At 33.0% G+C, this 144,179-nt stretch overlaps 14 protein-coding genes and 1 long non-coding RNA gene across 17 annotated transcripts in view; 8 read left to right on the top strand and 7 right to left on the bottom strand.

Annotated features, from left to right (window-relative positions):
• LOC139097453 (short neuropeptide F-like) overlaps positions 1-20,141 on the top strand; it is a 30,095-nt gene extending 9,954 nt beyond the window's left edge. Inside the window, exons 3-7 of one of the 3 annotated variants that reach the window (XM_070649306.1) lie at positions 13,918-14,025; positions 14,092-14,240; positions 14,639-14,746; positions 14,812-14,916; positions 16,097-20,141. In XM_070649306.1, the coding sequence (XP_070505407.1) occupies positions 13,935-14,025; positions 14,092-14,240; positions 14,639-14,746; positions 14,812-14,916; positions 16,097-16,132 (489 nt within the window). In that variant the 5' untranslated portion in view covers positions 13,918-13,934 and the 3' untranslated portion in view covers positions 16,133-20,141. Of the gene's footprint in view, positions 1-13,880; positions 14,026-14,091; positions 14,241-14,638; positions 14,747-14,811; positions 14,917-16,096 lie in introns of all 3 variants that reach the window. The other 2 variants (XM_070649307.1, XM_070649305.1) reach the window with 2 other exon arrangements.
• A 19,798-nt stretch (positions 20,142-39,939) lies between these two features.
• Positions 39,940-50,089, bottom strand: LOC139097426 (tenascin-like). Its single transcript, XM_070649252.1, has 10 exons — positions 49,728-50,089; positions 49,616-49,658; positions 49,281-49,473; positions 48,967-49,093; positions 48,775-48,905; positions 48,244-48,289; positions 43,729-43,879; positions 41,443-42,560; positions 40,279-40,439; positions 39,940-40,087 (listed from the first exon to the last, which is right to left on the bottom strand). The coding sequence occupies exons 1-10, from the start codon at positions 50,057-50,059 to the stop codon at positions 40,008-40,010; spliced, it is 2,382 nt and encodes a 793-aa protein (XP_070505353.1). The 5' UTR covers positions 50,060-50,089; the 3' UTR covers positions 39,940-40,007.
• Positions 50,090-54,448: 4,359 nt separating this feature from the next.
• LOC139097435 (uncharacterized) lies at positions 54,449-58,308 on the top strand. The gene is made up of 3 exons (XM_070649263.1): positions 54,449-55,767; positions 56,881-57,107; positions 57,175-58,308. Exons 1-3 carry the CDS (start codon positions 55,561-55,563, stop codon positions 57,611-57,613), a joined length of 873 nt encoding a protein of 290 aa, XP_070505364.1. The 5' UTR covers positions 54,449-55,560; the 3' UTR covers positions 57,614-58,308.
• Positions 58,309-58,380: 72 nt separating this feature from the next.
• On the top strand, positions 58,381-61,553 carry LOC139097437 (uncharacterized). Its single transcript, XM_070649265.1, has 2 exons — positions 58,381-58,632; positions 60,627-61,553. Exons 1-2 carry the CDS (start codon positions 58,438-58,440, stop codon positions 61,263-61,265), a joined length of 834 nt encoding a protein of 277 aa, XP_070505366.1. The 5' UTR covers positions 58,381-58,437; the 3' UTR covers positions 61,266-61,553.
• A 120-nt stretch (positions 61,554-61,673) lies between these two features.
• Positions 61,674-62,889, top strand: LOC139097436 (uncharacterized). Its single transcript, XM_070649264.1, has 2 exons — positions 61,674-62,164; positions 62,236-62,889. Exons 1-2 carry the CDS (start codon positions 61,955-61,957, stop codon positions 62,863-62,865), a joined length of 840 nt encoding a protein of 279 aa, XP_070505365.1. The 5' UTR covers positions 61,674-61,954; the 3' UTR covers positions 62,866-62,889.
• A 350-nt stretch (positions 62,890-63,239) lies between these two features.
• LOC139097429 (uncharacterized) lies at positions 63,240-64,312 on the top strand. Its single transcript, XM_070649256.1, has 2 exons — positions 63,240-63,450; positions 63,630-64,312. Exons 1-2 carry the CDS (start codon positions 63,241-63,243, stop codon positions 64,260-64,262), a joined length of 843 nt encoding a protein of 280 aa, XP_070505357.1. The 5' UTR covers position 63,240; the 3' UTR covers positions 64,263-64,312.
• Positions 64,313-64,423: 111 nt separating this feature from the next.
• Positions 64,424-66,674, top strand: LOC139097430 (uncharacterized). The gene is made up of 2 exons (XM_070649257.1): positions 64,424-65,058; positions 65,237-66,674. The coding sequence occupies exons 1-2, from the start codon at positions 64,849-64,851 to the stop codon at positions 65,861-65,863; spliced, it is 837 nt and encodes a 278-aa protein (XP_070505358.1). The 5' UTR covers positions 64,424-64,848; the 3' UTR covers positions 65,864-66,674.
• Positions 66,675-74,255: 7,581 nt separating this feature from the next.
• On the top strand, positions 74,256-107,796 carry LOC139097467 (uncharacterized). The gene is made up of 5 exons (XM_070649334.1): positions 74,256-74,849; positions 97,839-98,393; positions 101,086-101,312; positions 102,454-102,630; positions 102,704-107,796. The coding sequence occupies exons 2-5, from the start codon at positions 98,157-98,159 to the stop codon at positions 102,948-102,950; spliced, it is 888 nt and encodes a 295-aa protein (XP_070505435.1). The 5' UTR covers positions 74,256-74,849; positions 97,839-98,156; the 3' UTR covers positions 102,951-107,796.
• A 1,083-nt stretch (positions 107,797-108,879) lies between these two features.
• Herp (Homocysteine-induced endoplasmic reticulum protein) lies at positions 108,880-113,554 on the bottom strand. The gene is made up of 4 exons (XM_070649327.1): positions 113,029-113,554; positions 110,505-111,292; positions 109,991-110,298; positions 108,880-109,542 (listed from the first exon to the last, which is right to left on the bottom strand). The coding sequence occupies exons 1-3, from the start codon at positions 113,146-113,148 to the stop codon at positions 109,992-109,994; spliced, it is 1,215 nt and encodes a 404-aa protein (XP_070505428.1). The 5' UTR covers positions 113,149-113,554; the 3' UTR covers positions 108,880-109,542; position 109,991.
• Positions 113,471-114,879, top strand: Tfb4 (transcription factor B4). The gene is made up of 5 exons (XM_070649328.1): positions 113,471-113,691; positions 113,756-113,839; positions 113,897-114,198; positions 114,261-114,461; positions 114,557-114,879. The coding sequence occupies exons 1-5, from the start codon at positions 113,679-113,681 to the stop codon at positions 114,830-114,832; spliced, it is 876 nt and encodes a 291-aa protein (XP_070505429.1). The 5' UTR covers positions 113,471-113,678; the 3' UTR covers positions 114,833-114,879.
• LOC139097458 (luciferin 4-monooxygenase-like) lies at positions 114,837-117,476 on the bottom strand. Its single transcript, XM_070649324.1, has 5 exons — positions 117,098-117,476; positions 116,836-117,043; positions 116,058-116,342; positions 115,774-115,994; positions 114,837-115,714 (listed from the first exon to the last, which is right to left on the bottom strand). The coding sequence occupies exons 1-5, from the start codon at positions 117,212-117,214 to the stop codon at positions 114,908-114,910; spliced, it is 1,638 nt and encodes a 545-aa protein (XP_070505425.1). The 5' UTR covers positions 117,215-117,476; the 3' UTR covers positions 114,837-114,907.
• Positions 117,477-117,608: 132 nt separating this feature from the next.
• On the bottom strand, positions 117,609-120,043 carry LOC139097459 (luciferin 4-monooxygenase-like). The gene is made up of 5 exons (XM_070649325.1): positions 119,677-120,043; positions 119,417-119,624; positions 119,024-119,308; positions 118,586-118,806; positions 117,609-118,528 (listed from the first exon to the last, which is right to left on the bottom strand). The coding sequence occupies exons 1-5, from the start codon at positions 119,797-119,799 to the stop codon at positions 117,728-117,730; spliced, it is 1,638 nt and encodes a 545-aa protein (XP_070505426.1). The 5' UTR covers positions 119,800-120,043; the 3' UTR covers positions 117,609-117,727.
• Positions 120,044-120,148: 105 nt separating this feature from the next.
• On the bottom strand, positions 120,149-122,511 carry LOC139097460 (luciferin 4-monooxygenase-like). Its single transcript, XM_070649326.1, has 5 exons — positions 122,330-122,511; positions 121,982-122,189; positions 121,556-121,837; positions 121,275-121,495; positions 120,149-121,215 (listed from the first exon to the last, which is right to left on the bottom strand). Exons 1-5 carry the CDS (start codon positions 122,444-122,446, stop codon positions 120,418-120,420), a joined length of 1,626 nt encoding a protein of 541 aa, XP_070505427.1. The 5' UTR covers positions 122,447-122,511; the 3' UTR covers positions 120,149-120,417.
• A 348-nt stretch (positions 122,512-122,859) lies between these two features.
• On the bottom strand, positions 122,860-125,435 carry LOC139097420 (luciferin 4-monooxygenase-like). Its single transcript, XM_070649245.1, has 5 exons — positions 125,249-125,435; positions 124,964-125,171; positions 124,079-124,363; positions 123,786-124,006; positions 122,860-123,721 (listed from the first exon to the last, which is right to left on the bottom strand). Exons 1-5 carry the CDS (start codon positions 125,369-125,371, stop codon positions 122,921-122,923), a joined length of 1,638 nt encoding a protein of 545 aa, XP_070505346.1. The 5' UTR covers positions 125,372-125,435; the 3' UTR covers positions 122,860-122,920.
• A 12,246-nt stretch (positions 125,436-137,681) lies between these two features.
• On the bottom strand, positions 137,682-138,342 carry LOC139097446 (uncharacterized). The gene is made up of 2 exons (XR_011545067.1): positions 138,039-138,342; positions 137,682-137,893 (listed from the first exon to the last, which is right to left on the bottom strand). It is a non-coding gene; the product is annotated as an uncharacterized lncRNA (long non-coding RNA).
• Positions 138,343-144,179: the final 5,837 nt, after the last annotated feature.

The raw sequence follows: 144,179 nt of genomic DNA, 5'->3' as shown, positions 1-144,179 counted from the left end.
TACATTCCAATAGGCAACAAAGCCAATTTTTCAAATTAAATTACTCAAACTTTTCACGCTGTGCTTTCCATTACGCAATTTTTAATAAAAAATGCAGGAACAACTTTGCATTTGATAAGCATTAATTACTAACAAAGTTTCCGATGTGGATTGTCGCACGATGAGTACGTAACATGTCATTTTCAGGCATAAATTTTTTTATCAACATTCACACGCTTTAACTCGTGGACTATATTTTGCGGAAATTGAGTCGACATAATCCCTGTCAAGTTGATTCATTAGATATGTCTGTGGAAACCAATCGAGAACTACTTAAAGTTGTTTACGTAAAATTTTTTTATGATGCTTGAAAAAAGCACAAAATATGAAATAATGGCGTTGGGATTGCTCTTGATTAATTGACGGAAGTAATTTTATGCAGATTGTTAAACATCCAACCAAAAATTTCCTTTTGTTTAATTTTCTGATAATAAATTTTTAATTACATTATCTTTTAGAATTATGATTGAATATGAAAGATGATATGAAAAGGAAGGGATCTATTTAAACAAATCTTATTATACTTCCGGTTTAGATGTGAATTAGTAAGGGAAGTCACAAATTGGTTTGTAATAGCGCATAAAAAGAGGAAGTGGGATCGTGTGGAGGCTCAAAAAATTATGGAATATAACGAACTGACCCTTAAAGTAAATGACAAGACCTTCACTAAATACCGGCCTCACACTAGAGCCATGCTGGTCTAAAGACACTATTTTCCAACTTTTTCACGATATGTGCCTTTCGGATACACGCCTGATTTCCAGCATTTCTTATGCATTTTCGAGTCTGAGACCGAGACCCAGACCATGGTCAAAATCAGGACTCTAATAGAATTCATGAGAAGTATTAGTCTCGGTCTCAAGAACTCTTGCAAAGCTTGGTTTTCTATACGCCACATTAGTGGAATGCGACACACAGTTCATCGACCAATGATTCAAGCCTATTAAGATTGTCTGTCTAAAATTTAAAATTTGTGATTTTCATTAAATTTGTGACTAACACTCCCACACAAAACAAGCATTTGGAGCAAATTCAGGATAATCAAAAGAGCAAAAGAAGGTTAGAAATATTAACAATTCATGTAAGACGACCGTTAATCCAACGCACATTTGCTTGATATTACTCTAATACCGAGCGACACAAATGACAAATTCTTCATATGGTTGCCAAATATAGGCGGCTTCCATGTGCCTTCCATCTCCTTACGCAAGATGTTCTGATGCTTGTCAGCTTAGCCTTTTTCATTTGTGTCGCTCGGGATTTTTAATGACTAAAATACAAACATAAAGTTCAAGAAACTTGTAATCATCAGGATGTCTCTAACTTTTCATTTTCAACCTTCCTGGTTGCCATCACTTCATTAATCTGATAAAGTATGAGATTTTTATCCCCACAATAAAGCTGCAACATAACCTCAGAAACAGATTACGTAAACAAAATACCATGACTCAATTACAAATGAAAATTTTCATATTGAGATCAAAAGGACAGTAAATGTCATATTTGTAGTTAAGCAATAATAACAGAGTCGTGGATATTTCATTTAATTTTCCGCCCAAGACACTAATACATTCATAATGACTAAATAAAAGGAAAATGAATGAAAATATTCAAGGCAGCATGAGAGTGCCAAAAAAAATTTGCTGGATAATCTACTTATGTTTATCATTTCCAAAATACATAATTGTGTGATGTTTGTAGGATGAAAAGAATTTTTTTATGATTCATATCTCATGAGTCTGCTGTGTGCACACACAGATGTAGAGCAAATGTTGACCATTATTAGTCATACAAGGACATCATTATTAGGACATTTCTGTATCTGTATTATTTAGATAAAAGAGAAGTGATAATGAAGCTATTTGTAGATAAACACAAGATTATCCATTTTAGGATTGCAATACCGCATGAAAAATCAACAAAAGTGTTGGATATTTGAATGAAATTAGAAGCTTAAGGGGAACTTAAGGGGATTAATTGTTGATTTGAAAGGAATTTTGTTGGATTTATTAAATGTGTGAATCCTTTTACGAACTATCAATTCGATAAAGGATCAGGGGCATATGCAGCATTCCTTTATCCAACAACTTCCTAAATTTGGGCGTTCGATTCAATTTGGCTACTCTTCTTTGTAGGATATTAATCAGGAAACCATACATTATGCTCTAATTCAAAATTAGGGTTGGTCTGCTGTCCTAAATATGGTTATATGTAAACAAATCTTCTTACTCAACTCCACAGCATATCATTAAACCCCAAAATTAAGTAATGAAACGATAAAAGAGGGAAATGTTGGAATTAATTTAGGGATTTCATGATAATAATCATTTGCTGCAGTAATGAAACTGCAAATCATCTATTTGTAAACAAGACTAACATACATAATCTATTTGTCTACTATGCAGCATTGACTGCCGATGGCAATTTTATCTTCAGATGTGCCAAATGTTTCTGCAGATTTTTATAATTTTTCTTTAGATTTTTGGATGGAATTTTCCACAGTTTTTAAATGTTGAGCTTCAATTAGTTTAGATTTTGACAAATTTTCAAGATTGTGACTGAAACCGGCACCTAAACTGTAACAGTAAGTGTCGAAGAATCCTAATAAACTCATCAAAGTCAATTCAATAACAATTAAACCATCAAAAGTTATTAAGAAATTCCAAAAAAATCCATTAAAATATTTCATTTTGTCACAAAGATGAGGCAAACTTTGAAGTAAATATGATGAAAGCATCATGAATTCTTAATAGACCTTCCATATTATTTTCACAAAAGTAATTAAAAAGTAATTGTTCTTTTGTTTGTTTTCACTTGAATTTTTACAAAACAGCACGTTTAATGTCTCGTTTGAAGAAGAAAAAAAAATCTCCCGAAAGACATTCTGTTTTTGTGAATGGGTGTCGTTAAGCATTTAGGATGACAAAGAGTTTACAATAGACTTTGATGCTCTAGAGCTATTGTGAAGAAATTTGTGATTTTTTGTTGGATATAAAAAAGAATTTCAAATTCACGTGGAATACGGTGTGATTGTTCCTTGAAATAAATCATGTGTATGTAATTCTTACAGAGTTGGCAGGACTCCAATGTGGAGTCCGGACTTTCGGAGTCCGGACTCCGAATGTCCGGACTCCAAAAAAAAAAGTGGAGTCCGGACTCCAAAAGTCCGGACACCCGTGGAGTCCGGACTCCAATGGAGTCCGGACATTTGGAGTCCGGACTCCGAAAGTCCGGACTCCGGGACTCCGGGAGTCCGTGGAGTCCCATAGAAAAAATTTTTTTTTTCTTTTTCGGTTACACTGCGTAACCCGGGTTGAAAAAGTGAATTTTTTGACATTTTTTTCGGTTACACTGCGTAACCCGAGTTGAAAAAGTGAATTTATTGACATTTTTTTGGGTTACACTGCGTAACCCGAGTTGAAAAAGTGAATTTTTTGACATTTTTTTGGGTTACACTGCGTAACCCGAGTTGAAAAAGTGAATTTTTTGACATTTTTTTGGGTTACACTGCGTAACCCGAGTTAAAAAAGTGAATTTTTTGACATTTTTTTGGGTTACACTGCGTAACCCGAGTTGAAAAAGTGAATTTTTTGACATTTTTTCGGTCACACTGCGTAACCCGAGTTAAAAAAGTGAATTTTTTGACATTTTTTTGGGTTACACTGCGTAACCCGAGTTGAAAAAGTGAATTTTTTGATATTTTTTTGGGTTACACTGCGTAACCCGAGTTGAAAAAGTGAATTTATTGACATTTTTTTGGGTTACACTGCGTAACCCGAGTTGAAAAAGTGAATTTTTTGACATTTTTTTGGGTTACACTGCGTAACCCGAGTTGAAAAAGTGAATTTTTTGACATTTTTTTGGGTTACACTGCGTAACCCGAGTTAAAAAAGTGAATTTTTTGACATTTTTTTCGATTACACTGTGTAACAATGTCAAAAAAATAATTTTTTCAACTCGGGTTACGCAGTGTAACCCAAAAAATGTCAAAAAATTCACTTTTTCAACTCGGGTTACGCAGTGTAACCGAAAAAAATGTCAAAAAATTCACTTTTTCAACTCGGGTTACGCAGTGTAACCGAAAAAAATTTCAAAAATTCACCACTGTTACACAGTGTAACCGAAAAAGAAAAAAAAATTTTTTGTATGGGACTCCACGGACTCCCGGAGTCCCGGAGTCCGGACTTTCGGAGTCCGGACTCCCAATGTCCGGACTCCATTGGAGTCCGGACTCCAAAAAAAAAAGTGGAGTCCGGACTCCAAATGTCCGGACTCCACGGACTTTCGGAGTCCGGACTCCAATGTCCTGCCAACTCTGAATTCTTAATCATTTAAGTTTGACATCTGGCAAGTTTGTGATTTTAAATTGGATTTCTAAAAGAGATGTCATTCATGAACACGTTTTAGAATTTGATATATCTGATTTAAAAACATCAGTTGCAGGAGTGTGAGCTGGAATTAGAATTAGGCGGTGTGGGATTATTTGATTATATTTAGCCTATTTTCGGGATTTTTGTGGTTACGCATCTGATTAGTTTTAATCAGAGCTCAAAGTCGACTCGGATTTTGTATGGAAAAGTCGATTTCGATACAAAATTTAAGTTGAATTCAAGATCAGGATTTAACAAATCTACATTTCGACACAAATCAAGAAAATCTAATAACAAGCGCGAATCTTTCAATTTAACTTCAAGTACATAATTAAACAATTGAGAGTTGTTTTATTAGGAAATATATTTCATCCCACATGAAAGCTTAAAATTCATTAATTTAAATCAGCTAGATGAAATAATCTCAATATTGTGTTAAGTGCCTTAAGCTATTAAAAAGAGTCATATGAGTGGGATTATGAATAACGAAGAGCGTCTGGAATGATGCCTTAGGGATATCTATACTGCATAAATTGAAATAGCTTAAATTTTTCTGCTGATAATCATATATTGTGAACAATTAGCAACTGAAAGACAATATGCGCTGATAGTCATTATAATCAGGAACAGTTATGATTAACGCATTCCTACTCACAGTGAATTAATAGGAATTAATCATAATTATCCCAAAAAAATGTCATTAATTTTACAAACATTCTCCGAAATTAAGTTCAATTCCATCTTCTTCCCACACCTTATTCTGAAAATGACATTTTAAAACAATTTCAATAACATTTTTTTGACATTTTTTTTTTCATTTTTATGAAACAGATTTGCGCAATGCTTGTTAGACTTACGCGAGACTCAATTTCAAATACCATCCCAATTTTAAATTACATTTGCCAAATTCATTCATCATTTACAATTTCGCTTTCATAATAATCCTTAAACAATTTTTTATGCCTTCTTTAGACAGCTTTTGTTAGTATTTACATCCATTAAGTTTGGTAAATAAAGAAGAAAAATTGTCTTTTGGTCGTCACAGATTTATTTTGAAGGCTTCCTGGAAAATTAATTGGTTTGTCTTCTTTTGTTGACTTTATGGAATGTCCTGGTGAATTTTTTAGGTATTTTTAATGATTTTAAATGAAATCTTTTTATGGATATTGACTTTGTGGTTCGTTAGATACTTAAATATTTGATGTATTCTTATCGGGAACTGTCAACTTCTGTTGAAAATCAGGAAATTCGCGTATTTTTATTAAATTTTTGATCTAGATCATCAAACAGGCAAACATCTCAGCAACACAAGTCATTCCAACTTGATATCTGATTTTAGATCGATTAAGCGATTTGTGCTATTCGAGTATATAGTTTTATAGCTTAAAGTTGTAATTTTACACACTAAATCAGTAATCAAATACGCCACAAAGTCAATTCCGCTAACATTTATATGATATTAAGCTCTAAAAATAGCCAATTTATTGAGTGATGATTGCTTTGACTTCTTATTCTGCAATACAATGACAGTGCAATTTTATGGTAGACATATACTGACTGTCGTGAGAACTAAAACATGTGACATAACCTTAATAGTCTTACACATTTTTTGTAGATATAATAAGTAGTAAGCAGAATAATAAATAAATGACAATCGATACATTTTTGGAATGATTGCAGTCATGTGGGTTGTTAAATTTTTATGAATTCTGACAATCTAAGACAGTGTTGACCAAACTTTTTTGTGTCAACGCATGTCTTGGTGGTCAATCGATACACTAGTGTGACATGACGCAGAGTTTGAACAACACTCTTCTAGATTGAGGAAATGAGGTTTTGAAGAAATATTCAATAATATATAGAATATATTTACAACTAATCGTGACTCGACGTTTTTAAATTGTAAAATTTTTTATATACGGTTATATTTTATGACATAACATGTAAAAAAGGATAAGAATCTTTAATAACTTTGTTTAAACTGAATTATTGAAGCTAATCTTATCACAACCCGCATTGCTTGAAGGAAATAACTTAAAATTTCAGATTTAAAAGTGATCTTAACTGCTTAAAAATCTCCTGCTAGATTTCTTTCTTCATCCTAGAATTCCTGATATTAAGCACATGCTTACTTACGCGATTAAAGTCCATATTTGTCAATACAAAGCAATCATAAAATCAGTTGTTGCATTCATCGACTCTTCAACTTTTTAAAATTATTGACCCTTTCTTAATCGATAGGGATTTAAATATTTTCATTGTTAAGAGCAAAAGTGACAATATATTTTCAATTTTACATATAAATGTTCAAACTTTATTGTCTAGTCGTAAGCAACAGAATATTATATATACTTTATTCTATAACTTGACCAACCCTTCATCAAACCATTTAAACTCCCAAATGAAGAAGTTGCACATGTCCATAAAATTTTTTATGATAAAAATACTTTTATGGCTATTTATAGTACATGATTTATGCTTTATATGCTAATAATATTTTTTCATTTTTTCATTTTTTCATTTATTCAATGCCAATGTGTCCTTCAATTTTAAGAGAAAATATGTTTAAATGGTTGTTAAACTTAACACTGATTGAATATTTTTATAGTTGCCGGAGGGACTTGCTAAATTTAAGTTTCTAGCAGTTTCATGAGACCCGAATAGCATAAGTTGGTTAAAGGATTCAAAATGTTGCCTCAGGATGGAGTGACTCTTGCATAGTATCGAATTTAAACCGAATCCGGCAACAGAGCGACGTGTTTAAACAATCTGAACAAAATCCGTCATCAAGTCATAGTCACACTGGCCTGTGGGCAAATTTTTGATCGATCAACTAATTTTTGCAATTCGGAGATTATATTTCAACTTTCTTGGAATTATACCTAATTTAATTGATAAGTAAATTAGTATCTAAAAGCTTACGGCTGTTTAATCTATTAAAAATAATGCTTTTTTCAATTCTAATTTTATATTGTCACCAATATCACATGAAAATCTTTCCGCCTTTACAATTTAAATCATAAATCTGCTTCTCATCAAGCAAGAAGTTAAGGAAAAATTCTCACAAAAATTCCTCTGAAAAACTTTTATCATTTTTCATTCACATTTTTTCTTTTACAAAAATTTAAAAGTTTCATGCAAGAAAAGCTCTTCAATAAAGTTTACAAAAAAAGGGAGATTAAACCTTTATACTGGATTCATCATCGACAGTTGTAAGCTTTGTGTGTTTCAACATGCTGCAAGCAAAACTTTCACTCTCTTATCATTCATTTTTGTGGCTAAAACCCTTTTTAAAAAGTTGGTGGGTGAATTAATGGATTTAAAGGGGATTTAAGACGCAGCTTAAGAGTGTTTGATTAAAGTTTGTGGTGTCAGTTTTGTTGGGATTTAAGGAAAGATCGTAGGCGACTTGGATTTTGGATTAAAAAGTGAACTCAGATCGATTTGTTTCAAAAAACATTCGAGTTGACTAAGAGCGCTGGTTTTAAGAGTTGGTTTGGTCATTTATAAGTCATTTCCAATCTCTATACAGTTATATAGCCAAGATACGATTTAAAAATCATATTCTAAATTTGGCAAACGCTTTGCTAATTTTGATCACTTCCGCTTCAAATGCCTAGAGGAATCCAGCTCTTATTTAGCAAAGAATATTGATGCTATATCCAAAAAAGTATCTCTAAGTCAACTTAAATCCACAAATTGTTAGGCAATCTTTTCAAAATTATCAAAATTTTCATTCTTGTGGTCTTTAAGATCACATAAAAACTTTTGAAAATTCCCCACAATCCTCTTCCTACCATCAAAATTAAAATACACAAAAACCAACTTTCTTTGACACAAAAATGCTTCATTCATAAAAGCATGTCTACTTTTCATATTACAATGATAAAGATAAATGTGCTCACATGAGTCTGCAAAAAAATTTCACCAAAAAAACAAAAAATAAACTTCTGATTCTCAATAGACATATGATACACTTGAGAATGTCAGAATATTTAAAAAACTTTTTTTTTTCAACCAGATATTTTTTTTTCTATTGTTCGTGGGATGGATGTAATGTTGAAAGCATGTCAAGTCATAAAGTTATCTATTCAAAATGGATATGGATGTTACACACTATAATTCCTTTTAAAATTCTTTTAATAGACAGATAATTTTGGACTGGAGAATTTTTAGTTAAGAGAATGAGATTTAGTGGGGTTTTCAGAGCTTGAATTATGTTATGTGAACTTCAGTGGATTTATATGAGACGAAGAACGTCTGATGAAGCTGTTGAAATGGGTATTTAAATGTGATGTCTAGCATATAGCATCTAGAATGATTGCACGTTTGCAGACTTGAACGAACTTTTATGTACAGCCAAAAACTGTAGGCATTCGCATTAAAAATGCAATCCTGAGGTTCTTGGACGACCCCTCCTATATTGGAGTGTCTCGAGAACATCTAGCATAATCGTGGACTTACAGTCTTGGACGAACTATAATATACAACCAAAAATGCAGGCGTTCGCATTTAAAATGAAGAAAATGCAGTCCTTAGTGTCTTGGACGAACCCTTCTATAATAGAGCATTACAGTAACATAGACATCATCTTAAGATCAACCCCACGAAAGAATTTTATCTGTTAAAAGAAAGAGGAATTTTCTGTTGCATAAAAGGATGAAAGAATGTTACGGTGAAATAGGTCAGTTTTATGAAAATTCGCTCATTCATTACCATCATAACATATTTATAGATTTAATGTTATGAGGAACGTGAAGAGGAAGAGCAAAAAATAAAAAAATATTCACTGAAAGTTAGTAGAGATGTCCAATGCACACAAAATTTTCGCTACAAATAGAAAAAGTTGCTGACGTGCTTTTGCTTAATTACGTCATAAACTAAAGAACAAAGCATATCGAAGGTGCATTCGACGTAAATAAGCTATAAAATTATTGAATATTTTATAGTTAATGATTTCGTGGCTACATTTTAGAAACAAATATAGCATGCATTAATAAGGAAAGTGTAGGCAATTGCTGCATTATATGTAGATCTACGTATTGCAAGTATATTGAACCTTAATAAGCCAAACTGTTTAATCAGTTGTGAAATATGAAAACAATCGATGTGAAATTCAGGAACGCATTCATGTAAAATTGCCAATTAGTTTTTCAACATAACATTTGATTTAAAACTGAGTAGATTAATGTAAAGCTATTTTCACGTTTGTTCCGCCTTTATGATTGAATTAAATATAGGATATTATTATCGTTAGAATCCGCAAAGTGTGCAATGGAGAACGAATGGTTTTTAAGCAACAGAATGCGACGAACAGCGCTTTTTGCTGCAAGAATGGGTAGAAAATAGTCGTCACGGTTACGTTAGAGCAAGTTTGCGTCTTAACGAAGGGAAACGGGTCTTAACAAAGGGTAACGGGTCTTGGCGAAGAGTAACGGATGATAACGAAGGGTAACGGGTCTTAGCGAACAATGACGAGTCTAAGCTAAGTGGTACGAGTCTTAGCGAAGCTACCCAATTCTCTGTTTCATACATTTTCAATAGTCTCACAAGTTTACAAAACGGCAATAAAACATTCCAATTTATTTCCCCTATATTCCACTCCATAATGATAAGTATCAAGCAACAAGTGGAGTAAATGTAATAAAATGATGAGGAAAACAGCATATTTTCCACGAAATGAATGGCAATAAAGTGAAAGTATAAATTGTAGTAAAGCGTATAAAATGTCACAAACATAGTCATCGTCACATGTAAATATTTGAAGTCACATTTTTAATGGTTTGTGCAAATATGTAATGAAACTTTTATTCGAAAAAATTGGAACTAATTTCCTCATGATATTCTTTGAAATAAAATGAATTTGTTTGAGTTTGACAGTTGAGACATTTTGGATCAATTTAATAATTCATATTTGAGCTTTTAATCAATTAAATTGATAGTCTTATTCATGCTGATAGGTGATGTGTTTATGGGGGAATCGATTGGGATGACTAAGTGGACTGATTTAGGTCACAATTTAACAGAGTTCGAAGGCAACTCGGTAACCTTAACTGACAATGAGTATACTCACTTAAATGAGCATGCTCCTTGTCTGTTGAGGTCAGTACAGTCGACTTGACAACACAAATCCTTTATCGACTTCAAGCTCGATAATTTAGCTAAATGTTCATTAATTTTCATTCTGTTTGCCGGCACCAAATTAACCCTAAACACACTTTCTATTCAAAGCCATGCCAAAATCAACCCCTCCTAACTCTGCCGTCCTTCACCTTATTTTTCAATCAACATCATTTTCAGTTTTCTGTCCGTAAATGTTTACTTAATGTTTCATCAATTGTTTGACGGACGGAACATTTAACAAAATTAATTTCAACATTCAGAGAAATTAATTGTTATGATAATAAGTCGATTACGCCCAGTGAAGGTGTCTCACCATTACATAATCCATTAATCATCAATCGAGTATTAATTTTCAACAAAAAAAAATGAAGTGTTAATCAAATATCATTTTTCATTATTCTTTGAGCGTCACGAAAGTGATGAGATTAATTACTGACTGTAATTTAATACGTTTAATGTCGATAAAATATTTAAATTAAGTTTGATGAAGAAAAATTCTTTATTAATCAGTTTTAAAACAAAAAAAAAATTTGAACAGCTTTTATTATTAACAGGATGATCAAAGAGCTTGAAGGATTTTTTCTCATAACTTGTTGAATGTTTTTGATCAGAAAAAATTGTTAATGACGCAATATTAAACGTGATAAAATCAAAGGGTTAAATAAGAGAATAAAAAGTAGTCAAATAATTGACATTTTTAAATTGAAGTGGGATAATTTGAGCGGCTTCAGGTGACAATCATTGAAACTTTGTTGTCTTTGGATTGTTTTTTTATAGTTGAATGAGTTTTGTATCATTTTCTTGAGATTTCTTTTATTAAAAGGATTTTTCTTGTACTCCTTTGAAATCTACCGGTTTTGGGTTAAGGTCAAATAAGTCGAAATCAACCGTCACTACGTCGTCTAGGCAACTTTGCGTTTTACCGTTAAAACAGCCCCCTAACAGGCAAAGAGCATGCTTTTTTCTGTCCAGATTAGCTTTGAGGCATCTTTTGTTAATTGTTCAACTTCCATCACTGACTGTTGCATACCAAAATCTGGTTAAAATACCATCACATCTCTCAGTATTCACATCGAAAAAAATTATTCACGTTTTTATCCGGCACATCCATAATTTTCAGATTTATTCACATCCCCAACTTAAGCACCTTTATGAACGCACGACAAAATGACACAAATGTTCCGAATATTTTTTTATTTTCAAAAGAAAAAGGCAGGAAAATGCTTTTTTATATTCTGGGTCAATATCGCACATGTTGTTGATGCCCAGTTATACCATTATAACATTATGTAAATTAATCGGCCTACAAAGTTTTTTTTTATTCAAAAATTATTTATTCGCAAGGATTGTTGTTCAAGCATATGGAATCAAGAGTTGATAGTAATGTTACTTTTTTTATCGTGAGATTTTTTGGAATTTTATGCAAACTAATTCATGAAATTCAGGATTATTCAATGTCTAGATCAGTGGTGAGCAACCTGTGTGACGCGACACACTACCGTCAAATTGTTGGAAATCCTATTGAGCTAAACACACGAAATGCGCAACGCGTTAAAACTGCCGAAAATTCGGTGCCAGTCCGACTTAACTCTATCTTGAGGCATGCTTGAGACAAGATTTCATCAAATCTAGTCCAAATCCAGAGATAAGTTGATATAGAGCTTGATTTTGACCAATTTCTTCGTCTTGTAAAGTACGGGACAATAACCATTCATAGATTCCAACTCCTGAATATCAAGCAACAATGTCTTATTCAATTTCATCTTTAAAACATTGTTTAAAAAAACCATTTAAATTGAAATTAAACGAATGAGATTAAAAAGCAAATTAATCGATAATTACCTGCCACTAGTCAACCAATTCGAATTAATAATGGAATTATCACACGACGACTTTTTTTCAATTTCTTCTTCCACTGTTGACCATGTGACATCGAGATTCAATTTATTCTTTGCAATCTCCTTTTCAATTTCCATTTTTATATCCTTTCTCGAGAGAATGTCGCGAGATCATTGAGACGGTGATGGAATCGATTTAGATTTTTCATCAAAACAAATTGATAACATTGAGATTTTTAATTGAAATATTTCAACTTTTTAAGACTCATACCAAAATAACCAACTTCAAATATCGTCATCGATGCTGTTCATTAACCTCAAAAAAGTTTTTCTTCACAAAATCCTAATAATCTAGCCTAAATGTCAAAACATTTCACTAGACAATATTATATTTGTAAATATATTCATCCTGATTATTAAAACCTCTCCTTTTGTGTGCTAATTAACCATCAACATCCGCTCAACAATCTGTTGCTTAATTAAAACATACTATTATTGAAGTATCGATTGGATTTGTTAATTTTGATTAGAAAAAGGTTAACAAATTTTTAATAGCCTCGAGATGTTGCATTAAAAAGAAGCAAACTTTACAACGGCTTGTTAGATAGTAAATTTGTTCTTACAAAATGTTTGAAAGACCGGGTAAATGTCAATAAAATGTATGAATTTTATGAACTTTTAGGCATTTTCGAACAGTTAGGGTCTTAATCCGAATAGTACAAGTCGGTTAGTCAATCCAAAATTCGATACTAGCGTCAGGCGTGACTCTGATTTTGTATCGTTTCAGGTTTGGCTTGATTCCTGCATTTTTCCAAAGTCACGACTGTTTTTTGATCGATTAACTGATTCATGCTCCTACCACGACTTTGACTTGGTTTGATTCCGGCATCATGTTGGAACAAGCTATGAAAAATCGATGTAAAATCCAACTATAGGCCGACGTGACTCTAACTTGTTTCCAGACTCGTTATAATTCCGGTACCATGTCCATGTCAGAGTCATTGTGGGTTCATGTTTGCTGGATCAACAATTAAGCGATTGGATCGGCTGTTCTGATAAACCCGAATAAAACAGGCTGTGATTAATTGACTTTATGAATACTCAGAAACATGACATTTGTCCAGGCATTTGTTTAATTTGCCTTAATATGTCAAGATCATCACTAAACACATGACCGCATAATTGTGGCATTTTCAACTTGGTCTAAAAACATATTAAGCCTTCAATCAAAGTTCACAGTAAGAAATGATGAATAATTTGACATTTTATATTTTTCCAAGAAGGATTTGAAGCTTCACGATAACACATAGTTTCCTTGGGCTGTTTTAGTTACAAATCCTCCTCCTCACTTGCGAGATAATTTGAAAATCAGAATAACAATAGCCTGCGAAAATGATTTATCGACATTTAACACGCAATATCAAATAAAATTTATGGTTCTCATTTTTCCATTATATTTATTCATCTATTCAGCACATGATAATAATCCTTCAATTTTTTTTAATTACAGACTCTTCTTATTCATTTAATTAACAAAACCACAATAGAAAAACAATATAAAATCATGAATCAACTTGGTTTGGTAGCTATCAGTCTAGTTTTGGTTGTGTCATCATATGACGTCATTACTTCCGCAGCTCAAGCAAGCGATGACTGTAAGTCCTTTCAATTATTTTCACTTAACTAGATTTGACTCAATTTTTTTTCTCTCACTCGTGTAGCTTCTGTTAAAGCCTTCTACGAATATTTGCTAAATAGAGAATATGCCGAGCCATTATCCCTCGATCATACAATGGAACGTAAAGGTGTAAGGTCACCATCAATGAGGTTGCGTTTTGGTAGACGAAGCGATCCGGATGTTCCATTACGGGTATGTAATTTATGTTATTTTGTATCTGTTGAGCGTGATTTTCTTGATTGAAAGAATTGTTTGGTGTTGGACCCGAGAAGCTTGAAGTCAGAGCGGAGTACATGTGGATTCCGACTCCGTTAGGCTTCTAAATTGCTGCCAAAATGAGCTTTATGCCATTTTAAGGCTTAATATTGTTATAGGATCAAATGACAAGTTTATGGTGAGCCTTAATCAGAAATTTAAAGCAATTCTGATGAAAACTGTTCAAGACAAGCAAAACTTAACCAAGAAAACCGCGCTAATCCAAAATTACCTCCCAAAAACTCATTTAATTGCTCACTTAACTTGAAATAATTTTTTCTCCCATACTTTGTATTTTTTCATGTACATGTAACAACATACATCGAATATAATAGCAGGATAATGAAATCGATAATGAAATTGAGCAGAAATCAATTAGATCACCATCAATGCGACTGAGATTCGGAAGGAGAAATGATCCATTAATGTCGTTACTTAATGAGGTAAATATCCTGTTCTTCTATATTGTCTGTCTTATAATAAGCAATTAATTGTGACTATTTAACAGGAGGCGATGCTTTACGGTAATGAACCACTCAGTAGAAAGGCACAAAGAACGCCATCAGTACGTCTCCGCTTTGGCAAACGCGACTCCTCCATGCTTGACAATGAAGTAAGTAAATATTTTTCATGAATATTTAATTTTTAAATGCAGCATGCAGTTAATTTTATGACACAAAAAACTTTTACGTTGTATATTTATGGGTGTTGTTGAAAAATATGAAGATGTTGATGCATTTTCCTTAGCAATATAAACTTTTTATGCATCTTAAAGTGTTAAAAGACTGTCAACGAGGGAAATTGTCCAATGTTGAATTGGTATGGAAAGTTTATCTATCCTTTATTTGATTAAATTGTGAACTTTTACTGGTTTTCGAGCTTGTTATGTGGTAGTTTGTATGGATGGTGTTAGGGATGCAAATTTGCTAAATATTTTGGCTTATTAAGGGACGCAAAACCAGAATTTGCAGGAATCCAATGTGGAGGGTTCTCCGTTGGGGTCTGGACACCCAAGTTTAGCATCTTGGAGTCTCTATCAGACCATAATACAGACATTATCCCAAAAACGGTCGCGTTTTCTGGAAAACATTGTAAATTCGAATCAATCTGAATTCACAGACATCCAGGAAAATTCATCAAGTCAAATACCAATTCACACAGTTAATCAACAATGCAAACCAAGAATTCAAGCTTCACATCGACAATACCAAACAATTACATAACCCCATCCATACACTCTATCTCCTCCATACCCGTGAACGTATGTTTGCATTTTCTAATGAAACAAAGGTGCAACGATAAATATAAGCAGTAAAAGCATAATTGTATGATAAGGATAGATAAGTCATAGCTTAAATTACAATTTAAACAACAGTTTTTCATTTAAGTTGAGATTTTCTAGAAAAAACTTATGAATTTTAAATGAATCTGATGGACTTTTATAGGATAAAGTTGAAGATATTGCTACTTCGGAAGATTTTTATTGCAATAAGGAAAAGTTTTGAATGTGCAATTTTGTTAAGGAATTGTTTTAAGGGGTTGTGAGGAAGTGATATGAAGGAATTTGGGTGTGATGGTGTTTTAGTCAGGTTTAAGGGGTTGGAAAATGCCAAATTCTGTTTTTTGATGGATTTGATTAGTATAAACTGCTAAAATGTCTTTAATATGTAGCAAATCAGTCATAATGTGTCTATTCATGCTCTCATAGAGCTTCATCTAACATCCAAGCAACCTCAAATAGCCAAAATCATAACTAATAATATTTTTCTAAACTATTTTCTATTCCAACTCAGGTTAATGATCAAAATCGAGCTGACGAAACCAATTAAGAAGCATTATCATCAACAATACAATCACCAAACTTTCCCTCATCCTGGCTTAAGTTTGCAAAACTCATACTCTCAAAACATACACAAGGAAATTAAAAACAATTAAAGCAAATTAGTAAAATAAAAAAAAGAGAAAAAAAGAACACAAAAAACTATGTGAATGCATGAAGAAAAAGCGAGAAACTAACATCAACAGCAGCAGCAGCTCGTCGTCATGTGAAAAATTTTTCATTTAATTTATAGCTCTATTGTGTTGATGTCGGTAAAAAATTTATGTTCCATTTTTTGGTGCTTAACATGTATATGAGGAATATGCAAATGTAATTAATACCTTTAAGCTTAGCAATCATACACAAATGCAGCGCAAAGGAAGTTCCTTTTAAGTATTCTTTTCGTTTGTAATTTTAATTTTTTTTAACAAAAAGTTTTTAATTCCATTTTTTTTAAATGAAAATATAAAGTGAGAAAGTTTATCTTGGTAATTAGTCATTGTTAAGTAAATGAGTATGTAAAAGTACATAAGTCAATTGTTAGGGTGGTGTTCAACAGTTGCGTCACAGGATGGTTGCATGATTATACAGTTTATGTAATGAATAATGTTAATTTATGGTTTTTTAAGCAGACGGGGAGTAAGCTCATGATTATGCTCTCAAAATTGAACAAGCTTAATTATATTGATTGAGTCAAGTGAATATGCTTATTGTCTGATAGGATTTTGGTGCAAAAGGATATGATTCAATCTTATAAGGCTCATTTATTGACATCAACCTAGTTTTGTTCTTCAGAATTTTTAAATTTGAATTTTCAAAAATTCCTAAAGGTTTAATTATTCCAGGAATTTTCAAAATAGAAAAATTTATTCAAACTATTCTGTGAATCAATTATGCTATGTATAACATCGGGGTAACATTTCCCAAAAATCTATTAATTGACTTCCCTGAAGCATTTTAGTTCTATTCCATAATTCTTCAAGGAAATTCATTTTTCGTCGGCGTTCATAATGATTCAAAAACAAAAAGAATAACATTTAGATGTTATTTATTCTATTTTCATAATAAATGCTCAGAAATTTAGGGAATCAGCATAAGCAAATTTATATAAATTCTTAAAAAAGGTAAACATTTTGTACAAAAAGATGTTGCGATGTATTACCCAAAAATAATTCTCTGTAGAGTATTGATTCAGAATCCTTAATTTTTAGAAATTATATTGCTTTGATGATTTTTTTTGGATATAATATTATTTTATCAAGTTAAACTTGAGTTAAACATTAACTAGAATGACAATCATTTTATTGGTCAAGAATATTTTTGGACGATGAATAAAGCTAGAAATTGACTCTTAATTCTTATGAAAAGGTTGACCAGAGTCGACTAAACTTCATGTAAAATGTATACACCATGTAGAATTCAAATCTACTCCACATAAAATTCAAGTCGTCTTCGAGCTTTGCTAAAAAATAATATTAAATTTCTTTAAGAATTCCTAAAATTTCTTAAAATTATTAAATATATTTTCAAGTTTATTCATGAAAATTCATGAATCTTACTAGGCATCTTCATATCAGACTACTACACAAATATGATTTGAGTTTATTAAGTCGCTTGTGGTTAAAAAGGTAGACAGATATTTTCAACGATTTTCTATAGTTTAGAGCCATAGAAAATTTCTAGAAAATATTCAGGCATTTAGTAAACACGCTGAAAATTAAATACTTGTTGAACAGTGCTGAAAATTGTTATACATAGTTATTGATGGTTCTGGAGATGGTTTTTGAAGAATTTTTATGACTAAAAATTACATCAATAGATGCCAAAATAGTCGTCAATGCTATTGTTAAATGAATTTTGAGACCCAAACAGCACAGCGTGTCTGCTGAAGCTTCGGTACGTTGCTGTATTAGCGGAAAGAAGCATAATTGCCGTGACGGCTATTTTAGATCCATATTTATGGTGAAAACGTCGCTTTTGTGCTGTTCTGGAGAGAATTCAATAAATAAGTGGGAAGCTCATCATGGATTTTTGGGATTAGTCGAATTATTGATCAGAATTTTGTTAATTTTCCTTTGGAAGTTTGGATTTTTTTTTTGTTGAATTTGGAACATTTTTTTAATGATTTTTATTTGATATTAAATTGAATCCATTGGATATCCAAAGTAGAATTTTGAATTTCATACTAATTTTCAATGTTTATTCAAATCAAGTACTAAAAACTGTGACACAACTGTCGAATAAAGCCATTACAAAACACAACACATAGGAACAACAACAGGAATAAATGTCATCATGTTATTACCACTTAACAATATACAATTTTACTAAATACCGCAAGGTTTAATTAAAAGACATCTTCAACATTCACACATCATAAAAACAAAGTTCTTTGTAATTCTTTATATTAATGAATAAAATGAATGGAAAATGAAAAAAAAAGAAATAAAAAAAATATTTTCTCTTTCTCGTAAAATGTAAAGTTATAAAAAAATGATGAAAATTCATTGAAATTAAAGCTTTTTCTCTCAGTTTTTTCGCCCATCAATCAAGCATTTTAATTATAAAGTAAGAGAAATTCTTCTGGATGTGCTTAACAGTAAGAAATTTTATTAAAATATTTTAAAATAAAATTCTCCTAATGGGACAGTATTAGGATCAAAAATATATAAAAGACAATTGTGTGGAAAACAATTAATTCGTAAGTGCAACTCTATTTTCAATCATAGAACAACAAAAAAAAACATTTATATTGACGAGTAACAATAGGATTGTGAGGGTTGTCACATGGTGGCTGTTACAGTTTGTTGAAATTAAAGTTGGTGACACTTTGAGGTTAAGTCAAAAATCTATGAAGTTGTGATATACATATTTGGGATTTTTTCAATGTTTTACTAGAATGAAGTTCTCAAAATAAAGCAGAGGTGGGTAACCTATGTGCCGCAGTAAACTAGTGAGGTTCCGTTGGGACTTACTACTAAGATGTGCCGTAGTACAAAAGAAGATTGTCTGCCACTGTAATAATCTAACTCAAATAGCACAAGTCGGTTAAACGATCACAAATCCAGCATCTGAGTAGATTGACTTTGACATGCTTCTGGATTTAAACCGAATCTGGCACCAAACCAGTGTGAATTTGACATGTTGTCGGATTTAAACCGAATTCGACATGCCAAGTCAGAGTCACGCCGGCCTTTTCCAAATAGTGTAAAGGCTCATTCACTCATCAACAAATTGTGAAAATTGTAGATTGCAAAATTGGACAATTGTTAGATGGGTGCCTGAGCCTTGATTTGTGCTGGATTTGTGCTATTCAGATAGATTAAAGTCTTATTCCTTTTGCTAGATTTGAAACTTAATACTAAATTTGAGGTTATATTGGCTATATTTTCATATATATAAAATTTCGTAAAAAAAAGCATAGCTCAAAGTCGATTCGGATTTTGGATGAAAAAGTCGACTTAAGTCATCTCGATTTCTATTAAGTTTATAGTCGACTTCGAACTCAGATCTAAGATCACATGGAAATTTGAAAATTTTGAGGTTAAAATCTTAATCTTCATTGTTAAAAATGTAATATTATTCAGCACCATCTTGACAACCACCACAAAATTCATTTGTTGCTCGGTAAAGTTCCTTTTTCTCATTAGAAAATTGAACTTAAATACCAAAAATATATTGTATAAAAATTAACAATTTTTAATGTTCACAAATCTTTTTTCCCTTAAAAATGCGCTCAATACATGCATAAAATTAAATTTCCTCTACTTCCAATTTAATAAAACCAAAAAAAATATTCAAAAGATTCTCTTCTTGGCAAAAATATATAAATAAATTAAACATTCTAATGTTGTTGTCTCTGAAATGAAAAGAAATTAAAATGCACTGAGAAAGTTTATATATTATTCAATATAAATACACAATTTTAATGTACATACAATGAGACATTCATAAAATTATTGAAAAAATGCTATGTATCGTTAAATAACAAAAAAAATATATAAAGAAAAAAGACAAATTTGACGGTTATATTACAACAACATGCATCAATTAGTTAATAATAATTATATTAATGAAAATAACAATGATGAAATAAAGGATAATTTGAGATGAATATGAAAAATGAAATACTTCCATGTGATTTTTAATATATTTTGTGAATATATTTTGAATTTTCAGGTTTCCATCCACACTAAATGCTTTAAATAATGTTCGTCCAAAACTGAAGCTTTGGACAATCCTTGGACAAACTATAAGGAACGACCGAATACTGCAGACCTGCGAGTCTAAAATGCCGGGAATCCACGGTTCATGGTTCATGGCCGAATCCTTGATTAATGGCTAAAGCTAGATAAAGCAGAACTTTCGAGCCATGCTAAGCAACACAATCCTGAGTGACCAGGTTTATATCCCGATCGGCACCTATTGAAATGTTGACACTACTGCGATGAGCTGACAGTATACTTGTTCTAAGTAGTTGTTCATGTGGCAGAGTTCAAATGACAGCTTTTTAGCAAAAACAACCTTATTTTCCAATTAATGTCACTTGGTTCTTCATATACTGTCGTCTTGTCGCCGTAGAGGTATCATTTCAATATTTGTCGATCGAACATATTTGACGAGTTCTAAGAACGTTTTGAATGTGACTTGATTTGTTGTTCCTTGAACTTGACATTTGCTTGACATACAACAAGGCTGTCTTCTTGAGATTCCATTTAAAAAATAATAAAGAAAATAAAAGTTGACATTTAAAATAAAGAGAAGAGTGTCACTTAAGACTCTATCATAGATACTTGTCGAACCAGACACTTAAAATTGCAATTAAATTTAATTAGCTTTCATAATTAAAATTATAAAACATTTCTCATTTCAACTCATCAAGTCCTTAATTACATACTTTAAAACTCTTATCCCGAGCAGAACACTGTTGTCGGAAAGTGCACTTAGTCGTTACCCCGGGTGAACAGCTTGACAAAATGCCTTGCTATTAACTAGAACTAAAAAAATAAACATTAGCTTTTCAGACTTTAAGGTCCATAGCTGCGCGTTTATATGCATTTCATGGCTATTGATAGTTTAACGAGAAAGGATTCGTCAGATCAATGCGGAATGCAAACCACTTTTACTAGAACTAGCGATCAATTAATGACATTTTCTCCGAAACGTTACTTAAAATTTGTCATTAATCAATCTTAGTTCTAGTTATAAACTAGACAATACATATGTCAAGTAGTCCATTTGTAGGGTAGGTTGACGTCAAATCAACAAGACGCAGACGACAGCTGATTTTATGGAATCATGCTGTTCGGGCAGCATTACTCTCAGTAAAAAGAAAATCTCATAGGCAATTAACTTTATCAAAAGAGGTAAAAAGGGTAGCAACACCATCTTTACAATAATTACTTTGTGGCTAGACGAAAATTTACTGATTAATAATAATTAACATCTAATCAACCGCTAAATTTTGTGGGCATAATAAATTCATCTTCCCGACCACATCTTGAGATAATTCAATCACTAGACACTTATAAGTTTAAAATTGGATATTCTATGGAAAATTTAATTCAAAGGGAAATGAAAATTTCTACTTAAAAGAAACAATTTTTCTTACCTTTTTACTGAAAATTTATTTTATTCAACCAAACTTTTGAATTAATCAAACAGAAGTGTCAAAAACTTAATGCTGAATATTTTTTCTATGAAAATTACTCATCTTCATAATTTCTTTACAAACATTGATAAATGATGAGGATTTACTGATAAAATATTGAAGAAAATTTGTTGCTATAGAAATATTTAGGACATTTGTTTAGAATAAGCTTTAATGGTTAATGGAAGGGAATGATGACGTATATAGGAATTCAGACAAAGTTTGTTAATTTCTTCTGAGTCTTTGCCATAAATCACTTTAAGTTGTGACGCATTCAATTTAAAATTTTAATGACAATTGTCAACAGCACAGCTCGTAGTCGACTTTAAGTATATGAACAGACTTAAAAAGACCGTTTACTTACTTACTTACTTACTTTGCTGGCTGTGCAGATTAAGTGTGATCCAAATCTGAAGCTGGCTCAATCGCTGGATACCGCTTGCCAATTACCAATTCCAAGTGTGATACTATCGACAGCTATCGTAATATTACTATGGTACCTAAATGACATACTCAACATGATCTGTTCGGAGTATATTCAACACTTGACTTAGAATTTTGATATTAAAGAAAAGACCACAACACATAAAGCTACATTCCTAGAGTAAATTTTTAAAACCCATGTCGCTCTCATTCAACGCTCGAATTTTGCATTGAAAAGACGGCTCGAGTCCATACAAAATTCAAGTCGACTTCGAGCTCTTTTAATTTACTGATACATGTCACAAAATCCGAGGAATGCAAAGAATGAAGAGCAGTTTCCAAGCATAAGATTCCAAACCTTATGTGGCTTGTGTCACATGGGGAATGCTACTGATTAACTTATTATTACATGGCCTAAAGGTCCTCAATTTGAATTTGGTATGTTGTCTGGCTCGAGTGGACAAAGAACTAGTCATCAACTAGACATTAGTGTGACATTAACTTGACTTAAACTACTTATAGAGAATCTTTGTTTATTTGAGTAGTCATTAGGTCATTCATGCTTTAAACGTGCACTTGCAGTATCGCCTGCATTTACTTTGCAATTCTCCAGATTAAAATTCACATTTTGACACCAAAAGCTTTACAAAATTGACACAAATTCCCATGATTCATTCAATTTTGCAAAACACGTTGGAATTCTCACCTGACTACAAGGATTTCTTCAAGATTTCTTTAATTAGTAACATTCAAAAGTACATCCAGTTCATTGACATTTTAAAAGCTACATAAGATTGTCCTCCTTACGGTCACGCGATAACCCTCACATAAATTCAACGTCGGTGATTCTTGTCAGGTTTCCAAATCTCAGTCACATTTTTTGTCAGATTATTCAAACTAATAGTTGAAGTCCTGAGCGACATAATTGAAGTATGCTCCACCACGGAGCTTTTAAATGCTCAGCCACAGCTCTTTTATTTACACCAAATGGAAGCCATTCCAGTGTGACGTAGTCTTCCTCCTTTTGTATCACTCGAACATTATCCAGATTGTAATTTTAAAATAGAATGTGCTTACAAAAATAAAATGTCATCAAAAAAATGTAATTTGAATCCGCGAAAATAGACAAAAGAATAAAAAGGAACGAAAATGAAAAAGTTTTAATAATGCTCTTGAGAGTAAATTAACATTTATGAGTGAGGATATAATTTCTTGTTATGTAGAAGAAATCTGTGTAGGCGAGAAAAAGGAATTATTCATCCTTTTTGTGGCTGCAAACTAATTTTTTTGGTGCCTTTTGTTTCAAATGGAATTTCTAATGCTGCTTACTTGTTGTATTTTTATTGTAAATGAAAAAGTTGATATAAATATTGAGATTTTTTGTTTGGAATAAGAACAAGAAACATCAATTAAGAGAAATTAAGCAATTTTGTTCTAAGCATGCAACTCTGGCCCTGGCATACAACAAATGGAATTATATCATCCACAAATTAGTTTGAACATCAAATGAATTATAACAAGGATAGATTGGAGAAACATTGTCCGCTTCATAGGAAAGCAGATTTGGCAGCACCAGGAACTCCAAAAGACAAAATGTAGTCCTGGCTTCAGTTTTTTAGAGTTCAATGAAGTATGTACTTCAAAAAGTCCTACAAACTCTGTAAGAAGGCTCACTTAATACAGTAACAGTAACAGAGTCAGATGAAAGGCCTTTTGTAATAACCTAGGCTTGTTGGAGCATGGTTCCAGTAAGTTAGTAGGTAATCCAACAAAAGAACCAGTAACCTCTTAATGCCATTAGTGTTAATGCTCAACTTAGGATGTTAGCCAGCTCTTAAATAACAGTGATGATGAATAATTCCTATTGATCCACTGTGAATCGTAGGGTAGAATGGATAAAAGTACATTATAAGTAGCCAAAAGTAAGTTAATGTCTTGTTAGTGACTAGTTCTAACTTTATTTTTGTCCACTCGATATGACGTCAACAAAGCGGATGAAGATGCTTCTATTCTGGCTTCTTCTCCTAGTTTCCTTTCTTGTTACTCTGTCTTCTTTCCCGGCAGGCACGCCAAATGATTTCTCTTCTGTCTTATACGTTAACAACAAAATCATCAAATGATTTACAACAAATAAAACTGCAAGAAAACAGCATTATATAATACAGAGAATGCCACAAAATCGACAATAAATGTTTTGTTCACTAAAAATACATTGCATGGCTCGAAAGTGATTCTTTGATGAAGTATCTGCATCAGCAAATTTTCTGTGAAATCGGTATAGCTTTGATACAATTGTGAGTACTTTGACAGTTGTCTTTCAATTTTCTTAACCTGAAAATGAAAATGGAAGAAGGGATTTTAGGAATATGAATAGAAAAGACCTCATGCTGAGGAACACTAATGAAGAATTAGGAATTAATGATCCGCTAGAGCTCTTCAATTAACACGAAACGGATCATCATTTAGTGCTCATCAAAGCTCGAAGTCAACACGGATTTTGTAAAGAATAGTCGACTTGATTCCATGCAAAATTCAAGTCGACATCAAGCTCTGATGGTATTTGAAGAGCATAAAAGCCCTGAACTTGCCTTGAACCTTGTCTTCATTTGTGCAACTCAGAATTAAAGTATTGAAGCCTAATAATGTTTACCGTGTTTACACAGTTCTGACAAATAGTTGTAATCAGGAAATTGGTAACGAACGGTATCAAAACATAGAAAAATGCTTCAAAGTGCAAACTATTTGCATAAATATTAATAAACATAAAATGTCCCGACGATATAACAAACACAATTGTGCTTATTCCATACAAAATCATTTGAAATCCAAACATTTTCTCAATTTTCCTCGACATTTTCCATAAACTTGTGAGAATTCTTTGATACACGAGGAAATTTTCCTCAGACAATTCATTGCAAGTAAGCAGGAGCTGTAAGCGATTCGTTAGGACGTAGACATAAATAATAAATTTCAATAATGACAGCTGATTGTTGATGACAATAAATTTAACAGCTGTTGAGTATGCGTCAGATTTATGATGATTTACTGGTGTGTTCTCGACTATCTGAACTGCTAAAATTATGAAAAATCCACAGAAGCTTGCAAAAAGCCAGTTCCGGACTCTGTTGAATGTTTTGATGTTGATCGGAATTATTAAGAATTTTGCTATCAATTCATCAATTTGATCCAAAATTTTCCAGAATTTCCAGTCACTTTTTCGATACCAAAAGTTAATAACTAATATCACCAAGCCATTCGGATAGAACCACCAAATAAGGCACAGTTTTATGTAATTTTCACGAAAAATCAATACATTTGATGTCAACAAGTAATGAATTAATATTGTTGTAAAGAATATCCACTTAGTAAGGTATTGAGTATATCCAAAAATAGCAAAGAACTTGTCTCGTCTTGAACTTATTTTTAACTTGCTTAAATCAACAAAATGAAGTCCAAAAATTTGGAAAAACTTGACACACGAATAAGTTGAATTGACTATTGCTGCCATTTATATTAGGTACGAGACTGACTGGCTTGGAAGGCTTATGAGTAGGAGTTGATGATCGTTTTTAAAAAGTTTGAATTAATTTTTCTATTTTTGCAGTGTCACTTTTATGGATTAAAATCATGAAATTCTGTGTAATGCTTGTAAATTACGTAACACTTGTACGTAAATTTTGTTGTGAAATTCAAATTTTGTAGGGTTCTGTAATCTGTCAGGAGCAGCGAGCCTGCAATATTCGGCTGTATCTTAAAATTAATCCGAAGCAGCAAGGTCAGGATTTTTTCAGCAGGACTGCAATTTAAACAAATTCTAGGTTTTTAATTTAGTTACAAAGCTTTAAAGTCGGAGGATATGAATCTAGAACTATGTACATAATTAGCAATACTACGTAATTTCCGGATGTTCCCCTAAAGGTTTTAAATGAAAATGCTTCATTTTTTATTAAATGTTCAATTCAATTTGATTGATTTTATTACTAACCAATGAATTTTAAAACATGAGTATTAAAAGCTTAGTTCATGACACTAGCTTTGCTTTTGCTATCGATATCACCAATATGATGACGATTGAAAGATAATCTTTTAATTTGCTTTTAATAGAAATTGAACTAAAGCTTTTAAATTGCTCGTCCATAGTCTAGTTATTCTTATAGTATTTGCCATTTACCATAAAACCTTTGTCCATTGACTCGAGTGGAACATGCAACGATTGGTCGACTTTTATCTAGAGATAAACTTGACATTTGCTAAAATTCAATGAAATGTCAAGTTTATCTCTAAGCGTAAAGTCCACCAATTAATGTCGGTGCTACTAAGGCAGCTATGTTCATACTTTATTGTAATACGGCACATCTTGTTAACGATAGATTTCGAACAAGGCGAACGATTTTTGAGATTTTCAATGAAATTTTTTCGAAACATGGGCTGAACACTAGTTTGTCGCGGGACACAGTTTGGTCTACACTGCACAAAGGCGGTGTTTTTACATGATTTTATGAGAATTGGAATCAGAGTTTGAAGTCGGCTTGAATTTTATATGGACGACTGAAGTCGACTCGTTTTCATATGAAAATGGACATCAAACTTTTATTTACTTACATCTGAAAAGTTGGTTAAAATTTTCTCAAACTTGTCAATATTTTCTATTTCAGTAAGAAAGGATTATTACTTAAGTATGACACTTTGTTTTGAAATGACGCACAATATTATAAAACTCATATGTACGTACATTGGAAATTTCCCTACAAAAGATGTAAGTCATAACTGGCATAGAATTCTGAGAATCTATACCATTCACTGGAACATTCATTAAGATCTCGACCCATTGATTCATCATCGATGTTTGCACAAACTTCAGACTTTCTTTTAATTTCTCTTACAAAGAATAACCACAGAAGTTCAACAAAATGTAAGTGAATTGTCTCAAATCAAGGCATTGACACAGAATATCATCAAGTTTGTCTTAGTATCCAATGAAATAACTTTGAGTATCAATGCCTGGTCGCAAGTAAATGTCACAAGCTATTGACAATTTCTGTAGACATATTGTTATCAAATATGTATGAGCAAGTAATGCTCAACTGCTATTTTATGATATGACAACATAATAAATATAAAAAACTTTTATTGCCGCTTAAACTTCTGGATGTTTTAATGATTCGTGTGAGAAGTTATGACTTTATTGATTCATAACAGGAACTATTGCAAAAATGTTGAAATTATTGTGAAATTTAGGAATGGTTGAGGCATGATTTAAGGATATTTTGTAATTCGTCCGAGTGACACAAATGAAGTCACCCTCAATTCCTTTACATTCTTGTTAAATGACTCGATTGTGTAAATTAAAATTAATCGAAAATGACCACTTGACAACGCCATTTCTGTCAATTTTATATCATATTACTACTCTTTATTTGCTAATACATTACTTGATGGCTATTTATAAAAAAATGTTATGACTAAAATGCCACAACAAATGCAATTTGAGATGAAAAATGATGTTTTGATAGTGATAATAATTATACAACTCACATATATATATTTTATTAATATACTCAAACAGTAATTATCTCCCATTTTATAACAATTTCAATTTATTTTTACTGGGAGGAAGTCAACAATGTTGATTTTTATAAAGGAAGTAAAAAGTAATTGGGTGGAACAATGCGCATTTTTAGCACGTGGGTGAGCTTAGAACTCTTTGTAGGAGGCTGATGGATAGAGATAGTGTTGCACTTGACTTTGGGAATTGTCAAGTGGGAGCCAACGATAGAATCAGTTTCAGGCGACAACTATTGGAGATCATGGATCTCAATTGTTCTGTATGGCCACCGAAGTGAGTAAGTTAGTAAGTAATAAATTAGTAGAACAATACTCAAGGGGAGTCGAAATGACTTGGTGGCTTAATGGTTTCGTTCTTCGGAACTTAATTATTGCACACCAACTCAGCGGTCGTGAGTTCGAGACTCGGCATGGGACTTTTCACAACCCTTCTTTTTCGAATCTTATGCACTGGATATGCAACTTTCAACTTTCCTTCGTATGCTACAGGCAGTAATGTCGTCAAAAGAAGATATTGGGTTTCACTATAAACTGTTAGTCTAACTAGAGGGCTAGGTTTGAGTACATTGGCCTGGCTCACCCTCATTCACCAAACTGTCATTAATCTGAAGACGCATATAACGCATAACTATGGATTTCTCATATCTGAATAATTGAGAATTATATGATAATAAATCCCCAATATGGAGCACAAGTCAGTTAATCGATTTACAATCCAGCATCGTTCTGATGTGACTCTAGCATGATTCTGGATCTAAAACAAATCCGACATTTAATCAGAGTCACGCTGATTTGGGGTCAGCTTTGATGACTTTACCAATTTCTACCATTCGGAGTTGATTTAATTTTGTATCGTTGCCTTCATGGCCGTTCATTAGCACAACAAAGTAAGGTTCATAGGAGTTCAGAATATAAATAATTAAATGCTAAATGATGATTATGCTAAGCATAATTAAAAATAATTAAAACATTTCGAAACCATCAATTTCACACTTTTGATATCAAAATATTAAATAGCTTCATTATCATCAAAATTACCATTCAAAAACAGCATTTATGATCTATTATCAATGTTTAACATATCAAACCGTCGTCTTTAATGTTAAAATAATTATTATAATTCTAAATTTTAATTAGAATTTACTTCCATAATGAGTTAATTATGTTGTTGAGGTTAATGGTTGCTGAAATTGTTGAAGAGTATACGTCAGCAGAATATGGATAGGATTGATTGAATCACTGGTATATATGACAAGATATATGTAGGCTAAGATAACTGACAGGCTTAAAAATAACTTAAATATTTGCATTTTATTAAGGAAATTTGCATTATTAAAGAATCTTATATATTTTTAAGACTAGACCCTGATACCCTTATACAGAGTACACTCGACCATACTCAACCATACGCAATTTCGTATGGTTATGAAAACAATTTAAAATTCAAATTTTTGACCGTTAAAAATGAAAATTTTTCTATATGAGACCTACACATCGTAAGCAGGATCGTGGGCTGTTCATATGTCATGCCTTAAATTACATAATAATTTCTTCTATTTTAAGTATCCGATAAATCAACTGTCATCCACAAATAATCTACAACAGTCGATCAACAACACTGACAATTGTCAATCACATTGAAATGTGCATGACTCTTTTTTTTTCAAACATACAAATACGTTACATACGATATAAAATTCATAGGTTATACATGACTTACATAAGTGAAATCAATACTGCTGATATTGATGCTTATGATTGAATGACAAAGAAATTTATCTAGTTACAGAGACTTGACATATTGGATATTCATTATCCTGGTTATTTAGTAATTATCATTTGTCTTGGAACGAGTTCTAGGAATAGAAGGATTCGAATTTTCGTTCATTCATGTAATTATGGTCGCTATGTCGATCCTGAATAGCATAATTCGGTTAATTGATCTAAAATTCAGCAACAAATCGGCTTAACTCTGACTTGATGCCATATTCGGTTCGTAATCCGACATCTCGCCAGAAACACACCAGCCTGATTCCAAACTATGTCCAAAATCTTCAATAACCAGCAGTTCCTCTCCCAGAAACATAGTTTCAATCCCATACTTAGAGAAAAATCTCGAAGAGTCACAAATGTAAAATTTCTATTTTTCCTTCCTTATTTTACACAACATTTTTCAAATCTTTTGAGTAATTCTCACATGAACCAAACTTATTCGACATGTGACTCAAGTCGACAAAATACTTCCTTTTATTCACCTACAATAGAGGATGATGACAAATTTTTCTCTTTTATTTGTGTTGTCAAATCCATCAATTTATGTGATGTAAAATGAATCAATTATAGTTAAATGATTAGATGTAGGATTAGACATTCACGATTTACCGGTTCTGTGTGATTTAGGGGATGCTGAACGGAACAGTTCCGGAGTAGAACCGGGACTGTACTGGAATAGGAGCAGGATAAGACGGGTATGAGCTCGAGACATGAGCATGATGAGACCGGGCCAGTACCAAGATGAGTACGGGACATGAGCATGATGAGACCGGGACAGTACCAAGATGAGTACGGGATCAATAAGAGACCGAGACAGTACCGGGACAGGATGGAAAAGGACCAGGATGGAACTGAGACGGGAAATTGCTGCAATCTTCCTTCCCATTCTCGTTGTCGTTATAGCCTGTCCTCAATAAAAAATTCGAATCAACTTGAACCTCTGTCCATTCCTAGTGTGTAATTTAATTCAGTCAAACTTCGTCATCGATGCTCCACAATATAGCAAAATTAATAGGCACAATATGACAATTGCATAACCAATTCATAACGATATCGCATATCAATTACATAAGCCACAAGAAATTCCATAGACTTACTGTTACTGACACTCATAATGACACATATATGATTAAATAATGTGCATTTGTCATCAGTTGTGTATTCTAGAAGAAAAATAGTCAATGATAATAAAGAAATTCATCAATAAAATTGCAATAAGTAAATGAATTTCAGATGATAGAATAACGCGGTTGCTATAATGACGTAAGGATTACACGGAATTATAAGGAAATTGTGTAAGTTCAGAGATTTTTCTATTGATTGTTGCACGTCTTTGTTAACATACTTAGCAAATTGATTGTTCTGTTTGAAAGAATGATTGCTGACTTTTGGAGCTGATTAGCTTTATGGCTGTATGATTATCAGTTTGACATTCTGTAATAAAAAATAATCTTATCCTGAATTTCCTCAAAAACTTCCTTATATGATCTAAATAGAGGTTGAAAGAATTAAAGGCACCGGTCTGTGCACCTAAAATAGCCTGGAGGCGTGCAGCAGCTCTACAGATGACTTCCAAACCCTAAATCTTACGTATTGTAGAAAATTTTGTATTAATTTTCTTCAAATGTAGGTTATATTGCTAATTTTGACGTCAATACATAGCAAACATCACCAACGTCATCAATAGCAATTCCCTTAATTCATCACCTATAATTTATTCCAAATATCAACGAAAAAAGTCACGACAACGTTAACAATTATTTTATTCAATTTAAATAACAATAAACGCAGATAACATACATATGTTACGAAAGACCAGTGTTGTTCAGACTGTATGTTGCGACACATTGGGATTTGCTACACCAGACCCCGTTCTACACTCCTTAGAGCATGTTAAAGTGTAGTGCACTCTAACCAAAGTGTCCCTTAACTCAAAATAATTTGGACTACACTGCCATAACCAAACGCGTCACTAGTGCAATAAAATATTCTCTTCGGATTCGTCAATCGATTTAAATATCAAAAGTGCCTTCTTTCCTACAATTTTAATTAGTGTAATTAGTTAGATTTTAATATTTAAATTTGTAATAACGGGTGTTATTTATTGTATTATTTCTGGTATTCAACAGAATGTTGATATTTTTATGGCACGTCATTCGGAATTCGGTGATTGGAATTAGAAATTGGAGTTAGAAATTGGAATTCATAATTGACAAAGAGCAGCAAAGAGCAACGATAAAGCTAGTTTTAGAGGCCGACTAAGAGAAGCCATGGATTACAGATGATATGCACGGGCAGCGATGTAATTAAGTAAGTATTTCGGGAATCACACGAAAAAAGCTGAAAATTTGGTCCCTGACCAAAGTGGCTCAGGCTTCAAGCTAGAAACTACAGTTTTAGATTATAGAGATTCTAGGTCAGAGTCTCGTCAGTCTGAAGCTTTTTGTCAATCGCTAAAATACCTTAATTAATTATAACCTTTAACAATAAAATCCCCTTCAATATCCATTAATCCATCTCCACAAATAAATCCACGTCTAGTTCCTCAAAGTGAAAAATTGTCCTCAAGAAATATACATGAACAGAACTCTCTGTAACACATGGTTAAGCAATATTTCATGGAACAATAAATTTTGATTAATCGATAAGAGATAGGATATATTCATATACTGAGACATATCCACAACCCTTTTTTATCCATATCTCATCATATTTTCCATTTTATAGCCATTCATTAATGAAAAAAAAAAAAATATTTTTAAAAAATTATTCATTCAGTAAAGGTTGGAGAGAAAAAAAATTATTGATTGTATTGGATATGATGAGCTATATATGTTAAAATTTTATTTAATTCAGTTCTTTCATTGAACTTTTGAAAGTGAAGGCTAAAGAAAGAAAGGAAAAACTAAATTGCTATTATTTGAGGAAAATTTAATTAATCCAGACAGGGGGGGCGATTGGAGAGGCCAAAGAGACAAATGTTGAACATCGAGTGCAAGGGGGACAACAAGAAGGAGGTGAAATAAATTAAAGTATTAAGATTGGACAAAAAAGAACAAAGGATTTAATTGCAACGCATCTTAACAAATAAAGAAGATTCCGAAGGTCAGCAAAATTTAAGAATTTAATACATCTCGAGATATTCTTCAAGTACTGATAAATTTGGAAACGATAGGCAGCAAATTAAGCAAGTAAATTCAGATTGAAAGATATCGCTCAGATCCAGCAAATAAAAACATCGCGCCACATTCTATGGTGAAATCGCAGGTTAAGTGGTGAAATTTCTGAAATTTGAAAAAAAAAAATTGGAATCAGCACCCGTTATTTGAAGTGTGGTGAATTTGGTGAAATTAATTTTTCAAACTGTTGGAAGTGATTTAGTGTGGATTGAAATGTCGACTGAAACTCCAATAAATTCAGAATCAGATGCAGAAACGATCAACTGCTTTGCGAGAAGTGGGCTAGCTAGAACACCAAGTAAATTAAAAATTAAACCAGGAACGGACATAAAAGAAAGAAATCAAATCGAAACAATTGTAACTCCTAGCAAGCAAAATGGACAGAAGAGAGTTGCTGAAGATGAACTGGACCAAATAAGACAAGACATTTTATACGATAAACTGGTAAACAGATTTAATTCGCTCTCAAATGAAATTAAAGAAATGGAAGCAAAAATGGAAAGAAAATTAGATGATAAATTTAATGACTTGAAAGGATATATGGCCCAAACAGATAAGAAACTAGAAGACATAAATGTGAGAATAGAGCAAAATGATACAAGATCAATAGAAAATTCAAAAGCCATAAACATAATGCATCAAAAAGAACTGATGAATAAAATTGACATTGTTGGAGTTAAATGGCCAGAAACAATCAAGCGAGAAATTATCAAGGAAGAGGTCGTCAAATTACTAAATAAATGTAATGTGATAGTGAGCACAAATAATATAAAGACAGCATTTTTAAGAAAAACCACTTCATCTAATTTCCCTCACGTTATGGTTGTCGAATTTGATCAATTCGAAACAAAGCTCAGAATTATGAAAGAAAAAAGGCAATCAAAAATTAAAGATGGGATCTTCTTCGACAACACATTGACATATACGAACGTAAAATTAATGATCGAAGCCAGGAAAATTGCAAAGGAAAAAAATTTCAAGGTCTACCTGAATAACAACAAAGTCTGTATGAGGAAATCCAATGACAGCAAGAAATATATTGAAATTGAAGATGATCTGGAAGTTGTTAAGTTATGGACGCCGAATGATAAAAATCCAATACAAACAAGCAGCAACAATCAGTCAGCATTGTCTTCTATGTCTCAAGGAACATCATCTCAATAGCAATCAATAACCTCGCATCAGCAGCAATTAAGTCCATCTAAAATGAAAAATAATGATTATAATAAAACATCAACTACTGTGGAAAATTATTATTATGGTTCTTTTAATGCATACAAAAATGCCCACATAACATTAAACAATTTTACGATATTTCAATTGAACACCAGAGGAATTAACAATCCAAAAAAATATGACAAAATAAAGATCCTATTATCCCAACTAGAAACAAGGCCTGAAATAATTTGCTTAGGTGAAACAAAGCTAAAAATGAGTTTTCCATCAGGAATATACAATTTGAATGGTTATGAAAGATATAATTGCTGTCGTGATGCTAAAAATAGTGGTGGTGGACTGATGATTTTCATAAAGAAGGACATTCTAGTTAAAAATGTAATAAAGGAATCAACGACCTTCGAGAAAATTAAGATAAACTTCATTATGAATAAGACAGACTACAAGTTACTTTGCTACTACAGAAATCCAATAACGCAATCGATTAATCCATTCATGCAAGACTTAGAGGAGGAGCTGATAGAAAATAGGAAGCATACAATATTAGTTGGAGACGTAAACCTAAATTCCATTGCCGGTGATAAGGATTCAGATAAATATGTCAATTTAATTAAGAGTTATGATATGAAGGTCACAAATTCTATAAAAACAAGAAATGAGAGCGGACGTATTATTGACCATTGCTGTATAAACTTCCTGAACGAAACGAATGTAAAAAATTTCACAATATCATCAAAATTGAGCGATCATAATATAGTAATAACAGAAATGTCAAGCATAAGAAAAGAAAAAAATGAAAACACACAAGAACTTGAAGTAACAAATTGGAAGAAACTATGTACTACCTTTAACAAATTGGTGTCTAAGTCGCAAATAATGAATAAGATGGAACCTAATGAAATAGCGAATCAACTGACGGACATGACAAAGGAAGCAATTACTAAATCAACAAGAAAAGTCAAATATAAACTTAATAAAGAAACGAAAATCTGCTCTTGGTTCAATGTACGTATAATGAATGCAATTAAGCACAAGGACATGATATCAAGAAAGTGTAAGAAGAAAATAGGAAACGTTATGTTAAAAAATAAGCTTATAATGGCCTCAAAAACTCTAAAAAGAATAATAAGAGAGGAGAAGATCAGTTACATTAACAGATCCCTACAAGGCAGCAACTTAAAAAAAATTTGGAAGAACCTGAACGAAATTGTGGGAAGAAAAACAAAAAATGATAGTATTATGGGAATAAACAACGAGAATGGTGAAATCATTAATGATCCAATGGACATTGCCGAAAGGTTTAGCAAGTACTTTATCGATTCAGTGAATGAAATTAAGACTAAATTAACTAAGAGTTTACATCCAATAAAAGAAAAGTCAATTACTAAATCAATAATGCTAGAAGATACCTCAGACGAGGAAGTCCATGCCATCATTGCATCCCTGAAAAATTGTGCTCCTGGAATTGATGGGATTAGATCAAAGCATATTAAATCAATAGCAAACGATATTACTCCGGTTCTTGTGCATCTTATCAACAGAATTATGAAAACTGGAATATATCCAGAAGTCTTCAAAGTTGCAATAGTGACACCGATAAATAAATCAGGGAAAAAAACGCAAATTAATGATTATCGACCAGTGTCAATTTTAACAACGTTCAATAAGATAACAGAAAAGATAATACACAAGAGACTGACTGACTTCACTGATAGCTACTTGAATATTATCTACAAAAACCAGTATGGGTACAGACCTAAATCAAGTACCGAGAATGCAGCAATAGAACTATTGAACCATATTCAATTAGCAATTGATAAAAAAATGAAAGTATCCGCGATATTCATGGACTTGAGTCGTGCATTTGACATTATAAATGTTGATAAAATGATACATACCCTCAATAATTATGGAATCAGAGGAAAGACCTTGAAACTGCTGAAAGGCTATCTAACCAACAGGAATCAGAAAGTAAATATAAAAGGAGTCCTCAGTAATCCAAAGACATTTTCACAGGGAGTCGTTCAAGGGTCCGTTCTCGGAAGCTGGCTGTTTTTGTTATACTTTAATTCAATAGCAGATCTGAAGTTAAATGGCAAGCTGTTCCTGTTTGCTGATGATTGTGTCCTGATAAATGTTCATAGAAAAGATGATATAATAGAAGACAGCATCTGTAAAGACATGAAAATAATAATTAATTATCTAAATGATAAGGAACTGCTGCTAAATACTGAAAAAAACGAAAGTCATGATCTTTCAACCAATGGGAATGACTGAGAAAATGGAAGAAATAAAAATTATTCCAAAAGATGAGGATGAATTCAAAATTATTGGAACGTATGTCATAAAAAGAGTGAAAGAAATTCGTTATTTAGGACTAATAATCGATGAAGATCTCAAATGGGAATCTCATATTCAAAATGTGGAGTCTAAAATAGCCAATGCAACAGCAGTTTTGTGGAAACTACGATACAGTCTCCCTATCGACACTAAAAAAAGAATATACAAATCCCTGGTTGAAACTCACATAAGATACATGATCAATGTGTGGGGAAGTGCAACGGACTCAGCTTTAAAATCATTACAAATTGTTCAAAACCGGGCGTTGAGGAATACATATAATCTTGATAGGCTACTGAACAGAACAGAAATGTACTTGAATCATGTGGATGGAAACTTGCCTGTAAGAGGAATTTACTTTGTGAAAGTCGCTGAATTTGTGTATAGAGTGATAAAAAAACTAAACTATTCTAACATAGCATTTGAAAGAATGCAAGTTAGAAAGGGTAGAAGAAGTAATGATAACTACCTGAAGCCAGTAATCACGAGAACAGTAAAGGCAGCAAAAACAATGACAGCAATAGGTCCAAGAATATTCAACAGTCTTCCGGATGATGCTAAAAATAGTGTTCACTTTGCTGGATTCAAGAAGGCCTTAAGCATGTATGTCCACCAAGAAGAAAATATCAAGACATACTTGAATGCATGTTTTATCGATAAATTCAAAGGAAATGGCTAAAAAGAAAAGGAAAGGAAAAGTAATTAGTAAAGTTCACGACTCATCTAAAGAATTGAAAAATTAACGAATACTTAACTGATATTATCGATGGTTCTCCTAATCATTCCGCTGTCAACGGATGTTTGATCAATGTTAGATGGGTTAAGCTGCATCGTTCACGACTAATTGAATGCTAACTTAAGTTATTAAAATTTTAATTTCACTTTTTTTTTTTTCAACTTTAATCTTCAATATTTGTAAACACGTTTTTTTTTACTAAGAGGATACAATTGTGTAAAATATCTGAGAGGATTAATTTTTGTAGAGTTTTGGAAGTTGAGTTTGTAGATCAAAAATTTAAATTTAAAGAAACGGTTACAAGTTGTTAACTCGATAATTACTTAATTAATTGATAATTCTGAACTTAAATTATGATTAATTGATTTAAAAGAAGATTTCTTAAAGGCACCTAGATGCGTTGAAACTTCTTGGTACTGATTGAATATATATATTGTACAAATAATGTAAGACAAAGGTTTTTTATGCCTTATTGAATGATCTAGCTAACATTCAAAAGGGCTTTTTCCTTTGCAATGATGAAAATATAATGAATAAATAATAATAATAATAATAATGTACGGAGTTTATTTTACCATTTTAAAGGTCATTTAATTACTAAATAAGTTTATAATAACATTTTATTAATCAATATTCTAGTTAAAAATTGGCAGGAGGATCAATGGATCAATAATAACTTCCCAACGTTCCCCAAGTAGGATGAAAGGATGAAATTCCAATCTTATGAAGATTTGACACTCTAAAATTCATATACAATATTTTAGTTGCCATACAATTGACGCAGCAGACTCAGATATGAATAACTAGTGTTGAAAATCTGAAAAGAGTCAACAAATTTGAATTCTATTTCAAAAAGATAAGGAGGATGCTGAATTAAATTGACCAGAGCTCGAAATCTAATTGGATTTTGTATTGAAAAGTCCTTTCAACTCGACTCGACTCCATTCTAACTTCAAGTCAACTTCGAGCATTGATAGAAATTTACCAAATTTAAATCAAATATAATAAGCAAGGAACATAAGACACAGCGAATTCTACTCAAATTAAATCCTTACCTTTGCAAATGTTTCATGAGAAATCATCACAAATCCAAATCCGCTAACAACTTTCGGTCTTTTAGACATCCTTAGAATCATTACCACCATTTTCTTCACCTTCAAATCCTTAATTGTATACCAATTTGCGTCATAAATTTCATTACAAATATTTGTACTAGAATCAATCAACTTCTGTCCATGGTAACATAATAAATAAATTTGAAGGAATATTATAAGCAGTACACCGCTATAAATTAAAATTTGTGTTGGATCATCGAGAATTACAAGTTGAAAGCAGATAAGACATAAAACAAATGATCCATAAGAGAAATTAATGAGTAGAACGGATGAGAAAATTGATTCCAAGAGGTTACTTGCTTCTATTAATTTCATATGTTGATGTACGACTTGTTTAACATCATCAATTTGGACATTCGAATCGTTCAAGATGACTTTGAATTTTTTCCCAACAATATCGAAGTTCATTGATAAAATTATGATGAATGAGTACAGGATCCAGTCACCAACGTATAATGCTGAAAAGCTCAGGTAGGCATTGTACGTCATACAGGTACAAGCTATAATATAATTAATGCCAGTTGTGTGATCAAATGGAATCCAAATTTCAACCCGAAAATATTTTGTGCCATTTTCGATGTAACTTTTGATGAAATCCAGGACAGCAAATATTATGGTAAGGATTAATAGCAATCCATACATGATTTCACGTTTGATCAAGACTTTGTGATACTTTTTGACATTGTACAATGCTTGTTCCTGACTAGTCTTTGGAAAAACTTCATCTAGGAGCTGCAGGAATTTTTGGAGCTTCTCTTTTCTACAGCAAATCATGAAAAATCTACAAACTAAGAATATATTATTACAAACATTTGGAATCGTCCGCAGCACTAGTCTTGGATCATCTATGTGAAGAATCAGGTACATTCCATACAAAAATGTGAATCCAGACATCGAAAAGGCACAAAATATAAAGTAAATTTTCCTCAAAAAGTTCCTGACTTTCCTTCTGTTTCTAATGTTTTCATTTTTCCACTCAAATCCGGCCCATTCTAAAACACTTAAAGGAATCTTGTAAAAGTCTTCTAGTGATAATACATCATGATTTATTCCAAATATTTTCAGGACACTCAAAGCTATGAGCAATATTTTCTTATTGTCCTGATTTCTTCTACCTGTGAACATTTTGAATGCTTTATGTGAACTGAAAATTTTCATATATTATGCTATAAATTAATTTTAATATCTTTTAAATGATTAAATATTTATGTCACATGCTTTCCGGAATTGTGAGATTGAGGGAAGCAGAAGTCTGACTAGGGTTTTCCGTAGTCTCGGATTGATCAAGATTCGACAAATTTTCGAGACCGAGACAAGGAAATGTCCCAGTCTTAAGAAATGTTAAGCTTGACTTAAAAATGAACAAATACACAACTGGCGACCGAGTTAAGTACCGCGATATGTTCATTAATGAATAGAGTAAAAACCGATCCAAAGCATTTTAACTGAAGGACAGCAGCCTTACAATCAGACTAAATAAGTAAGGCTTACGACCTTTAATTTACAATATCAACATGTTCAAAGAAAGCAACTTAAGATAAACGTATAATTTCGAATAACGGATCCTGACTGAGACTCGAACTGACGTCTTACGATTTCCGGTTGTCTACCGGGGGTTATTCGACGATTTAGCAAAATGTCATTTATAAATTAAACGTTTTCTGCACCCCACTTACACCTGCACTCGCTATGATATACCGTTTGATCCATTATTAAGATCCAATTCCAAAAATAATTGACGAAAACGTCAATGCTACCTAGAAAGTACATTATATTCTGACATATGGAGGACAACTAACAAAAAAATAAAAAATAACACCTGAATATAGACCTATAGAGTAAAATATCAAAAAACCAAAATTTTTCTAAAGAATTTATTATTTAAATTACAGTAAGTACAATAATTAAAATTCCTAAAACTAATCTCATCAAATATTAAACTCTGTTACTTGAACTGAAGCCTGTCGATCTTGTTGTTTTGTAAAATATACACAATTGGCCGATTGTTCTATAAATATGAGATATATAATTAGATACAAATAGTAAGGTATCAATAATAGATGTAATTATGCCTTTGGGGAAATTTTGAAATTTTGAAGAAGAATTTTAGTTCTATTTATGGAAGTGCCAATCATAGAAATCCAAAGAATCTAGAGAATTTTCCTTCAAAATTTTCTCAGCTTTTCCCCACCCACTCACCTTTCTGCTGAACAAAGTATATCTGTTTAGGAAACACATAACTGTACAGCACATAAAACGCTAAGAGTATGCAGATGAGAAGAAATGCTATTGATGATAAGACCACTATAAGTACTGTAGAAATTTCCGGCTCGTCTGATTTTTCTGCCAACAATACATGCCTGCATATGATAAAAAATAATTGAGAAATTTTATAAATTTTTTTATGTTCTTATAAAAACTTTTGCTTTCATTGTTGGGGATTGCCACAGTGTTGTTATCTTAGTTCTTGTAAATATGTATGGCCAATAGCTCTATATTTGATAAAGTGTACATGCATATCATGAGAGGGAGTGTTATCCCGAACAGCACATGTCGGATCTATGTTATCGATCTATGTTCTGGTAACCAGAAGGCGTGACTCTGGTAATGTGCTGGGTTTAATCCGAATTCAGCAACAAGTCAGACCCGTCAGCAATTTAATTCAGCACAAGACCGGTGTGGTTCTGACTAAGTGTCGAATTTGCATTAAACTCGACACCAGGCCGACGTGATTCTGACTTAGTGCCTGATCTGGATTAAATTCTGTCCCAGATCGGCGTGACTCTGACTAAGAGCCGTATTCGCTTTAAAATCGATACCAGGCCGACTTGACTTTGACTTAGTGCTGATTTCACATTTAACTCGGTCTCATACCGACGTGACTATGATTTGGTGCAATATTAGGTTAAAACTCAGCACCTGCTTGGTTTGTCTCTGGCATGATTTGATGGATAAACCGATTTGTTCTATTTGGGCTAAAAATTCCTAGGTTGCATTACTAGTTGTAGAAAAAAATGCTAGAAGACCCATTAACCTGAGCTAATAGTAGTTTTGAAGGATAGACCCGACTGCAAACGTATCCTTCATGTGAAAATGAATCCACATGCTCTTTAGTCAATGAATTAAGTAACAAATTAAACATAGATTAACAATGAATTGCAACGTAATTACGAACAGGTCTGTTGCAGTTATACACTCTTGATAGACGTTGCCACGATTAATAAAGACCATCTTAATTTCAAAATAAATTCACAGACTCAAGAATGTAAGCCTGAATGTAAGATGACATTAAATACCAACACTGAAATCATACATCCTCAACACAATTCTTCCAAAAAAGCACAAAAAAAAAATTATTTTTACCTCGTTGACTCCTCGAAAATGTCACTTATTGTCATTTCCTCCTCCGTCGTTGTTTCCAGCATTGTTGTTGTTTCAACTTTTGTCGTTTCTGTCACCACCTCCGTAGTTATCTCCATCATTGTACTTGTTGACATTTCGGTTGTCAAGTCATCTCCAAAATTATTAAAATCAAAATTCTCAACACAATCATCGTGAAGCCACATGTATCCTTCACTGCAATTCTTTATGCATTCATTGTCAGCTATCATATAAAAATTATCATGGCAAATGCATCCGTCGGCTGTACAAATTCCATTTATGCATGGTGGATTGCACATCGCAACACATGTACAATTGCGATTATCCAAAAATTTATAACCAGGATGGCATTCACAAATATTTGGTCCTATACAATCACCATTAATGCAATCATGTCCATCTTCAAATGAGCATATTGGTATGCATGTGGACGTTTCGATTGATAATTTATAATCTGATGGACATACGCATTGATCCTCTAAACATTTGCCATTAATGCACTTTTTATGGCATATTTTAGAGCATTTACCATTATACATTTCATATCCATAATTGCATATGCATGTTGCATTTTTATTACAGCTTCCATTTGTGCATGTACGACGACAATCTTTAAGATCCTTGATCACATTTGCCTCAAAACATTCGTTAGGTATTAAATATTTCTTGAAGTTATCATGACAGTGGCAAACGTTTGGTTTTATGCAGTCGCCATTAATACATGCTGGATTACAATGCGGCACACAAGTTCCATTTGAGTTCTTCTCGTATCCTTCATTACATACACAAATATTCGGACCAGCACAGACACCATTACGACAATTATCGCATACCGGCTCACATTCAAATTCTGATATTTGCTTAAATCCTTCATGACATTGACACTTGCTTGGTGCATAACAATAAGCATTGATACAGTCAAAGTCTTCCTCAGTAAATGAACAGATTGGATCGCAATGTGTCTCATTGACTTTCTTATAATCTCGTTTACATGTACAATGGTTTGGTTCTGAACATTCCATATTGACACCACATGGATGATCACATGTTGGCATGCAGTTGTAGTCGCTGACTTTGTGGTAGCCGGTGTTGCACTCGCACTAAAATTGTAAAAGAATGGTGATGAGAAAAGGAAGTTTTAAGATTTTTAAGGTTATATGTGATTAGTTTTTGGGCTGTTAGGACAAAGTTTGCTGTTGCATCAAAGGAGAGATGCCTGAGCTGTAGACGGACTCCAATGATGTGAAGTGGAGGGGCTTTTTTGGACTTTTGGAATCCTGACTCCCAGAGTCAAAGATCTGGTTAGGGATAGATATTTTTGTGAATAGCTCATGCAGTGCCTGAACAGATATGCACCTTGCTGATGAATATGTTCACAAAATTGAGTATGCTCATCTTAGGGTGTTAGGGTGTTAGGGTTTTAAGGACTTAAGGTATACCGTATAGCACAGTTGCAAAATAGGTTCCTGTGAAAGGCAAAAACCGTACAAATTCTTGATTATTTGTTTTATTTTGAAGGATAAACTATATAAATTATCAAGAATTTGTACGGTTTTCGCCTGCCATAGGCACCTGTTTTGCAACTCTGCAGTATAGCACTTGATTTAGAGCAGCAAGCAATAGAGTCAGTTTAATATTTCAACTGAGAGAGATAATGAATCACAGCTGATCTGTATGGCCAGCGAAGCAAGAAGATTGAGGGTTTCAGCTCCGATCAATAGCCCAAAAGGTACATAATGTAGAAATGGCTGAAATTCGGCCAGTGGACGAGACTCTGACATCAGGTCAGATTCGATGAAATCCGGCCTGATCACAGAGTTAAGCTGACATTAATATAATTTGAATATTTGGACTTTCCGGGTAAGCAGATTTGATCATTTCTGAGAATTAAATTATCTCAAATTTAACTTTTATAACGGAAATGCAAGCTAAATATAACATGTAAACATTTATTTCATGCACAAGATTCCATTCACTTAAATATTTTCATAGAAATTTTTCCAATAAACTATGAAAATATAGTCGGCAATTTTCATAATAAAGCCACTTTGACACAATGTTTACATTCCAATTAGTTTGCTGTAAATCTCACAAATGAATCAATAAAAATGCACGGAAAAAATCAATGAATGAACAATTTTCCTTCCTATTTTTTTTTTTTGTTCACGCTGGCTCACACAAAGGCAATAAAAACAGCAAATAATGCCAGCTGTCATTCAGCTGTGAGAAAGATTTGAGTCTCATAAATTTATTGAACTGTATACTCACCGTATTATTTCCAATACAATAACTATTCACACAATTTACTCTCCCACAATCGGGTTCACATTTATTGAATTTCTTGATGAAGCCCTTACAACATCCTTGAATGCTTTTGTTGATCCAGTAAGGTGTTGATAAATTTGTTACGACTAATTGTCTGGGAAATTAATGAACGAAAAATTAAAAAAATTGTTTATTTTTAAAAAGGGAATTTAATTTGGTTGTAAAATTGTACTGTAAATCATTCTACAAAATTTGTAACCTTCAGACATGTGCCGACTAGTTTTGGCTACATTATAAACAATGAGTTTATGAACTGAATGAACTTAGATTTTTGCTGGATTACCTGATGACCCTACGGATTGTTTGCAAAATTGAGGCGATGGATAGTGAAAACTTTGAAGAAACCATGAGGAACAAAAATTAATTTTTAAAGCTTTACAATGGCTGCCAAATAGCTATTAAGTAGAATTTTGTGACAGGTTAAGAAACTAGGCGGTGTCGTATTTATATGAAATACCGCGGTATTAGGCGGTAATTAAATGGATAACGCGGTGTTACCGTCTAGTTTCTTAGCATAGGTTTTATGTTATTCTAATTTTAGTCTCAGTAGTAAATTTGTGTTCCATAACTCAAAATTTACATGCTTCCACCAAAGCAGTTACTTAGTCTGCCATGCCTCCATTTAAGGAGTCCTTCACTGGTGTCTAAATTGGAAGTGCTTGCCAATAAATTAAATTCGCTTTACTCGGAGTCCAGACTTCAGTAGAAGCAACTTTTTGGACTTATGTAATCTGGTCATCCCAAAATTTTTAGTGTTCATTACAGGAGCGTATCTAGGGGAGGATCTAAGATAAACCCTTTTTTAGCACAAAATTCTTCAATTAGGCTAGGGCTTTTTTGGAAATCTTAAACGATTTCTGGTAAAGTACCTTGCATTGTATGACTAAATAAAGTTTAATTTAGTGACAATAGAAGGGATTTGGTTGAACTCCAAGGAGAAATAAAGCTTTTGGATCCCGATCTAATTTTTAATTTATAAATTAACATGATACTGCCCATGCAACCAAAATGTACCATAACATTATTATTTCTAATGATATTAATGTTCCTAATGTTATGTTCCTAAAATACATTTTTACAAATTGAAAATTTAGTGTGAATATGGTTTAAAAATTCTGCGTTGCACTCTAGTTTCAGCCTTGTTAGCCGTTAAATTTAGTAACTCATCACATCATTTTTCAGTGTCTTATGTAAGTCTAATGTTATACAGAACTCGAAAGTATTATCTCTTAATTGTATTATAATTTTGATAATTCTGTTACAAATCACTCATATTGACCCATATGATAAACATTGTGAGCATAAAACCATTCATCCGAAAGAGAACGAGTTTAACAGCGAAAATTTTTCACACAAACTTCCTTAAATCATTAAAATGAATTTGATGTCTTCAAAATTTATTTTAATTCAAACTGTCACACTTCGCCCGTCGCCCGTCGAACAGATCAACTGTGATCCATGACCTCCCATAGATGACACCCAAAGCTGGCTCAATCGCTGGCTTCTGCCTAGTAATTACCAATACTGTCTCTATCGACAGCTTCCATCCAGTAGAATAATCAAAAAATCCTCAAAAATAGACATTAACTTACGGTATAATGATCTCACAAACACCAAAATCCAATGCAAATGCATAATTTCGAATATGAATTAAAAAGATTAAAATAATACTAAAAATTTTCGTCTTCATCCTATGAAATAAAATTCATTAAATTAAGAATACTACAGTTTAACTATCGAACATCTCGCAAGAAACTGAAAAGCTGAACATTTTTTTGTTGTTTTCAATTTTGAGAATTTTAACTTTAAATCCGAGAGAAAATGCGGAGAGAAAAAAAAAGAGAAATTGAAAAATTAATTCTTTTTTGACAATATTAAGTTCCAGAGATGAATAAAGTCATAAATAAATGACAGCTGATAATTGAGTTGACTCATGAGTCGTCTCTGTATTTATGTCCAACAATGTCTCGATGTCGTAATTTCTTATCAACTTTTTTCATCCGCTTTCATTTGTTGTGATTTTATTTTCATTTCCAGTTCCATTTTTAAACAGAACAGCATTAATGACAAATCATTTAGAACTGATTCTTTTTGGTCTGGTCTGTTTGGATATCACTTCTGATGTGGGAATGAAGTTAATTGCTATTTTTTTTTTTAGATAATTTCTTCTCTGTCTGTGAATGAATTCGTGTTATGGACGTGAAAACGATTGGGTTTGTGTGGTAAATAAACTTCATGGGGTTTTATAATTTGTTGCTTGTTATGTCTGTTGGAAGAATTGGATGAGTATTGCGAACTTTTCGGAGAATTTACAGGAATATTGTAAATAGAACAGAATTCTTTACTGGAAATTCTTTGAACTGTAAACCGTATGCTGTTTTGATCGTGATCTCCTAAAGTGTGTCGTAGCACAAAAAGGTTTGGACAACTTTGAGTAAATGACTATCTAAATATCACGAATTGGGTAACAGATCGAAAATCAGGTCCCAAAATGGTGACCTGATGAAACTCTAACTTGGTGCCAAATTCGGCTTAAATCCGGAACTATGTCGGAGTCAAACCTTTTTGTTGCTAAATTTTGTAACCTACCTGCACTTGTGTAGCATGGACAGTTGCTTAAGATGTATGAATACATGTTGCCCACGACAAACTGTATGCTATGCAGATTTTAGGAGCAAACGGCGTAGATATGGCCGATAATCCGACCCCAGGTGGACTTTACACTAGTCTGAGGTGGGTTTTCATGGAAACTGGGCTGTTTCTAGAGCCACGGTGGCCAGAAACAGGATTTTTGGTAATTTCTAGGCCGTGTGATTTCGGAAACAAGTCGGTCAATTGATACAAAATCTCGGATGCCTTTCGGGATTTACCATTAGTGTGTGACTTATTTAGTAACATTTGGTCTAGTTTTGACGTAATTTTATTCACACATGTGTCAAATAATTTCATCAAAAACTTCAAAAGACCCCCAAACCGAACTATATATCACATATTAAAAAGTACCTTAAAAAGTCAAAAATTCACAATCATATTTAATGAGCTCTTATTCCAGTAAAAAAAGGTTAATTTCTTCTCATCCAAACAAAAATCTTCGTGATTTCATTCAATTTCGTAAATGAGCAACAAAAAAAAATTAATGACTTTTTAGATGAAACAAAATAGCAAATCAGTTCGCATTCTATAAGACGAAATGAAAATGAAAATGAAAACTCAATTTTCTCTCGGTTTACAGAAATAAATCAAATCGTATATCCGAAAGAGCTTAAAATTTAATTTTTGAAGGTCGACTGGATCAAAGGTAATATGGGTTAGTTATTGATAGACATTATGTGGGTCGGAAGTTACACTCGAGTGACATCAGGTAAATGATGAATTATCGTGGGCAAATCTTAAACTTTAGTCAAAATGTCAGCTGAAAAAAGTTTGAAATTTGACTTGCTTTCGTCATAATTCTCAAGTTGTAATTGACAACAAGGCACGCAAATTCCTTTACTACGTAAGAAAATAATCTTAATTGATTCCCATCCATAAACTTATTAATTGCTCTCGATGTAACATCAAAAAAATGTAAATAAAAATTTCATTATCATAACAAAAAAGTCAAATATTAATTCCACGAGAGGCTGTAAAATATCAATCAACAAGTTTGAAGTTGAATGTATGGCAATAACGGCCGAAAGGAAGCAGAATTCTGAATGAAATTGATACTTTATGGAAGTTTTGTCAGAATTTTTTGGAATTTAAGATTTTAACGAACTTTTCATGCTTGAATTCAATGAATTTTAGAATTTCAAGTTGTAACGAACTTTTCAAAATTTAATTTTTACAAACTTTTTAAATTTATATTTTAACTTTTTTTTGAATATCAAATTTTAACGAACTTTTCAAATTTGAATTTTACCGAAATTTTAAAATTTGAATTTTAATGAACTTTTGAAATTTAGGTTGTAACGAACTTTCAAAATTTGAATTTCAACGAAGTTTTTGGAATTTAAATTTTAACGAACAATAAAAAATTTGAATTTTAACGAACATTTCAAATTTGAATTTTGACAACAATGTAATAAAAATTTTAATGTTTTCAATATTAAATTTAAACCAGCTTCAATCTAAACTCAGTCTGTCTCAAAAAAAAATCTGACAAATCTCCCCTTACATCTCAAGACAGTTTGAAAAGAAAAACAGAACTCTGTTTATTTAATAATGTTTGACCATCTGACATAGGTCTGAATATTTTCTTTCTTTCTTCTTCATCCACATCTTCATAATATTTACACTTACAGCCAAAAAGAAGAAGAAGGAGAAAATCGACTACGAAATGATTAGAAAATGATTGCAAGTCATGTGTAGTTTAATTAAACTTCTTTTATTGATCTTTTTTTTTTCTCCTCCCAATCGATGACACGAGATGTCAAACATTCGTGATGTGCGTGGATTTAGATACAAAAATTTTAGTACTTGATACACTTATTACCACTCTTGAATCTTCGATCTTTGACGTAGCCTGAAAGCAGAGATAAAAATTAGTGAGAATTGTTTGTTTATTTCGAAATATGAAGCGCATTTTGAGGTTAATTATTTATAAAGTGAAAATCTGTTGGTTTTATGATGAATTAGGGTATGGAATCAGTTGTAATGAACGCTTGCCATCATATAGTCACTGAATATGGCAAAATAGTTGACTATCAATGCTTATTCGTGAATTAAACTCAAAAAAACTTTTTGAGGTGAGAAATTTTTTGGAATTTTCAAAAATTCAAATTTCAAAAAAACCGTTGAAAAATTATCATTTCAAAATAAATAATTATTTCAAAATTCAAGATAACGGCCATAAAAATTAAATCCTAAAAGCAAAAATCTTGACTTTCTATTTCAATATCATCTAAAAATCATGTGCTACCCAACAGCATCTATTACTCTTATAATTTTGTTCAACTCTATAAATAATTCCTATTAAAAAATTTTTAAGTAAAAATAGCAACAACAAACCAGAGTAACATAAACACATATTCGGACCAGAACATATGCCATTTTCACATGTTGGATTACACGTGGGAACACATCGTTGCGAGTCAGTCGCGTCCTTGACATAGCCTTTATTGCACGTACATTGATTTGGTCTGTAAAAATAATAAATAAAATGAGAAAGTTTTTCATGGAATTTTTGTGACATCAACAGACCCTGTGCATTGGCCGTTCAAACACTTTTGGTCGCACTTTGGTGAGCAGAATTTTCGGTTTGGTTCGGGTGTGTAGCCGGGATTACAGTTGCAAGTTTTGTCGGGATTGCAGACTCCGTTTTCACAACCTAGTAAATTTTAACGGTTAAAAAAAATTTGAATTTTATCGGTTATTTAATTTTTGAATTTTTAACGGTAATTTAATTTTTGAATTTTTAACGGTAATTTAATTTTTGAATTTTCAACGGTAATTTAATTTAATTTTGTGAATTTTTATCGGTCAATAATTGTTGAATTTGGTAATTAAGCACTTACCAACTGGACACATAGCTTTACATTCACCAGCCTCAGTCCTAACATAATCAGGATAACATGTGCATGTCTCAGGTTCCGTACATAATCCATTTACGCACCCCTTACTGCAAATCGGTAAACATTTTCTAAAAATATGCTTACTTCGCTGATAGCCGTCACAGCAAGTTTGAATACGCGATAAGGTCGGGTCAGACTTAATAAATAATAAAAAAATGTACAAATTAATGTGAAATGGAAGTAAAAAAGTTTTTTTGTGGCTTTTTTGCGTCAGGTTGCTTGTTCTGTGTCAATTAATTTTAATTTACAGGAATTGGATTGAGGTAATTTTAACTTACACCATTACCATGAGCATCAACGTTGTTTGTAAGCGATGCGGTCCTTATTTTAAAAAATAAACAAATTAAAAATTATGAAATTTTTTATTCAACATCCTCTTCCACAACTTACGGCACTTCCTTTACACAAATTCCACTCGGCATTGAGCTCAATGTCTTGTTAATAAATTTATCCAATGCTGCCTTTGATACATTTGATGGTCTTGGTGGAATCGGAATCGGAATCGGAATACTTTGATTTTTTTGCTCATACCCATGGTCATGTTCCGACATATTGAGTTGTGGATATACATTTTTATATCTCCAATCATCACCACGCTCAATGTCTTGCAAATGTTGTGTTGAATTTATCAAATGAGTCACGTCAACATATTGACAGCTGACTAAACTGATTGCGAGAAATGCTAAGCCGATTAATGACTTTGAATCCATTCCGATTGACATTGAAATGAAAACTGGATCGGAGAGTTTTGTTTTTTGTAGTTTCTAGCTTTTACTGATTATATTATTTTTTTTTGCTGAGATTCTGGAGAAATTGAGAATTTAGTAGAAATGACTTAATTAAGTTGATTATGAGATTTGAATAAGTAGAAAAGGTGGAAATGCATGCAAAAGACGCATTTTGGACTAAAAATTGTCTATTGATTCTTGCGTAGGTCAACAAGGTCTACAAGTAGGTAAATCTCACTTTTCGCCTTAAAAATGGATCGAAGTCAGCAGTCATGACAAATTCACGTCTTACGTCGACGTAACGGTACTTTAGGGAACATGCTGTGTTGTTTGATAAAACTTCTGATACTTACTTACTTCACTGGCTCTACATATCATTTGTGATCCATGACCTTACTTAGATGTCACTTGAAACTAGACCTATCGCTGGCTGCTGCATGAGAATATCCAATACTAAATTCAAAACGGTCTTTGTCACAAATTCAGACCATCAAACCCAGTTAACTATCCCAAAAGCACACCGTGTTCAACAGGATACGCTCTCATTATTTTTCTCTAATTTTGTCAAAAGAGATGGCAAAAGAGTACGAGAACCGCTAAAGTATTCTTGAAGAGAGGCTGTTGATAGAGACAGTAAAGCATTTGATATATGTAGGTAATTGGCAAAGGGCATATGAATCATTAATGATCTATATGACCAGCGAAGTAAGCAAATCAATTCGTTAAGACATTCCTTCGACCGTAGATCCGAAGATGTCCTGATGCCAATATGACAGGCCATTTTACTCATTTTTTCATCAAAAAATGAAATTTGCTACATTTTGCTGCTTTAATATTCCAGAAAATTCCTGAATAAGTCTTCAAATCTATTAACTTGAACTTAATTCTCAAAAAACACCTAATTAAAGTTTATATAATTCTATTTGTAATATTTAACACTTAGAATGATCAGAACTTAAACCATAATCATTCATTCATGATGCAATTTTCCTAAAATACTAATAAGTAATGATTACATTTTATTATAAAGCTGATGCAAGATGAGTAAAGTGTGTGGGAATCTAATTACAAATTTGCAAACCATTAAAATACATAACAGAAATTCGATATATACGTTACAAAACATGAATGATGAATTGATCGTAAGTAATACATACTCTTAATATTACGTATGCACCAATACACACACAATCTGTCGTTAAAATACGTAATTGTTTATAGTCATAATTGATATTTAGATATCTATTAATTTTATGAATTATTTTGTTGTTGTTGCCATATGGAATTTGGAGTGACTTAGACAGGTCTGAGACTGTCTATCGAACTAAAATCCTTAATTCTCTTTAAAAAGGTAATTAAATTTTGGAATTAAATGGAATTTTCTAAGAGATTTGAATATTTTTGGGCTTTTGTGAATGAACTATTACTGCTTATATTTAGAACTTATTTATATATTATTGACATTGATACTTACATATGATAAGCATCACCAATTTTGTTCTTGCTATTTTGTTGCTTTTGGAGATGATTGATTTCCACCTCTGCACATTACTTGGCGTAGAAATCCAGCATCATATCAATTCTATTTACATACCTAACCATCCTATATACCACAAGTTTGTTAATCGATCCAAAACTAGGCACCAGGCTAACTTGACTCTGACATGCTGCTGGATTTAAATTGAATCTAGCACCAAGTCTGAGTCACAATGGCCTGAGACTGGAGTTTTGACGCGATTTGTGCTATTCGGATACGATTTGTGGATCGTGAATCGCATAAATTGATTTGACATGGCTTGAACAGCGAAAAAGCACAGCAACTTTCACAGGAATTAAATCCGGGTCATTAGGATCGATTTGTCGACATTCTAACGACACAATTTCATTGCTTGGCTATTGCTGGTTTTTCGCTGTTTTTCAAAGAATTAGGAAACCTAATGAATGACCTCCCATTAAAGTAGTCTTTAAGTCTGATTGCATATGGTAAAAGAGCACGGGATTGATCAAAGAATTCTTGGAAGTGGCTGTTGATAGAAACAGAGAATAATTTGGTATTGGCTAATGGCAGCCAGCGACAGAGCCAGTTTTAGATGCCAACTGAGAGAGGCCATAGATAACATATGATCTGCCTGTCATCAAAGTAAGAAAGGAGTCAAATGAATCTACACGACAGCTTATCCCTTCCATGCATTAAGATCCTAAATCTACAGACAGTCCTACGAAGTATAAACCCAGCAATTAATTTTAAAATCTTGTTCATTTTGTTTACAACCAATTAAAAATTCTCAATAATTCCTTCCATCTCAATTAATGAGTAAAACAGAGATGATCAAATGACTTTTTACTCAATTTCAATTGCTTTCAGCTGAGAATAGAAAAATTAATTAAGAGAGTTGAAAAATTGATTTTCAATAAAATTCATTATGAGGCAAGAAATTATCGATCGAGTGTCAATAATCACCCAATTAATTAAATTATCTCAAAACCCAGACAAGATTAATCCATTCCAACTGAATTGTTTAATAAACGGCACAAAAGAAAATTTTCCTCACGCTTTCGTCACTTTTTCTCTCTCTTTTGACGCAATGAATTACGTTGTGTGCATGTTTGCTTCTGATCTCAGATGTTTTGTTATCAATTATAATTAATGTTTTATGTTAACAAAAGAGAAAACAAATGCTTTTTTATGAATGTTATGGAAATTGCGAATGAAAAGAAATCAGCAAACGGGATGTGGGTGGTGAATTATTGTTTATTTCTGTAATTTTATTGAGGTGGATTGAGGGTGAGTATTTGCGTTATTATATGACATTTGGAAATTTGAACATGCTTGAGTGTTTTAATTTGACTCATAAATATCATGTCATATTGAGTGAGGATACTCATAAGCAGGCCCATTTAGGTGAGTATGCTCATTGTCTGTAACGAATAATTAAAAAATTATTGAATTTGGTCATTTATGCTCATCTTCATAAAGATGTTTTCACAGAGAAGCTCTAGGTACTTCTATAGTAACCATGTAGCTGCCACTTGGCTCTAAGCATGCTGCTACCTCGTCGCCGTGGTGGCAACATTTCAATGTGTGCCGATCGGGAGTAGTTTAGCAAGGAGATCATGAAGAAGATAAGATTCCTATTTTTTCGTGACTAAATCACAAAAATGGACAAAATTTGTATCTCTGCATCAATTAAAGTACGATCTGTCCTTTAATATTGCAGTCCTTTAACCAAAACCTAAACCTAACAGGCGAAAAGCATGATTTCATGGTGCAGAAGGACCACTACGGTATTTGAAAGCGGTCTCTATGGATGTTAGGATAATTATCAGAACTATGCCATTCCGCTGATTTAGACCATGGATCACAGTTGATCGATATGGCCAACGAAGTATTTAGTAAGTAAAGCATTCCACTAGACCAGATCAAATTCCAAAAAATTCAGAATTCCCATCTCACACTGATCTACAAAGCATCAGCACTCAGCAAAAATATTTCAAACAAAGTTTTTCCTTCCTCATTCGATCATCAAAACACAAAACATTGTGCCATATTCAGTCGTTTCAATTTTCACTATCTTATTTGTAAACATTTGAATAGCCATGCTTGCTTGTTTCATTTTCATTCATCTTGTTTACATTAGAGAAGAAGCGCGTCACACGAAAACTGAAGGTAATGTGATTATCATTGAGCTGAAATATTTAAGAATTTTTATGGGCCTGTACATTGTACTTACAAGATAATTTTGGAGATACAAATTTGAGAAGTCACTATATTGTGTGTCAATGAGAGGCTGGAATATTTACTAAGTTTATTGTGGCTGTGTTGGGGATTTGCTTATCAGCTTTAACAAATTAATTGACGTAATCTAATAAAAACTGCTGAAAACTATGATTTTTCAGTATTGGGTGTGATTATTTGGGGATCATCTGAGGGACATTTGTGTATGTAGGGGACATAAGGAACACTAATGTAAAAGTAACTTAAAACTTGTGTTTGTTCCTGTTTATTGGCAATTTTTCAGGTAAAAATGTTAGAAAAGTGTGCTTCAACCCACTTATTTGTATTTTAGGAACGAACAATTGCTTCTGTAAATCACTTTTTGATTCAATCAACTCAACGAAGTCACCAAACCATCCCTAGTTCATCATAATAATGCTAAAATATTGTCATGAAGTAGACAACTTATGGTAGATACTTATGGTACTTAGGGTAGGCCCTTGTGATAGGCAACCAATGGACTATATTGACTGACACTCTTCTCTTTCATAATGATGCGACGAACTTCATTTTTGGCTACAAAAATTCATCAAAATCAGCCATTTCGATACCCTCAGGGAATCTTCAAGTCTTGCAGTTGACACGACGACAAAGTGGTGCCATAGCGAACATACTACTCGATCGGCACATGTCAAAAACAACCGGATTTGCCAAGTGCCAAGTTGCTGCCACTTTGTTCTTAGGATACTACAACTTCGTCGCCGTGATGGAAATATTTCAATGAGTGCCGATCGGGCTATACAGATCGGACTGATAACTTAAAGTAAATAATCTAGACGTCTACTTATAAAACTACACTCCTTCAAAATGCAAATATGTAAGCAGAGCTAACTTAGAGGCTTGTTTATTTGTTTAGTGAGGCTCTTAGGGAAGGGGAAGAGGTTCAAGAGTTTTGATACGCCTCAAACAATCGGAAGATATTGTCTATTTTCTCGTTACGGAATAAGTAAATAGCCCCTCACCCAAATCCACATTCTGTCCTCCAATACCAATTATTCCACGCAATTACAGAAAACAATCATTGTCATTATCATTATTATCAACGACTTCTCGCTTGGTTTTTGAGTTTATTATTAGGCTATAGATTAAATAAAATAAAGTCCAAGGTCATCGACTGGAGAGTTTGATTCTAAAATTCATTGCCTTTTGCATTCACAACACACCTTTAAAATCGTTATCTGAGAAACAATGCCAACAAACGAAATATCAAGGAACAAGACATAGACATTCAAAAAATTAATATCGCATTAAACATTCAAAAATATTTGTGAAAATATCTCAAAGGAAAGCCGGAAATTGGCAGAAAAGTCTCATCACATCCAAGTCGCAGTACTGACCTTCCACATTCGAAAATCGTCATTAGTAGGCCAAGATAAGTTCCTTCCTATTTATTTTCATTCCTCTATGTTTACAAAAATTTTTAATTCTTACGCAAAAATAAGTCTTCACATACTTTTTTGTTGTGTCTCTCACATGTGGGCATGTATACATCCACACATCTACAAGTTATGCCTTCTGCGAGAGAAAATTGTCTGAGTATTAAGTCGTGTATGAGAAACAAATAGAATCGACTGTTCTTTATTGTTTGGCGAATTGCTTGTTAGTTCGTATAGTTTTTTTTTTAAAAATACTCGCATCACTTGCCATTACTACACAAAAGTCCAGAGTGGAAGCAACGCGGTTCTTCAAAAGAAATAATTATTAAAATTCTAAAATAAAAATGGAATGTGATAAATTAGTTGAAATACCCGCAAATGACTGGATTGAGCTGCGCGACATATTCTTACTGAATTGGCCGGACAATCATGTAGCATGGCATACCATAAATAATTATGTAAATTGGCATCGAAAGCAGTCTTATATACGAGACTTAAAAATTTATAGTTTAAACAATTCGTGGCGGAGTGATGGAACTTATGTTGTGGTTGTGAGTAAAACAAGCATTAGAAGTTGTTGTGACTGGAATGGAATTGATTTTTGGACTAAAGCGCATATTCCCACGTTTTATTAGACTTCTGTGAAAAACATGTTATTGTAAACTGCTTAATGTGAAGTTTGTTATTGAAATTGATTGTGTATTTATCTTTTGGGGTCGATCGTAAGTGACGTCTGTTGACAATTGACTAAAATTGTGATTTTTAGGACCCTTGTTGACCCAAGCATCAAAATAATCCAATCAATTCAAGCATATCACTGGCCCAGTCCTAAAAATCATAGACATCACTTGCTCACGATCTCCCCAAAGTACCATTCAAAGGTGTAAACTAGTGTGCATAATATTTGGATGTCTTGTTATAATTTTAAAAAAATAATATTTTCGATGTTTTGTTTATAAACAAAATTTATTGTTGATTCATGATTTTTTGGCTATTTTGATAAGTTCGAAATGAGAACGTATGCAGTTTGCGGCTTTTTGCGGACTTTGACTCGCCATATCAACTTGTTTTTGTTTTTAAAAACTATAAAAAAATTTGTTTTTAAAAATGGGTGATTCATTTATATTTACCTTATATCGAAAGTAGTGCTGTTTGGTCAAGGTATGGCTGCTTTGTGGGACATTCAAGTAATTTTGTCAGAATATGACCTGGGTTCCATTAGAAATATCCAAATTATCAAAATACGGGACTGAGCATTAGCCCAAGCACGGAACCGAGCATTTGACCAAATACGGAACCGAGCATTTGACCAAGCACGGAACCGAGCATTTGACCAAGCACGGAACCGAGCATTTGACCAAGCACGGGACCGAGCATTTGACCAAGTACGGGACCGAAAATAGGACCAAGCAAGTGACCGAGCATTTGATCAAGCATGAGACCGAGAGTTGACCCAATCACGGGACCGAGCATGAACTAAAGCTCAAAACCATGCACCAGACCGATCACGAGACCGAGGCTAAAAAGTTTCTCAGTTTTAGCGTCAAAAACTCTTACTTGCTTTGCCTTTTTTAGTCCAAAAATAGCATATTCCACAATACCAATCATACCAGTCACACCTTAACATATAAAACTAACCTTGACCAAACCTTAAACATTTCCAGGATCGATATCAATTATTCATCTATTCCTTACAATTATCAAACGACAAATTAAAACGAGCACTAAGCCTTATAGACTGGACAAACGGATACTTGATAAGCTCATTTTTAAGACGTCATCGTTCAGCTGTTTTGGACATAATTAGTAGTAAAAAATTAAAGGTTGAGGCAGATAGTCTCACGTTTTTGTACTACTTGTCCAAAGAGGAAGTAAAAACAAAACATTTGGTGTAAGTTCATGTCATGCGATCGCATGCATTGAGTCACTAATTAGCTTTCATTCTCTTTATCCAACAGTGCACCGAATGACATCACACTCAAGCCTTTGTCCCCAGATGATGCCGACTATGTGAATAATGAATGGCCAAATAAATGCAGTGGATCTGACTTCCTTGTTAAAAGACTCATCGAATGGAACCCGAATATTGGTGCCTTTGATGAGAACAATGAACTTATGGGATGGTGCTTGAGATTACAATCCGGTCCACTCGGTGCTTTGCAAGTTAACAAAAAATTTATGCGACGTGGCGTCGGCAGCCTTTGTGTACTTTCAATGTGTAAAATACTTGCCAACATGAATTTAGATACATTCGCTCTGGTCAATGAACTCAATTTTAACTCACAAAATATGTTTGTAAAGCTTGGATTTAAACATATAGATGACGCATACTGGCTGAGAACAAAGCCGACAAATGGTGGTAAAACAAAATGGATTGATCAAGAGATTTATTACTAGCTACTTGTTTTATAATTAAGGAAGAGGGGTCGATTGTAAATGACGTAAATTGTTGAAGTTGGGGTTTGGAGTTGGATTGATGATGATCTACATTTAGTCTTAATTTTGGGAACATAGGGTATATATCTGGAATATACCAGTGTTGTATCATTGAGGGTTATCCCTGGACTAGTTGTAGAGTTGGAATTACTCATAAATCCAGCTTCTGGATCTATTGATTTAGGGCTGGTTTAATGATGTCCTGATCTGCTTTTAGGCCTGATTTTGGTACATAGGGTATATCTCTGGAATATACTAGTATTGTATCATTGAGGTTTAATCCTAGGCTAGTTGTAGAGTTGGAATGAACAATTAACCCAGCTTCTGGATCTCTATTGATATCAATTGTTGAAGTTGGGGTTTGGGGCTGGATTTTTCTAGTTTTTTTTTCTAGGTCTAGTTGAAATAAAAGCCTTTGGAACTCTGTAACGCTTTAAAACCAATTTATCAATATTTTGCGACAAAAAAGTCAAGTACGGACCAAAAAAATTCCATTACTCCAATTTACGTCATTTATGAACGTTCCCTTTAGATTAGATAAAAGAAAATTACTTGCACTTTGTTTGCATTTTATAAATTAATTTCTTTTTTTTGCGGAAGCAAAATTCACTGCTGTAACGATAATAAAATAACTATATTTTCATACTCACATAAAATGATTTCAATGTCATGTTCATTTCTACTTCTCTTTCTGTTCCTCTCTTACTTGCCATACCTCGTCGCTCTCTCATTCTCTTCTTAGACAAACAATAAGCCTTTAGTGTGTTGCAAGTCGCGTCAAAAGAATGAAGGAAATTTCGCTCGATAATCTTCAAAAATTCGAGGACATTTTTAATGAGGATCGTGAAAAGCATATGGTGATATTACTGACTATAAAGACATTCGTCTATCGTTTCGAGAAATTTCCTGAATTGAGGAACAAAGCAAAATTATTTGCATTGTCCGATGACTGGATGAATGATGGATATTTCTTTATGATTGTAAGTTATTCTTTGTAGATCTAGATTTTATGGACTTTATTAATTATTTTTCATTTAAATGACGTCCATTTGACACTTTTTTCGCAAATTAATGAGAATTAATGTTTTGCTGACTAGGAAATGGAAAATTATTGATTAATTACGTACATAGCTTACCGGGTATTCTGAGTATTCACCTATCATTCATGACCCTTTACAATGTGTTATGCATGAATGAAATTGTGACTCTTTTCGGAGAATTCATTTTCTTTGGCAAGAGAAAATAGCGCGGAAATTTTCCGGGTTCATTTGACTAACTGTCAGCTGATGTTTTGTGCTTTATAGAGCAATTAGTAACGGAAGGATTTGTAGTTCTTGCTGTATTTTATAGCTAATTTGACAACTTATGTACATGATTAGGATAAGTCGATTACTTAATTACTTACTTCGTTGTCCGTACAGATCAATTGTAGTCCATGATCATCTTCAGATCTCGCCTGAATCTTGTTCTAAGGCTGATTCACGTTTGTCAATTTCCAATACCAAATACAATACTGTTTCTATCGAATTTTTTGATTAAATCAGTTAATCTATCCAAATTCTGCATCAGGCAAGTGTGACTCTGGTAAAATATCAGCACCATGTAAGAGTCACGCCGGTTTGGGAACGGATTATTGATTTTTTAACCAATTTGTGTTATTTGCAACTAAAAAACCTCAACAAATTTATAGTTTTGTCAACAAAATTCCTAGAATTCCTAAATTTAAAGCATTCATGCTATACAAAACTTCCTATTTACAACTAATTCTCTACCGGCTTACTCATTGCAATTCAATTTCAGCATTTTGTTTACAAAAAGAAACTAACAACTTTGTTCAAAACAAAGTGTCGGATATCACTTACTCATAACAATTCCATAAATAAACAATTTCAATTCATCACATTTCTTATTTCGCCTTAATTATTTAAAATTTTGCAAACTGTGATCAGTTTTGAGCAAGCAAAAATGAAAAATTTGTTGAGGTAGCTACGAATCCACATAATTTTTCAATTGACAAAAATTCTATTTTTGGCCTTAAATATGCGTGAAAAAGATTGTGACAGCTATGTGTAGCGAATATGAGTCTTAAAAATATAGGTCAAACAGAAGTATGAGTGCCAAAAATGCTGAGATGAAAAGAATATTTTTAAAAACAATGTGAGGGGTCTGTTTAGTTGTTAGGTAACGAGTGTCGATTCTCGGGAGTGTCGATTCTATCCATATAAAAATCTCAACCTTCTACAAAACCTTTCGCCTCATTCTTAAGAGCGTCACGTAATGAGTGAACGACCTTTAAGATAATTTTTGATAAGGAAATTTTGGATCGTTAAACAACGAAACTTTAATACAGTAAAGCAGTGATGGACAACCTTTTATTTTTCACGGCACACATTAGTGGTATGCCTTAACCATGACCGCTGCCAATATAGGGTTCATGGCATTTCAGATCATTTCTATCGGCACATTAGTGTGCTGCGACACAAAGGTTGCCCATCACTGCAGTAAAGGAATAAGTCTGGATGTATTTCTGAGTTTTTGACATCACATTCTGGATATTCACACATTTCAAGAGGTATAACATAATCGCTAGGGATCACTACATCTTCGGAAACATAGAAAAGTCATCAAAATGACGAACAGGTTTCCTGACAACCCCGTGACGTCTGCTTTTGACTCATTATGACACCTTAAAAATGAAATTTGTTTCCAAGTGCTGTAATATTATCATCAACAGTCTATTTAATCTGTCATATCAAATTAATTATCACATTATCTTATCCATATATTTTAAAAGAACTATGTAGAATTGGAAAATCATTCCTATACTTAATCACTTAAAATCCACAATATTTACAACCCATATTTACTGATTATAAAGCTAAAACACATGCAATTGCAGTATGGCCTTCAGTCTTGCAATTTTCTCTCATTATCTAATAAAATTCTCAATTTTTTCTCTTTTTCTCCACAAAAGTTTGTAGTCTGGAATGAGCACTTTGTTTTCTTCGATTCCATTCATGACTCAACAGATGTTTTGAAAAATGCGTTACGATCCTTGGACTACAATAACTTAATTCTGTTATTTGCAGTCAGAAATGTCTTTCATAACATGATTTGTGAGTTACGGGATGAACTTGGCATCAAGATGCATGTTGATGCAGACACAGCATGTTTTCATCTTCCTATGGCTGAATCATTAGCATTAGAATATGAAGTTCCACCAAATTTTCATGTCAAGGAACTAACAGAAGAAAATGTTGAACAAATCAATTCCATTTGGCCACATCGATCGGAAGGATCTGAAAGCTTTGTTTCATATTCCATAAAATATCACTTGAATGTTGGAGTCTATGACGATGACAATAATCTTGCAGCATGGTGTCTTCGCTATGATAATGGAGCCTTGGGTGTTCTGCAAACTGATCCAAAATATTTACGAAAAGGACTTGGAAGTGTTGCTGTTAAAAGCTTTTCGAAGAAGATTGCAGAGGAATTTCAATGTGACAATATTGCGCTTGTTGTGCATGGAAATGAAAAGTCGATGAATTTGTTTACTAAGTTGGGATTCAAGAACTTGGGATCGCACACTTGGTATAATTTGATAAAGGAGTAGGATTTTTGAGCACAGAACAAGCATATCCTGAATTTTGCAAAGTATTTTTGATAAGTTTGTTAAATTTTGACTTCATTCCTGCCTTTTAGTAACCAAAAAGTAGATAAAATCAAATTAAAATGTTAACGGTTTTTTAAAATTCAAAATATTCAAGGGGTTATCAACTATGAAATAAATTAATAACAAAAGCTTAGTTTTAAGCCCTTTTGGTAAATAAAAATAATTCAGTTCAAAATATTAGAAAATTTAAGGATTCAAGCCAAATAATTTGTGATTTACTTCCACTAATTGCTAATATTGTTAAAAATATTCCATTTTAAATTGATAAATAAACGAATTTAAAATTGATTTGATCAAAATTATCAAATTATGTCATTTTAAACAATTTAATCAACATCAAATTAAGGAACCAATATGTCAATCACACAGTTGTCAACCCGATCATCACATAAATCAATTAAAGATCATTGAAAATAACAAGGACAATCGATCAGGTTAATAAACTATTAGATTACAAATCAGTTGCTTGATTATTGACAAATCACTTCAAATTATCAATCAAGTTATCATAGACAATTTATTATTACGGTTTTATTCGATAATAAATTTCTCACATTCGACCGCACTTCCAAGTTTCTCATTTTTTCACTATTCATAGTTAGTAGTTTTTCAGAACTCAGAGTGTAAACATGTCAAATTCGCTAGTTGAAGTTCCAACAGAGTCTCTGCCAATTTTAAGAGATGCCTATAAGATCAATTGGCCAGAACACATCGTAGCTTTTAGTTTTTTAGATAAAATGATTAAAAGATTCAAAGAACGTCCAGAACAAAGAGAAATTGTTAAAATTTATTCAGTTGATGGGAAATTAGAACAAGATGCAACATTCATTGCAGTCACGGTGAGAGAATATGATAAATAATGAGAAAATAGAGATTCTTCAATGTTTTTCTAATGTTTCATTGTTTTCAGAGCAACGACGGCATTCTCTTTGCAACATTGGATTTGACTTTTGAGCGATTAAACATTGGATTAAGAGGCTTGAATTTTGAGGAAAAGAAAATCTTTCTCTGCGTTCGGGAAATCTATCGTGATACAGTCATTGAATTTATTAACAGTCAGGATTTAAAGCTTCTATTCAATGATTCAACGGTCATGGTTCATAAGAAGCATGAGGACGCAATTAATCTAAAATATGAAGTTCCAGAAGGTCTCGTCATTCGAAGACTCTCAACATCAAATGCTGACAGAATCAACTCCATCTGGCCTCATAGATCGCCAGGATCTGAAAAATTTATTGAGTATTGCATTGAAATGAACCTTTCTGTTGGACTTTATGATGAAGCTACTGGTGAGCTTCTGGCATGGTGTCTAGAGCATGACAATGCAAACCTATTAGCACTTCAAGTTGATCCTAATCATTTGAGGAAAGGATATGCTACGATAGTTACAAAAGCCATTACTAAGCTGATTGCACAGGAACGTGGATTTGATGTACATACAAATATAATCGTTGCTAATTTCAAGTCATTGGGACTGTTTGAAAAGCTTTCGTTTAATAAAATTGATAAGAATTTTTGGATTGGTGCTGTAAATAAATAGATGGAAGATGTAGATTATCAAATATATTCTATTTTGGATGATGTTTTAGGTAGATTATCTGTTGAGGATTGATGTCTCTCTTGGACAGACAATATGCATGCTCATTAGTATGCTCTCAAAATTGAACATGTTAAATTATATAGGTTGAGTATGCTCATTTAGATGAGTATGCCAATTAACTGTTAGCATCTATCATTCAGCTAAGAGAGACTGCAAACACTTCATTATCAAAATAAACAAAGCCTTATCCTATTCCATAACTATATCACTATAATGATAACAGTACTAGAATAATCAATCTCATACATTTTAATAAATAACTCAATCATTTTATACATTTACTCTCAGTTATTTCAATTCATTCAAAGCAACAACATGTCAAATTTACTTGTTGAAGTTCCACTTGAATCTCTTCTACATTTAAGAGATGCTTATAAGGTTAATTGGCCTGAACATATTCTGGCTTTTTGTTTTCTTGATAAAATGACCAAAAGATTTGCAGAACGTCCAGAACAGCGAGAAAATGTTAAGATTTACAGCATTAATGGTGAAATTGATGAAGATGCAACGTTTGTAGCTGTTATGGTAAGATAGAATGAAAGGTCTCCCAACAGGCAAAGATATCTGGACCATGAAAGCATGATCTTTGCTTGTTAGTGGTCGACGTGACTTTGGCATGGTGGACCAAGTCTGAGTCATGCCAGCTTGGGACCAGATTTTAGATCCATAAGCCAATTTGTGCTTTTATTGCTTTTTGTCCACAGCAAGATTACAACATTTTGGTAGCAACACTAGACCTAACATTTAACTCCCTTAAAGCAGCACTCAAAGGACTCAATTTTGATACTCCAAAAAAATTTGTTTGTGTTAGAGAACTTTACCGAGATATAGTCGTAGAATTCATCAAGAATGAAGGATTAGAGACAATATTCGAGTCACTGACATCAATGGTCTATATGAGCTACGAAGATGCAATCAGTCTAGAGTATGAAGTTCCAGCTGGCCTGGTAATTCGAAAATTATCAACATCAGATGCTGAAAAAATCAATTCAGTATGGCCACACAAATATCAAGGATCTGAAAGCTTTATATCACACATCATCGATGTTAACTTATCTGTTGGATTTTATGATGAACAAACTGGAGAGCTGCTTGCCTGGTGTCATGAACATGACATAAGTAGTCTATTCGTCCTTCAAGTTGATGAGAAGCATTTAAGGAAAGGATATGCAGGATTAGTAACTAAAGCCATAACTAAACTTGTCGCACAGACACACGGATACTGCGTAAATACAAATATAATGCGTGAAAATTTCAAGTCAATGGCTTTGTTTGAGAAACTTTCATTTAAGAAAATTGACAATAATTCATGGCTTGCTGTTAGAAAGATGAAGTAGGATTTGTTTATAAGTTTGGTATCATTTATGGTTAAGAGGTATAGCAATTAATGAAAAGCAACATTATTATCATTAAAATCACAAAATATACTTAGATATTAAATATAAAACTGCTTAGTCATGTTTGTACTTATAAGTTAAGTAATACTTTATAAGAGCATTTAATGACTTTGATCGTTAGACTACGTTAGACATTGTTGTGTCGAATAAGACGGGGAAAATGTGGTGATACAGAATATTGACCAAAAGCCAGTTTGTCACTTCCATTTCATGAAAGTATCATCGATATGATTAAAACTAGAATTCAACCAAGAACCATAAGCCTGTATCTTATAAACACAGCCCTGCAGTTTTGGACTGTAACTTCCACAGTCTACAGATCTGCATTTTTATCTTCAAAACTGTAATTTTTTGACGAATCCTAACAAAACCTCCCGAAATACTCACAAAATCACAGTCATCACTGCTCAACAATTCCTTATCAAAATAAACAACCGCTTATCACATCGTCAAACTTCTATTGCTGTCTAATAATGTACTAGAATTAGCAATCTCTCAGTTGTTTTAGTTCATTCAAAGTGTAAACATGTCTAATTTACTTGTTGAAGTTCCAATTGAATCTCTTCCAAAATTAAGAGATGCTTATAAGATCAATTGGCCAGAACACATACTAGCCTTCAATTTTCTTGCTAAAATGATCAAGAGATTTGAAAAAGATCCAAAACAAAGAGAAATTGTAAGGATTTATTGTGTTGATGGTAAATTGGAAAAAGATGCAACGTTTATTGGTGTTGTGGTAAGTTGATGTTGCAGTAGGCTGAACATATGCTTGTTAAAGATCAGTTTTTAAGTGATATAAATGAAGAGAACAAACGGAAAGAGCTTCTTAAGAGTAATTTGAAGCTTCTTGACCGAATCTTCTTCATTTCTGTCGCTTAAGACTTAATCTCGTCTTTATCTTAATTAATTTACAGGATGACTACAACGTCCTAGTCGGAACACTAGACATGACATTTAAACAATTGTCCAAAGGATTCAAAGGTCTAAATTACAACACAGTCAAGAAGCTGTCGAGTCTTAAAGAAATTTACCGCGAAACAGCACTTGAATTTATCAAAGCTGAAGGCTTGAAAACTATGGTTGATAAGGAAATGATAATGGCTTATATGAGCTGCGAAGATGCTAAAAATCTAGAGTTTGAAGTTCCTGTAGGTCTTGAATTGCGTGGATTGACAGATTCTGATATTGAGAAAATCAACTCCGTATGGCCAAACAGATACACTGGATCTGAGGACTTCCTGTCGTACTGCATTAGTCAGAACTTTTCTATTGGACTTTATGATCAATCATCTGGAGAACTTGTAGCTTGGTGCCTTGAAAATGACGTCAACAGTTTGTTTGTCCTGCAAGTCGATGATAATCATTTAAGGAAAGGATACGCATCAATTGTTGTCAAAGCTTTGAGTAAATTAATAGCTGAAGAACGAGGACTGGACATCAATGCCAATATTATGTGCTCTAATGTTAAGTCAACGGAGTTATTTAAGAAACTAAGCTTTAAAGTTATTGATAAGAATTCTATATTTATTGTGAGGAATTGAGAAGGGTAGCTTTGGGGAGAGTTTGTAAATGACGTCTAATTTAGGAAGGGGAAGATGAGTTGTCTTCCTGGATGGAAAAAACTTATTATGTAACGTGAAAAATCGATTTGTTGACCCCATTCTGATCCACAACAAAATAGACTTGGACGAACTGTAAGCTCCAGATCAAAATTGCAGAATTACGCATCTTTGATGTAAAAAATGCAGGCTTGCGGTTCTTGGCCGAAACCTAGAAATTGCGAAACATTAATACTTTTATAGACTTCCTTAACATCTTCCTCGCCCTCTGCCTATTGTAACGCTAGTCAACTGAATCAAATGTGAACTCTATAGTCCCAAGTCGTAGTCAAGTCGCTGCCATATTGCATCCAAGTAGCAATTTTTTGGCAAACGTCCATTAAAAATTGCAAATTGGATTCCATGATGCCGTCAACAGCTGTAGATGCAAAACTTGTACCGATCTTGGTAATTTCCAAACATTCCCTTAAGAATCTGACAATTATGTTATTTTTATAGACGTTATTTTCAAACGACCCACAGGTGAATAGCCCCAAAAATAGTAAACATGTATTGATTTGACTTATTGATAAGTTCTTAAGAACAAGCTTTTAAATGCTTTTATAGACATAAATTGCAATAAATTTCTTCAATTCCCACAGATTCTAAAACATTTTTCAAATTGAAAGTTTCAAATAATTTTTGTCAGTTACACAAAATGAACTAATTTAAGCAAAGAAATAAATGAAGACGACGACAACGTAATTAAGAAAGCATTCATCAGAAATGCATCTTGTCTTTCTCCTCAATTAAATCCCTTTTTACATTCAAAAATTAACCTTTAGTATTTCATCACTTTCTAATTTCGAGAAATTTTCAGTGGCACAATGTCATATCCCACAAAATGTTTAATTAATAGCATTCAATCTAGCCTTGTGATGCACAAAACATGCACAATTTTTTTTTTGCGAATAATTCATTAGCAACAACCTCACTCACATCTTTGCAACATCTTGCCTTGACAATCAATTTGGTTTCCGCCTCCCATGTCCTTGACCTTAATTTTTTTTGTTAGAATTTTTTTCACATTATTTTCCTCGAGCAAACCTTAAATGTTTAATTGGATAAAAAAATGCACAATTTTTTAATGCGTCATATCGGAAGAAGAAAATGTTTTTTAATACGTAAATGGATACAGTCTGTCGAACAACGAAAGAATTTTTAATAAACAACATAATAAAAGAAAAACATTTTTTTCGTTAATAATCGATAATTTCAGGATCACATAAAGCATCGATATGGAAAGTTGCGGATGCAAATTAATGTGGTATGAATGTGGTCGGTGGGGATTGACAAGAGCGCATTTTTTAATATTCTTGATTTAACGACCTTTTTAATTTTGAAATGTAACGGTTAAATTAAATTTAAAAAGTGAAGAAAAAAAGATTTGAAAAATAACGGTCATTTGAATTTTGAAAGCAAACATTTGAAAATTCACAAAATAGCGGTTGAAAGAAAAGTCAAAAAAATAACGGTTAAATAGGTAAAATTTGAAAATTGAACAATTAAATAGATTTGAAAAATAACGGTCACTTAAATTTCGAAAACAAACATTTGTTAAATTTGAGCATGCAAAGACCGTATCAAATTTAAAATCAATGATCACGTGAAAATTCACAAAATAACTTTTGAATAAAATTTGAAAATGAACGATCTTGAAAATTTTGAAAAATAACGGTCACAAAATATTTTAAAATTGAAAACTCGAAACAAAAGAAGGTCTCCAGACAAGTGTTGCCCAATCTGAGTTCCCATGGACTGAAATTTGGGAATGGCATAAATCGTTTGTCATCGGTTTTGGCCGAGGCTCTCCGTCAATGTTTGCCTTACCCCAAGAAGTATGGACAACACAACACTAGACAGACAGACAAATTGCCAACAAAATCACTTTTCACTCATCAAACCACAAAAAAAAAGCCAACAAGGAGCAATTTCTGGCACCGTCTCTATAGAAGTTAATCTCAATCTTTCTACGTAGTTTCACGTTTTTTTATTTATTTTTGTACTAAAAAATAAGTGACGAGTAAAAAAAAAGCTGAATAAATTATTGATAAATTGAACTCGTTATGACATGACATGAATAAATAACAAGGATGAAGCTTTACATCACTTTATAATAATAAAATTGATTGTCCCTTTTGAGTACTGTTATACAGTGTTGTTACGTGATGTATATGTAGATCGCTCACATGCCATCGCATGATAGTTATGTGCATTTGATGAGTTGCATGCATGATGGAATTTTTGTTGAATACTTTGGGACTTTGTGTACATTAATCCTGCATATGAACATCTTATAAAATTAGTTATCTGTTTGCGAAGCAGGCCAAGGATTTTCTTAAGCAGTTAAGCCTTAAAGAAGATAAAAAAGGCAAGAACTTATCAAAGTTGGCTAAAGTAAGCCTAATATCACATTTTACCGAACGTGTAGTTACGCAAAATGATGAGTTCTAGTAATTTTTGCTTACTCAATTCAGGTTTGCAAAGCTTTTTATAAATAGCAGATGGATCAACTCGCTTATCACTTGCTTATCAGCCGCTTATAAATCAAGCAAGTCATCAAAAATCTTCTTTGCTGGATTATCTTCGTCGGACACCGTTCATGCTTATTATCTGGATTAGAGATAAGATCTGGATTAAAACTGCAATTTTTATGGTTTCAAGGGAAAGGATATCTAGTAATCTAGCTATTAATTAACAGAGAGTGTGATGACGGTTTTTGTCCAATGGACGTTTTTGCTTTCCCCAACTCTGCACGCCACATGACTCAGAGTATATCAATGCAACGTACCTAGCCACAATTTGTGTGTCGCGAATCACACAAACCGAGTTGGTGTGACTTTAACAGCGTAAAAGCATCCGAATCCAACTAGAGTCTCCCTGGGATTGAACCCGGGTCATTAGAACGGCAGTCCGACGCTCTAACCTCTTGACCATTGCCGCTTTTTCGCTGCTTAACAGAAAATGTATTCAAAGGTGTTTTAGAGCTCATATCCTTCCCTTGATAATGAAGTTTCATCATTTCCGGAGCATTTTTGCTTCAAATATTCAAAAATCTCACCAAAAATCGGAAGTTAATATAGTAAACGTTTAAGGCACGAATATGTCATGGCAGCCACTTACTTTTTTGTGGCACATGAAAATAGCCACTTACTAGCCATTTGACATCAACCTGGTTAACATGACAGAATTGTCCCTAACAGACTCTGAGTAAACACACTTTTGTAAGCATACTCATTTGTATGTAAACAGCATGCTCATTAATGTGATCATACTCTTTGTATGTTAGGGCGCATGTGCCGATCGTGAAGAGTGTATTTGAGGAGCTGGTCCCCATATTCCATCACTTTAGATTCGTGACTCTGGCTCCAGGCCAGATTCAACAAAAATTAGCCATTAGCCAGAGTAAAATCCATCTTGGACCGGATTATCAATTATTTTACGTCATGGACTTTCCAACTTAGTCTTTAAAAATGACATTGAATAAGAATAAATTATACACGGATTATTCCATCCGTAACTATAAATTTTATACATTGTAGTCGTTTATGTAGGAGTCCAGAGATATTTTTATGTTAAATTGACATCATGTCTCATGTAATTCTCCTTACTTAGTGATGTTTCCGATAATTAATCAAGATTTATCAACTGTAAAGCTTGTTGCTGATCATTGCAATTGATTTTAGTTCAAGCTAGGTGGTACAACTGGAAAAATACTAATGCTAAATCGATGTAACGCCAAATTAATTGTGGAACTGGAACTAAATCATTTTCCTACGCTTATTATTTGACATTTTCAGACTATTAAAATCCAGAGCCGTGCAAGGAAGCGGTCGAGGTTGAGTTGGATTTGGAGTGCGCCATATCCCTGCACTCTGTTGACCCTACAGTTCTAAGTGGGATCAGAACCACTTCTGTGATGACATTAATGGCAGGAGTCAATAAGAAAAGGCTGTGTGACGCGTTTCCGGTTCATAAGATTTAAAAAAGGACAACTTAAAAATTTCTAATGTTGAGTTTCGAACCCATGATCACTTGGTATGTACGTACCGAAGTATCAAACCATTCCACCACCAAATCACTACAACTCACGATAATCCTTCCCAATATCCACAAAACAAGTCGTAAACAACTCTGCAAAACGTCAACGTTGATAAAAAACCATCAGTAAATCATAAAGTCACAAGTTTGCACTCACATCCATTACAAATTCGTTGTTTAATTTGAAGAAAAATAAAAAAAAAAGTCATTCGTCCATTCGATAAATAATAAATCCATGCATGAGCTACGTAAAGCCTTTTAGCAAGAGAATCACAAGACAGAATTTTAAATGGATCAAAAAGAAAATATTTTTATATAATCACAACAACTTCTTAATACTATTTTTAAATGCCTTTATGGGAAAATTGAAGTCATATCAAAAACGAATCCAATTAACAACTAAACGAGTGCTAAATAAATTGAGAATTAAATTGGTAGTCACAAGTACTGACTTAGTCACACATCATCACATGTTCTGGCGATATTGACATTGAAATTTGCCAAGGTTTTCAGATGAAATTGTTAAAGGATTGGCTGAATTGATTTTTTTTCTTTTGCGCTTTGTTGTTTGTTGATGAAAAATGGAGCATGACAAAGTGAGAATGTGTTGGTGGTTGTGTGATGAGATTTTTCGTGTTGATCTTCGTTCTGGAAAATGAATTTATTGGGAAAATTTTGATGTCAGGATCAGCACAGTAGCTTTAATTAATTAATGCATACATACAAACATTAAGGATATTCAAGGATCTTGTCATATTTACATCAATACTGTGCTTCTGTGTTTTTTCAAGGAAGTTATCAAATTTCATAAACAATTTAAAGCAGTTGTCAACAACCAAATTTTTTAAGGAATGCCACGAATCGTATGACGACTGCGTTATTACTCGGGGCTAACCACCAAATTGTTTCGGGAAAAATTAAACTTGTACACCACTGATCTAAAGCAGCCTACTAATCAAAAACGGGAATATATTTCAAGGAATTTATTCAGATCCTTGATGATGCAATTTACGTTGATTTTCTCTCATTTGAATAAATCAGATTATCTATTTGTAGACTTTTAAAGTTTAAGAATTAAATGGAAATTTAGTTCACTTTTCTAGTTACTACTGAATGCTTTAAGGAAATAACAAAACTATTGATGGAAAATGTGTTGCATCTCTGTGGACACAATGCGGCGAATCAAATTTTTCATCGTGAAAATAGAAATCAGCTATCACGGTGCCGTTATGGTAACTAACCGTCTTTCTGTTTACTGTTCATACGACGATTTAGCAGTTCAGGCAACTCGAGTTGACAAAATTACATTAGAACTAGACAACTAGACAATTAGGAATTGAAGAACTAGACATAAACTGGACATTAATTTACTAAACACGCTGTTCTGTTCAAACTTTCGGAATAACCAATTAATAGACATGAAAACGTATTATTCACGAAGAAAGTGTGAAATATCCTTTTAAAATGGAAGGAGTATAAAAGGTCAGTGGAAGGGCTTGAATCTCACTAAGGATTAGTTGTTCACTCTATCCTATTTACTTCTTGTGGCTATAATAGTTCAACTTTTATTCTCTTAAAATTGTAAATTAGTAAAAATTGGTAAATTTGGTAGATGGCTCAAGTTTTGATCTTGAGGAAGTTATCCTTCTCGTATAGACATTTGCTAATCTTAAACCTTTAAGCTATTGTTATCGTCTCCTCGCCTCTTTAAAACTTTAGACTTCATTAATGTCTGCTAGTTCTCTAACGTATTAACTAGTATCAATGCGATGAAGGTTCCAGCAAGTTTAGATTATCAAATTAGATAAGCTTGGACGTACAACGATCCCATCTGCTGCATTTTGCAAAGCTTGACTCACCTATCATCTATCTAATCAGCTGGATTAATGCCAGACTAGTTTAATTAGATAGAGCTTAAAAAATCATGACAATTCAAAAATTAATCATTTCCATTCTAGATATTATCCGCAAATTTAATTGCGACGTTGCTTTTTTTCCTCCTCTAACACAAAGCCTTTTAAATTTATCAAATCTTAATCCTCATAATCCGAAATAATATAATTTGACTTTTTTTAATCAAAAAACTCCGATGAGCTGTGGCGATGAGCTTAAAATCTCGATCCACGTTTTGATGATAATAATGAAAACATTAACGATAAGAGCTTGTCGCTTCTCCAGAGAAGTCAGTCATGAGACATCATCATCGTCGATAACTGATAAAGAAAAATATCAAAAAAGCTGTAAATAAAGTCAAAGTCAATGGCTATGAATGGGCTTCCGATAAAAAACAAATGAAAAAAATGGATAAAAATAATCTTTACAACGTGACTGAAAAGCGTTTAATGAAAAAGGCATTAACGTTCATTTATAATTTGGCTCAAAATTTTGCCTTTTGCTTTATCAACAATATTTAAGTCCACGAAATACTGATTGATGACTTTTTGTGCAGTTGAGTCTACTGACATGTCATCAAAATGTATTCAGTTTATTGGATTTTTCGTGATGAAGAAAAGTTGTTTTTAAAATTGAGGATTAAAATTTAAAACGTAATTTATGAAGGGTAATGAGTGATAGTCGATGGTTATGCACTTCCGTGCAATTTTGAATTTTCAATAATTTCTTAAAAAACTGAGACATTTTTAAAATTGGCTAAACAGCCAATTCTTTAAGTTTCAAATATGACATCCTGAAATATTGCATGGGTAAAATAAGAATGGATTGACTTTTCTTGTAAAACATCGAATTGTTATCTAGGGTTTATTCAATAAAAAGTACAAATTCATCATCATACATTCATGTTTCCCACATTACACAAAGTGTCCATTATTACACTCCAATGTCGCTGTATTAACGATAAAACGAGAAGATGCGCTGACAGCACTATGACAACTAATTTTGACTCGTTTATACGGCAAAAAATATAGTTCTCCGCATTGTTGCGCTTAGCTTCGTTAATGTTGCATCAAAAATTCTATTAGATGGCTGTCTCTGCATGGATTCTATTGATCCAAATTTCAAACTATTTAATTTTTAAATTAGCTGACATTTTAGCTCGATAGACATACTGACTGTCTCATTTTTTGATGAACCTTCATGCAAACCAGTGCTGAACAACCTTTTATTCTTTACAGGTGGTAAACTTCGACTTAAACCACACACGACATACTGTTCATGAAATTTCCAAAATAATTTTGCGGCGCACTAAAATGCCACGACATACAGCCTGAACAATATTGTTGTAGACGATCATGAAGAATTGAAATAATTTTTTTCAAAATTAACTATTCATTTTTAACCAAATTTCAAAACTCCAATCCAACATCAATAGTGTCAATGCCTTATTATCTCTATTTATTGCTATGAGCATAAACCCATTAATTTTTTTTTAAAAACACCAACATTTTAATGATCTTATCCTTATATATTACATTCTTTTACCTAATACCATGGTTTCAAAAATAAAAGGATATAATACAAATGTTTCTCAAACATTTCATCTCCTTAGTACTAAGAATTGAGAGGTTTTTTGGTTTGATTGGTTAAAAAATGTTAAAAACATTCTATAGATAGAAAAAAGGTCAAAGTCCAAGAATTTTAATTGTAAGGATCTTCTTAGAGCTGTATTTGTTAGAGATGGGGTGAAGTGGCTTCATTTTGGCTGTGAGTCTGTTGAATGTGTTCTTTGTTGAGGTGGTCAGCAAAATTTTTGAAGAAAATAGTAAAAGTGACTTGATTGATAGCTTATTGAGCATAATTGAGTAGTTTAGATTTTGTTAATGGCAAAAGAACGCGAGAAAGACACAAGAACTCATAGAAAGAAGCTGTTGACAGACAAAGCGTGTCTTTTAGTATCAGTAATTGTCAGACGAAACAGTCAGCTTTAATAGACGTCTAAAAAAGATCGTGAATTGCAATCGATCAGTCCAACCAGCGAAGTAATTAAGTCAGAGCCGTCTAGACTCTAAAGCCTCTCAAAAAACATTCAAATTTGCAACATAAATCCCCAAAAATAATAATAATTTGACCTAAATAAAAAAATTGCTCGTCCTGCGTGGAAGTCATAGTGATGAAAAAATTTGCATTAGCAAGTCACAAACATTGTTTACATCATACACATACATACATTCCAATGCACTTATTTTTTTTTGCTACTGCCAACTACTCAGTCATATGTTCGGTTGCTTTGTTTGCAAACTAGAGCATGCGCCAATACGTTCGCCGGTGTAAATGTTCGTGTTTTTTTTTTCTTTTTTTTCTTCTTTCCTAATTCTTGAGCTCACTTTTTCACTACAATCGGTTTTGATTCTTTCAACTCGCTAGACGTACTTTTACGCTCCCCAAAAAAATTTTTTTCAACAGAAAAAAAAATATTGAAAAAAAAAAATTTTAATTTTTTCTTTTATTCTTTGAAATAGAAAAAGAAATTGTGGCAGAAAAGTTAATATCCAACAGAAAAACGCCCAAGAAAATGAATAAGTGCTACATTAAAATTAAAAAATAAATTAATCAAGTGCAATTTTTAAGTTTATTTAATTTTTTCGTGAAGCTTTTCATTTTGAATTATAATTTCGTGTACGGAAAAATCAATTCCTTTATTTTTCGCAACATACAAGTCCCAAATGAGAAGCTGGCTACCATAAAAGCATCATAATTAAGCTTCAGCATTTCAACAAATAGCCGAGACATCGAGAAAAATTTGCTTCAAGACAGCAACAGCAACAACAACAAAAAGTATTTTTTAAGTCAATAAGGAAATAAAAAAAAGCTTTGTTGGCTTCATTATAAAACAAGGAGCGATTATCAAGCGATTGCATAACGACAAAAAAATCATATTTTACACAGTAGTGAAATTATTTCACAGCAGAGCAGCGCGACATAGCCGAGAAATGTATGTATATATAGAATTTTTTTTATATATTTTTCTCTTCTTCATGTTCTGAATTTTAAAGCGCACAACTAGCGCACATACATAAAAAAAAAATAATATTTTGTGTGATGATGATTGTCGGACGTCTTTATGTCTTTATGAGCAGAAATTATTATTAAGGCATTAAAAATCAATATGGCAGATGAAAGATTAAGCATAGAAAAAAATTTACAAGTTGAAGGACATTTTTTTTTGTGTCGATTCCTTTGTTCAGCGAAGCTTTTCAATCCTAAAGTTGAGGATGTTCTTGATACTTTTTTCATTTTGTTTGCTTTGAGTTTGGCATTTATTTGTTTTTTGAGGAAAGTTTAATCAACTTTTAAGTACTGAAAACATTTACAGTGGTTTATGGATTCTCTGTTACTTGTTTCTGAAATATTCTCGAGATCTGGGCGAGATGGAGATGTAGACGTAATGGAAATTTCATAAAACCCTAATTAAGAGTCATTTTGAGGTTAGGTTTTAGGATACAGACAATTTTTGATGCTGTTTTTTAGTTTGCCGAGCTACACAAACAAAGAAGGCTTCGCCACGGAACTTTGAAGGCTCCGCTTAGTTTCTTGTATTAGCATTACTTAGAAACCGCCTAAACCTGACGTCCATATAGCCATTTATACCCGTAATTGACTTACATCTGTGATAATCATCTAAAATACCCAAAATATTATCAAAATTTGATATAAATCAGATAAACTTGCCAAACTCAACCCAAAATAGCTTCCAATTTAACTTCATACCCTTGAAATAATCATTCAGTTCCTAAACAATTTAACCCACCTTGAATCTAATCATAAAACTTCCTCAAACAACAAGAAGACACGACTTTTTTCACTCGAGTATATGCAAACTTATCAAGTTCAGATTGCCTACACTTGTATATGTAAACATGAAAACAGATTAGAACTTTTTAAGGGAAAAATTAAGGAAAATTTTCAGCAACATAGAAATTCTTTTCTCTTTTGTTTTCCAATTCCAATCTCAAATTTTTTGTGTCTTTTTCTTCATCTGCTTGCGCAAATTGGATGGAATGAACTTTGATTGCATGTTTGAGTATCGTATCGAGTGTTTGACAATGGATCCAATAGATCTGTTTCTAGAACTATGAACTTAGATCCCGAATAGTGCAAGTCGGTTAATTGATCCAAAATCTAACACCGGGTTGGCATCATGCCACCCTGGTAACATATTTAAAGCAAATCAAAGGTCGAATTTCTGATCGGTTTGTGATTTTAGAGGCTGATATCAAACCACTATGGTGCCGGATTTAAACCAAATCCAGCACAAAGTTAGAGCTACGGTGATTTATAGTCGGATTTTTAATCGATCAACCGATTTGTGATATTCTGAGCTGACATCATGTATTTCTGGTTCTGGATTATAATCAAATCCAGCATCATGTCAGAGCCACATCAACCTATGACCAGATTTTTGATTGATTAACCAATTTGTGCTGTTCGGGGAAAACATTTCACAATCAAATTTACAGCAAAATTCTAAAAAACAATGAATGTTGATCTTGTTGCTCATAATGCTTTGATATTCAAGGAATTAGGGTGGGTTGGGTGGTTAATCTTGCTTAAACAATAGAATTTCCAAGTATTTTATTGTTCATTTTTGGAACGTAATAAGGGAATGGTTCATAAGGAGGGTTTGGTTCGGTTGCCCGCTGATCACTTGCCCACTGATTGTTTGCCCACTGACATTTTCCCACTAGTCTTTTTCCCACTGGTACGTTTGCCCACTGGTACTTTTGCCCATTGATTTTTTCCCCATTGATTTTTTGCCCACTGGTACGTTTGACCACTGAAAGTTTTGCCCACTGCTTCTTTGCCCACTGGTACTTTTTCCCACTGATTATTTTCCCACTAGCTTTTTGCCCATTCGTACGTTTGCCCACTCGTATTTTTCCCCACTGGTACGTTTGCCCACTGATTATATTCCTTCATAAGCAATGCGATTGAAGCCCTGCAATGACTGGCTTCCTGACTAGACAAAAATTCTACGCAGGAAGCACTTTGAGACTTCGGGGTTTTTGCATTCAATAGCTCAAAATTCGTAGAGGTGGTAAACACTTTTGGTTTTATGGACTTCATTACCCTTAAATTTATTGTTTTTAGTGGTAACATCATTGATAAGTAAGTAAATATCTCAACTGGATGTAATTATTATGAGTATATTGATTCTCGAGGTAGACTAATAAGCTCGTGAGATTACTGTGTGAGCAACGATGCAAAAGTGCTGGGAATCAGAAGCGGGCAGAAATTAACTAAAGACAGAATACAGCTTCCGACGAACTCTAAATGCGGCAATGGGCCCTCGTGCGCCTTTGCCAAGGAAGTAAGTAAATAAGTATAATGATTCTCACTGGATCTTATTCGATTGAAAATAATAATTCAACAACATGATCATAAAATAAGATCTAGAGAATAACCAGTCACATTATGTGCAACATAAGATCTAGTTAACTTCCAGACATACTATGTCCTTAAAAAAGATCCAGAATCATTATACTCATAATAATTACATCCAGTTGAGATACTTACTTTCTTACTTACTTATCAATGATGTTACCACTAAAAACAATAAATTTAAGGGTAATGAAGTCCATAAAACCAAAAGTGTTTACCACCTCTACGAATTTTGAGCTATTGAATGCAAAAACCCCGAAGTCTCAAAGTGCTTCCTGCGTAGAATTTTTGTCTAGTCAGGAAGCCAGTCATTGCAGGGCTTCAAACGCATTGCTTATGAAGGAATATAATCAGTGGGCAAACGTACCAGTGGGGAAAAATACGAGTGGGCAAACGTACGAATGGGCAAAAAGCTAGTGGGAAAATAATCAGTGGGAAAAAGTACCAGTGGGCAAAGAAGCAGTGGGCAAAACTTTCAGTGGTCAAACGTACCAGTGGGCAAAAAATCAATGGGGAAAAAATCAATGGGCAAAAGTACCAGTGGGCAAACGTACCAGTGGGAAAAAGACTAGTGGGAAAATGTCAGTGGGCAAACAATCAGTGGGCAAGTGAAAATGGGCAATCGACATAATCCCCATAAGGAACGTCTATGGATATATTACGCTGCTATTTTATGATTGAATCAGGAGAGGGATTGAACATGCGCTGGTTTAGAAGAAGATTTGATGCGGATAAATCAGTTGATTCTGTCACAATGATAAATAAGTTTGTAAAGTCAAATTGGTTAACATTTAAGTAACAGTTTGGCATTAATGCTCTATAATAGGAGTGAGTTCGATTCTCATAGAAATCATCTTACAAAGATATAGTTCTTTTTAGATAGACTTGGTTTTTTTTTTTAAATTTTTCAATATGGTTCAATTCAAGTTTACTCAATTCATCCCCAATTAATTTACCCCAAGCTATAAACATCGACCCAAGCTCGACATTTTCCACTCGAAAAATGGAACCACTTCCAAAACAAAATCAACTTTAAAGACAACTCAGCAATAAACACAAAAATCAATTTAAAATGTAGCTCAGTGTCAATGATTTGTTACAAAAAAACTGAAAAACTTTAAATGCTTCCCAACCTTTTCCTGATACGTTATGAACTCTAAATGGGATTCGTGATTCGAAGCCTTAGTTTAAAGCTACTTTAAAAAAGTTTTAATAGCTTGTTCATGCTTCATCTATTCCGTAGTATAATGAATTTTTAATTAAATTTTAATGAATCAACTTCAAAAGGATATTTTTACATTTCAACTGGAACTGCTAGCAGATGCCTCAAACCTGTTAAATAAGAGATAACAGACTTTATGGAAAATTTTTTAAAAAACTTTTCTGAATCACTTCTGCGCTTCCAATACGTATGTTTACTAAATACGTCATTGTATGTCTATCTTCATTCAATTTAAAACCGATATCAGCTACCGAGCATGCACACATGTACATACGATTCCAGTACTATTCGGTAAATAAAATAATTAATCCCCTAAGTACAACAATGTTAAATTTCCGATAATTTTTAGCAGTTTTTATCAATTCTGATAAGCAAAAGAATCAATCAAGATAGAGAAAAAATATTAATTTTGTCTTTTTAGCGAGTGATTGATTATGTAGCAGGTAGTGTGATTTTTAAAGAAATTGAAAGAAAGTGTATTGAGGAAGGTCTGCAATGTAATAAATATCTAAATAATGAGAGTAGTTGAGAATAGATTTGAAGGTCATTGAACTAGTTCTCAGAGAAAATAAATTATTGATCCAAAATTTTTTGTTATATTCTCGGAATTTGGGTATTAGAGCTTGTTTTGGGAGATTTAGTGACGTATGGAAGGTGTTTAGGATTATAACTTAGCATAAGGATGGGATTTTGTCATGAATTATGCCTTAAAACCCTATTAAAATTGACATTAATTTCATCCTTAAGTTTTTCGTCCATAATTCCCCATTTGTCACTGATTCATGATATTATGGACATTCCCAATATTGCCTCACCTTCAACTATACCTCCCCTACTTCAAATCATAGCCTTTCAAGTAATTCAACTTCATTAATTCAAGATTTTTCATTTTGCGATAAGAAAACTTTATTTTTTCTTTATGCAACGGATGGAAAGTTGATTCATCAGCTGATTCATTTTCCATTCCATGCTGATGGAATAAATTTTCCATATCCTTTATGTCTTCCATCACGTACACTTGTTTCCAGCTGTGATATCTTCAACATCTTTAAGGAATAATGTTCGTGGTGTAAGCTTCTTAAAGGAAAGAAAGGTTTTATTCGCTTTTTTAAAGACTTTGTTTAGTTTTGAATTGTGAGGATTGAGATTGTATTTTTAAAAAATTGTAAACAAGATTAGTTGAAAGGTTCAATGTTATTTGAGGATGTTTTGATACTTACATATTATTGTAAGAGTCTAAACCAAAGTTCGAAGTCTACTTGAGCTTTAAATCCCGAGTGATGTATTGAATTGTGACAAATTGCATATGTCATCAAGAAATTGATGGAAATCAGCCATTACGGTGATTGAGAAAATGCGGCAATGGTCTATTGACGTCGTCAGAGTTACTTAGTGCCTTGCACGCAATTCGCCAACTTATCAGTGTGTCCTAACAAAAACATTGTGCCGTTCGAGTATGAAATTGAGAAGATTTATCAAATGAAATCCAAATCAATTACTCAAAACTTAGAATTTAGTCATATAATGCACAATTATAATGGAACAAGCTTTTTAGGCACTTACTGAGTTAATACAACTTGTACGGAAGGCTCACAACATAAAAAAGCTTAGACTTAGCACGGCATGAAGCTAAATTTCACAATATTGAGCTGTAAGCAACCATCTTGCTGACTTAAGGCGATATTTCCTAATTATTCCACGTCGTATGCCTTCAGGTTGATATTCTTAATTTTAAAGAAGTTCCTAGCATTTCGATGTGTTTGTAGCTTCAGTTTCGATCGCAATATATTCAAAACATTCGTAAACTTCAAAGTATGTACTCTAAATCACTTTATCAACACTAAACTCCTTCTCGATTCCCAAAATCTTCTATTTCTGATTAATATTATCTAATTATAATGTCAATGACATTACTAAATTGTTTATATTTACAATTTACCTCGCGCGTTTCATCAATAATAAGAGGAAAACAGCTGAAAAAAATATAAAAATTGGCAATAGCCATTGCAACGTCAATTTTCCATTCGATATAAAAAGAATTCAAATGAAGAAGAAATCTTCAGAGATTTAAAGGCAAAAAAATATAAATATTCTGTCATGCATGCTCGTGCCCACAATAAAATATTCGTGATTGGTCTATTAATTGCGTAAATAAAGAAATATTTTTGAAATTGTGACGGCAACAAATTAATTTCTTAATTAAATATGTAAAGTGCGATGGTACTAATTGGAAGTTCTAGAGAAGTCTCGGATGGCATTAAAATTTGATTAACAGTCATTCACATTTCATTAGTAATTAGTCGATAATTCTTTTTATGTTCATCACAGTCTGTATTTTGTCTTTTTTTTTATGAATAGTCATGTTGTCATAGAAATAGGCAACTATAATTGTGTTGAGGGGGGTCAGTTGTAGTTGAGGTGTCTGCCATCTGGTTTCAGAATTAGCAATTGACCGACGGGAATCGACGGAAGCCTGTCGAATATCATCTACCACCTGCAATCAACGGTGACCTTCAATCTGCCGATGGCAAAAGTCAACGGTCGCGATTGACGCCCACCATTGGCTGCCGATTCGAATTGCCAGCTTCTCGGAAAGCATATGACGTAGAAATGTCCAAAAACACGGCTCCAGGTCAGCATGCCTCTGGACTTGATGAAATCCGGTCTCATATCAAAGTCAAATTGACCTTGGACCTGATTTTGAGTCATTTTAACACCGTGTGCTTTCCAAGCTACCTGTCCAAAAATTCAAAATTCGTAGTTCCTCCAAGGTTCCCTACCTTCAAAGATCAAAATTTAAAATTCACCAACTTAACAACGAACATCACCCACAAACAACCCCCATCCATTCTGTTGCTTTAAATTATTTATTTTACTTGACACCTGAAGCTTATCGTTCATGTTGTATATTTTCTCTACGCCCGATAAAGACCGTTTTTAATAATTGATGGAAAAATAATGAGCTATTGACGAGGACAATCGTAATAGGAAATCTTGTTGTTTTTTGAGTATAAGGCAATCAATGGATATTTTTTACCGACTACGTCAGGGATAATTTTTGACAAGTTAATTTAAAATTGAGCTTTAATTATAATTATAGAACTGAATTTTTATTATCTTGAAGAATGTTGATTTCATGGATTTTTTAAGATTAATGGGAATGATTGGTTTGACAAATTGGATCGTTCAGTTGATAGTTTTTGGATTAAGGGGTGTTAACCTAAATTCTTGTAACGTCATTGAATCTTATAAAAACATTTCTGGATTGTTCGATTTTATTTCTAGATTGATAAAGTTGCAAGGCTTTTTGGGGATTTTAGGGATCATATCTGGAATTGAGGTGCATTATTAGTAATTGAGCTTGATACACCTAGTTTGTATTTAATGTCTGGAAACTTACTACAAACAAAGGTTCTAGAGAAAATAATACAATTTCCCATGGCATTGCCTGAGTGGGACTCGAACCTACGCACTCTTAATTACAAGTCAAGAGGTCCTACCTACTCAGCTACCGGGGATGCTTGAGATTCTAATATATTGCTAACTTAAACCTTCAACTCTTTACAATGTCCATTGGCCAGTTTTTAACGTTAGATTGAATTTAGACAAAAAAAAAATCCCAAATTTAATAAGAATATCCTTTAATTACCATAAAGCACCCTTATAGCTTACCTTACCTTATAGAATAAGACGAAAAACCGGTAGCAGACTATAATGACTCTGGCATAGTGTCGGATTCGATTTCACCAAGTAAGGCTGATATGGCTCTGACTTGGTCAGTTTGGCTCTGACTTGGTCAATGTGGCTCTGACTTAGTCAGTCTGGCTCTGATTTGGCTGGCAACGCTCTGACTTGACTAGCATAGCTCTGCTTTGGCTGACTTGGCTCTGACTTGGCTAACGTGGCTCTGACTTGGCCTACGTTGCTCTGACTTAGTGATGCCAAATCAAACACTATGCCTGAATCACGCCAGCCTGGTGCCAGATTCTAAATCAAACAACCAACTTGTGCTACTCGTGTTAAGTTTATTAATGCAGCTTTTGAATTAGAATTCATGAAAATTCATTTCAATCTACCCAAATTAAACAAAAAAATACGGAATTAATCAGTAAAATGTTTGCCAAAAAAATTACTATTCATCGCACATCCCACAAACAACCCCAACATTCAGCTCATTTCATTCACAAATTTCATCACTTAACTTGATTCAAGAGTTAATGATAAAAAACAAGAATTGATTGTGCTTGTACACAAAGCATAAAAAAAACGCGAACTACTTATGAAAGCAGTTCTATAAATAGATGCAATATTGTATATAAAAATAAAAGAACCGATGAAAATAAAAAGAAGAACTTGTAAATGTCAGCCTTTGAAGAGGGAAAAAAAAATTACATTCGCTTCCTTTCATCGAGCAAGACAGAATATTTTTCACGAAATATAAAAAGGTTGGACACTTGCTTGTAATCTGTCATGACTTTCATAATGCGTCGTTCTGGTCTTTGTGAATTGCAGCTGTTTGTTTGACAGATTGCAGTTAAACATTGAAATCTTATTCAGCCTAGAAATCGATAAATGAAACTGGTACCGGAAATGAATCGAATGTTGAGTATGCATATGCATGATATAGCTTTTATAGCCTCGGGGATGGAAAGTTTTTTAGAGAGATTTAAATTGAAAATTTTTCATCGAATATTCTGCTGAGTTTTATGTTGAAATTGACACGGAACCCCGCCGTCAGCCAAAAAATATCCTCAAATAAACTAAACATGCTTGCTTCAACAAGACATTTCCCCAAAGGATAATAAGAATCATTTCCGAAATATTGTCGGATATTCTCTACATATTCATGAATAATTGAAGCTGAGCATGCAAACGTATACAATATTGATCAACTTTTGATATGCATGTGAATACATTTGAATCTCTGTATAACAATTCATAATTATTTAGGAATAATTTATTGTTCTGCATATGATACGGTAAAATATTTCATATTTTTTGTTTCTATGTGAAAGCTATGAGTTGGAAACGCAATTAGATACGTTTTCCGGATGGTTCTTTTCTGTGTCAGAAAATATCAAATAAGCTGAGTTGACGTGGCGGTGAAATGGCAATTAGTGGCCTAAATAGTAGAGCGTTGGGATTATGTACCAAAGGTCCTGGGTTCAATCCTAGGTCATGTCCAATTATTAATGCTCTTTTAACACTTCGCCGTTCTAATTGCGATGAACGGTTTGGTTGGCTCGATTCAGTTCGGGGTGTTGGATGCAGTTTTGAGGCTTTCGGCACTTAATGTGTCTCGATTGCTGGGCATATCCTGAAGAATTATCTTGAAGGAAATCTGGATGATTTTCTTGGCATCATGAGGTTTCTATGACTTACTTTTGTGTCCTTGCAGATGTTGCCATTGGCTCAAATCCCACTAAAAATTGTAGGTCTATAGGATGTGTACAATAGATTACTAAACGAGCAGCATATCAAAACCAAGTGACATTCAAAAGCCTTTGGCTGCCACTTTGTCCTAATTAAACTGAAAAATACCAAACATTCGCCTTAGCAACATTTCAATTAACTTCAACCGGATATGTGCCTGCATGACAACTATGTAAGCCTCTAAACATCCTATAACAAAACATCAAACGATTCTATTTTTTGTAAAAAAAAAAATTAAAAGCTCTCATCCTATAACCATAACAACAGTTCTCACATCAACCATAAAGTCATGATAAGCTCATCATTACAATCACAGACAGATAACAAAAGAAACAAAAAAGTTTCGGGACATATTTTCGCATCAATGATCACTTTGAATCCAGTTAATTTTCCGAGAAGGATGACAAAATCTGTGTGGTGTTAATTGGAATTAAGTCTAACTTTTTTTTTGTACAATTTATTCAGAAGTTTTTGTATCAATTTGGATAGTGATGATTTGATAGTGTCATGTAAAGGGGATAGTTTGGGGGATGTTTGGTTATGATGTTTATGATTTTGGGGTTGAGGGTGGTGAGGTTTATTCATAATATTTGGAGAGCATAATGTCGTATAAGCGGTAAAACGCGAAGTTGCCATGACAACACCATGGCATCCGATTTTGAACCATTTTTAAAGCAAAAAGGGCAGCTCGTCTCATCGTGTCGTTCGGGATAGGACACAAAAGAGAATGAATTTTCAAAATTTTCATATCTGACGAAGGGGTGGATAGCAAATGTTGATACCCAAGCCCTCCAACTCCCTTAAGTATTCCCCTGCTTAACCACTTCCCGATCGGCACAAATTGAAATGTTGCCACCACGGCGACGAGTCAGTCCGGTTGTTTTCGCCAAGTGGCAGCCACTTGCTTAAGTACTACCCGACTCGTCGCCGTGGTGGCAACATGACAAGTTTGTGAATCCTCGAATCTAGTATGAATCTAGATGCAACACACTTGAAGTTTGGTTGATGACAATCTAATGCTGCAGTCCATAATTACAACTCAAACTAGAAGAAATAATTAAATTAAATGCCAAACCTTCTTGTAAATGTCACAAATAATGATCAACCCACAAGCCATTCCAACAAAAATCCAAAATGTTCTAGTTTCTTGTTCCTTTAACAAAATAAATTTCCATTCCGAAAAAAACATTCCAGCACTTAAACAAGGAAGGAAATTCAACGAATAAACAGAAATTTTCGAAATTTTAATATTTATAGTAGGACATGAAGACGAATTGCTTGAATTCAAAGGTCATTAAACACCCAAAAAAATCGTAATTTTTCATGAAATGAACAAAAATGGGAACAGAAATGAAAAAGCAGAATAAAAACGGCCACATTTAGTGATGAAATTTTATTTTTCACAAGTTTATTCACCCGACGATGATTTTTTCGTGAATATCCAAACTTATTACTTATAAATTGGAAATGAAAATGTTTTTCGTTACTTACATGTGTTTCGACTGTATTAATGGTGTTTATATACTTATCGTGTAAGTTATAAAAGGTGCTTATACAATATTTTCCTATTTTTAGACTTTCCAGTCGGTCGAAGTTGAGTTGGGTGTTTTTTTGAGCATTTTTTAAGTAGGATGGATTGAGAATTTGAACACGAAGTTTTGTGTAATGAAAAGGGAAAGATTGAAAGGTTTTTCGATTTTGTTGTAATAGCGGTTGACAGCTTGAGTTGAAAGTGTGTCAAATTTTATTACAAATTGTCGTTACGAAGGAATTTTATAATCAAGCTATGGAGTTTTTTGACACAAGATGTAATTTGTAAGATTTCAATCTTTAAGAAGAGTCTGAACTTTTGAACTTCTGAAAAGTCTGAACAATACAGTCATTAAATTGGAATATTGAACCCAAGGGATAGGGATCGATTGGTAATTTGGAAGCAGTGTCTAGCGATAGAGCCAGTTTAAGGTGCCGATTGAGAGAGCACATGGAACAGTGTCACTTGAACATGGCTGGAAATGATTGAGAATACGAGTTTTGAGCCGCATTTATTCTAAGGAATTTTGAATATTTTTTCATTTTTCATGAAAAATTCTAGCAAATTGAAGATTTTTGAGAAAAAAAACGGATTGTTAAGGCCAAAACGGTAATGGTTTGACTTTTAAGTATGCTTCTGCATCAGAGTTGATTCCTGTTTTGTAGAGCAAGGGTTTTATAGCATCCAGAAACAGATTTAAAACTTCCACACTCTTTTAAATTTGAATGAATCATAGATATGAGATTTTAAAGCATTTTAAATCCCACAAGACAGTCTTTTGCTACCAACTACACCTTCACATTTGACTTTTGACTTAACAATTCCATTAAATGCCTAAATTATTCCCAATTTCCCAAAATTCCACTCATTAATTTTATAAATTTCCTTCTCAATTTCCTCATCAATTTTCCCTCATTTCATCACAATATAGATGTTAAACAAACAATTTTATAAGCTTTAATTACAATTCTTAAATCATTAAATCATATTAAAACATAAAGCAAATTAATTAAAGCAAACGACTATAGCAATGCAGTTAACATTGAATTTATTTATTTTATTTATTCTACAATTCCTTTCCTCGTTTTACACAAAAATGTAAAGTTGCAACAATAATTCAAGCTACTTCCAGTACATTACGTGATGCAATCCCTAACAAACACATAATTGTTATTGCAATAAATCTTGATTATAAAAGAGAATGTCTTTCTCTTTATGATTATTATCGATTTTTCCAATGTCAAAGAGAGACTTTTTATACTTTTTTATTCTCTATTTTGTTATTTAAAGAGAATGTTTGAGAAGGTAGAATGCAATGATGGTTTGCGGATGGCATTTGAAGGTTGGATAAAGCGCATCTATGCATTTTAAATGAGGTTAAGGATTATCAAAGTAATCATTAAGTTTTGATTAACTTTGAAGAAATTAAAGTCGTAGAAAGCATTGGAATTTTTGAAAGTTAAGTTTAAATTGACAGTGAATTATTAAATTTGTTGGTGAACATGTGGACGAGGATCTAGGACAGTGGAAAAAAGGTATGGATACAATTGTCGTGAGTAGAATTGGCTCGGAGTTGGAATGTTTCAGTACTTCGGTACCTAACAATTGCAATACCTACTTAGTGATTTCATGTAATGAGAACGGGCCCACATCCTTCCTTTGAAGGCTACAGGCAGTAATGTCATTAAAAGAGTGGTTCCTACCATAAATTCTAGGTCTACTGATCCTAACAGACCATTATCAGCTTTTAGGTACCATACTGGTCTTTCTGTAGAGTGGAAACATGATATTTGCCTATTAGGGCTAGCGTTGAAGCCTGGCACATCCTCACTTCCCTCGCTAGTTAAACAACCAGCCACAAATCCCCCTAAAGCGCAAATCATACCTAAATATAACAGTCAGAAACATTGTCAGCACAAAAGGAAGGGATGAATAATAATTTTAGAATCATACAAAACATTTGTTTAATTAAAGCTTGGAATACATCCAACATAACATGTAGATAACTTAGAAAAAAATTTAATTTTAAAATGTCAGTTCCGCAAAAAAAAAGAGCAGTTATGAAGCTTTATAAATGTCAGCTTTTACATTTTCATCGTTCAGTTATATATTGTACATTGAGAAAGTTGTTCTGTGTCTGTAAAGTATACTTAAACCTGACAAGTGTCTACCCGAACAGCGCAGCTTATTTGCTAGGGCATCGGTACGTCGACGTGTTAAAGGTGAGATGGGAAGTTGATTGGAAGGGATTGGGACTTGGGGATTGTTACTAAACAGGAGGAATTGCTGATGTCTTGAGATTGTCGAATTCTCGCGACTGATTCACGGGAATTTCCTAAAATCCAGCAATTCCAGATCTCAGAATCACTAATCAGATCTATAGCCATAAAATGGCTCATACCAGCCATGCCATAGACAAAACTTCCTCTATCCTATTTCCACAAACTAGCTTTAACTTGGCTTTAACTTATTCAACAATATCTCTTTTTAACTACAGCAATGTACTGCAATGCATGCATTTAAATGGAATAAAAAAGCTTGTAACATAAAATTTTCAACGAAAGGATTTAATGATGTGAACGAGTTGATGTACAGTCAACATTATTTAAATATTAATGTACTATACGCAGCTATATACAGCACAAACTATAATGAATATGCACAAAATCATTAACATCCATTTCAATGAATATTTTTCTAAAATAAAAGTTTTGATGTGGAAATAGTTGAAATGATAAAGTTTTTCAAGCTTTTTATTGGACATGGCTAGTTAGATGTAGGGTGTGGGTGTAATGCATGGGAGTCATTTAATAGTACTGAGTAGTTGCAGGGGTGTAATTAGGGATTGTTTTTAATAGGAAAGGGTGAATTTGCACAAATTGAAGAATTAGACCAGAGTAGTCAGGACAAGAAGAGCCCGTGGACTCCAAGAGTCTAAAAAGGCACTTCACCGCAGTCTGGACTCCAGTAGAGGCACTTCCTATATAAAATCCTTTCAATTCTACTTCAGACACCCTTTCAACGCTTCCTCCCCACCCCACTACCCCTATTACATCCTCCTGATACAGTCAGGTTGATATTTGCAAACTACACATCCCATAGCCAACATCCACAGCAACTGAGAAACAATTTTACACAGAGAATATTAAAATGATGCGCAATAAGGTGAACATTTAGAATGTATGAATGGATGCTACCATAAATATCACATGATTTTGTATGCCTGTTACGTAATATTTCATATGAAAAATTATATGCATACATCCGACAATTTTGCGCATTATCTAGAAATGGGAAAAATATTGTACACGTGCTGGTCATTTTTTGTAATTAAAATGGATATGAAATTTGAAAATAAGAATCAAATTATGAAGCTTTAATTAATCTCCTCGTGTCAGCTATCATTCTATTCTTAAAAGCATCTCCATTCATGCTGAACGTGTCGTTTCAATTTTCAATTATGAACCATTTTTCATAAAAAATGAAGGAACAACATTTTCCCAAAATCTTCAATCTCAGATGACGCAAACAATGTCTTCATATTCGCATATATCTTGTCATGTCAAGTAAAATATCTCATTTTTATTGTACTGATGGTGTTAGGATACTTTTTTGGCAGCACGCGATTATCACGCTAAAATCAAAATCAAATGCGACATCGGCTTTAAGTCGACAAAAATAAAAATTTTCTTTATTTTTTGGCAAATCAAGGAAAAGAAGAAGTTCAAAAACTTTTCGTTTTTTTATACTTCATAGCGTGCTGGGGCACGTTTTGCATTTCACTACAAGCGATATACATTTTATGAGTAATTTGTTGATATTAATATTAATTTTGTGGACAAGCAATTATCATAACAAATTAAACTGTCGTTAAAGTGCAAACGAGGGAGGAATTTTGAATGTTTTTTAGTGGTCGATATGAATTTTGATGGGTTGAAAATTGATTTATAATTATGGATTTGCAATTATTAATGATTAATAGTGGGAAGTAATTGAATGTAATTATGTATTTAATTAATTTTCGAATTATTTTGAGGTTTAACTGATTTTATTTGAAACTTTTTGGCGTCAATTTTGTTTGCATCTTTGTTGATTGATGTAAATTTGGTTGGCTATTTCAAAATGATGCAGAAGAATGAATTTTTTGAATATTTAGATGCAAGAAGCTTAGAAATTTCGAATCATTTGAAGCAAAATATAAGGAGTCAAATGATGCAGATTTTCAGATGCAAAAATATAAAAATTTCAAATCATTTGAAGTAAAATATAAGGAGTCAAATGATGCAGATTGGATGCAGATCTTCAGATCAGAATGATGAACCTTTTTGCATCATTTGAAGTAAATTATTGAATTTTGCTTCCGCAATTTGAAAATGTTGCTTTAATTGATTCAGTATTTTGTATTTTTGCAATTTTTCATGAATAATGTAAACTATTGCATCATGTGATGCATAAATGATACTTTTGGCATCTCCTCAAATTTCATTAACAATGTAACTAAATATTTCGATTCAATTCTCGCAATTTTACTTCAAATTCGCATCATTTTCAAATAAATTGTTGAATTTATTTCACAAAACTGCTTTAAACTCTCTAAAATTCCACAAATCAACTCTGAATCTACTTGAATCTACACAAACTGATTCCACACAATTCAATTTTCAAAACCAATTAGTCACTTTAATTGGATTTTCTTCATACCTAATTGTATGATTCATATTCCATATAAATATTTATATAAAATGCATACGAATTTCTAGGAAAATCCGAGAGAATTTTTTACGTATTAATTTAATTTAAAATTATATAAAAAAAAAAACTTTCCGCTGAGATCATTAAATTGAATTTAGAATCAGACAGAGCAGATAAACTTTTCTCAATATTTTAATTTTCTACGACTTAGTCTTGTGATTTAAAAGATAAACTCTTTTTTCATCGTCATTCCTTAATGCTACCGATCGTATAATAAGCTATGATCGTTGACTTTGACGAAAATAAAAACTAGGCAAAGCACGTGCTTGCGTAATTTTCGAAAAAATGAGGAAATTTGAAACACATCATGTTGAAATGTTTAGGAACATTAAGAAAATATAGTAAATGTAAAGAAAATTAACTGTCGAATTCCTTTCAAGTTTCACTATTCGAAGGTACATCAGCGAAGATTCACCGATAGTCTCGGAACTTTGCCAAAAATAATATTGTAATAAATGTGACGTATTGATGTCGAGTAATTAAAATAAATGTTGATAGAAATTAATAAATTGTTTTTAAAAGGAAAAACTTTGTACACAAAAAAAAGTCGTAAAAAATAGTTTTATGGCTAGTATTAAGCGATTGGACAATCGGGATTGATGTCATAAAATCTAAAAATACAATAATTTTGCAGAATTTTCCTTGAATAGATCTTATTGATTTTGTGTCTTATGCAATACTTAATAATAAGAAGAAAGTTCTATAATACCCATAAAAATTGAACAAATATCCATAAAATCTTCTTATTTTCTTTAGGTAGTTTGAAGTTCAAGGCTGAAAACATATCAATATTTTGTATTTTGAAATTCTTTTTGTAGAGTAGGAATGAAAGGAGGAAATTAAGTGCATATGTTGACTTGCACGAATATCTCGAATTGAATCAAATTTAAAACAAATTTGACACCAAATCAGAGTCACGCCGGTATGAAACCAGACTTTAGATCGATTAGTTAGCTTATGTCGTTTGAGTTAGTCCACTAAAAGACATATAGGCTCGCATATAGGTTTAAAGATTAGGAAAACTAGATCGAAACTATCCGAATGTAAAATCCTAGTTTTATACGTTTGTCGAATTCATTGAATAACAAGTTTAATTGAACTATTCTTGTTTGTAGACCCGGTTAGGGTAACTTCGAGTCTTATCGTTGGCATAAGGACGTATCGGTTCATTAGCGAGCACACTGTGCTCCCCAGAGGCACGCTTTTGTTCAATCCTTGTTTCTATAGCGCTAAGAGGCAAATGGCATTGCTCTACTTAAACATACTAATTGAAAATGCCCACAAGTCATACTCTCAGCTTGATCTACTCTTTTAAGCATGTTTTCTTGCTATACTAGGGTAATTTTAGTCAGCACACATGATTCAGAATACAAACAGCTGCTAAAATTTCATCATTTAATCAACAACTCTGCCTTTCTTAACCAAACAAAACCTAAATCCATCAACAGCCACAACAAAAAAATCTCAAATTTTCCATTCATTAATTTTTTCCGTACCAGCCGAAAATTTCACAAATACCTTGACACTGTGATGACTCAATTCACATGCAAACAAACTCTTTTTCTTTGCAAATTCATCATTTTGTTTTGATCAAAGCTGAACAAATTTTGAGTATTCACATGTCATGCACATATTGTATTACAATACATAAAGTATGAAAATAAATTATAAACAATTTATTCTTATTAAATATGTAATTGATGACGATTTGTTGCTGACCAAAGCAGTTTTAAAGCTTCAAGTAATTCACGTTGAATTTAATGACTTTAATAAGCTCAGAAGTTGATCAAAAGGCGATATTCACATTTAAGGTATCAGATTTCAATGGATAGCTAAGGTGACTAGTAAGTTGGATATTGAGGATAGTTGTTGGTGCTGGAAATTGATGTTTAGGGGGTTGATGGTTGGGATAGACATGAATAATGGGTATTTATTGGTATAATTGGTAATTATTGGTGCTGGAAATGGATGCATAGTGATTAATAGTTGAAATATACCTGAATAATGGGTAATTCCGGTTAAAATTGCCACAAACTTGAGTATAAATCGATATCTTCCATAACATAACCTCAAAATTGCCAGAAATTGCAACAATCCTGCAACATCCACATCCATCCACCCCACAAAACCAATAAAAATACCTAAAATTTCCATAACCACTTAAACTACAAAAACAATCCAAACAAAATTGCATTTTCAGCATAATACAACTTTGAAGTGCTCATAAATCCACGTGCAGCTACTTTCCCAACATACCTCAAGTACAATAGCATAAGGAAAACCTGTAGGGAATAAAAGAAGAAGTGGAAATAATAAATTATTGCACATTTAAGAGCTCGTGCAATGCTCTATCTTGCTTCATTATCAATTCTCTCCATGCTTTTTAATAATAGAACTTTCTACTCATTTTGAATATAATGATGATTAAGCTTTATCGTGGTCAATGACTATTAAAACAAATTGTTTGAAAACAGAAGGAAAAGTAGGAAAAAGATTCTGGTTTAATCGCCGAGTGGGTATAATTTCGAGAATTTATTATGGGATATTTTTGGGTATATAAGACTAACTGCAAAGATATGCAAATAATTATTGATTAAGGCGTCGTTCTGCTTTTTTGGGAATACAAAACAAATTAATTCAAGACTACAAATATTAATGAGTGCTTTAGTTGGGTCGAAAAGGTTCGTTGCCATTAGGTAGCTGCAGGTCAGGTCATGAAACGTTTCATTAGCCTGATTTGCTGACATCCGTCCAATTTTTGAAGTCCAACATGTTTTCTTGATGTTTTGGTTTCATTATAATTTCAAAATAGTAACTGAGTTCAGCATAATTACTTCCTAGATCAATTATGATCCATTGACTTAGTTGTTGAGTTGTAATGTCATGAGCATTTTGCGTATATCCCTGTCATATCGACAACAATCTATATCAATGTTGACAAAGCTTTTTTCCTACCACGGCATTCCTTGGTGGCAATCAAAATCTAAGACTACACCCAGAATGCAATTCATTCAGTTTGGACAATACTCCTTTATATAATGAATTGAATGATTGATCTGTAATGGGAATTGAAACCATTTACTCACAATAGAGTAATACAGATATTCAGACTGATGTCTAACTACTCGACCACAGAGGCCTTACTATCGCATTGACAGATTTGCCTTTGTATGGCTCTATATCACTGTTTTCATGCTGCTTAGACACTAGAGTAGTACAGATCAGTTGTGATCCATGGCCTCTGTTAGATGAAATCTGAAACTAGCCAACTGAGCTGACTATCGCTGGCTAGCACTTGCTAACTGATCACAATTGCAATCTGAATTTTCTATCCTTGTCTCGACATCAACAATGCCTGTTCCTATCTCTCAATAACATCACTCAAACCACTCATAATCTCTCACATCAAAACTCAATAATAATGTCCATCATCTACCCCACCATGATTATTATTATTTTTCATCCCATTCCTCCTCTTCATCTATTTCAAAATTAAAAACAGCAATGAATAAAAGAAAAATTTAATTGTTTGTGTATCAAATTAAATTTTCAATTGTGTAAGGACTTTATGAGCTCGGCCATATTGGCAATATCAATGATGAAAACAGAAAAGAAATTGTTTCGATTTCCATCTCAGCTATTGATACATGCTCATTTATTTATAGAATGAAAATCGTTAAAAAAATATTATGAATGGAAAATTACCAAAAAATTTTTAAGGAAGAAGATGATGTTATGGATATTTTTCGTAGGAAATTCAACTGTGCGGAAGCTGTTAATGATTTATAATCCTCAATAACTATGGATTGCTTAATGTAATGTGAGGAAATTAGTGAGAATTAGGAACAAATAGAAAGTATTTAGATTTTGAGGTTATGTTGATTTTGTAACCATATAGAAATGACGTTCAAGTTGACGCATTGCGAATTGAGGTTGATTGTCACCTGCAGAGATATACACGAGTGTGAATTGTGGTAATGAGTTTTGTGCATAATAGTCAGTCATGAGGATTAGGATGGTTGATTATAAGGAAATTAAGATTTCCGGTGATTGGAGGTTATTTAGTAACAATCAGATTGATTTAGGAGGAAAAGAAGAAAGAGGGAAGTTTGTGATACTTAGAAATTAGTGACCAAAAGGATTGTATGTGTTTGTGAACGACTCAATAAGGATTTAAGCTTTAAAATTGCTTAATTCACAATTTTGTGCATAAATTTGAAGAATCATTGAATTTTGTTAATGAAAAATTGATTTTTTGATGGGATTCGAACTCACTTCTTCACAAAATGAATGATTTTCTGTTTGTTGTTGATCCAGTCAGCCACAGTTGCACAAAGACTGCATTTAATATTTATGACAAAATGGTTACATATGCTTTTCTTAGATTCAACTAGGGTTTCCAAAAGTCTCGGTTTTGATAAATCTTCGAGACAAAGATCAGATCTGAGGCCTAGACCTGGACTGAGGCTAAAACCGAAACTGATACATGGACTGTGACCGAGATCAGGCTTGTGACCGGGACTAAGACCGAGTCTGGGACTAAGACTGTGACTGAAACTGAGACTGAGACTGAGACTGGCTCTGTGGTTCAAACTAAGGCTGAGTCTAAGTCAAAGTTAGAGTTTGAGCCTGAGACCGAGACCTTGACTGAGTCCGAGAATACAAAGAAATTCTTTGAAGTCTCGGTATCGACAAATCTCGAGACAAAACCTGAGAATCCTTGGTCTCCTCAACAAGAACCCTTAGACTCCACTTTACAGTTAGAGTCTCATTATATCTCATCCAAATCCGAAACAAACAGCATCAAATAGTAACAAACTAAACCATATATTGACCCACCAGCTTCTAAAAATATCTAAAAAACTGTCTAACATAACACAAAAAATTCACGACCCATCATCTCGTGTACGTGTTTTTAAAATTGGATTTTAAACTAAACTCACGTTGGAGGTTCAAGGCGCAGTTTGACGATCCTACATTATGAAAGTATGACAATAAATTTTTTTTTTGCCGAAAATAAAGCGTAATAAAAAGAAAATTGTGAAAAAATTTTCGTGACTATATCCACACAGAATCTGTTATTCACACTTTTGATACATTTACGCACTGTGCCAAGTTTTAAGCCCGACAGATGAAACGAAGCACAGAAATCTTCGCAGTCCTTGAAATTTTTTGGCTGTTTCTCTTTCATCCGTCGACTCGAGATTGTCAGCCGACCAGTCGTTAAACAAAAAAATTTTCTTTTCTATTTTCATGCCAAATGTGAAAAAAGTTTCACATAAAATCGGCTGCGTCATCGAATGAGATCAACAGCCTAGATATTTATGTGATTTTCGATAATAATAGACATTAAGTTAAAGAGCCAAAAGAATATAAAATGTGTGGTTTGTTTATACATAGTTGGGTGCTAATGTTTTGTTGAACATTTTAGAATGTTTATAAACAAATTTAAAGTTTTATTAGGTAGATGTAAAGGAATTTGGTGGTGATGGACAGGCAATTGAATTGAATATTATGTAGAATCAGTGGTAGACAACCTTATGACATACGGTTAGTCACTGTTATGTCACGGAACACAGTTTGTCCATCATTGATGTAGATTAAGGAACCCGAATTGCACAAGTCGGTTAGTCGATCCAAAGTCCATTAACAGCCCGAAGTGACTCTGACATGGTTCCCAATATTAATACGGCCATCAAATCAGAGTACATCAGCCTGAAACTGAATTTACCGTCAATTAACCCAGTGGTGGGCACATGTGGGATATCTGGGTGATAAGCCTCGACCGAAACCTCACTCGGCATACGCAGGTTGCCCATCACTTAATTGAACGATATGTGCTGTTCAAGCCGAACTTTCCTTTATTACAGCTCTCATTAATCAACAAAAAACCAAATCCTACCCAATTTTTGGATTCCTATAAATAATGACATCAATTTTCATCCACAAAGAATGCCATTGCCGACACATGAAATCAATTTGTAATTATCGCATTAAGTAAACTCGATGAAAAGCACATAAAGATGTGCAAAAAAATAAGCCAGCCAAACGTAGTCAATCATTCATTTTTGCCTGACGTCTCATAAGTGCGAATATCTTGTCGTACGACAAGTCGCGCAAAAGACGATAAATATATGTCAGAATGTGTCAACTACGTAATCATATAGACCAATTTACATTTTTTTTTCGAAAATAGTTTAAAAAGATTTATGGGATGGAACATTTTCATTGCCAAGTGTGTGAGATGGTTTGAGGAATATGGGGTGACATTTTGGGGGCTGAATTGGAAGAGTGCAAGTTTTTGTCACTTGAAGTTGATTAAATTGTAAAATTTGTTGGAATTTGGTTTCTAAACATGTTCACACTAGGATTTGATCTAGTGACTACTAAGGACTCGGTAGTTGCTTACAAGTATGCGCTTACCTGCATGCAATTGTCAAACCCTAGTTCATACTAATTAGTCACTGGATCATAACATGAAAGTTTCGTAATAAGATCAATTATTACATTGAGTACCTGCACAGTTTATCACAATTTAGATCGTTATATAAGACACAGTAATCCATGAATTATTATCAAATCTCTTCTTGAAATTGACTTGAACTTATTGAAAAGCACCAAGTAAGTTGTATAGAAATATTAGATCTTCCTGAAAATCTCATTTCTCGTCGTTATAATGAGTCATAAATAGCCATTATGACGACATTGTCTTAGCGACTAGCTCAAAGTCGACTCAAATTTTGTAGGGAGTCGAGTCGACTAAATTCGACATTTTCATACAAAATCTGAATTGACTTCGAGCTTTGGTTTTCTAGCGACCACATTGCACTGTTCGGGTATAGTCTTGGTTGTTTTCTGTTAAACCCTTACTGAATTACTTTATTAGCCGTACAGTTCAATTGTGATCAATTGACTTCCTTATTTCGTGTCTTCAGCTGGCTCTTTTGCTGACAACCGCTTGTCAATTACCGATTCCAAGTGTATTACTATCTCTATCGAGAGTGTCTTACCATGAGTAATTGAGGCGATCGCGTTATCGCTTGCCCTCTATAAAATCACCATAAACCCTTCAAACTCTCCTATAAACTCTAAATTCCAATAGACAATCCGTCTACACCGAGTGAACAAAAATATTTAATAACTAGTTAACGGCAAGCTAATGTCTAGTTGATGACCAATTCTAACGTATTTTTCTCCACTCGGGTAGTACTCTACGTCACTTACGAATCCGTCAAAACAAACATCATTCTCATAATAATGCCTTAAAAAATTTACAATCAACAACAACAACAATAAACAATTTGGCATCAAATTAATAAACAATTATTAGGTTCCACTTCGTCTAAGCCGTAATCTGATACATATTGCAAAATAAAGGCTAGTCATAAGACTGCATTGAGATCTCATCACACAAATATTTGTATTTGTCATTTGAACGAAGTTTCATGACATTTCAACTTGTTTTTGCTTAAAAATTTCTTTACATCCATCCCTGCCTGTTTACGTCACATATGAAAATATTATTTTCTTTCCGATTCAATATTTATTGATCCTTACGTACGTATACTAATGTTATTCTTTTCTTTTTATTGTCTCACAAATAGATTCACAACGTCCCGCTTATATTGCCGATAGCCGATCATCAACAAACGTAAATAAAAAAAAAGAGAAAGAAAAACATTTTCTCAACGTTCGGAGGCAACAGCAACATTTAAATCTATAAAAAAAAAAATCCGCTGTGTATTTTTTCTGCTACGCTTTCCTATTTCCTACTCAGTCAATAATCGGACGACAGTTGGACAACAACAAAGGAATATATAAACAGCTTGCCATTCGTACTTGTGCTATCAATAATCAATTGAATTTCAACGTAAACACAGAAAGCTCCTGTTTTTAAAAAGTCAGCTGTAAAACAAAAAAGAATGTCAAGAATGAGTGGACATCATCATGAAGAAGCGGAAGACAAGCTTGTCGAAATTCCACAATATAGCTTGATTAAGTTGCGCAACATGTTTAAGGCTAATTGGCCAAAAAATATAACTGCTTATTACTTGATTGAGAATTATATGGAATGGCTTGAAAAGGTCAACAATATTAAGAATTTGAAGATCTATTGTCTTAATGGTGAATGGAGAAAGGATGGAACATTCGTTATCATTGTAAGTTAACTGACTTGTGTCATTTATTTTTATTTGAAAAATGTGCGGGGTTTTTGATGTCGTTTGAGTTATTGGATGTGAAATGTGGTTTCTACGAAGGAAATGAAAATGTGAATTTGGAATGAAGATAGCAGAAAGATATTGAATGCGAGGAGCATGGTGGATTAATGGATATAGCCTTTAAGGCTTATCAGTAGATATAAATGAAAATATGGTAATAAGAAGAACATTTGAATACAAAAAATGACGGCTTGGTCTGCGGGCAAGGTTAGGCTATCAACAAGCTTATCCAGGAAGCGAAATATATGGTCAAGCCACTCCTTTTTTCATAATTTTTGGATAAAATTCTTCAATTTGCAAAGGATTTTATGAGACAATCACGAGCAATACACATAATGAAGGCTCCATCACGGAGCTTCTGAGGAGTTCTTCCATTAACAGTAAATGGAAGCAGTAGTTCAAAGCTCCGTGACTAAGTCTTCTTCATTTATGTCGCTCGGGGATGATTAAGTTGCTGAATTGCTTTGAAAATTTTATCAAATTGTATGATTTTTGTGATGAATACAGATTGAGTCTTCTGTTCCCTAACAAGTAAAGAGCAAGCTTTTATTATACAGAAATACCTCTACGGTACTTAAAAGCGGTCTCTTTGCCTGTTAGGAGCTTGTTGAGATTTATCTTTCGTTAAATCAAATTTACACCAAATTTTCAATTTGGGTGTGAATTGTTACATTCAAGTTAGTCCAAATGAGTGCTTGCAAGTGGCTCCGATCGCACTATAAACTGTAGATGTAAAGGATGAGGTACACGAAGTGACTACAGCTCATATGGCTAGATCTTTCAATCACTTTATATATAGTCCAAATGAAGAATCACAAAAGTTCCATGAATTGCTGACAAAATCAAGTGAAACTGACATTAAACGTCACTATTAATTGAATTTCACAATAATTCATCACTGCCAATATCTTCCGTCAACAAAAATAAACATCTTTCATCACAAAATGACTCAATACTGTCTAACTAATCACGTTATTAACAGGTAGCACAACGTCATGTCACGATGTTTCTAAATTTATTTATCTTACCGATTAGACCTTAACTACACCATACTAGTGAAAATACAACTTAAATAATTGAACACGATATAGATATTTTTGGATTATATTCTAATATATTTTTAATGAAGTGGGATTCGAAATTTAATTCCCAAAATGGAATAAAAAACGCTTTTTTTGTCTTTTGTTGCTAGAAGCTTTAAGAAGCTTTCCACGAAGGAATTAATTTAAATGGTTGGAAAATATCAAATTTGCGATGACGGGGGATCCTAAAATTGAATAATTCTGGGTATCATCGTCTCTAGTGGATAAAAGTAAGTTAGAACTACACAATGTCAAGTTGATGCCCTGCTGATACTCATGGCAATTTAATGCCTAGTTGATATCAACTCGGGAATTTCCTTTTCAAGTTCAAACACAAAAATCTCAAATTATTCAAACCGAGGACCCCCCATCTCTCCTCAACACAATCTAAAACCTTACAAAGCATTAAAGCTTCTATTATTCTACATAAAAGCCTCAAAAATTGTTTTTCCAATTAAAAAATATCAAAATACAAAATACGTCAAGCTTTAAGTATGGAAATCAGAGCTTTAGGGTATGCTTTTGTGTTTACAATTCAGCATGAATTCAAGGTCATATCATGTAAATACGCAAAAGAACAAACGTAAACAAAAATCCTATCAGAACAGAGAGCTGCTTTGAGCTTGCTATGAGCAAATATGTAGAAGTGTAGTTGGAAGTTGTTAAGAGAGTCGTAAAGGATGATGAAGGGTTTAGAATTTTTTGATCTAGAAGTTGGGTTCGTCTAAGAACTGCAGGTTCTGCATTTCTTGCAATTTAGATGTGAAGGCAGGCAGTTGCAGGCTGTACCTTATAGTTCATTTAAGGCTGCAGACCTGTAATTCCGGACGAACTCTATCCAAAGGTAATCATTGATAGGATATAAAGGTCAAGATGTTTAAATAGCAGAACCAAATAGCACAAGTCGGTAAATCAAAATCCGGCAATAGGCTGACGTGACTTTGGCATGTTATCGGGTTTAAGCCAAATACGTTATCAAGTTAGTCACGCCGTGCAGGATCCGAACTTTTGATAAATTTCCCAATTTGTGCATTTCTTGATCATCTCCTGCTGTTGACATATGACCTTATCACTTCCTTAACACATCCCTGTCAACAAAACCAACATTTGCTCATATTCACAGTATACTGTTATGGATGCTTTAACTTATTTACGACTCACATTTTGAAGAATGTAAAAAAAAACTTTTTAATCACATTTTCGGCGCCAATTATCCGATAAGTGTGCATAATTGACTTTGAGTGTGCTGCTCGTTGCGGTATATAGACGAAAATAGTCAAAAGAAAAATTTATATATGACAAGTGCTTGAATGAGTGGCTTTGGTGCCATTTTTAGACACAAAAGGCTCTTAATATAGCCACTAAAGTACCTTACTGAGTCATTATTTATTTTGTGACGTTTTTAAGCCACGTAAAAGCTCTCGAATGAACCACAAAACATCCAAAAATATTCCAACTATAAATAAAAATTTTTTAACGACCAAAACACGACATCCACAAAATTATCCACAGAATTAAAATTCCAATTTCCATTTATAATATCATTTCAGGATCGCTATCGCTTATTTATGTACACACTTGATGAAAGCAATAAAAAATTGAAGCGCATTCTTAATTTATTGGATTGGAGCAAAGGTTTTGATGTCTCGTCTGTTTGTCAGCGCCATTTGCCTGCTGTTTTGCAAGTCATGGAGAAGAAACGTTTACCAATTGAGAAGTCATTTATGTTGAATTTCCATTATTTGCCCAAGGAAGAAGCATTGAAGTTTGATACAGCGTAAGTAGCATTTTTTGGTTCTTTTGTGGGATTTACTACTGTCAGGAAATCAATAGCATTAATCTTAGAAAACCTTGATAGAATATCAAATTCTAGAGTCAGAAAAGAGTTTGACTACTTCGTGTATCCTGAGGCTATGTTAAACAGCCGAACCCTGATTGATGCCATTCACGGATCTAGACCTTTCTTGCCTTATACATAATGGAATCAAACATCCTCCGTACTTGACAAAACCAGCAATTTTCGTAAAATTACAAAGAATATTTGTAATTATTTCCTCATCTCAGCCCCAAAACACCTGGAAGTTTTACTTTTTGTTTAATTCAGAGTTGACAGGACTCAGGAAGTCGGAATCCAGTAGACTCCAAACAGACATTAAAGTACGAATCCAGTGTAGTCCGATTCTAGTGTATTCCAACTCCAATGTAGTCTGACTCCAAAGTAGTCCGACTCCAAAGTAGTCCGACTCCAAAGTAGTCCGACTCCAAAGTAGTCCGACTCCAAAGTAGTCCGACTCCAAAGTAGTCCGACTCCAAAGTAGTCCGACTCCAAAGTAGTCCGACTCCAAAGTAGTCCGACTCCAAAGTAGTCCGACTCCAAAGTAGTCCGACTCCAAAGTAGTCCGACTCCAAAGTAGTCCGACTCCAAAGTAGTCCGACTCCAAAGTAGTCCGACTCCAAAGTAGTCCGACTCCAAAGTAGTCCGACTCCAAAGTAGTCCGACTCCAAAGTAGTCCGACTCCAAAGTAGTCCGACTCCAAAGTAGTCCGACTCCAAAGTAGTCCGACTCCAAAGTAGTCCGACTCCAAAGTAGTCCGACTCCAAAGTAGTCCGACTCCAAAGTAGTCCGACTCCAAAGTAAACCGACTCCAAAGTAGCGATTCCAATTTAGTCCAATTCCAGTGTAGTTCGACTCCACCCTGATTCCAATCAAGTCCTTCAAACTCTTTCTGAACTCAACTAAAAAATCAAGCTATTGATACCCATTTGTCTAGTCAAAGCACTAATTAAGAATGTTTAGATCACTCCAAGTCAACTTAAGTGCCTCCTACTCATTCTGACAGGTCATGTCTCAAAGTTTCACCTTAAATAAAAGATAACTTCTCGATAATAATACCCAAAAATACTTCATATCATTACAGAACACCTGAGGGAATCTATTTAAAGCAATTGGTACCCACCGATGGGCAAAAAATTAATGATTTGTGGCCACATGCACACAATGGATCCTTATATTTTATTCAAAGGTTGATTGAAATGAATTTGAATATTGGTGCTTTCACAAAGGAAGAAGATGAGTTGATTGCATGGTGCTTGAGGTATGTATATGAATAATTACATTTATGGATTATTAATCCTCTAATAACTGCTATTATTTCTACATCCAATTAGAATCGAAATGGGAAGCTTCGGCAGTCTTCAAGTTGACGAACGTTTTCAACGTCGCGGTCTTGGTTCATTAATAGTTAAGCTTATGTCAAGACGTTTAGCCGAACAATCGAAAGACGTAACAGCCGGAATTGTCGAATCCAACTACAAGTCACGACAAATGTTCCAAAAATTGGGATTCAAACACATTGATGATACTCATTGGTTTACAATCGCTCCAACAATTCCACATTTTCGATGGATTGACTAAGTTGACTTGATTCATATATATTTTTTGCTGAAACTCTCTTTCCTTTCATCATATTTTTGAGGCTTTTTTTCTTTCTTTATCAAAAACCTCCTTCAATTTAGTGATAATTTGAATCAGTTCTTTTAGATCAAATTAATTGTATTTTTTATTTATTTAAAGAGAAAAAGATTATTATTAGGCTGTAAGATACACACACATACACACACACAAACGTTATCGTCAAAAATTCATGCAAGATTCATAACTAGCGAGTGGTTATTTTGAGAAAACAAATATGCAAGATGTAATCCAGAAGGAAACTTCTAAAATCCCTGAATTGGACATAAATATGTTATGACTAGTTGATGGCAAGTAACTGTGCAGTCGATGACTAGTTCCAACATATTTTAGTTCCACTTCGGGAACTATTTAACAAAAGAATTTTTTTTGTCTAGATGATTCAATGGTAGAATTAATGTCGAATTTAGTGTAAGTTTGTAACCAGTTACAGTAGTTCGAGGATATTCCTTATTAACTATTGAATTAATTACATGATAAACAACCAGAAAATACACAATTAAATATGCGGTTTTAATAAGAAATATAATATAATCTGTAATGTAAACAAAACAAAGATTTTTCCCGCCAAAAAATATTTAAAATTTCTTCAATTTTAAAGACATTTCTACCATTTTTGAGATAAAGCATTAATCTAGTATTACATTTGTGAGTTTTGTGACGAGATATCTTTCTATAAAAATCAAGTACATTTTCCATTAAAAATTTTCATATTGAATCAAAACCGATTTAATCATGCATTTTTGACGAATCATTTTTGTGCTTAAAAAATTGAGAATTAATGACTTAATATAATAATTAGTAACTAAAGATTTTTGTCTTTTTGAAGACTTATGTAGATGATATGATAGAAATATATTTGAGTTGTATGCTGTCATGCTGATCCGGGTTGGCATTGAAAATTAAGCTATAAGGTTATTATTGCGACTAAACTTCATAACCTTCAAATTTATCTGGACGATAACGGAATGGTGATTCAGAGATTGGATTTGGAGTTAAGCTAGTCATTAGCAATTAGTTGCTATTAGTTTACTACAAGGTTAACCTTTAAATCACCGTCCCGATGTCATTAAGCTAACTTCCAGGTGTAACTAGGTTTGGTCGCAATAAAATCGCTATTTGCAGCTAAATTTCCATGTCTACCTAGAGTTTAGGCATCCTTTAGTCCACTGATTGGTAAATTTAAATTAAATATGTCAGCAGTGTGACAAAATGCCGTCATTAGACCAATTTTATGACAGTATACAATTCAGGATTGGGTCAAATTATGTTCTATGCAATTATGGACGGTTTCAAGCTGAAAATTTACTTCCCAGTGATGTTTTTGCAATGATAATTGAGTAGAATAATCCAATTACATTACAACCGGAATGAAGAACGTAAAAGGAATTACAGAACTTACTTCCTATGTAATTATTTATCACGAAAATAGAAGCGCAAAAACTCAAATACGGAAAAAAACATGAAGCATTTCTTGCCTAATGAGCTTTTCACGAGCCTTAAACAGCTATTCAGATTATAATGGGAATCCTTACAACAGAATTGTCCTTGAATTATTTCCTATTTACACCTTGTACTGTAAATGTATAGAGCATAATATGTAACTCATGTAACTTTTTAATATTACAGTAGTTTGCACCGTACTGTGAACTTTATAATTATATACCTTATACCTTAATTTTTTTAGGGACATATTTTGATAGAAGAAAATTTTATTATTGAATATTTTAGACTAGAATGACAAAAAAAGGATAAAAATATTTTATTTTTTATTATGCTTAATTTAATGAGAAAAAAACAAGAAAAAATGTTAACAAAATTTATAATTTATTATTAATTAAGTAATTTTGCTCAACCTTTTTTGGTTCAAATCCTTAAATAAATTTTGATCTATGATTTTCAAAATTCTAAAAACCGTTGGAAATATTTATTCAAAATGCATCTAAAATTGATGAAAGCAGAGTGTGGCCGTCTCAATTTTGAGTTTTTCGACATTAGATTGTCGAAAAATTCGAACTCAACTTATTTTAAAATGAAAATTTTCGTTACGAAGAAAAGTAAAAATAACGGTCAAAAAAAATTTGAATTTTAACGACAAAAATTTTTTTGAAAAAATTGAGATTTAATTTTGAGACAGCCAACACTCTGCAAAAAAACTATTTAGAGAAAATGAAATTTTAAATGAAAGATGCACATTTAGCGCACCAAAGTATATTTCCCATAAATCAATGTCTTTTTAAAAAAAGAGTGCTATGAAATTGTCTTAAAAATAAACACACAAAAAAATCATAATTAATTAGATTATATCACAGAGTGGCACTTTGTCGCCCTTATTCGTATTAATCAATGAAAAAATTAAAGAATATAGTGATGAATATGATAATGAAAAAAATTTTTGTTTTGTTTTGTTCTTTTGGATTTTTTGTATCGAGCTTGTTTCTTGGGATTTGGGAAGAGAAACTCACTTGAATTGATGACTATCCTTTACAGACAATTAGAGTTCTCTCAAGAGTAGAGTATGCTCATAAACAGCATGCTCATCCAGTATATTTAAGATGGATAAGCTCTCGAGAGGATGCTCTTTGTCTGTTTGGGTATATTTACAGGGAATTTTAATAATTCTTAACCTTAAAATTACTAAGTATTAGACAACTTTATTAAGGGTCTACCAAATGCCATCAGCCAAATTACATAATTATTGTACGATCCTTTCTAATTTTGTCAATTTGAAGCCTTCAATTATTAACTTTATTGAGAGTTAAATTCATCCTAACCTATAACTCAGTGATGTCCAAACTGTGTGCTGCGGCATACTAGTGCACCGTCAGTGTGCAGTTTCGATCGTGGTCTACCACCTAGATGCGCCATGCCAAAAAGGTTTGAACACTGGTTTAACACCATCATTCCAAACCTAACCTCAAAATTGTCATGCAACGTGCTATTTTGATCATAGCCTACCACCCAGATGTGCCGTGGTACAAAACAACTTTGGACAATACTGATTCAAATCCATAATCCCAATCCTAACCTCAAAATTGTCATGTAAAAGGCGATCTCGATCGTTGCCTACCACCCAGATGTGCCGCGGCATAACACAACTTTGGACATTACTAATCCAAATCCATAATCAAAATCCTAACCTCAAAATCGTCTATTTCAGTGAGTTTACTTGAGTAGCACATGACCTACTCAGATTCCCATCTAAAAAGAGAAATGTCGAGAGCTGTCGCGGTCATTCGCATATCATCAAAATAATCAAAATTCTTCAAGACAAAACATTTTATTGTTGTAATCTGCGATATTTTCTTCTTCATGGGAAATCCGAATAAAGATCAAACAGCTCCTTCGACTCGTTGAGGTTATTCTTATTTTATAATTTGTGAAGAAAAATATAAAAATATATATAAATGAAGAAAAAAATCACACGAAAGACTTTGTACTCTCGCCTTATTCCGTTTGCGAAGTATCTGTCTGTGAATTAGTCTAGAAATTGTAATTTTATTCCTTTTTTTCTTTTATTTTCTTAGTCAACTACCTCTTGATTTAATATATATTATGAGAGAGTGATTGTTGAATATTAACGTATAATTAAACTTGTTATTCAGTCTTTTAATTCATTATTATTTGATATGTTGGAAATATTCGAAAAAATCCTGATAAGTTTGTTGATTAATGATTTTAAATTGATAATTTAAATTGTTATAAATTAGTTTTAGTGGACAAATCATGTAAACGATTAATGATTGCTGCTATGGAACCAAAATTATTATTAAACTTATGGAAGTTCTATGGAATTTTAAAATTATTTAACCTTAAAATATGAATATTCTAATTCTTGAATGAATTTTTTACTTGCACTTAGTAATTTGATGCATAGAAATGTTAGTTAAGCACTATTTAATAGCTTATTTCAATTAGATTTGCAAAATAAAAATTAATTTTAAAATTAATGTCAACAGTCAAGGGTGTCAAACTACGAAATATACCTTTACGCCCCTTAATTCAAATTCCTATAAAAACTCTTGAATTTCAAATTAGCTTCTTCAAGTTTGCTGGCTTTTAAATGTGCTTAAGACACATAATGTAATGGAAATTTCGTCGAAAATATTCATAATAAAATGAAAAAAAAAAAAATGTTTCAAAAATTTGTCCACTAATCCTTACCAAACAAGACTTCCCAAAATTGAAAAAATGCAAATTTTTAAAAAATAAAAAAAATTTACAAATCAAATTTCATTTAATAAAAAAAACTTTACATTTATAAAAATTTAATAAAAATTAATTCAAAAATATAATAAAAGATCCAAAAAAAAAATGATAATAGACTTCAATAGATGTTGGAAATCCTCAAAAAAATAAATAAATAAATAATGACATAAGAAATTTAATCTCTACCCCCAAAAAAAAAGTTCGCAGAAATGTCATATGAAATATTAATTATTTTAAAAATAATTGATGTTATTTGAGGAATGATATGAATAAAAATGAATAATAATATTTTTGCATTTGATGAACGATAAGCTAATGACGATTTTTTTTTATTTTTGTTCTTGTGATTGTACAAATGATGCTGATGATGATGATTAATGTGAAATGCTAGGTATCAAAGGTTATTAGAGCTCTGTGACTTCAATTACACGTTTAGACACCGTACAACCCTAGACAAGCTGGCAATGTTAAATATCAGATTCAGATGTAGGCAGACCAATTTTATTTCGTGTCAATCAAAAGATTAATTAGTAAATTACCAGCAATAATGACCTTTGAATCACCTAGAGCTATGAATTATAATGAAATAAAAAAAAACTTTAAATCTTTTATTATTTTTCATGTCAAAAGAAAAGAGGAAAAAGTTTTGAAAATATTTCTGTCAAATTTTGATGAAAAAAAAAATCAAAATGTTATTAACATATTACTTATATTAGAAGATTGCAAACTATTTAGCAAAAGTCGGTTGATGATGAAAACAAAACTATTAATTGCAAAATAAGGAAAGAAAAAAAAAAGTAATTAAAAAATTTCTGTTGGAAAAACTAAATTAAAAAGTTAAACTTTTTTAATTATTTTCGAGTATTTTCAAACTTTTCAGAAACCGCAGCTTATCGTGGCAACAACATGTGCTTATAATGACCTTTAAAGGCTGGAAATTGCAATTTAATCACGCTTTGTTCCTTCACGTGCAGTTCATTTTATTATTTTTCACGCTTTCTTATTATTGATTGAAAATTGACGACTGACTGTTTAATGACGTGGTAACAGGACTTGACAACAAGCGATAATAAACAACAAATATATTAATCACTCACCTGTTCCTGGGTATTTTGTTAATTTTCAATTAATTACTTTCCTCACATGCTTTTTACTAAAGTTCAAATTTTGTCAACAAAACTTCTAATTCAAATTTTGAACTGACGGTTAAAAAAGCTTCAAATTATTTTTTAAAGTTCAAATTTTCAAGCTTATTCGAACTTTAAAATTCAAAGTTTGAACTGACGGTTAGAAAAGCTTTTGGTACTTAATGTTTGAATCCTCGGATTAACTCAAATGCTGATAATTTCCCATCCATTAGAAAATCCAGTTGAGACAGACGTAGTAACAGCTATCGATCATAATACTCAATATTCATTATTTACAAAGCAATTCAAATCGCTGTTTAACATCCCCACATGTTTAATGAATCTCACATAATTATAATATAGTTTATCTATCCAATCGATCGACAATCAGTATTAATAATAGCCGATAGCTGCTACATTATCATTTTCTCTCGAAGTAAATTACACGATTAATAATTTACTATCAGTAATTGTCGATAATAACAGCTGTTTACCAACAGACACAACAGAATTGATGAACAAAAAAACAAATTGTTTTTTTTTTTGCTCACTTTATTAGTTTTTCATTTGCATTTTCACTTCTACAACAGGGGAAGGACAATTTCGTGATAATAAAATTTACATTTCATTCATAATATAATATTTTTTTAATAATCGTTATCTAACACAGAAGGATTTCATCGTTTTGAACTTAACAACTAAGAATAATAATAAAAATAATATTCATTCATAGAATAATAGTTATCTGATGCCGACTTTCCAATAATTAATTAGATCCATAGATTAAATTATTCAACACTCGACAAAAATTTTTTTTTTCAGATTAGAACAAAAATAAATAAGGTGATGGAGGTCATTAACGCATGACAGTCAGCATTTAATTGGAAGTAACAGACCTCTTTTGAGATCTGTGACCTCTCCTAGAAGCTATATATTAATTCTATTGAACGTCACACAGCTCTCATTAATTGTTGCATGTCACAAGTCAACGAACACCAAAAAGGAAAACTTCAGTTACTCTGCATTGTTACTTTTACATTTAATTGCATTTGATTAATTTTTTTTTCTCTCCATTTCTGTCCTTTTATCGTCCCTTAACATGCTATGTATGTTTGGTAGACGTTTAAACTTTTTTTTTGATTTTCAAATTTTAAATCGAAGTAAAAATTAAGCCAATTTAAAATTAAAAGTATTGTCAACTGAAACGAGAATAGAAGAGTGTATGTAGGTCGACTGTATAAATTAATTTGGGTGGATATGCTTATTAAGATTGTAGAAATTATTTTTAATCCAAGGATTAAAAATAAATCCTAGGATTTAATTAATCCAAGCTTAAACCCAAAGACTAAGATTCTCAGTCTGTTCCCTTATCTTCAATTAAGCACACCTATCAAAATTAATATCATATTCCAAATTATTCTTCCATTTACGACCCAAAAACAAAAAATTCACTTTCCACCCATTCCTATCGACCCACTCTCAGTGCCAGCCTTTTTCATTCCCTTTTTCTATATCTTACAGAAAAAATATTAAGGACCATTTAGAAATAAAGCTATTCAAAAGAATTACCAGAATTCCTAGCTAATTTAAAAATTAACACTAGCAAAAAAGTTACAGCATAAATAATCGCAAACATAAGAAAATTACTTCACATTGCTGGATGTTCAGGAATAATTGATGCCACAAATGATACAACAAATGTCCTTGCTATAGTCAACCATGATACTTGTGGCTCAATACTTTGTGATTCATCTGATGCATTCACTAATGGCTCTGTTTCGCTATTTTCGGCCTGTTGATTCTCTTCCGTTGGCTGTTCAGGTCTCTCATCAGTATTTTCTGGTCTTGGGGCTGCTGGTGCTGCTGCTTGTGGTGGTCGATTGACATTATTAAGATTCACACGTGTCGTATTATTGTTATTTAAACGATTTTGATTTTGTCTGTAGATGTGGTACCTAAAATAATATCATAATTAAAATTAATAACATTGACGTGGACTTTTTGCGTCGTAAAGTCATTTTTATCATTGATAAGATTAAGTTTTGTGGAAATTTCTCAAGGGAATTGAATTGTTTCTTATCTTTAGGATTTATTTAAGGAGAATTGAGTTACGTTAATTGCAAATCACTATCAATAACATCAATCAAGGATAAATACTTACAAATAAATAGAAATTCCTATGAGAATCACAATAAGACATCTTAATGGCGACGAATAGAAGTAGACAAGACACAAAAGAATTAAAAGACGAGACATAGAATAAACAATATCGAGCCAATCGCGATTTTCCTGTTCATCTTGAATGATATTTGGAAACCTTCTTTGTGGCTCAGCTGCTGCCGGTTGAGGTGGTTGATCTACTTGTGCTTGTGGCTGCGGTGGAGGTGATGCTGATTGTGATTCAGTATTAGGTGATGGAACTGTAGTGGTTGTTGGCGGTGTTGGAACTATTGTTGGTGATATGAAAGGCATTTGTGGTTGCATAAATCCAGCAAGATTTGGTGCTGGTTGTGTCTGTTGTTGTTGAACTATATTCATATATTGATTCATGTATTGAGCATAAGCTTGTTGCATCCACGATTGCATTGCATATTGTTGGGCGAGGACACTATTAGCATCAAATGGCATATTGCCGTAAAAGGCATTATAATAATTACTGGGAATGTTTGTAGTTGCTTGTTGCTGTTGCTCTTGTACGGTTGCAGCACTTGTTGCCGTATGTCTCTGCCTTAATTCGCTCGTACTCATATCTGACGATTGTGATTGATTTGTCGAATTATTTTGTGAATTTTCCTTCAATTTTGATTGAAGTCGTGAACTTGTTTTCGGTGTAAATACTAAATGGACCGTATGAGCTTCTTGTCCTTCGTATTCACGTAGAACGTCCTTTAACACGACCGTGTCGTTTAAAAGTTTACCAGAATAGATGAGTTTTTGCTCCTCGGTGCTCTAAAAAAATTATTGAAACAAAAACAGAAGAATTAGTTTTTCTTATAGTTTCGAGAAGCACGATTAATACATTTGTAACGTGATAAGTGGAATAAAGTAAAATGTTTTGTCATGAATATTTTGTTTTTAAGTTTTTATATTGAAATTATAACCGTTAAAATAGGAAAATGTGCAGAGTTGGAAAGTAATTAGAGTATTTTAGCTTATATCATAAATTCAGAGCGATGTGAAGGAAATTAAGCATAGGATTTAAATTTACTGATTGGAAAATATGTAGAACTTTAAATTTACGTTAAAGAAGAAGCAAAATTTGGAGTATTTCGTTAAAAAAGAAGCAAAATTTGAAATTGAACGTTAAATAAGATGCAAATTTTGAATATTTTTGTAAAAACAAGCGAAATTTGAAAATGTCAGTTAGAGAAGATGCAAATATTGAAATTTTCCCTTGAAAAAGACGCAAGTTTTAAATTTTTCAGTTGAAAAAGATGCAAATTTTGAATTTTTCCCGAAAAAAACCAAAAATTTTGAATTTTCCGGTAAAAAAGAAGCAAAAAAATTTTGAAAATTTTCCGCTAAAAATTGCAAAATTTAAATTTTTCCGCTAAAAATCTAATTAATCTCAAAAAAATGGATCTGTCAACCGAAAATTGGAGACTCAAAACTAGAATAATTTGCCCAATTAGAATTTTGAGTCGCTGCGGATCAGTTGTGGCAAGTTTAATGTACCTTTTCAAATTTATGTGATCTCACAGGATTAGAACCATGGAATCGTTTTCCCAGAAAAGGATAAATAATAAAAATTCAATAAGTGTTCAATTACCACTTAATTGTAGCTATTGCCGTATTAAAAACACAATTGAATGTTTGACAATTTGTCGAATTAGTTTCTACCACGCAATAAAATGATGAAATCAGTAGCATATAAACACTGATAAACTGAATTTTAATACTAATATTTATCTTTGTATATGTAGATATAGCTTATTTTCTGTTTCGTTAATTTAAGTAAATTACTAACTGAGAAAAAAAAAGAAAATTTTCACTTTTCATGTACTGTCTATAGACTAAACTATAAAAATTATTTGCACTACACAAACACGAAGAAGAGGTAAAAATAAAGCTTTAAATTTCCAGGAAATCAACAAAAATTGCGGCTCTGAGACTTGAATAATAATTTATTAATGAAGCTCCAATTTAAAGTTACGACAACATTTTTGAGAATATATTACGAATGTATTGCTGTAGCTGATAAGCATTATCAGAATTGTATAATTTACAGCTGTATTTAAAATTTACACAGCCGTCTTAAATTGTTATGAATGTTCTTCAATAAAAATAAAAACTGACGTGTCTCACTCTCTTTCGTCCAAGTAGACATAACGAGTTTTAATGATGTGTTGAGCGACTTTTTTTTGGGTATTACATCTGTTTGTGTCAATATTTACTTTATGCACAATATGAGATCCATTGTAATATTGGAAATGTCTAGAAATGCTGATAAATGTCAATATTCAAACATCCAGTAAACTGGATCTCAAAGATAGTAGAAAAAATTAAATATTCAAGACAATCTTTAATTGTATTTCTGTTCTCAAGGTCGTAGAATATCAAATTTATAGATTTTGATATAGTAAAGCCGCGAATGACTAACTTTCCGATAGTTTTTATGAATAAATTAAATTAGGCGTAAAAAATGATCTTGAAATTGAAATTTTTTTAACTTTTAATTTACTTACAGTTGGATAAATTTCACTCAATTTGCCTTTTAGTTCTCTTATGTTCCATGATGCTTTTGCCAAAATTCTCTTATCCTCGAATTGTTGGACTTTTACTATCAAATTGATCATAGTATCCATTGTTATTGAAATTTTTCACTTTTAAAATTTTTAATTTTGATTATTTTTGGAGCTTTTTGTGATTAAAATTTCACTTCCTTGATGATTTTCTTGTTAATTAGCGTATGTAGAAACCTTAGATCGTATTTTATCTTTAATTACTACTTTTTAAACCGATATTTAGCTTAATTACTTCGATTTTGAAAATTTCATCAGAAAAGGAGAAAAATAATAATAATTTTTTACATTCACTCACACAAACAAAGAATTTAATTAAAAGATTGCACAATTTACACTCTAGACTGTATCTTTTTGATTTGATTAGACTATGTCAATAACTTTTAGCAATAATAAACTGCTTCTTATCACCACTGGTTTAATAATATTGCTTATTAAAGGTAAATAAAAAATATTTCGATGATTGTTTTGAAATTTTCCTTGTTTGTGTGTGTGCGTAAAACAATGAAGCAACAATAAAACATTGAAGATCCAGACAAAAATCACATGGCAATGTTAAATTCCTGTCAGTTAGGTTTAAAATCTTCAGGAAAATGTCAACAATGGGTTAGTGCCGCATTAAATAATTAAATTTTACCGGTAAATAAACTATTTCTTATCAATTTTTTAGCTGAAAGCACTTCAGATGATCCAAGCCTGCTTGTGATTTGTGTCGACACCAATCCTTCTCAGGGTATTTTAAGAAGAAATCCAGGTAAATGTTCTAAATTTCATAACTTGAAACAAAAAACGTGAATTTGTTTATTTCTAGATGTTCTAAACTCAATCATCAATTGTGTGACTGCATTTGGAAATGCTCACTTGATGCATAAGCCTCAGAACAAATTAGCTGTAATATCGTGTCATCATAATGGAAGTAAATTCCTTTATCCATCAACAGAGAAATCTCTTGAAATCCGTCAAATGGACGGTCAATATGAATACTTTACATTTGTCGAGAAATCTATTAAGTACAACCTCTCAGAGCTTATCAAGAATGCTCCAAAGATTGTTAATCCTGTTGAAAGTATGCTCGCTGGATGTCTTGCTATGGCTTTGTGTTATATTGTTAGGGTAAGTTGCAATCGTGTTTAAAAGATTTACGGTATATTAACAATATCAAATCATATTTTCAGGTCAAAAAAGCTCAACCAGTTGGAAGTAACTTGATCTCTAGAATTCTCGTTGTGACTGGAAGTGAAGATTCGGCTCATCAGTATATGACATATATGAATGTCTTCTTCACAGCTCAAAAGGAACGAGTTGTGCTGGATATCTGCGCATTAGACAATACATTAGTTTTACTACAACAAGGATGTGATATTACGGGTGGACATGTGAGTACTTTGTAGCTATTTTGGTGTTGGAATCTTGAAAATTGTTATTGAGAACTAGAAAGAACCTTAAATTCTCATTTCCCGTATATTTTTAGTATCTTAAAGTTCCCCAACTTGATGGACTTTTACAATACCTACTGTGGATCTTCCTCCCAGAACCATCCATTCGATCAAAGTTAGCCTTACCACCAGCCGTTAAAGTTGATTATCGTGCAGCTTGTTTCTGTCATCGTGAGCTTATTGATATAGGATTTGTCTGCTCTGTATGTTTAAGTATATTCTGTAAATTTTCACCTATCTGTACGACATGTTCAACTGTTTTTAAAGTTCCAGTACCGATTAAGCCGAAAAAGAAGAAAATTAAGACATAGAATATAAGAATTTACTGAATAAAAAAATTTATTATAAGAAGTTTAAAGCACCAATTGTTAAAGTTAAGGAATGATTTAAAGTTTAGATTTCAAAGATTTATACAGTTCCTTCATTTCCCGTCTAAGGATCTTTCCTGTGATGTTTTTAGGTATTGCATCAATAAACTTGACACCACCTCGCAGCCATTTAGGATTGCTTGCATTTTTAGCAACATAATCTTTAACTTCCTGTTCTGTTATGTCACTGCCTTCTTCCTTAACAACAAATGCCATTGGAAGTTCTCCTGCAATTTCGTCTGGAATTCCAATAACACCTGCGTCTCTAACTTTTGGATGAGACATCAGCAAACCTTCCAATTCTGCTGGTGGAACTTGATATCCTTTGTATTTAATTAGTTCCTTAAGTCGATCAACAATAAAAAATTGAAAGTCTTCATCATAATATCCTAAATCACCAGTATGAAGCCATCCATCTTTGTCTATTGTGCTACTTGTTGCTTCTATATTGTCAATGTATCCTTTCATAATAAAAGGACCTTTAAAGCACAACTCACCAACTTGATGTGGACCCAAAATGTTTCCATTTAAGTCAATAACTTTGCCGTAAGTTCCTTTGATCAATTGACCTACAGAACCTGGTTTTGCTGTTGCTGCATCTGAATAAAGTACACCAAGTGTGGCCTCTGTTTGACCGTACGCTTGTAAAACGATAATGTCATCATTAAATCTTTTCTTGACTTCTTCTTCGAGCTCTTTTGTTAACGGTGCAGCACCAGAAAATACTATCTTCAAACTTGTCAAGTCATAGTTGCTTAATAATGGTGTTTTGGCCAGGAAAAGAACGACTGGAGGAGGCACAGATATCGTTAGAACTTTATATTTCTGCAAAAATTGAAATGTCATTAAGAATTTGTTATGTGATAGATTAAAGACTTGATTACCTCAATAGATTTAAGGTACAGTGTGGGTATGAACTTAGATAAAAATACTTGTGTAAATTCCCGTGATGTAGTAAACAAAAGTTTTCCCATAAATCCCATAACATGAAACCACGGTGTGATGAATAAAGCCGTGACATCGCCAAATAATGCCTTTCCTAGAGGAACTCTCTCAAGATTAGAAGCAATGCAGGCAATTAAATTACCGTGAGTCAGCTCGACGCCTGAATATTAAAAATAGAATATTTGTTATTAACTCAAATATTTAGATTTATGAATACTTTAACCTTTTGGAAGTCCAGTTGTTCCACTAGACATAAAAATAGCAGCGACTTGTTCAAATAGTTTGACAGGTTGTCTCACGAAACGTTCCACATCGAAATTATTACTTCCAAATTTATTAATGAATGTTTTATAGGATATGAAGTTCTCAGTGTCAACATTGTCATCGTCCAATAGGATGACTCGCTTTACGTAGTTGAATTGTTTGAGTTTTGGGGCAATTTCTTTAGCACTTGATGATATGAACACGAACTTCGGTTTTGTGATGTTTAATGTATGTTCAAGCTCACCTGTAGGTCAAGTTAAAGTTGTAATTTATTAAAATGACAAGTTAATTAAGCTTAAAGGTAATTTTGTGATTATTTTGAATAATCTCAAGATATTTCTGTTGATTGTAAGCTTATCATCCTGAATATAATGAAGATTAACTACTTTCTTGAGGATTCTTCACCAAAAAGTTAAAAACAAACTTAACCTTGAAATTTAACAAATGTAAACAAAGATAACCTTGAGAAATATTAAGCATTTCAGCTTAATTTCAACTATTTTAAGCTTTCTTCTGGCTATCAGGAAGCTGACCAACAGTTTATCTAGACTAAATAATCACATTTTTAATTAATAATTGGATAATGTGTCAAATCTACGATAAAAATTGATAAGTTTAGCTATATTTGACTTTATCTATAAATGTAAAAGGTATTGATTGTTTATCTGCGACAAATTTAGAGTTAATGACTATGAAAACATCAACAAATATTACACAATTATTGATTTATCACTTACGTTCAGTATATCCATAATTTGCTGGCGCACAAATTGCATTTAAAAAAAGAGTTCCGTATGCAATTGCTGCATATTCTAAGCGATTCTCGGATAAAACTGTAATCACATCATTTTGTCTAATTCCAGCACCATAAAGTGCTTTTGCTACCTTAACACTTTGTTCCAAAATATTATTATATGTCCACTGTTGTTCCTTAATTCCGTCAATCTGGGGAAATCCATTTGTTATTACTGGTTCTTAAATTTATATTCCACATCTTACCAATGCAACCTTATCTCCGCCATCCTTAAAATTGTCATAAAGTAATGCACCTACTGTTGGGTAGTCAAGAGTTTCCTCAAAATCACCGCCATAAATAATATTTGGATTATTACTCATTTTTACTCAGAATATGAAAATGCTGTTGATTCGATTAGAGGTCAGAAAGAAACTGAGAACATGCGTTTGCAAAAAAACCTTTGCACAGTTATTATAAAAGCCTCAGCTGATTATATGCTGAGAAAAAAACAAACGTTGTGGTGTTTGTAAACAATTATTTTTACTCTCATTTTGGCTATAAACTCTCTCTAAGTTCTCTATATTGTGGTTGATTACTTTCGATGTGTTTATCTTCTTGGTGAGAGTTTGATCAAGTGAACTTCTCTTATGAAGATGTTATTTGACTAAAAATAAGCTTGTATTGATAATCAACTGCAGAATAACAATGAATTAATTAGCGATTTGAATGTTAAAAATCAATAAAAGAAGTTTATTTATTAAAAAGAAGCTAAAGTTCCTTCAACATATTTATTTTAGTTGATGCATATTGAAATAGGGTTTAATGGCATATTCTCAAGACCAAGGCCAGATTGCCTTGATCCAGTTATCGAAAACCTCATTTTTTAACAAGTTTTACAACTTTGCCATCATATTTCTGTAATATTCCCTCATTTCCCGTCTCAAAATCTTTCCACTTGGATTTTTAGGAATTTCCTCAATAAATTTGACACCACCTCGTAGCCATTTAGGATTGCTGACATTCTTTGCAACAAAATCTTTAACTTCTTGCTCAGATAGATCCCCATCCTTAACAACAAAAGCAAATGGAAGTTCTCCTGCAAGATCATCAGGAATTCCAATGACTCCAGCATCCTTTATTTCTGGATGCGATAGTAAAATTCCTTCAAGTTCAGCTGGTGGAACTTGATATCCTTTGTATTTAATCACTTCCTTAAGTCGGTCAACAATGAAGAATTGTTTGTCTTCATCGTAATATCCTAAATCACCAGAATGTAGCCAGCCATTCTTGTCAATTGTGATTGCTGTTGCCTGTGGATCGTTTCGATATCCTCTCATGATTAATGGTCCTTTAAGGCATAATTCACCAACCTTGTTAGGACCTAAACTTTTCCCATCTCCGTCAATAATTTTTGCGTAGGTTCCTTTGATCACTTGGCCCACAGAGCCCGGCTTAGCTGTTGCCATTTCGCAAAATAGAACACCAGACGTTGACTCAGTTTGTCCAAAACCTTGTAGAATCTGCACTTTATTGTTAAACCTTTCTTTTACTTGGTCTTCCAATTCTTTGGACAAAGGAGCTGCACCCGACATTATGAAGCGAATGCTCGACAAGTCATATTCGTAAAATAATGGAGATTTAGTTAGGAATACAATAATTGGTGGTGAAATAAACATGGTCATAATCTTGTATTTCTATTAATTAAGATTAGTAATAAATTGAATAGTTAAATTAATTTGAGAATCTCGTACCTGAATGCATTCCAGATAAATCTTTGGCTCAAATTTGCTTAAAAACACAAAAGTAGTCTTACTGGATGTTGTACACCAAATTTTTCCCATAAATCCCATAATATGGAACCACGGTGCTACGGATAGTAAATCAAGTTTGCCAAAAAGTTGTTGGTTTTTCCTTACTTTACTGAAATTTTCCACAGAACAAGCTACTAAGTTGCCCTGAGATAGTTCAACGCCTAAAAATTGTGAATAGGGGAAAATACAGATTGTTATTAAACTGTTGATCTAGCAGAAGAAGAATAATTTCGAATAACTGATAGCAAGTGATGGACTTGAACCTCGAACCCATGCCATACAATCACGAACCCATCCAGTTGCATGGTCCTACCAATCAGCTATCGGGAGTTATTTGATCATATGGTAAAGTTTCATTTATATTCCCAATGACCTTACCCTTTGGCAATCCAGTAGTTCCACTTGACATGAAAATCATGGCAGTTTGTTCAAATATTTTTATTGGCTGATGGACGAACTCTTCGACGTCAAATTTACTATTTCGAAATTTAGTTATAAAATTTCTCCAAGAAATCAGCCTTTTGTCTTCTTCTTCCTGTCCGTCTATTAATATAATCAATTCAACATAGCTGAGACTCTTGATAGCCTTAAAACTCCCCTTAGCTGCTTCCGAAATGAACACATATTTTGGTTTTGAAATGCCCAATGAATGCTTCAACTCACCTAAAAGTACGAATTCGCAAATTATTTATAAACAACTGTTTATCAGTTATTAAACTTATCAAAATTTGGTCTATCCTTTAATTTGATCAAATTAACATTCCTACTTACGTTCCGTGTACATTATATTAACAGGTGCAATTGTGGCATTCAAAAATAAAGCTCCATAAGATATTGCAGCAAATTCAAAGCGATTGTCAGATAGAATTGAGATGACATCATTTTGACGAATTCCAGACCCATAAAGAGCTTTTGCAGCTTTAATGCTTTCAGCTAAAATATCATTGAATGTCCATTTCTGATCTGTTGTTCCATTAATCTAAAACTTGATTGTATTAAAGGCAAGTCACTTAAAGATGTACTTTTTATACCATTGAAATTTGGTCCCCACCAGCCTTAAGTGACTTGACAAGCAAATCTCCAAATGTTGCATAGTCTAATGAGTCTTCTAATTCACCCATAAAAACTATGTTTGGATCGCTTTCTTTAGCCATGACTGAAGGTTAGTCAAATCACTTCTAGATTGTTGAACGACTGAAACCAATTTGTTGACTGTTTTCAATATTATTGTATGCATTGATAAGTTGACTGATTCGCAAATTACGAGGGTATTAATTGGTGTTTATTTACTCTTGAAATGCTCTTTGACCAAATGTGTTGCTTAGACCAGGAGTGGGTAACCTGTGTGCCGTGGCACTCTTGTGTGTCGCTTAAAAATGTTTGGTCAAGGCTTGAACCGTGTGTGGTTTCGGTCGAGGTTTACCACTAAGAATTGCCGTGAAAAATTAAAGGTTACCCAAAATTGACGTACAGTAAGAACCCAAAATCATCAACAACTGTTACTTTTGCATAGAAATTTTTTAATTAATTTATTAATGCTTTCCCAACCTAGGCTAAATTTTTGTCTATTGATCCTTGTCAATTTTGTGAAATAGATAAGATATATTTAGCTTCTTATCAAATTAATTAAGCAAAAATATACTCTGATTATGTAGAAATTTATAGATATAAACAGCACAAATACACTTTAACCATATGGATTATTAAAATAATTATCAAAAATTGATATTCCTATCAAAATTCCTGAGCTCAGACCTTAATTTAACTCAGCATTACAATTTAGCTGTCATATTTTTGTAGTATTCCTTCATCTCCCGTCTTAGGACCTTGCCGGTAATGTTCCTAGGGATATCGTCAATAAATTTGACACCACCACGAAGCCATTTAGGATTGCTTGCTGATTTCTCAACAAAATCTTTAACTTCTTGTTCTGTTAGATCTCCTTCCTTAACAACGAAAGCAAATGGAAGTTCTCCTGCGATTTCATCTGGAATTCCAATAACACCAGCGTCTTTGATTTTTGGATGTGAAACCAGCAAACCTTCCAATTCTGCTGGTGGAACTTGATATCCTTTGTATTTGATCAGTTCCTTAATTCGATCGACGATGTAGAATTGATGGTCTTCGTCATAATATCCTAAATCACCAGTATGAAGCCATCCATCATTATCAATTGTGTTTGCTGTTTCTTCTGGATTCTTTCGATATCCTTTCATAATAAATGGACCCTTAAAGCATATTTCACCAACTCCTCTAACACCCAAGCTGTTGCCATTTTCGTCAACTATTTTTGCATATGTTGCTTTATTTACAATTCCAATTGAGCCTTGATTTGCATTACCAAAGCTTGAATTAACAACATTTGATGCTTCTGTTTGTCCATAAGCTTGAAAAATATAAACTTCATCATTGAGTAGTTTCTTAACTTGTTCTTCAAGCTCTTTTGATAACGGAGCAGCACTAGAAAATATACATTTTAAGCTTGTCAAGTCGTAGTTCTTTCGAAGTGGTGTTTCACACATAAAGTGAATAACTGATGGAGGCACAAACATAATACTAATTTTGTGTTTCTATTAAGGTTAAAATAATTAGTCAAAATTCAAACAAAAAAGTATAAAAGCTTACTCACCTCTATAGTCTCAAGGAACAACTTGGGTATGAACTTAGACATAAACACATCGCAAAACTCTCTCGATGAAGTGAACAAAAGGTGTCCCACAAAACCCATAACATGAAACCATGGTGCAACATGTAATGACTTTATTGTCCCGAACAATGCTTTTGCTGATGGAACTCTTTCAAGATTACATAGAATATAGGCAACTAAATTACCATGAGTCAGCTCAACGCCTGAATATTTATAAAAAAATACTTGTCATTAACTGTAGCATTTAGATTAAGTCGATTTACCTTTTGGAAGTCCAGTTGTTCCACTGGACATAAAAATAGCAGCAACTTGATCAAACAGTTTGACAGGCTGCCTCACGAAACGATCTACGTCGAAATTATTACTTCCAAATTTATTGAGGAATATTTTATAGGATATGAAGTTCTCAGTGTCAACATTGTCATCGTCCAACAGGATAACTCTCTTTACGTTGAATTGTTTGAGCTTTGGGGCAAGTTCTTTAGCACTTGATGATATGAACACAAATTTTGGTTTTGTGATGCTATAAGTGTGTTCTAGTTCACCTGTAGGTTGAATTAAATCGTTTGTTATTATGTGTTCAGGAACAAATTGTATATGATTAGCCCAAAACCACTTTCACTGTATTATAATGAGCTTAACACATATGTCTAATTTAATTTTGCTTTACTAGTCAAAGTCTAACTTACGTTCAGTATAAAAAAAATTTGCTGGTGCATAAATGGCATTTAAGAACATAGTTCCATATAATATTGCAGTAATTTCTAAGCGATTCTCAGATAAAACTGAAATTACGTCATTTTGTCGTATTCCAGCACCGTGAAGTGCTTTTGCTACCTTTATACTTTGTTCCCATAGATCAGTAAACGTCCATTGTTGATTCTTATTTGCATCGATCTGGGGAAATCGATGTTATGTAAATAGAACAGTGGTTGCTAACCTGTGTGCCACGGTACACTGTTGTGTCGTGAAAAATTTCAGGTTCGAAGCGTTCCGTGACACTAAAAAGGTTGCCCACCACTGACTTAGAACCTTACCAATGATAATTTATCTCCACCGTCCCTAAAATTGTCATAAAGTAATGCTCCAACTGTTGGATAATCGAATGACTCATCTAAATCTCCACCGTAAATAATATTTGGGTCGTTAGACATTTTTACAAAATTGCTTGGGGTTTGATTAAATACACTAATTAGACTGAGAAAATCGCAAACATTGGACTGTTATTTTAATACTTTAGGCTAATTTGTAGTTTCAAATTTATTTAAATTTATAGCATAAATCAAATATATGAACACTTTTTCAGGGTTGTGAGAGCTGAAATTTGTTTAAAATATTTTTATAGCATCTGCTTAGGAAAAGGGTCTGTAGTTATAGCCTATAGTCTTGAAAATAGGATGAGGGATGAGAAACTAGTCTATGCGTGGTCACTTGTGACCGACTATAGCGTATTTTCTGCAAACAGCATCAAAACTTACCAAGTTATGATTAAAGAATACTTAACCCGAATTGCCCTTTGCGGACCCTTTTGGAAATTCGATAAAACTGTAATGGAACCTTATACAAATTTTTGAAATTTGAATAAAAAAACATTTTATTTATAACTTTCATACTCTTTAACAAAACATTTACAACTTTGCTTTCATACTCTTATACAGTTCCTTCATTTCCCGTCTTATGATCTTTCCACTTGGATTTTTAGGAATCTCTTCAATAAATTTGACACCTCCTCGAAGCCATTTTGGATTGCTTACTGTTTTTGCAACATAATCTTTAACTTCTTGTTCTGTTAGGTCTCCTTCCTTAACAACAAATGCAAATGGAAGTTCGCCTGCAATTTCGTCTGGAATTCCAATGACTCCAGCATCCTTAATTTTTGGATGTGACAGCAAAATCCCTTCAAGTTCAGCTGGTGGAACTTGATATCCTTTGTACTTGATCAGCTCCTTAAGTCGGTCAACAATGAAGAATTGTTTATCCTCATCATAATATCCTAAATCACCAGAATGTAACCAGCCATCCTTATCAACTGTGCTTTCTGTTTCTTTCGGATTATTTCGATAACCACGCATTGTTAATGGTCCTTTAAAGCAAAGTTCACCAACTTGATTAGGACCCAAACTTTTTCCATTAGCATCAATTACTTTTCCATAAGTTCCTTTGACTATTTCACCAACTGATCCTGGCTTTGCTGTTGCTACTTCACAGAATAAAACACCAAGCGTTGCCTCAGTTTGACCATAAGCCTGCATCACGAATATTTCATTGTTGAATCTTTCTCTCACTTGATCTTCGGTTTCCTTCGACAGTGGCGCAGCTCCACAAACTATTAATTTAAGACTTGATAAATCATATTTACTAAAAAGTGGAGTTTTAGCCAGGAAAATGATGATTGGCGGTGGAATGTGTAATGATACAATTTTGTATTTCTAGAAATTATAAAGATTTAGATTGATATTAAGCTTATTAAGGTCAAAATTCAGTCAGACTTACCTCAATGCAACTAAGGTATCTCTTTGGTTCGAATTTATTTAGATACACAAGTGTAACTTCACTAGATGCTGTAATTAAAAGCTTCCCCATAAAACCCATAGCATGGAACCATGGTGCTACGGACAGCGAGACAAGCTTTTCAAAAAGTTGAAGACCTAACCTGACTTTCTCGAAGTTTAGGACAGCGCATGCGATTAGGTTGCCTTGAGAGAGTTCAACACCTAGAAATGCATGGATAAAGTATCAATTAGCACCTAATTTCTACTAAATAAAGGATTTAAATCCTTTCTCACCCTTTGGTAATCCAGTAGTTCCACTAGACATAAAGATCACTCCAACTTGATCAAATAATTTAACTGGTTCCTTAACAAATTTCTCAACATCAAATTCATTATTTCCAAATTTATTCACAAAATTGCTGTAAGAGATTTGCCGGCCATCATCAGCAATATCATCGTCCAAAAGGATTATCCGTTGGACATAACTTAAACTCTTGACTACTTCAAGATCTCCTTTAGCTTCTTTAGAAATGATCACATATTTTGGTCTTGTTATGCCAAGTGTATGCTTTAGTTCACCTGTAGAAATTTAAATAATGTTAAAAAGTTAAAAATAATGTTAAAGTATGTAAAAATATTTAGAACAGCACGACATGTCCACTTGGACATCGTTATGTCGCTGTATTAACGGTAAGACATAAAGTTGTCCTGATGGTGCCGAACGGCTGATTTCGAATCAATTTAGGGCAAAAAAAGCAGTTTGCTGGATTGTGCCGGTCGGGTTAAGTAATGATAAGCACAATTGGAATTGAATCGACAGCTGGAATTTCAAATTAAATGAAATTTTACAAAACTTCTTAAAAGGTCAAGGTCATTTAAATTTTACTTAACTCATTCGCCCAATTTTTAATATAAACTTTACGATACCTTATTTAATTAATGATCGATTAAAAATGACGTGCATTAATTTGTATATTTATACCCAAATATTCAGTACGGTAGGGCATAGACCCTTTTGTTTACTAAAATTTGCTATCAAATCTTTAATTATTTAATAAAAGATTTCATTCATTAAAGATTCGTTAACTTATCAGTCAAGAACTACCTAATCCACCGAACTTATCAAGTAATATTTTTATCAGCACTCTTAAAATTGTTTTAAATAACTTTCACACTTACGTTCCGTGTATGATATGTTTGTAGGTGCTATTGTGGCATTTAAGAACAAAGTTCCATAAGATAATGCGGCATATTCAATACGATTCTCAGAAAGTATAGCAACAACATCATTTTGACGAATTCCTGCTCCATAAAGAGCCTTTGCAGCTTTAATGGTCTCTCGAAGAATATCGTTGTATGTAAATTGCTGTTCTGTTACTCCGTCAATCTAGATAAAAATTTGATTCCTCAAAATTAAAGAACTTCCAAAAATTATAATTTGCATTCATAAATTTGATCACTTACAAGACAAATTTTATCACCACCAGCCTTAAGTGACTTGACAAGTAAATCACCAAAAGTGGCATAGTCCAAAGATTCTTCTAAATCACCTTTGTATACAATATTTGGATCATTTTCTACTTCCATTATTGCACGATTTTTAATTTACTTTTAAAGCACTCAAAGACTGAATCAAAACTGAGATAATTTAAAATCTTATGAGTTGTAGTATGCGACATAAACAAACCAACTGATTAGTGGCAGAGAGAAAATGAGAGGAATTTTAAGTCGGTTTTATTTATTTACTCTCTATTGAGAGAGTTTCAAATGTGTATAGAATTTTAATTTATTGAATGTTTTGAAATAATATTAACGTTTTCGTAGAATTCAGTTGAAGCTTTTTGATGAAAGTTTTACTGAGATTTATCTAAAGCTTATGATTTTGAAATATGCTTGAATAATGGTGTTGTAAGTGGGATGGAAACGTAAACCTGATTCACCGCCCTTGGTTTTATTCCACAAATTAATGGGCGTCCTGATGTTCCAAAAGCAACATAGCGTAGAATGGTAATATCAGATTGTCATTAGATGTGAAAACAGAGAATTTGCACAAGCTTTGTGAGATGGCCAGCAATAGAGTCAGATGGAACGCCTCTTGTTTTAGGGGTTCGGTCAAGAACCGTAGGCTTGCATTTTAGATGTGCATATCTGCATGACTGCAGTTGTCGTCTGTTCTACATAGTTGCAGAAAAAATGCTGGCCTGAAGTATTGGACGAACCATATTTTGTAGTAACCTAGGCTCCAAGTCGGAGCATGGTTTCAGTAAATAATTAAGCAAAGTATTGTTTGGGAAAACTTCAATCAATGTATGGATTAAAACTCGTATTTAAGGACGGATATATGTCATACCTAGGGACATCAATCTATATTCTACACGACAGGAGGTCTTTGGAGTGAGGAAGGGGTGTGGTTGGCTTGTATTTCAATGGATTACCAATCCAAACGAGAATACGCTCCTGATACTGCATACGATTAAATAATATCGCCTTGTTTTATCCACCATTAATATACATTGACATAAATCGTCATGATTCTTTCATAAAATTTCCCCCAAAAAGTATCTTCAAATCACAAAAGAAGAAAAGGGAAAGTAAAAGGAAATAAAAAATTTATTGAGGAGGTAAATTTTTCAATTGAACAAAAATAAAAGGATAAACTCATGCACATGTGTCTCGTACAATCGTCAATAAATACGCCACCAAAAAAAAAAAATACGCCAATTTCATTGCACGATATTTCAACAAGATCCATTCAATACGGAATGTAAGGGAAGAAATTTATGAAAAAGAGAGTAAAATTGATTTTTATGTCTCCAAAAAAAAAATTCCAAATGTTCTTTATTTATTCATGAATTGTGATGATAACAGCACATAGCTTCAGCTACGCACACACATACACGATAAAGTGAAAATTTCACAAAAAAACTCAATTTTTTATGCAGAAATTGTTTTTGTTATTATTTTATTGTTCCGTACGGAAATCAATATCGTTTCAATATTGTTATGTGTTATTTTGATATGTTCGTATGCATAAAGTGGTTGAAATATTAAGAGAGAAAAAAAGCGAGACTGAATTGCATATTGTTGTGCAGTTTATTGACATCTGATTATGGGTGTTTGTAAATTGCATTGATTCATTTAAAATCATCGTTCCAAAACTCCTGGCACTGGGATTCGAGGCTGCAGTAGTCAATAGAAATGAGAGTGCTTCTTTGACACGAATTGTGATTAAGAATGACTTAATCTCGTGCACATGCAGTGAAATTGAAATACTTGCAAAGGGGAAAAAAAATGTAGAGAAAAAAAATGAAATCCCTGACAGTAAAATGAGTAAGTCTTTGAGAGTTAATAAAAAAAGCATTTTCGAGAGACTGGGTAAGCCAGTAAGTAAACAAAAAGAAGCTAACATTGCTTATCCAAGCTCATCACGTGGTAGTGATGAAGTGGAAATATCAAAACGACCGAAAATCAATAAACCGCCTAAAATTAATAAAATAAAAAGTGTCATAGTTCGACCATTATTGAACTAACAGTTGTTCCTCTTATGCTGATGTAAATGCTACCTTATAATTATACTAATTACGATGAACTATCTTACACGTATCAATGCCAATTATTTGTACTTATTATCTATAATATGTAATATCAAACAACCGTTATGGTAAATAAAAATAATCCTATACCTGCATTTGAGGTATGAGGATATTGAAATGAAAAAAAAAATGTAATAAAATTTCATTGTAAACTTTTAATTGATTTTACAATTTTACTGCAATTTAATCATTCATGTTTTTATGGGAAATTTGGAAAATTAAAATGGATTACAAAACTTTAATAGATGGTGGTGTAAATGAATTAATTTGGAATTTATTCATGACGATGACATTTTTATTGAAATTTATTTTTAAATCATTACTCGTCATAAAACTTTTTATGAAATCAACTCTTATTCCTGAATTAAGACTTAGTTTCGCATTAGCTAACTTACCAATAGATACAAATCCTTTACTAAAAACTCCAAAACTATAACCAGCAAGGTTATTAGGTTGATCCTTGAGCTTAATAAGAGACTACGATCGATTTGATAAAGCAATCAAAATTGCAATAAAACCCGGAATTTTTAATTTGACCACTGATCCCAACTCTTTATCCCTTCGACATTCTTTGCCATTTTAAATTAAAAATATAGCCCACATTCTCATAAAAATTTTAAAAATTCATGATTTTGGAATTAAACTTTAATCAAGAATTCTAGCTATTGATATAAGTTTCAACAAAAAACAAAAGCACAAGAAACTTTCCCATGAATTGCAATAATAAAACTTCTCATCTTACTTCCTCTGATTGCATTCTGTGATGAAGAAAAAGTATTATTTTTTACGAAATTTATCGCTTCATTTTCTGAATTTACAAACAAACAAAAAAAAACTCAAACTTTATGCACATACAACAGTGAAGCAAGTTGTAAGAGAGTGAAAAGAAATCAAAAGCTCATTCAACAATGCAGTGGGCAAATGAGAGAATGAATCTCAAAGAACACATGAAAATTTATGGCAAGGAAAGTGCAATGAAAAATAATTAGATGAATTTTCTTTTAATTAGTTTTTATAACCCCATTCCTACGAGTGCATCTCAATATCTTTAGACTTGTAGTCGCCTTATATGTATGCTCACTGTTTTCTGAGTACAAGCAATGTTAGAAGTTTTTCTTCTTTTTTTTGTGTACATTCTGCGAAAAGCTCTCCTCTCCATTCATCTCTTTTGCTGTACTTCCCATAAAAAGTTTTCTTTTTTAGTTTTTTTTCGTTCGCTTTGTGCAATAATATCCCATAAAATTTTTTAATTAGCCATAAATTAAAGACTTTAAACGATCCTTGAAATGAGGGTAAATGAATGAGCAAAAATAAAACTGGTTTTTGGCGGGAAGTGAGCCATGATATTTTTAGTGTGAAATCAGTTCCTGGTGGGTTTTATTTTTGATAAATTTATGAGGGAATTTAAAGCTAATTTAAAAGTTGAAGATATTGAAAATCAATTAAAAGTAGGCTTATTAATAGGGCAAGATTGAGGTTAGTTTGTAATTTTAGACTTAGAGATCGAAATTGATTTAGAATTTTTATAGAAATGTTAACGCAAGTTAACTTCAAGTTTTAATTTTAGACATTAAAAGCGAGCATTTTGTGATGCCTAATTCTTAATTGTAAAGCTCATTTTGTACAATTCTTCACAGAATCTCAGTCGAATTCGACCAATATTGTTAAATCTTCTGCTGAATTTTTGTACGAGAAACATTTACCAAATAAGTGATTTTAATAAAATTTATCCAATTCAGAGCCTGAACTTGATCGATCCATAACTTGTAGCTTTCTACAGGTTTAGCTTATCATGAGATTTTTGGATCATTAGGAGTAAGAACCAGTAGTAGCGTAGTCCCTGAGGTATGCTTTAGCGACCGAGGCTCTGTTGATTAGACTGTAGAATGAAATGAATTAAAAGATGGTTCCTGTATCCGTATGATAAATGACAAAGCCTTTATTCACTGTAATTGACGTCAAAGAGCTTGTGATCATGAGTTTTATGAATACGATTTCTAGGATCTTTTGGTCGGTACATTCAAAGCATTTTTCAGACTACTTCAGACAGTTATGGATGACAACTTTAGTATACCAAGAAGTACCCGAAAAGTTGACCCAAATAAGAATAGACATGGCTAAATTAGTAAAATTTACTTTTTACATTTTTCATATCAGAACTACTAAAATTTTTGACTTCAGGCACTTTACAATCAGTTCTTCACTTTCTATTTTTAGTGAAAAAAAATTCGTCCACAAGCTCATAGAACAAAGGATGACATATGAGTTTGGCATATTACGAACTAAAAAATAAAATTTTTGTAATTAGATAAAGTGACCAAAAATTCAACACGACAAAAAATAAACTTTTTCTAAAATGTTACAAAACTAGTGTATCGGGTAGAAACCCAATGCGGATATATTCACACCGTTCCAAAAAAGTCTCGCGGGTAGGCCAAGCTTCGCTTGGCAAATTTTTGAGGAATCAAGCTCCAGCGGGTAGGCCAAGCTTCGCTTGGCAAATTTTTGAGGAATCAGGCTCCAGCGGGTAGGCCAAGCTTCGCTTGGCAAATGTTTGAGGAGTCAGGCTCCAGCGGGTAGGCCAAGCTTCGCTTGGCAAATGTTTGAGGAGTCAGGCTCCAGCGGGTAGGCCAAGCTTCGCTTGGCAAATGTTTGAGGAGTCAGGCTCCAGCGGATAGGCCAAGCTTCGCTTGGCAAATGTTTGAGGAGTCAGGCTCCAGCGGGTAGGCCAAGCTTCGCTTGGCAAATGTTTGAGGAGTCAGGCTCCAGCGGATAAGAAAGCTTCGCTTGGCAAATTTTTGAGGAATCAGGCTCCAGCGGGTAGGCCAAGCTTCGCTTGGCAAATGTTTGAGGAGTCAGGCTCCAGCGGGTAGGCCAAGCTTCGCTTGGCAAATGTTTGAGGAGTCAGGCTCCAGCGGATAGGCCAAGCTTCGCTTGGCAAATTTTTGAGGAATCAGGCTCCAGCGGGGGCTGCTTCGCTTGGCAAATGTTTGAGGAGTCAGGCTCCAGTGGGTAGGCTGCTTCGCTTGGCAAATGTTTGAGGAGTCAGGCTCCAGTGGGTAGGCTGCTTCGCTTGGCAAATGTTTGAGGAGTCAGGCTCCAGTGGGTAGGCTGCTTCGCTTGGCAAATGTTTGAGGAGTCAGGCTCCAGCGGATAGGCCAAGCTTCGCTTGGCAAATTTTTGAGGAATCAGGCTCCAGCGGGTAGGCCAAGATTCGCTTGGCAAATGTTTGAGGAGTCAGGCTCCAGCGGGTAGGCCAAGCTTCGCTTGGCAAATGTTTGAGGAGTCAGGCTCCAGTGGATAGGCTGCTTCGCTTGGCAAATGTTTGAGGAGTCAGGCTCCAGGGGTAGGCTGCTTCGCTTGGCAAATGTTTGAGGAGTCAGGCTCCAGCGGATATGCCAAGCTTCGCTTGGCAAATGTTTGAGGAGTCAGGCTCCAGCGGGTAGGCCAAGCTTCGCTTGGCAAATGTTTGAGGAGTCAGGCTCCAGCGGGTAGGCCAAGCTTCGCTTGGCAAATGTTTGAGGAGTCAGGCTCCAGCGGATAGGCCAAGCTTCGCTTGGCAAATTTTTGAGGAGTCAGGCTCCAGGGGTAGGCTTTCGCTTGGCAAATGTTTGAGGAGTCAGGCTCCACTGCTTCGCTTGGCAAATGTTTGAGGAGTCAGGCTCCAGGGTAGGCTGCTTCGCTTGGCAAATGTTTGAGGAGTCAGGCTCCAGTGGGTAGGCTTTCGCTTGGCAAATGTTTGAGGAGTCAGGCTCCAGTGGGTAGGCTGCTTCGCTTGGCAAATGTTTGAGGAGTCAGGCTCCAGGGGTAGGGCAAGCTTCGCTTGGCAAATGTTTGAGGAGTCAGGCTCCAGTGGATAGGCTGCTTCGCTTGGCAAATTTTTGAGGAATCAGGCTCCAGCGGGTAGGCCAAGCTTCGCTTGGCACATGTTTGAGGAGTCAGGCTCCAGTGGGTAGGCCAAGCTTCGCTTGGCACATGTTTGAGGAGTCAGGCTCCAGCGGATAGGCCAAGCTTCGCTTGGCAAATGTTTGAGGAGTCAGGCTCCAGCGGGTAGGCCAAGCTTCGCTTGGCAAATGTTTGAGGAGTCAGGCTCCAGCGGATATGCCAAGCTTCGCTTGGCAAATGTTTGAGGAGTCAGGCTCCAGCGGGTAGGCCAAGCTTCGCTTGGCAAATGTTTGAGGAGTCAGGCTCCAGCGGGTAGGCCAAGCTTCGCTTGGCAAATGTTTGAGGAGTCAGGCTCCAGTTAGGCAAGCTTCGCTTGGCAAATGTTTGAGGAGTCAGGCTCCAGCGGGTAGGCTTTCGCTTGGCAAATGTTTGAGGAGTCAGGCTCCAGCGGGTAGGCCAAGCTTCGCTTGGCAAATGTTTGAGGAGTCAGGCTCCAGCGGATAGGCCAAGCTTCGCTTGGCACATGTTTGAGGAATCAATTTTCATACAATGTTCAAAGTTTTAAAAATCGTATTAACCATTGGTTTTAAAATTTTGTATGAAAACGAAAGTTTTTTGCTTTTTCTGAAGCAACGGCTATTCCTGCGATGCCCAAAAACTAATCAGCTCTTCTATAGAGCAGCACGGTTCGATTGCAAAAAACTAGAAGTCTCTACGATGTCTCGTTATTGAGATTTCTTGATGATTAACTTGCTTGTTTGCTTGTTTGCTTGCTTACAGAATGCATATTTTTACAGTTTTCGCAGCAATGCCTCAACCAATTCCAAATCTGTTTTTTGATTATGATGTGAAATTCCAGGCACAAACTTATTGTAATAGAACACAACTTGTCATTATGCTTAGTTTTGCTGGAAAATCCAAAAAACTGGTTTTCCAATCTGAACAAATTCAATACATTCACACGTGAAAACGGTGTGAATATAAAAAAATAAAATTATCACTGGTACTTTTTTGAGATTTGCTGTAAGGCAGAACAGAAACGAAATTATTTAGTGGTAAAAACTTTTTTTATTTGAAACATTTTTTTGCTGCGTGGTGCGGGAATGACGATGAGTATAAGAGTGAAATAAACAGACACCAAAAAGTTTATTTTTGCATTTTAATTAAAAGTATAAATCATTTTACTTTTGGCTCGAGTGTGTTTTTCTTTTCGGACTTTTGAAAAATTGAGAGAAATTGCATACAAAAAATATAAAAATGGGAGGAAAAATTGAAACAATTTTTCTTGACTATTGCCATTTAAATTGCATCGTTTACTTTTTTGAGAGAGTTTTATTTGATACGCAAATAAAGAAAAAGTTGTTTGGCTTGAGGGAGTCCCGAGGAATGCATTAAATTTAGAGTTTTTAGTGTTTTTTAGAGATTTTTGCTCCATTTTGGAGTGTCAAAAATGAATTTTGTTGTATTTTGTGATTTAAAGATCTTTCAACTCTCTAAATGCTGAGATTTGTAGCTTTTTACCTTTTTGGAGCATGTTTATACCTTTTTAGCTGATTTTAAGAGCCATTGAAGTGTTTAACTGCCATTTTAAGTAGTCCAGTCTACTCAAAACCATTAAACTCTTCATAACCATCACATAAAACTCGGTCGAAGTACGACATAAAGTTATTTAGACTAAAAATCCCCTCAAATAAATTAAGAGCATATGAAAAAGTTTTTTTGTTAAGTTTATGATATGAAACATACATGCTTCAATGCAAAACATAAATATAATATCGATTTTTCAAAGCATAATATTTGAACATTTTATTTTTTCCAAAAATTCATAAATTTTTCCCTTCAATTCTTTTCATCTCCATTCATACTGACTGTTAGATAGGAAGAAATAAAATAAAAAATTGGGGAAAAATTACAGCACCAGCAACAGCAGCTTTTTATTATTTTGACAAAATACACAGAACATTATGCAAATAGAGTTTGCTTTTTTTCTGCGAGAAATGTTCATCGACAAAATATTATGAATCTATGCAATATATGATGATACATGTGTAGCAGTGAATTTATTTTTAGGGGTTGGGTGGCTATAGAGTTGAGTGAGGGAATCTGGGTTGTGGAATCTTAAAGAAATTCTTGAAGATTTACTGAGTTTTGGCAAGAATTTCTAATTTCATGAAGTTTTGTAACATTTTCAACAAATTCTCTAAATTCCCACTTATTCACTCAATAACCCCTAACCAATTGGTCACCCATCCCATTCATAATCAAATCGGAACATGTGCTGAAAAATGCTTTTTATCGCGGCATGCATAATCTACAGTTTCGCTCTTTTTTGCCATCCTTTCGACAGATTTATTTGTAACAATACATTGGCTTTGAAATATACCGCGAATTTTCACGATAAAAAGCCTTTCAATTGGATTTAATGTTAGTGGATTTTTTTAAGCATAATCGATTGTGAAAAACGGGATTTATGCTTCTCAATGGATTGATTTAATTAAGTATAAACGTGAAAAAATATTGTGTAATTTAGAATGCAATCAGGTTTAAAACAATGTTGTTTGATAGAAAATTATGAATATTGATGGTGATAAATTGATGATATGGAATAAATTGAGTAGAGTGATTTAGTTGATACATAATACATTTTATGCCTTATTCTATTTTCATGGCGCATTGAATTTTTGATAGTAATTAGAAAAATAATTGTAAAATTCAAAATCTTCTGTAGAGTTGCTTTGATAGTGTTAATTGGTGGTCATATCTTTGGATTTACTTACTCACTTACTAATTTAGATGGCCGTACAGAACAATTGTGATTCATGAGCTTTCATAAATTTCGCTTAAAGCTAGTTCTTCCCAATTCCAAATGCATTACTGTTTCTACCGACAGCTTCTTTCCATGAGTTTTTTGGCCGTTCTCATGTTCTAAAGCGTTAAAGTTTTAAATATTATGGCTATTTTTGGCTGCAAATAGGGTTGCAACTTCCAAAAAGATACTTTATTTTGAGATCATAGTTAAATCTAGTTCAGATCTGGCCAAAGCCTATGCTTAGTCTCAAATTAAGGCCAATCAATCTAAGTTCACACTCAAATGTTGCAATTTCTCAAAATTTTATTCCATTTTTATTATAAATTAGTACACATTTACAAAATATTATTCACAAATAGCTTTAAAAATTAAAAGCAACAAAACAAATCCAATTACAGTTCCAACTATTTAATATCTAAAGTAATACAAATAAAAACTCATACCGCAACCAGAATTTATTCATCCAAAATATTCATAATTAACTAATAGAATCATGCCTGCATGACAAACAATTAAAAATACTCTCATTTGCTGCTCCAAAAAGCAGAAAGTTCCCCAAAAAAATGCACATGAAAATTGCATAAATAGCCACATGACTTCCGTTTTTAATCCAATATTTTAATGCCAAGATATTCATTTTATTAAAATGTTTGCCTGACTATGCAAAGCATTTAATGAACAGTTCCAAAAAAAAAATTCTTATGCTTCCTACTCTTGCTGGATAAAAATAAATTCACTTACTAATATATATAAAAAAACGAAAATGAAATTGAAAATTTTTTTTTTCCAGCTTGCTTAATATGCGAGTTGTGCTTTATTATAATCACTTTACCATAATCTCTCCCGAAAATCCAATTTGCAGTTGTTAACCACTGAACTGTAAAAACGGACTTGACCATTCTTTGCGGAACAATTTTTATGCTCGGTGTTTCGTGCGGATTAAAAACTTTAACAGCTTTCAGCTCATGATTTTTATTGCTTGTTTAATTTTTTTTTAAAGTATTCCCTTTTTGAATATTTATAAAAATAATTTTTTTTGCTTCCGTTAAGAATTTTACTCGCTTTGATCTGTGCTAAATGAGCATTTAATTTTCATCATTTGAGCAGTTTTTCATTGATGCTTTATTGCTGTCGTCATCATTAATTTAAGAGTGCTTCACTTTTATGAAGCATTTCATTTTTTTTTTTCAACGTTTTGAGCTTGTTTCTCTCTAAGCGATAAGATTAAAGCTGAATTATTGAGCAATTAGTGTTGAAGCAAAAAGCAGTTAAAGATAACGAGGTAAAATTATCAATTGTTGTTTTTATTTCAAATATCTGAATCTATTTTCATTGAATTTAAAAAGAGAGATTTCAGTCCTAAGTTTATTGAACAAATATTTTGGAAAAGAGGCCTTTAGGTGCTCAGATCAACTATCCATAGCTATGTAAGGGTTGCTAATAGCTCTATCTTGATTTAGATTACTGGTGCGGTCCCTGTGCTTAACCTTATTTCTGATCATCTCCCTTGGAAGGCACACCATGTGAAAATGTCCGAAAATCTGGTTTCAGGATGACTTAGTTCTTGTTTGAGGCTTGATATAATCAATTCTAGATTGAGGTTAGAAAGCAACAAAAATGCAGCAGTTGCGAATTGGCCGACCGACCCATGTTCGATTCCAGCGAAAGCCTTAGCGGATTTCAGTGCTTTTTCACTGTTTCTAGTTACACCAACTTGGTATTTGTATTCGCGACACACAAATTGTGGCTAGGTACATTGCATTGGTATCAGAGTCACGCTGGACTGGTATCAATTTTTCAACCATTTCCACGTCGTGTGCCTTCCAGGCCTGTCTTAAAATAAATCCGCTTTACTCAAAAATCATAAAATTGCAATCAGCTCCTATTCATAGAGAATTTGCATTCCATAGGTTAATTGAAGCAACGCCAAAATTAACATAAATATGCAAATTCTCGTAAAATTTATTCCAAAAAGTTCTACATTGTACTTCCAACTAAAATTCACGTCCACCAAAAAATTGATGAAAATTTTAATTCCTATAACTAATTTGGAATCCATTCAGCATTTCATTTCAAAATAATTTTATTTTTATACATTGTATAGTATGAAATTAATAAATCATGATGATTTGTAATTTGAAATGTGTATGATGATGTGAACTAAAACACCTGCGATGCTTTCCAACTTTTTTTTCTCCTCAATAGCTTAAAAAATTTCTGAGATAAAACAAAGGAAAACTACTCGGTGATGACGTAGTTTTGTGGAGGCAGGATAATGTATTATGGAAGATAAAAAAAGGGTGTCATTAAGTGGAAAATGATGTTTGAAGTCATAAATAATGCAAAGCTTCTTATTCATTTTCCACATCAAATTCATGAATGATAGATAACAACATCCTTCACTATACAGCTCAATTATTTTTTTCCAAAAATAGCTTTTATATTTTTCAATGCATAAAATTCTCATTCACACTATCGAAATATTCATAATTTCGTCCATGACGTAAATGTGCGTTTGTGCATTCAAATGCGATAGCATAGATGCCTTTCAATAAATTCTAAAAGAATGAAAAGTTACAAAATTGTAGATAAAGAGCGCATTTTCGTACTATAATTAAAAAACTAAGCTTTTAGATTTTTGAACTAATTTTTATTGTCGACTAGAATTTGATTTCGGTAAAAAGTGATACAGGGACGTATTCATGTCTTGCTTTTTGGGGGGATTGGAAAACATGTTTTAAAAACACACCAGTATTTGTTTTTAACTTCAACACGATTCTCACTATTTTGTAAGGCATTGCAATCCTTTAATTTGCAAAGTATACGACCATCTTTGGAACAAAAACAACTTTTACAACCATTCTTCCAAACTTTTCCTGGCTCGCATTTAGGTTTTGCTATTGGTCTTGCTGTAGATGAATGAGGTTGGATATGGGATTTGTCATTTACTCTAGCATCCGTGTCTAAAATTTAGAATTTGTCATTTATTTATGGAATTGTTTGAATTTTGTCAATCTTAGTCCAATCATAATGATATTAAATAGCACAAATCGATCATAAATCCAACTACAAGCATGGATGAATCTGATTTGGTGCTGGATTCGTTTTAAATTAGGCAGCAAGCCAGAATCATGGCGACCTAGCTCTGGATTTTGGATCGATTAACTGACTTGTGCTATTTAAAGAACCAGTCCAAAATCCATGAACCAGAGCTCGAAGTCGTTTCAAGTTTTATATTTATGAAGTTGAGTCGGCTTAAGTAGATGGCTTCTCGATACAAAATTAGAGTCAACTTCGAACTCTGCTTAATACCTAATTACTTTACTTACATGAAAAAGCTCCAAGAATGCAAATAACTATAATAAATAATGAAAACTTCATTTTTAAACAAAAAGATACTCTTAATGTGCCTTTGCACTTCTGTGGATAGTTTTAAATTCGTAACTAAATGATCTATTTGAAATCATTCTGATTTATATACATAAAATTTTGATTTCTTCATAAATGCTTGCAGATTTCATGATTGTATTATCTTCAATTCTAAATATTTGTAATGTATTTCATGAAATTAGTAGTATTATTTCTAATGTATTGTATTATTAAGTATTAGTTTTTTAGGATTTCAAAAATTATAAAATTTTTATTTATTGTCAAAAAATTAATATAATTTCAAATTTGAATATTTTATTCATTCTTGATAGTTTGGAGGTCTTGTGACACAGTGCATTCTTGTACAAGCAGCCAAGCCATTTGGAGTGCAAAAACATGTGTTGCAATCATCCTTCCAGTCTGTACCAGGTTCACATTCTGCTGCATTGCAATCTGAAATTATCAAAAATATATTTTTGAGTGATTTACGTCATAATTGACGGTGTTGCTGAACAAAAAAGATTATCAAATTATTGTTTTAGGTTGTGATTTTGAAGGTCACGAGAACAATTGCATTATGAATTAGTTAATGACTTACAGCAAATGACTGCAAAAACAACAAACAACATCAATAAAAACGATATTTTAGCATTCATTTTATTAAATTTTTTAATTGCTAGCGCGCACAAAAACAACTAATCAGTTTAAAAGACCTGATTAAACTGAACTGAAAGTTCACTAAATCTCGCATAAATTTTGAATTGAAATCAGTAAAGCATGACAATCAACATTTCTCGAGAATTCTGTCTAGATTAATCTGAATTTCAATGTTTTTTATATTAGAAAATTTTATTGTCAAAATAATATTTTAATGAACTTACTTACTTTTCTTGCCGTACAGATTAATTGTGATTCATGGACTCCCACTTATGGTACCTAAAGGTGGCTTTATCGCTGGCTTCATCTGCCAATTTTTATTTTAATTTTTAATTAATTTGCTAAATTAGACCTTGCAGGTCGAATAGGAACTTGGCTCATATTTGGTGTTTTAACCAAGTTTTAACCCGAAAGTCGTGGGTTAAAATCCATCCATATCCAAATTTGTCCTTTCTCCCGAAGTTTAGATACTTCGATTGCTTAATGTACGCCATAATTAGCCATCAGTCAACTTTGGATTAAAAGATCTTGTCAGGAATTTGAAATTTAGCTTAAAAAATAGAAACGGGAGCTTACAATGTTGCGTAAAGATTTGAATATTGTCGGAACGGATCAGAAAAGTATGTCGTTACGCCTACATAAGATTGGAAGATGTAAAATGTGAATAAATCCAGACTTGTTCCAGACGACTTTATACTGTCAATAAAAGCAGTTAAAATGTAATTTTTAAGACAAAATGACTTCATCAGCATTAAAAATTCCTCAAAACTGCGATAGTAAAATAGACAACAAAAAAAAATCTCATTTCCATTCAGTGCAGTGCCATAAAAGCTTCAAATCATTCATTTCGTTTCTCTTTCCATCACTTTTATTTTCTGTTTTGAGATACGTATCGGGAGGTTTGAATGGGAATGGAAATAATTTCATGAATAAATTGGTGATATACCGCAGACTGAAAAAGGCACATCCTGTTACATCGAAAAGGCATTTATGCTTCCATGAGTAGCACGTTTTTGTGGTTGGCAAATTAAATCAACAACTGAAATATCTACATGCACGCATTTTGTGTTGATATTTATAGCTTCTGTTTTTACTATTTCTTGCACATTTTCATACAAAAAAAAATTATATATATTCTCTTTCTCACTTAAATCGGTGGTTATGTAGGCACAGTAAAAGTGACAGATATCATATTGCATTATGATAGAACATAACACTCAAAACCCGAAAATACATATCAGTAAAATAAAAAAAGGCATCATCATCCATACGTACAAAATCCATACGTGCAATTACGAAATGACAATTTTCTGCTATATCGCTTCAAGCCAATGTACATCATTTTTGACACGTTTGTGGTGTGAATTCAATTTTTGTTTGCAATCACAAAGTCATAAAATATATATACGATTTTTTTTACTCTCTGCAAAATGTAAATTGAATATGCTATAAAATTGAATTTCGATGATATGCAAGCATGTACCGATGATCTTGTACTTGAAATCGATACTTTATGGTGATGATTTTAATAGATTTTTTTTTTTTGGTGAAATTTAAGGATGTTGGTTTGGAGTGAAGTGGTATGTATTTAAAATCATATTGCTTGGATTTTGATGATGTTCGGGGTATGTTTATGATTAGATTCGATGAGGTATGCACTTAAAAGATATGACGGACTCAGGAAATGTAGGTAAAGCACTTTGGGATATTGCTTTATTGTGACGATAGTAATATCGATGATAAAAACTCACAGCTAAACCGTGTAGCTTGTCCTTTTTGATATAAAATATACTGAAAATGAGGTTTACTATAATATTTTCATAAGACAGACGTGCAGAAAAAGGCTCAGAAATTGACAATATTTGTCTAGAGATTGGGGAAGTCCATTACGTTTCCGTATAAAGTCCTAGCTCCATGTGACTTCAAAATGGCTTCCAAATTGACCCCTATGTCACACGGACAAGAATCGAAGGTCTGCATTCACTTTTTTAAGAATCTGAGTCTAATTCTCGCATTATATCGAACCTTTATTCTCTAGTATAACTTAAATCCACCCAATTAACCATAATTTGAATCCTAATATCTAAAAAACATTCATTCAGTAATCAAAAATCATTCCTTTAATTCCAAACTAAACCCAAAAAAACAATAAATAAATTCTTATACCACATTCAAAATTAAATGCCTTAAAGTTCACAGTTTTCATAATTTTTATTAAAAATCTACATTTTCATAACGTCGCACAATAATGTCATTTTATTCAATTTTCGGAATTCAATTGAATAGAAAGAAAAGTTTTTCAATAAAAATAAATTTTTAATGATTTCAATATAAAATCAAACTAAAAATTAATATCATTGAATTTCATTCAATTTCTTGTTCATTTCTACATTGAAACTTTATATTATAAAGTTTATTATAAAAAGGAGGATAGTTAAGTATCTGTCGTAATGATGTTATGAAAATATTAAAATAGAGATTTTAGAGTTTTGCAAGGTTTGAGTACTTTGGGGATTTTTAATGATCTGAAGATTTGAAGTGGTAGAAAATTGCTTTTGTGGACACATTTAGGATCCTATTCAGCATATTGAAGATGTAGGGGCGTAGCCAGTCAATTGACGAATTTTGCCCAAAAATTGGGGTTTTGGACCTTTAAGCAGAACTTTACCCCGCGTCCCTAAATACTCCCCAGTACATATGACAGTTAATTTGCTAAACTAGACTCAGAACTAGCCCTTAAAAGTATACTAACCAACCAAATCAATAGAAATCATCGCAAATTCAACAAAACTTGAAAAAACATTCAATTGAGTGTGAGAATCTTGACCACTAAACTCGGTCACACACATAAATTCATGACTTACATCCTTAAGCACATCCTCTAACCTACCCCATTTTTAGTTTATTTTTCCCATTGCATCGTCGAATTTCTACATTTAAAATTTCTTAATTTATACATTTTTCTCATTTCTCTATTACTACTTTTCAATTCCAATTATATTCTTCGTGTTCGAACTGTTATTACAGAGGATTAACTTAGAAAATAAACTTTATTGTTTGGCATTTGTTCAAATATTGCTTGCAACTAGCAAAATTTCTTCTTCTGTTATTTTTATATTTTAGCTCATAAAAAATTATTGTTAAAGTTTTTCGTGTTGAACTTAAAAATTTTTCAATCATTTTTATTGTAAAATGAAAACTTTAAACGAAATTACAATGCAATCACATGCTGTCATTGTTATCGAATTTCTTTTTATCATTTTATTGGAAATTGAGTTAATAAAATTGTTGATAAAGGTGATGTTGACTTTTGGTGGGATGTGAGTGGCAATTGATGAATAAAATTGACAAAATTTGTGGATTTTTTGATCAAAACTTGAGGTTAGGATGTCAAAAATGACTCAAAATGGTCCAAAACTAATGAAAAATCCTCAAAAAATTCACATCTCCGTTGCATCCTCACTTCTTCTCCTTCCTGATTTAATTTTAAAAAATCTCTCTCGCATTTTTATTCAAGCTACCACGAGCAAATGCATGATGATGAAGTGAGAAGCAAAAAAAAATAAATATAATGATGTGGATGTTCTGCTTTCATGCCTTCATTCAAATATTTTTTCAACCAGTTATATGCTTAAGTACACATACTTTTCAATCCATAGCGTGCATGATATATGCTGTTCAGTTTTTTTTTTTTTTTATCTCGATAAAGTTAGGGATTATCTCGCCTGATGATGCTTTATTTATTTACTTTTATAAGCTACGTGAAAACTTTTTTAATGTGGATTTTTTTATTTTGATGTTATTGAAACGAGGAAAGGTGAAAATTGATCGTACAGGTGTGCTTTTTGGTGGAATAATATTTTTTCTAATTGAATCGTGATGTGAAGTGAATTGGAATGTTGGTGGATATTGAGAAAGCTTGATGAGAAAATTTGGGATAAAATAGCTTAAATATAAGAATGTTGAAAGCTCTTGTAAGGATAAAAATTGAGTTATAAGCAGTAAACAAGCTGTTCTCGTAGTAGAGACAATCAATCCAAGTCACAAAGTGGGGCGGAGTCAATCGAGGCCTAGCAAGCCGCCATCCTTAAGCACAAGCTAAGAGAATAAAAGAGACAGCCGGACTAGAACTAATAACCTAGAATGCTCCATAATTCAATATAAAGTAACCAAAAAACCTGCCAAAAAATCAACTTTATTAATTAACCCTAAAAAAACTTAAAATCACATTTGAACCTCCTTATAAAAATCAAAAAGTCCAATAATTAATTAAATGCTTACCCCCATAAAAAAAATTACATCATTAAATTGTCATGTAAACCTTTCCCACACCCTTCCTCCTTCCACTCATAATTTAACATGACAATAAATTTAATTTTAATTAATTTAATGTACATCATCATGAGAGATGCTTACTCAAATGATAATGAAAGATTTTTTTTTTTTTTTGGAATGTCATCTCTCGGAATATTTTGAACAATGAATACATTAATGTACATGCAATAAAAAATTAAATTTATTCATAAGCATCTTGAATAGAAATTGCAAAGATTTTAAGAAAAAAAAATTCATTACCGGAATGAAAAGAAGATGCTTGAGATTCGTCAATGCGCATGACATGTTGAGTTTCAGAGGGGATGAACCCGAAAATTCTTCCAGTCTGGAAGAAAATCAGGAGAAACTCAAGATTCAAAATAAAAAAATTTACACTTTAGTGTCCAACAGCATTTCATCACGTTGGGGAGCTTGTTGTCTTGATTCACCTCAGGATAAAAAATTTCTCGGCGATATATTTTTTTGATGTTGATTTTAACAGTTTGGAATGTATGTGAACAGCATAATAAATTACTCATGAGGATTACAATAATTTTTACGTTTTTTTTTTCATATTCCTGTGCACAGATGAATGAGCAGCATGGAAATTTTTTATTTGCATTGTGTCAGAGCAGGGGTGGATTTGGGGCATGAAGAGCATAAGTCGAGTAATTGATCTGAAATCAGACACTATACTAGGCCGATATAACCCAGTCAGAGTGCGAATGTAGCACCAAATCAGGACAGAGGTGCATTTAGGCAATGAAGTGCACATGTTGGCTGATCAATCCTCAACTTGGAACCAGGCCAGCATGACTTTGACTGGATTTAAACAGAATCCAGCAACAAATCAGGGCAGGGGTGTATTTAGGGCATTAACAGCACAAGTTGCTTAATTGATCTAAATTCAGGCAATTGGCCTACATGACTCTGACCGTGCTTAAACCGTATCTAGCACCAAATCCGAGTCACACAGGGGTCACACAGGGGTCAGGTTTGGGATAGTTCAACACAACTATATTTTACTTGAATGATTAAACCTCTTTAAACTACTAAAGACACATATTTTTAAAATCATGGAGCGCAATGCAGTCCGATATATCGCCGTTTAGACGTCAAGGCGTGAGATTATCCTGATGTCAATGGACAAGGTTGAAAACGCGCTGTTGATTAGCTCAACTAATAATTACAAATATTTTAATAATATCCATAATTTAATCCCAACTCTGCATTCTCCCCTGAGTCAGTAAATATAAAAGCCGTCATTCAATGACTCAATTCATTTAATTTTCCACACGATTTTTACGCATCGATAATTTAAACAAATAATTATTATGCTCGAATAAATGCAAAATCAATTTAAAAGCATCATCTACATAATCGGATGATATCATTATCCAAAAAGAAGAAATTACTGTATCATGTACACAGTTTGACATTGATGGGCTTAAAATAATTGTCTTCCGAAATAAGAATTTAAGCATGAAAAGATTATGTTTTGTTGTCAAATTTACAGATCAATATCAATGCTGGTTAGAATTTTTGATAATAAATGACTGAGTCTGTGACTGAGTTTGAATTCAATTCATGTTTATTTGATTTTCTGTTTTTGAAATTTGTTGTCGGAATTGAAATTGAGCTAGTAACAATTAGACAGATTAAAGGAAAACTTTATGGTGCAATAAATTAATTAATTGTCGTTTAGGAAAGGGGTTCAAAATCAATCAAAATTCCTATTGAAATTGAGCCTGTGTGATTTAAATTAATT

This window comes from Chironomus tepperi, unplaced genomic scaffold, assembly GCF_022539635.2.
Source record: "Chironomus tepperi strain 1889 unplaced genomic scaffold, CSIRO-AGI_Ctep_v1 contig_422, whole genome shotgun sequence".
In the NCBI taxonomy this organism is placed as follows: domain Eukaryota; kingdom Metazoa; phylum Arthropoda; class Insecta; order Diptera; family Chironomidae; genus Chironomus; species Chironomus tepperi.
Note: the sequence above shows the minus strand (reverse complement) of the source record. Positions and strands in the feature narration are given on the sequence as shown.

Excerpts from the sequence above, each read along its gene's own strand:
- LOC139097459 (XM_070649325.1), bottom strand. The coding sequence starts at position 119,799 with ATGGCTAAAGAAAGCGATCCAAACATAGTTTTTATGGGTGAATTAGAA. Across the intron at positions 119,625-119,676 it reads GTGGGGACCAAATTTCAATG|ATTAATGGAACAACAGATCA; the intron begins GTATAAAAAGTA and ends ATCAAGTTTTAG. Across the intron at positions 118,529-118,585 it reads TTTATCTGGAATGCATTCAG|AAATACAAGATTATGACCAT; the intron begins GTACGAGATTCT and ends CTTAATTAATAG.
- LOC139097458 (XM_070649324.1), bottom strand. The coding sequence starts at position 117,214 with ATGAGTAATAATCCAAATATTATTTATGGCGGTGATTTTGAGGAAACT. Across the intron at positions 116,343-116,835 it reads AAATTATGGATATACTGAAC|GTGAGCTTGAACATACATTA; the intron begins GTAAGTGATAAA and ends CTTGACCTACAG. Across the intron at positions 115,995-116,057 it reads AACAACTGGACTTCCAAAAG|GCGTCGAGCTGACTCACGGT; the intron begins GTTAAAGTATTC and ends TTTAATATTCAG.
- LOC139097430 (XM_070649257.1), top strand. The coding sequence starts at position 64,849 with ATGTCTAATTTACTTGTTGAAGTTCCAATTGAATCTCTTCCAAAATTA. Across the intron at positions 65,059-65,236 it reads CAACGTTTATTGGTGTTGTG|GATGACTACAACGTCCTAGT; the intron begins GTAAGTTGATGT and ends ATTAATTTACAG.
- LOC139097467 (XM_070649334.1), top strand. The coding sequence starts at position 98,157 with ATGTCAAGAATGAGTGGACATCATCATGAAGAAGCGGAAGACAAGCTT. Across the intron at positions 98,394-101,085 it reads ATGGAACATTCGTTATCATT|GATCGCTATCGCTTATTTAT; the intron begins GTAAGTTAACTG and ends ATATCATTTCAG. Across the intron at positions 101,313-102,453 it reads GCATTGAAGTTTGATACAGC|AACACCTGAGGGAATCTATT; the intron begins GTAAGTAGCATT and ends ATATCATTACAG.
- Tfb4 (XM_070649328.1), top strand. Across the intron at positions 114,199-114,260 it reads CTTTGTGTTATATTGTTAGG|GTCAAAAAAGCTCAACCAGT; the intron begins GTAAGTTGCAAT and ends TCATATTTTCAG. Across the intron at positions 114,462-114,556 it reads GTGATATTACGGGTGGACAT|TATCTTAAAGTTCCCCAACT; the intron begins GTGAGTACTTTG and ends GTATATTTTTAG.
- LOC139097436 (XM_070649264.1), top strand. The coding sequence starts at position 61,955 with ATGTCAAATTCGCTAGTTGAAGTTCCAACAGAGTCTCTGCCAATTTTA. Across the intron at positions 62,165-62,235 it reads CAACATTCATTGCAGTCACG|AGCAACGACGGCATTCTCTT; the intron begins GTGAGAGAATAT and ends CATTGTTTTCAG.
- LOC139097435 (XM_070649263.1), top strand. The coding sequence starts at position 55,561 with ATGGAATGTGATAAATTAGTTGAAATACCCGCAAATGACTGGATTGAG. Across the intron at positions 55,768-56,880 it reads ATGGAACTTATGTTGTGGTT|GATCGATATCAATTATTCAT; the intron begins GTGAGTAAAACA and ends AAACATTTCCAG. Across the intron at positions 57,108-57,174 it reads GTAAAAACAAAACATTTGGT|TGCACCGAATGACATCACAC; the intron begins GTAAGTTCATGT and ends TTTATCCAACAG.
- Herp (XM_070649327.1), bottom strand. The coding sequence starts at position 113,148 with ATGGATACTATGATCAATTTGATAGTAAAAGTCCAACAATTCGAGGAT. Across the intron at positions 111,293-113,028 it reads TGAGTGAAATTTATCCAACT|AGCACCGAGGAGCAAAAACT; the intron begins GTAAGTAAATTA and ends TAATTTTTTTAG. Across the intron at positions 110,299-110,504 it reads ATAGGAATTTCTATTTATTT|GTACCACATCTACAGACAAA; the intron begins GTAAGTATTTAT and ends ATATTATTTTAG.
- LOC139097437 (XM_070649265.1), top strand. The coding sequence starts at position 58,438 with ATGAAGGAAATTTCGCTCGATAATCTTCAAAAATTCGAGGACATTTTT. Across the intron at positions 58,633-60,626 it reads ATGGATATTTCTTTATGATT|TTTGTAGTCTGGAATGAGCA; the intron begins GTAAGTTATTCT and ends TCTCCACAAAAG.
- LOC139097420 (XM_070649245.1), bottom strand. The coding sequence starts at position 125,371 with ATGGAAGTAGAAAATGATCCAAATATTGTATACAAAGGTGATTTAGAA. Across the intron at positions 124,007-124,078 it reads AACTACTGGATTACCAAAGG|GTGTTGAACTCTCTCAAGGC; the intron begins GTGAGAAAGGAT and ends ATGCATTTCTAG. Across the intron at positions 123,722-123,785 it reads GATACCTTAGTTGCATTGAG|AAATACAAAATTGTATCATT; the intron begins GTAAGTCTGACT and ends TATAATTTCTAG.
- LOC139097426 (XM_070649252.1), bottom strand. The coding sequence starts at position 50,059 with ATGTCAATCGGAATGGATTCAAAGTCATTAATCGGCTTAGCATTTCTC. Across the intron at positions 49,094-49,280 it reads TAAAGCTATGTGTCCAGTTG|GTTGTGAAAACGGAGTCTGC; the intron begins GTAAGTGCTTAA and ends AAAATTTACTAG. Across the intron at positions 43,880-48,243 it reads AGTGGTAATAAGTGTATCAA|ACAATTAGTCGTAACAAATT; the intron begins GTACTAAAATTT and ends TTAATTTCCCAG.
- LOC139097429 (XM_070649256.1), top strand. The coding sequence starts at position 63,241 with ATGTCAAATTTACTTGTTGAAGTTCCACTTGAATCTCTTCTACATTTA. Across the intron at positions 63,451-63,629 it reads CAACGTTTGTAGCTGTTATG|CAAGATTACAACATTTTGGT; the intron begins GTAAGATAGAAT and ends TTTTGTCCACAG.
- LOC139097460 (XM_070649326.1), bottom strand. The coding sequence starts at position 122,446 with ATGTCTAACGACCCAAATATTATTTACGGTGGAGATTTAGATGAGTCA. Across the intron at positions 121,838-121,981 it reads AAATTTTTTTTATACTGAAC|GTGAACTAGAACACACTTAT; the intron begins GTAAGTTAGACT and ends TTCAACCTACAG. Across the intron at positions 121,216-121,274 it reads TGTTCCTTGAGACTATAGAG|AAACACAAAATTAGTATTAT; the intron begins GTGAGTAAGCTT and ends TAACCTTAATAG.